This window comes from Cyprinus carpio, chromosome A21, assembly GCF_018340385.1.
Source record: "Cyprinus carpio isolate SPL01 chromosome A21, ASM1834038v1, whole genome shotgun sequence".
NCBI lineage: Eukaryota > Metazoa > Chordata > Actinopteri > Cypriniformes > Cyprinidae > Cyprinus > Cyprinus carpio.
The window spans coordinates 18,221,900-18,343,795 of NC_056592.1; the positions used below are offsets into that span (position 1 = coordinate 18,221,900).

General features: G+C 36.5%; 3 protein-coding genes and 1 long non-coding RNA gene across 13 annotated transcripts in view; 2 read left to right on the forward strand and 2 right to left on the reverse strand.

Annotated features, from left to right (window-relative positions):
• The window catches only part of LOC109046199 (dachshund homolog 2-like), a 133,177-nt gene extending 89,025 nt beyond the window's left edge, over positions 1-44,152 (forward strand). The window contains exons 4-12 of one of the 4 annotated variants that reach the window (XM_042711160.1): positions 16,527-16,679; positions 17,715-17,887; positions 19,242-19,377; positions 19,647-19,721; positions 32,737-32,882; positions 33,352-33,508; positions 34,649-34,795; positions 36,112-36,177; positions 42,689-44,152. In XM_042711160.1, coding sequence (XP_042567094.1) covers positions 16,527-16,679; positions 17,715-17,887; positions 19,242-19,377; positions 19,647-19,721; positions 32,737-32,882; positions 33,352-33,508; positions 34,649-34,795; positions 36,112-36,177; positions 42,689-42,726 — 1,091 coding nt within the window. In that variant the 3' untranslated portion in view covers positions 42,727-44,152. The remainder of the gene's footprint in view (positions 1-16,526; positions 16,680-17,714; positions 17,888-19,241; positions 19,378-19,646; positions 19,722-32,736; positions 32,883-33,351; positions 33,509-34,648; positions 34,796-36,111; positions 36,178-42,688) is intronic. The other 3 variants (XM_042711162.1, XM_042711163.1, XM_042711164.1) reach the window with 3 other exon arrangements.
• A 19,350-nt stretch (positions 44,153-63,502) lies between these two features.
• Positions 63,503-67,706, reverse strand: LOC122134699. The gene is made up of 3 exons (XR_006153046.1): positions 67,545-67,706; positions 64,827-64,917; positions 63,503-63,915 (listed from the first exon to the last, which is right to left on the reverse strand). It is a non-coding gene; the product is annotated as an uncharacterized LOC122134699 (long non-coding RNA).
• Positions 67,675-83,445, forward strand: LOC109058717 (putative bifunctional UDP-N-acetylglucosamine transferase and deubiquitinase ALG13). 3 transcript variants are annotated; one of them, XM_042711173.1, is made up of 25 exons: positions 67,675-68,032; positions 68,258-68,341; positions 68,441-68,491; positions 68,674-68,720; positions 69,388-69,460; positions 70,048-70,129; positions 70,255-70,417; positions 71,287-71,356; positions 71,431-71,539; positions 71,635-71,699; positions 71,856-71,956; positions 72,034-72,146; positions 72,462-72,506; positions 72,609-72,705; positions 72,826-72,936; positions 74,922-75,065; positions 75,339-75,484; positions 77,020-77,055; positions 77,141-77,199; positions 77,456-77,527; positions 77,612-77,795; positions 77,948-78,043; positions 78,780-78,820; positions 80,716-80,899; positions 82,747-83,445. In XM_042711173.1, the coding sequence occupies exons 1-25, from the start codon at positions 67,913-67,915 to the stop codon at positions 83,019-83,021; spliced, it is 2,568 nt and encodes an 855-aa protein (XP_042567107.1). In that variant the 5' UTR covers positions 67,675-67,912; the 3' UTR covers positions 83,022-83,445. The 3 variants fall into 3 exon arrangements, with proteins under 3 accessions (XP_042567107.1, XP_042567104.1, XP_042567106.1); XM_042711170.1 differs by having other exon boundaries at positions 72,462-72,705; positions 72,823-72,936; XM_042711172.1 differs by having other exon boundaries at positions 72,462-72,705.
• Positions 83,446-84,314: 869 nt separating this feature from the next.
• LOC109058718 (short transient receptor potential channel 5-like) lies at positions 84,315-121,503 on the reverse strand. Of its 5 annotated transcripts, XM_042711166.1 has the most exons (12): positions 120,985-121,503; positions 117,959-118,079; positions 108,924-109,350; positions 105,672-106,193; positions 102,121-102,457; positions 100,487-100,626; positions 100,040-100,362; positions 97,416-97,611; positions 95,944-96,153; positions 91,832-91,873; positions 90,438-90,527; positions 84,315-88,153 (listed from the first exon to the last, which is right to left on the reverse strand). In XM_042711166.1, exons 3-12 carry the CDS (start codon positions 109,308-109,310, stop codon positions 87,338-87,340), a joined length of 3,063 nt encoding a protein of 1,020 aa, XP_042567100.1. In that variant the 5' UTR covers positions 109,311-109,350; positions 117,959-118,079; positions 120,985-121,503; the 3' UTR covers positions 84,315-87,337. The 5 variants fall into 5 exon arrangements, with proteins under 5 accessions (XP_042567100.1, XP_042567103.1, XP_042567099.1 ...); XM_042711169.1 differs by lacking the exon at positions 117,959-118,079 and having other exon boundaries at positions 108,924-109,317; XM_042711165.1 differs by lacking the exon at positions 117,959-118,079.
• Between the last annotated feature and the right edge of the window lie 393 nt (positions 121,504-121,896).

Sequence of the window (121,896 nt, forward strand, 5' to 3'; positions counted from 1 at the left end):
TATTTACAATGATAAGTCCTGGAAAACCTACTATGCTTTTCTTTGGCGGTCATTTGTATATATTCATACATACATTTATTCATTATTCATTATTCATTCATTTTATCATAGTGGGAAACAGGTAACAGCTGCTTCACAAATGATTTGAAAGTTCCATGTGACACTAGAAATGTGACAATCTAGCTGACAATGGCCATTTTCTCAATATTGGTTCTTATCCGATCTACATCATCATCAACTGCTGAATTTCAATTCCAGGACTCAATAATGCAAGTACCAAGAATGTATGAAATTACCCAGCTGTACCCAGGATGCACTGAATCGGAAAGGACCACGAACCAGGACTGGTTTCACAAAGAGCTCATAAACATTCATTCAGTTAACTTTATACAGCCCTACCGTAAATGTGACCTCCAAGCCCACAGAGATGAACCAAAAGTAGCGAAATTCCAACATGAGTCCTTTAATAAACAAATATGCATAAGACAGAACTTTGTGCATGACAGGCATTCAAACGGATGTGGGTGCAGATTCTGAGTGCCAGTGCTTATTGTTATTTTAATTGGATACTCCAAGCCAGTTCTGAGGTACTTTGAGGAACCAAAGAGACATTTGGATGTTGGACCAGACTTTTAAGTCATCAAAAGCAAGCCATACCACCCAAAGTACATTGGATTTGTCTTTGGTGCACATTGTTTGGAGTTGAGAAGTTGTGGGGGGTGTCTTGGATTCTGATCTAGCTTCCTTGAATCCCTGAAGTTAAACAAACACCCTCTGAAGCAGTCCGACAACTTTAACCTCTTTCTCTTCGCCTCGCTCTCTCTCTCTCTCTCTCGTGGCTGCCAAGACACTGCTTGCTCAATGTCCCGATGGCACTTTTTCCTGTCCCTTTTTTGTTTTTTTTACATTCCCGCAAGATGTGATTTTGGTCCCTTTCCCTCTCACTCTTGGTGGTGAGCCTTTTGCTTTTTTTGAAGGATAACTTCAAAGGGGAAATGGCTAATCTGTTCTTTTCCTCCACTGTGTGGATCGTACCACAAAAAGCCTGAGCTATCTACAGCAGGCAGTCGGCACAGATAGGCTTGATTTCAATCTCCCCCCTCACTCGGTCCGTTCAAACGTCAACCCCACCCTCGCCACCAGAGCGCAAGAATAGAGCACAGAATCAAAAAACGACGTGTTTGACAGGGGCCAAAGAGATTTGATGAAGTATTTGGCAAGGAAAAAGACAGTTTGCCCCCCCCCCCCCCCAAGTTTATCCAGTAACACAAAGCATGCCGGAGTTTGTTCAGCGATTGTGACCGGTGCACAGAGAATGATGTTTGCGCTAATACGGTTGCAGCAAAACTGGAGGGTGAAGTGAGTTAATGGGGGCTCCTGTGAAATTGTGTCTTTAAATATAAATACAGCTCTGAAAACCCCTGTTAACAAGAAAAAAGAGGGCGAGAGAGAGAGAGAAAGAAAAAGGAGTAACATGTGTTTCTTGTCGGAACAGTGGTAGAAGAATGAGAAAACGAAAAGGGACTCATTGGTCTAATGGGGAACTGTCAGGGTGAATCACTGTCACAGATGACATCAGAAAATAACTGATATATAGTTTTTGTAGGGCGACTGACAAGTTAAAAGAGAAATCCCATGCATTATTTAAACAGGCTCGGGAATCTGTCAGCCATGTGATTTGCCGCGTTAGCAAAAACCAGGTGTGTGCTGGAGAGAGAGAGAGAGGGAGAGAGCGCACACATGCAGAGATTGCGGGACTCAGAGTTGTGTATGTTGCAAATCCCTAACTACTAAAGCGGTCAGCACTTTTATTTCTTCTTTTCTTTGTCTCTCACCTATCCTTTCTTTTTGCATCACACTTTCAAGAGCTGTTCTGTCATCAGAGAGCAACTGTCACTCTTACTAAATCAGATTGGATTGTCCTAGTGTTGCCACTGAGGACCGCTTCACTCGCTCATCTCTTTCTCTCTTTCGTATTCTCATGTAGCACTAGCTAAACATACTAGCCTTATTGACAAGTCCCGAACAAGTGTAACATTTGAAATTGGTAATATGACCTGGATATTTCTTGACAAATTCTTTTGTGAGATTCGCCATAAGACAGTTTCCCCATTCCTAGCTTTAATCCCGCTGTAACTGGAGACACTTCTCCCTCCTCTCAGCTCCCATAAATGGCATCATCTGATCTCGGCTAGCCCTTTGTTTTATGTTAAATATTGAGCATGTCGAGAGCAAGAGGGACCGGTGTTGATCTTTTGGCTGAGGTGGGGGAGTATCAGTTTCCTGTATCACTCCAGCCCAGCAGCTCTGTGAGAGTTGAGCTCACCTGGGTATAGGGTCAGGGATTTGTTAGAAAAATAAAGATTTTAGTGGAAATGGATGTCTGTATGATACTTGACTGTAGATGTGATTTCATGTTCTGTTTCAAATGGACACTTGCATACTGTTGGATTCTGAGTTACTTACTGTGGATTGTCTGTGGTTCGTTAATGGCTTGCGGTGGCCATGCATCTTATAAAATTGTATTTTGTTAGAGAATAAAATTGATAAATAGTTTAGAATGATAGGAAATTAGCATGTTGCAGGCCAGACTCAAACTCATTACTTTCACATGAGCACAGTGGCTTAAAGGGATAGTTCACCCCAAAATGAAAAATTGATGTTTATCTTGATGTTTATCTGATGTTTATCCAAGATGTAGGTGACTTTGTTTCTTCAGTAGGACACAAACAGAGATTTTTAACTCAAACCGTTGCAGTCTGTCAGTCATATAATATAAGTGAATGGGAACCATGGCTTTGAGAGTCATAAAACATACACAAACAAAACCAAATTAAACCCTGCAGCTCGTGATGATACGCTGATGTGTAAAGACATAAAATGATTGGTCTGTGCAAGAAACAGAACAGTATTTATATGGTATTTTACCTCTGATTTTCACCATAATGTCTGAACTGTCCTGAGCGCATTCGCTTCTTCTTCTTCAGATGGCTTGTGATGCCTCTTCATCTTGTCCTTGCTTTACGGCAGATCGCAGACTCATAAGTGCATTACAGCCACCTATCTCTCAAATAGACCATTGACACTCCTGATTGAGATTGTAGATAGAGTGTCAATGGTCAATTTGAGAGATAGGTGGCTGTAATGCACTTATAAGTCTGCTATCCGCCGTAAAGCAAGAAGAAGAAGAAGAAGCGAATGCGCTCAGGACAGTTCAGACATTACGGTGAAAATCAGAGGTAAAATACGATATAAATACTGTTCAGTTTCTTGCACAGGCCAATCGTTTTGTGTCTTTAGACATCAGTGTATCGTCATGAGCCGCAGGGTTTAATTTGGTTTTGTTTGTGTATGGTTTATGACTCTCAAAGCCGTGATTCCCATTCACTTATATTATATGACTGACAGACTGCAACAGTTTGAGTTTAAAATCTCAGTTTGTGTTCTACTGAAGAAACAAAGTCACCTACATCTTGGATGCCCTGGGGGTAAGCAGATAAACATCAAATTTAAATTTTGGGCTGAACTATTACTTTAATGCATCTGGAGTATTTGCTCTAACTAACCATCAGCTTGTTCTTGAATTAGTCCAGTTTATTTTATCTACTTATAAATATATATTTATATATTTTCAACAACAGATACATTTAAAATTTTAAATTAAATGTGCATTTTAATGCATATTTAATGGACTTATATTTGTTAGGAACTTTTTCATAATGGTAATAATAGTATGTAAAATGAAATCTGTAAAATTTGTGTCCTTTATAGTTATAATATATGCAGTGACTATGAAGACAGAATTACTTACTACTCTTCTGCCTAAACACATATAGTGCTTTTAATATAATGGGTACTTATGTAATTAACTAGGTGAAGAACCTATTTCAGTCTTTCAATTAGTTTTTTTTTCCCTCTCTTCCACTTACTTGATCTGCTCTAAAAGTCCTGTTAATCTTTGAGGAACTTTATTTTTGCATATTCCAAAGGCTACTGTATGTTATACTTTGATACACAAAATAATCAATCACAGTATATTCATATTTGACTTGTAGATACATTTTACCTGAGTTATAAGTTCAGGCAGGTCAGAGTAGGTCATTAATTAACTATTATCCTGTACAATGTCTTGTATGCGAGGTGCCATTCATAAGTCAGAGGTCTACATTGCCCCATGTGGCCAGAATTTTAAAATCAGGAACTGAAAGGTGGCAATACTGTTTAACATGATCATATTATCATGTTTTGTTACTTTATTATTTTATTTTAATATGATTTTCAGGTAAATGTGATTTTACAAATTATTATCCATACATTAGCATTAGGTTATCTGTACATTATAGATTGTCTGCTGTTATCATGTTAGTCTCTTTCACCTGTCATGCTGACTTCTCAGAAATCTCCCGCAATCTGTGTCCTCTTACTGATATATTTACCCAGATCCAGCCAACCAAAATTATTGTTCCATAAATCATCATCCCCACAGGGACAGGAGCTGTTTGCTGACCATTGCCGGAGATGAGCACTTTTGAACAGACACACATATTTCTGCTCACATTAAACAAGGCGGCATACTCACATAAGTAAACATGTCAGGTATACCCCATTTTAAAATTGTAATAGCAAATGCACACACTCAAGCTTGCATGAAGCTGCTGAACAGCTGAACACTATACGTTCATACATAAACCTGTGGAGCAGAGCTGCATTGATTACCCACTCTGTCCATCAGGATGCACTCTGTCATATAAACAGATGGCTCATATAGCAACGGACCATATGAAGGACCTGCATTATCCTCACTCACCGGTCCCTGAATCTTCCTTGCACTCCTGCTGGTTAAACCCACTCCTGACTGCCTCTCCGCTACCTTGATTTACAGATGACCGTGCAGTCATCCTGAATTAATGCATCATCGAGAATGAAATCCTCTTCAGGGATAAGAGAGACATGTTGTATATATTTCATTTGGGGAAAACATGCCCCTAAATTGCTTTCATTGTGGTGACTCAATTTATAAGGATTTACCCTAAAGGACAGACTTTAAGGAATAGTTCACAAAGCCCCCGGTTACTATGAACTAAGGCACAAAGATGCATTACTATTTTGGAAAAATTTCTACTTTTGCGTTCTATAGAAATAAATAAATAAATAAATAAATAAAAACGTTTGCGGCTTTGAAACGACCTGAGTAAGTAAATATTTATTTATTTATTTTTATGCGTGAACTAGTGCATGCTTTTTGAATGCGTTCAAAATCTGCTGTCTACCTTAAGTGCTCAAAGTAGATAAATTCTCTCAAGTCATTTTCACCTTCCTCTCATCCAGAAGTGTGTGAACAAGTAACAAGTTAAGAGTGGCTGAGGAGTACGTAACAAAGTACTTGTGAGTATGTGCTTGTGTCCAAAGCTTCTGTATTTAGTCTCAAACCCTCAGTTCAGCTAATGGGAATCCATCCCGCGTAATGACCCACAGTTCCTGTCGGTAATGAGATGTGGGAATTGCCCGTCCGTTCGACCAGATGATGCTGTATTAACGGACTGGGCCAAGCAGGACGGACGGGGGGCCGCCCGAAGCCCCATTGCCCCGCCTCATTTTTCATCCGGCTGACACCGGAGCTGGTGTTAGGGTCCGAAGGGGGATTGTTTTCAAATGAGCCTCAAAATGACGTCTAATGAAAGCCCATAAAGACATGGGGCTCTCCACTCCAAAACAGTCAAATGAGCCACGGTCTATTGAGGAAAAACACTTGATGAGTCCTTGCTTCTGGATGAAGGTGGCTACTCGGCCTCATCTATGAAATTGTCTGACAAATGTATGCATTTACTGGTCAACATATATCCTCTAAGCCACATTTCCCAAAAGCGTGACACAAGAGAGTCGCCTGGGCCCCCATCTTCTGTGGCGCTCATTGATATGTAAACGCGGGGAGATATCAAAGAAACATCTTTTCAGGCTTTCTGTGAAGTGAGCACTACTTATGATCAAAGGCTAGTCGCCGTAAACCGTTCAAAGAGAACAGAGTTCTCTGATGGCCATTAATGTGTGTCTGTGATAAGGGTAAGTGAAAGACTGTGCCATCTTATGCAGCACAAAAGGCCCATGAGAAACACAATATAGGACTCAGTTAGCGAGGATGATGAGATGTTGAATATTCAGCTGTAGGTGGAGGTATAAATATGACATTCATTGTTGAGAGCCCTCTGCAAGAATAGTAACATATTTACTGAAGCAGTGAGATTCAGAAGCTCACCTTTAAGATTCATCCTTGTTCCCATTTTCCAACTTTTTGTCTCTTGGTGTCCACCAGGGCTCTGTCCTTGGTCAACTTTAACTTTTCCTTTTTCTGATAAAATGTATGGGTCTCGTGTATAGTAAAATGTGTGTAGACGTTCTCACGTATATGTCATCAAATATGTTTGCGCTTAGTGCTATTACTTTGAATCAAGGCTAAACTGAAGTATGGAGATCCAGAAGCTCACCTACAGTAGGTTTTTAGGATGCATCCATGTTCCCATTTTCCGATTTTCTGTCACTTGGTTTTCATCAGGACTCTGTCCATGGTTCACTTGAATTTTTCCATTGATCAGTAAAATAATCTCATATGGTGTTTAGCTTTCTATCAGTGTAGAAATGGGCTTTTGTTGTAGCTTTCACTTAGGGCTGGACAATATATCGAACGATATGATCATGCGCATCTCGTCAGTAAAGCCGGTTCCATGATTAGCGGTAAATCCCCATCACCTGCTTTCAAATGGAGCTGCAGTTAATACACAGAGCCGTAGTTCACTGAGAAGCTACGCTATATCGAGTTCATTATCAAAGGCGATTCATCTTCAATAATGAACTCGATATAGCGTAGTGCAGTTAATACACAACGGCTCTGTGTATTAACTGCAGCTCCATTTGAAAGCAGGTGATGGGGATTTACCGCTAATCATGGAACCGGCTTTACTGACGAGATGCGCATGATCATATCGTTCGATATATTGTCCAGCCCTACTTTCACTCCTGTCAAAGCAGTGCGTCTCCTCCAACCTTCTACCTACTTCTCACAGCAATTAACACTTCATTAAAAGAGCTCTTTAATCATTTTCACTTTCAAATCAAACACTTTTGCACCAGGCCTCTTGTGGATTGCTCTCTCATTGTTCAGGGAGGGAATTAATGACTTAAAATTTATATGTTTTTCCCCCTTGATCGCTCTTCTACATTATTACTTCTTTGTTATTCAGTGTAAATAGATTATTTTTGCACCCCAAACTCAAAGCTCCTTGCTTTCCTATGGGGCTTTGAGCAGAGGTGTTTTCATAAACTTGTAAAGACGTCCATGCTTTTGTGTCATCTTAGTTATCATAACATGTCTTCTACAGAGCTGTTTGCGAGTGAGTTACTCTACCTAATAAGATTTACCGTTGCTCTGCACTGAATCTATCCAGCTGAACAGGGATGGATGTTAACAGTTAGATGCAGTGTATTGCATTAGGTGCAACATGAAACAGGAGCATATTTGAGGTTGACTTGTCAAAGTGCTTTCTAGCAGCATTAGTAAACTGATTTTATCCCCATCTGTGATCATATTTTTATTTAAAACAAAAATTGTTCATATTTTCCTCAATGATTCAACTTGCCACTAATCTGGGCAATAATTTATGGCCTTAAATTATAGATGCTTTCTTCAAATTGACATCCTGAGATATAAATAAGTATCTTAGTTTTACATAATTTCTCTTTACATAGAGGGCAATCTGAAAGTGGCACATCTTACCCCCACCCTCTCCTACTGTCCTGTGTCCTCTATTCCAGAGCAGGTGTTGTTACCTGCTTGCATCATATCGCACAGTGCAGATCATTCATATACAGTGGGACTGAATGGAGATCCACACAGATGTCACATCTCCATGGCAGCTGAAATTGATGTATAGCCGTGAAGGTTGTCCTCCTCAGGGGGCTGTAGTGTGTCAGGTGTGTCAGGGTGTGTGTGGGGACATCTGCACAGAGCAGGGTGGATACTGCGGGGAGGCCAGCCAGAGGGGTGTCTGGCACAGTGTAGATGGATATAGAGAGCTCAGCGGGTGCCCCACAAAGCCCTGAAAACACACTGCCACTCACTGACACATGTACGCACACTGCCATCAGCCGCCTAACCTTAAAACATGTAAGACAGACACAGATCTCTCTCTTAACACAGCAAAACATGTCTGAACCAGTATGTTACACTCAGACAAGATATCCTTTCAGACTTCAAAGATGGCAGTTATGTCAGATGACATACTGCACCATATTTCAAATAAAATCTCTTATGGGGTTAAAACCAGGTGCAGCATCAAGCACAAACTTTTTTATTATTATAATTTTTTTTATGAATCATTTTATTTAAATTAGGGAATTTAATTTCAATTATCAAAATATTTATTTGAATTAAAAATCTTGATTTTTCTCAATTTAGCGATGCACCAAAAATTTGTCAGATCGTGTTAAATTTAGTATTTTTGTTATGGTTAATGACCAATATGATGGCTTGTTTTAAATCTGTCCTGTTTTACCTGTTGAAAACCATCAATATTTAATATTCACACATTGTATTCATAAGTTTCAAGCGATATCAGGCACAAAAACAATATAGTGTTCAGTAGAAAATATGAATTATGTTTAATATCTGACATACTTTGAACTTGAAAAAGGTCTTGATATCTGCTTCCTTTATCAGCCTAATTAAACCAATATGAATCATAAAAAATAAAAATTTCATTATTGGCTGATACCAGTATGGTCACTGATATAAAGTACTCCTACTAGTTAGATGAATATTTTGGCTAATATATTGGTATAGCAAATTATCAATATGTCAACCAAAATACCAGATTAAATCCTGATAAACAGATTATTTTTGCCCAGGGTTATTATATCTAACTGAAACTAAAACCATAAAATATTTAATTACCTGAAATATAATAAATGTCAACTGCAATAAAATAAAAGTAATTTTTATCAGCTAGTTGACTAGTTTAACTTGATGCACTAAAGTAACTTAAACTGAAAAAAAAACTTTATATATATATATATATCATTTCTTATGTGAAGGTCATCTGTTTAAACCCATAAGATGAAATCCACACCAGCGAGATGAACAGATAACCTGTGCTGTGGATGTCAGCCCAGCGTATTTGTCATTAGCTTGAATTTGCATACACCTTGTTGAGCACGGGGTGACGTGGCAGGGGGGTTACGCTCGGAAGGGGGGAGGGCAGGAGGGCTGAGTTTGGCCAAAAGCACAGCTGTACTGCCTGCCGTACTGATTGCCTCTCCTTCTCTCGCCCTCATTTATCTTCATTTCTTCCCAATTACACCAAATTAGCAATAGTCTCAGTTGCATTACCAACTTAATCCCCCCCTTTTTTTGCGGGCTGCATTATGCGGTGGCAGATGATTCCTTGGCGGGAGTCAGGGTAAACAGCCATGAAAATGCCACCCCGGCAGATGGCGAGGCCCACAAGAAATATGACAAACAGAGTGCCAGTGTGCCGTCCTCTGCCTGTACCCGCTACAAGCTGTTAATGCGCTCCCGGACAGTTTTGTGTTTTTTTTTTTTTTTTTTTTTGTGTGTTTGTGTGTATGAGACTGTAAGGTTTGCCGGCACAACCATATTAATGAATGCGTGTGTGTGTGTCGCACAGTATGTTTAGTTTTAAATAGACAGCAGAACCAAAGCAACACAGTGAGTTTTGCTGCTATACATGGTGAACACGTATGACTTCAGGGGTTTGTTGTTTGAAATGTACTCTCTGACCCTTCCAGCTAGTAACTCGGTGTACTGTATATTTACCGTTGGTTCTTGACGGTGTGCACTGACATGCAACACAATACAGAAAGGTTATGTTCAACACTAATACTGCCTTTTACTCGTGAAGAGGTAGACATATCAGTACCAAGTTTAAAAATCTAATGAAAACTTTGATAACAATTTACTTGAAGCCTTTATGTATAATTAATCATAAATGTATTCATAATGTACATTGTAATGCTTTATTATCTTTTCACAAATAATTGTAACCGAAGTTAAAATGCATTATAATATTTGAAGGTTTGTTTGTCGTGTTTTAATGCATTATGATTTCTCTAGGTGTAACAATGAATAGATACAGTAAGTATAATGATGTATCATAAGGTGCATTACAAGGCATAATTAATGCAATAAAACTACTTTTTTATAAGGCTTTAAGTAGTGTTACCAAAACATTCTGTAAAAAAATAAAAATAATTTTTTTTGCAAGTCTCATTTTTTGCAATGCAAAATATTTTCTCCAATCCCAATTTAACGTGCAGACCATTGATTCCTCAAAAAAATGTAAACTAATTGTAAAATGTATTCTTTTTAACAACTCATTGAATTGAGAACTGTGTCTAAGTTGTCTGATTCATAATGATTGAAGAGCTGCAGTATGACCTGACAGTAAGAGCAATCGTGGATTTGACTGATGGGAGGAAATGATACTTTTGATATAAATGACTTATGAATGGAATGACTGCTATAAAATGCACAAGTTTAATGAGCATTTGTGCATTACTGTCAGTACGAGAGCTTTAGGTGTGAAACCATAATGTCGGCAACATGTCCAAAACCTAAACAGTGTTTTGAACAAGTTCTTTAAAACACACACACACACACACACACACACACACACACACACACACACACACACACACACACACACTACACACACACACACACACACACACACACACACCGACTTACACTCATTAATCCTGTCCACACTAACATAGCAACATAGAGCACTGCCAACCTAGAAGTTCGCATCACCCTGGTTTCCACGACAAAAACCCCAGTCTGGACCATGTTGTGACACAAGTACCAGAATCCTGAGTGTGATATTTTTAGCCTGGGATGTTGTTTGGGGTGGAGTAAACACACACGCACACTTTCTGATTTTTCACTGACCAAAGGCATGAAACAAGTACATCCTCTCCGTTCCAGTGTGACACACACACACACACACACACACACACACACACACACACACACACCACCACACACACACACACACACACACACACACACACACACACACACACACACACACACACACTGTTTACAGTCCCACAAATTGACAGGGCTAACATCAACACATGCGACTGCTCAAACAGGGGCCTGAAGACCCTAAACCCATCAGGGGCCCAAAAAACACAACTGAGAAGATGATTCACAGGCCACAAAAAAAGTAATGACCCACCTCAAAACACTAGAATATTTGTATATTTCTCTGATCAAAGCTTGTTTGCTCTTGTTTTGATCTGTGTTGTTTTCTCAGCCATATTTTGTGCTTGAGCCTTTTAAGACACCGTACTTTTGACCTCAGTGCTAATACGCTGCCCAGTGTTATATTATTCACACACATGCATGTACTTGAGTCTCCAGGCAGGGAATGGTGGGACTCTGTAGGTGGAGGCATGCTTAGGTGCCAGATGGTGAGTCTGACTGGCCAACAAACACTCCACTTCAGCGGTTTAAAGGAAGAGGAAACTGCTTGTCTTTTTATCCCACAAATAAAGGGTCAGGACTAGTGGTCGATCAATATATATCGCCATGGCTGATATTTGGCATTTTTTAATTATTGACATCAGCTGATAAGTTTTCCTGTTTGGATGATAAGTGTCCAAAGCTTTTATTTTGACAGCACCGGGACTTTTGACACCATTTAACAGTTTTGTGTAATAAAGTGCAGCAGTGTCCGTCCACTTTTTCAGTGGTATTCTGGAAGTATTTCTTCCATAATTTTTTTCATAGGCCTTAAAATGATCTTTTTAAACAAAACCAACCAGCTACCAGGTAAATCATAACGTTACAAACATGAGTGAAAAACTTAAAATCATTAAACTATGCTACACTACTGTATATCCAGTCGGTATGGAAGCCTGTTTCCGCCACTGAATAAAAAAGGTAATTGCAACTTTTTATCACAATTCTGACTTAATTTGGACTTTTTTTCTCAGAATTGCGAGTTTAAATCTCGAAATTGTGACTTTTTTCCCGCAATTCTGACTTTATAACACGCATTTGATAGTTTATGTCACAATTCTGAGAATAGAAGTCAGAATTGTGAGATATTATGAAATATAAACCCACACTTGCGAGAAAAAAGGTCAAAATTGTGAGTTTTTTTCTTGCAATTGTAAGTTTATATCACGCAATTCTGAGAAAAAGTCAGAATTTTGAGTTTATATCTCACAATTCTGACTTTATAACTCGCTACTGCGAGTTTATATCATGCAATTTTGACTATAACTCGCAACTGTGAGTTTATATCACAATTCTGTGAAAAAAACTCTTTGTGAGATTTGTGAGATAAAAAGTCGCAGTAACTTTTTTTTTTCTTTTCAGTGGCGGAAACGGGCTTCCATAAGTCAGTCATTATTGCTGAACACAAACTTCCCAGATTATTGAGTGCCTTGTTGGTTACAGTATTTATTTCCCTATTTTTCATGTTTTAATCAGTCCCTTTGTTTGTGAAAAATTATATAATAGAATTACAGAATTAAGAAGTTGCTATTTATAAATTTTTATTTACAGTATTTTTTTTTTTGGAACACAAATTTCAGAATGTTTTGTTGGTTTTCTGCTGGAAATCATCTTTCATATAGTTTCATACATTGTCTTTTTTTTTTTATAAATGTGATCTGGTTGAATTTGATTTTGTCTTACTACTTCATAAATTAGCTTGCATCAGGCATGTATCTAATTCAAAGAAGCATTTACAAGTGTCAAGCTATTTTTTCATTAAAATTGTGTGTGTTTAGTACAATATAAGTGGTTTATGTACTGAAGTGAATTTGTGTTTAAATATTTTGTTGAGTGGTTGTTGCAATTGTTGACGATTGTGGAGTACACTGCATTTTCTGCAGAAGTGAAGCAATAGAATGCAAACAAATGTATTCCCAATTCTGATATACATCTTCTGACACACAACTGCAATTTTGGTATATATATTTTACTAGATAAAATATTATATGATTACAAAATAGAACCCAGAGCCTCTTACACTCACAATTTTTGGACTAACTAGTCATCTTTGGGATTCAATTGCTGATTGTTTGTCCACTAACCTACAAAAACCCAAGCCTGACAGCAACAGATGTAGGTATGAAATGATCAAATGCAGAAGTTAATTTGACCGCTTCAAACAAGTTCCCATCATTCTCACTGACTAATTTATGTAAAAAAAAAATTGACTCAGAAGAGATCAAATGCTCTCTTACAGACCTGATTTCTGGATCAACACACCACATTGACTATTTATTCATCAAAACAGTAAGGGGTCATTTTGAATTATTTGTGCACCACCTAATTAATATTCATGAGCCTTTGCTACTCATGACGTCAAATGGCAACGCATGGCGTTAACAACACCTGAGGTCCCCAGGAGCACACATAGTGATCAGATACCTTGAATGAACTGTAAATAAAGGCAGAGAGTGTGTGACTGCGAGTGTTGAGTCAGACCATGGGTGCGTTTGATCATAGAAAACACTGAAGTGTTAATGACTTAGATATAAATGCTTGAAAGGCATATTGGTTGACACAAAAGTCTCAATATCTGTATCTGTTTGAGTTTCAAATCGGGGTAGCAGAGAACAGTATTTCTCCGCACATGCACACAGATGTGTGTTGCAATTACAGCAGACTTTTTAAAAAGGGATGCAGTTAACCAGCTCTGTCAGCATGTGGTTAAGGAGCATCGAAGTGACGGACACATTCTCAAAGCATGACTGACGGCTGGACGGGATGCCGAAACTCAGACACTCTCCATCTCTCGTACTTGCTTTCTCTTCCTCTGTCTCTACTGGCTGGCATCACTTTTAGGCTAATTACTTTAGCAGCCAACACTGGATGAGCTCTTGGACCGAACCCAAATGGGCCATCAGCACCAGAGCTGTGGATAGTTCAACTCCACACTCACTCTGATGTACTGCATGCTCTCTCTCTCTCTCTCTCTCTCTCACTCTCTCACACACACACTCACTCTCTCACACACACACACACACACACACACACACACACACACACACTTTCAAAGTCTTTTACTGCAGTTAGCCCATTACAGAGGTCCCAGCACTGAGTTATAGGATATATATGACCCTGGACCACAAAACCAGTCATAAGGGTAAATTTTTTGAAATTGAGATTTATACATCATCTGAAATCTGAATAAATAAGCTTTCCATTGATGTAGGGTTTGTTAGGAGGACAATATTTGGCAGAGATACAACTATTTGAAAATCTGGAATCTGAGGGTGCAATACATAATCTGAAAGCTGAATAAATATGTTTTTAATTAGAAAATAGAATATTTTGTGTTATATGTATATCTACTCTTGAACATTGTTAGAAGACAAATAAAAATAAACTAGTAAGAGTGTGAAAAGTATGTTTTAAGAGAGGGCTAAAAATGGCCATAGCTGAAGAAACACATGTTGGCTATTTAGCACCTACACTATGTGACTTGTATGTTCAGAAATTAATTATATTAGACAAGAGCAAATATAGGTTATATGGCATTTGCAACACAAACACTTTTGCTCTCTGTCCCTCTTCATCTACATCTCTCTTAAAGAGAGATAGATCACTCAAAAATAAAACTGTCATCATCTGCTCACCGTCATGATATTGCAGACCAGACCTGAAAACCTCACACCTTTTCTCTGTATCTGTTGGTTGTTTTTTTATATAAATATATTACTGTAAATTATGTTACTTTAAACATAACATGTCTTCATTCTGTTATTTGAATATCAAAATATGAGGAGGAGTATTTATTAAACATGAATCCGATTCTAGGAGATTGCAAAGCAATTTTCGAAAAAATACAGTGTGGATGACATTCTGTTTTTTGTTGTAACATTCAGTTTGATGCTGAAGGGACAATAAAACTGATTACAGTGATATCTATGCATCATTACGCACTGATGGGCCTCACAAATGGCTTCAGAATTCATTCTTAAGCAGTTTACATCCTATTACGACTTCATTACACAGGACACGTATTGCTTATGGATTGAGTATTGATATCAAATGTCATGAACGCATGGTTCTTCCCTCATCGTTTTGTGTTTCATCAGCCTTCTGCTCTGCTCATCTCGCACACAAACACGTCTGTACGCAGTACGCACGCTCTCCGCTCGGCCTCAGGTGTTTGGGCACAGCCATTACTTTATCAGGCGTTTTTTTCCTGCTCATTCAAACAGCTCCCTGATGAACGGCGCCCCCGCGTTCTAGAGAGAGAGATTTTAATTCGTATTATTATTAAAAGAATCACTCACTGCAATCTGTTGCAAAAACACCATCTGCTAGATCACTCGTAGGACCTCCGTTGCTTATTAGGCAGAATTAGACAATGATTTCCTCTCCTCTGCTTTGCATTCCTTCTCCCTCTTCTCTCAACTAATTCAACTTAAGTTGTTTTATGGCACTTTGCAACTAGCTTTTCTGCTGCATTTCATTCCAGTGATTAATTCCCAGATGTCATGTGTTCTGGGATGAGCTCAGAGTGATTGGCAGAGGGGTTAACTCTTGAACAGCCTGAGGAGAGATGGGATTTTGTGCAGGAGTTTTGTCTGTAGGTGTGGAGGCGGTCAGATTGGCGGGAACATGGGGTCGAATCTGGCCTGCGTCATAACCGAATCCCTGCCGCCCTTTCATTTTCTATCCCTCACTCATTATAATAACACCCTCTACAAGTGTTCACTTACAACTATTCTCTTTAGCTTATTTTAGGAGGATTTTTTTTTTTTTTTGCAAATATTTAAATATTAAATTAATATAATAAAAAAATTATTTATATGCACATCATGATAGTATATGTTGTTCTGACTTTAATTTCTGCTAATTTAAATTAAAAACAAAAGTATTACAATAATTAATCAAGCTCAAAATTAAAACTTTCAGACACATTAAAGTAATGAGAAAATGTCATGAAAATGTCACAATACGAAAAATACTAATAGTCTTAAAAATAGACTTCATTTTTATACTGACTATAATCTATTTTTAATGTTTTTTTTTTTAATATATATATATATATATTATATATATATATATATATATGTTAATATGTTCATAATATGTTTGGGCACAAAATCAGCATATTTGAATCATGTTTTGAAAAATCATGCAACACTGAAGACTGGTGTAATGACTGCTGAAATTATATTAAAATAGAAAACCATTTTTACAGTATTATATTTTTACTGTATTTTTAATCAAATAATATTTTTGAGCAAATTATGTTTGATCAAATAATTTCCTTTTAAATTAAAGTCTCAGGATTCTGAACGTTATTTGCATAGTACAAATCAAAAGATTTATTTCAAAAGAACAAGAGAAGCCGTGGTTTTGGTTTCTACCCATATATTCCCCAGTCTTGTCTCTGTGATTACATGTGGAGTGTTGGCTCTGTTTAGGGATCCAGACTCTCATTCAGTCTCCCTCTCTATCTCTCTGCTGTCCCCAGGCGGCAGCGAGTCGTCCTGGGATAAAGAGAAACTCCAGTCCCCCCCTTCCTCCGGAGCCCAGCATGGTCTGGCTCACGCCGGCCTCTCCGCTCAGCACGGCCTGTCAGGGTCTCATCTCTCTTCCCTACAGCAGAGTCATCTCCTGGCTAACCGTGAGTCATTCATTCATCACATCCACTCATTCTCTTGATCACCAGCTCTAGGTGTATTGATTGTGCTCGGCCCGATTGAGCTGCATGTCATGTTAGTCATTCATTCTTTGCTTCACTGCATACTCACATTCATGACTTTCAAGGGTTTTTTTTTTTTTTTAAGACAACACAAAACAGCATGCACATTTCTCTCCTGTAATGTGACGTAATTTGAGTGAAACATTGATTTGATTGGATTTGGCTGGATTGTAAAATATGAGCTATGATTTTTTTGGTTAAAACATTATTTTCCCTCACCTACACAATCCACTGGTCAGACAATCGTATAGTTATGCCATTGGTTGAGCCAGTGTTGCTGTGTCAGGCGGGTGAGATTGTTTTGGTAGAGTATTTTAACATCACTTTTCAAAAAGAAAAAAGAGTCAATATTCATAGTTTTCAGTCATGCATAGAACTGCAGCACAGGCCGGTCAATTTTCCATCTGTTTCAAGCCACAAATATTTAGATCATCTCTCAAAAGAAGAAAAACAAACATAGACATGTGAACAAACTGCAAGTCATATAGCACCTGCTGCAGTATTTCAATCACTAAAACAGCGGGACAATCTAAACACTTAATGTGCCCTAATGTATTAAAAGATCAAACTCAACCTTTGTGATGATGATGCATGTTATATACAAGCAGATGAGCCAAGAATACGAATGGAACTTTGTGTTCATGTTCTGGGTTCATCTGCTTGCCTGTACATAGAATGTTTTATTAATAATCTGAATGCTGAATTTGGTCTTCCAGTATTACTATTTTAATGTAAAAAACCACATTAGGCATTTTATTTATACTAGTTTTCTATAGGAAAATGCTTAGCATACAAGTTAAGATGGTGTGTTATTATCACTGTCTTAGTTTTGCCCTCTAGGTGGGCATTCCTGTAAAGATTTTCTGTCATGTGAAAACACAAGTTATTAGTTCATCGCAGTTTACCAACTAAGTTCCTTATAAACAGTCTCTCCCTGTCTCTGTTGTGGTCTTTCAGGGCTGGACCTGCCGTTTATGATGATGCCCCACCCCCTGCTGCCCGTCAGTCTGCCGCCTGCCTCCGTTGCCATGGCGATGAACCAGATGAACCACCTGAACACCATCGCCAACATGGCCGCAGCTGCTCAGATGCACAGCCCCCTGTCCAGAGCAGGAGCGTCCGTCATCAAGGTAACACACGCAGCCACAAAGTTGAGACTTCAGTGGCCAAACGCAGAAAAGCCATTCATTAGGACTCTAATGTGCACTCAGATCTCTCAGCTAGAGTCAGCTCATTTTCACCGCGTGCACAGCACATCAGTCAGAGAGCCGCAGATCCCCTCGAAGTGATGTCTTGCTCCGATGATACGAGCCATTTAACACCTGGGAGAGAGCTGTATACCAAACCATCTTAATTTCTACAAGAGAGAGTTTGATTCGAAATACTCCGAGGAGGAGTAACAGAATAAATGTTCTGTTTGGTCCGGGTGGAGCAGGTGTTAGGGAATATTAGATGCAGACTTTAAAGACAAACACTATCTGTTATCTTACTGCCATGTTCCCCCTGAGAGGAGAGTGTGTGAGTTATTTTACAGCTGGAGGAGGACACTTGTGTGTTTCTCGGAGATGCAGAAATGGCCTGAGGTGTACAGTACACACACTTATATAGATATTCACTGCCACACACAAATGCACTTAAAATACTGTAGTAATAGCTTCCGTCTGGATACCACAATATAATGCACTGAATGTGTTTTTACTGTGAAAAAAATATTTTGGTTGATACCTCTGAAGATTTACTGGACTTCTCAGTTATGTTTCATTTAAGAATCAAATTTGTCCCAGATGTTTCTCCTAAAAATCCTTTGGAAAAATAAATAGACGCAATGAGGCAATTGCTGTATAGAAATGAAAGAGAATTTAGTTTTGGAAGAATGTGATGAGAAATGCTCTAGCAAATCTGAGCACTGTTTGAGATATTGTTGAGGTCTGTGAGGGGCCTTTTTCTGAGGAGACACTTCTGAGAAGCAGGAGACTCCATGAAATTTCATTGCTGTCTAGAAGAAATATTAAAGAGATTTGTTGTTTGTGGGGAAAAAAATCATATTGTATTGATGGAAGTTTTAAATCAATCATATTATCATAACTGTTATTTTAGTATTGATATACTTTTTTAGTTTTTGTTAATATTTTGAATTTTTCACTTTAGGTTTATAGTTTTAATAATAATGTTTTTGTAATTTTTTAAAAAATATATCTACATGATATTTATTAGTTTTAGTTTATTACTATGTTATTGATTTTAGTACTTCATCTTAAACAAAAACAAGAAAATAATATCAGTGAGTTTTTATATTTTATTTAAGGTAACATTTCTTTTATTTCAATCAACAAAATTTTGGTTTTGGTTGTACTTTTTTTTTTTTTTTTTTTTTAATGACAGGCCTGTTTGAGTCATTTGTAAAGAATAGGTGAACTGAATCTTTGTGTGTGTGTGTGTGTGTGTGTGTGTGTGTGTGTGTGTGTGTGTGTGTGTGTGTGTCAGGAGTGTGTACAGGACAGTAGGTATGATGTTCAGTTTCTGTGGGTTGCCCCTCGTCCCGGATCACAGCCCTCTTCCCACCCCAGCAGTAGTGTGTCCAGCTCCCCGAACCCACACACACAGAGTCCTGAACGCCTGGGTCAGTACAGACACACATTCTATACACATTTAGTTTAAATGATAACAGACCATAGACTGATCGTTTTCTATAAAGCCAATTATAATGACTACAGACTAACCCACTCACAAGAAAAAACTATTTTTGAATGAAAAAGGCATAACAAAACAAAAACGTTACAAATGACACCATTCAGAATGCTCCCAATGGGATGCAATTACATCACTGTCAGAAGTGCATCATTTCTGGGGACAGCTATGAGGATGCATGCTTTCTCTTTCTGTGTGCAGTTTTGAACTCGACCGATGGAGAACTACCAGAACGAGACACCGGCATCAATATGAAGAAAATCCTTAAAGAGAAAGGTTAGTTCCTCACTGCAGCACACTAAACACTGTCTACACCGCTGTGTGTTGCTCGCTTGCAGCATATACAGTACAAGTGCAGTCACATAAAAAACTTGTGTGGCCAAAAAAGCTTCACTGTCAGTATTGTAACAATGCATGAAGCACCTTTCTGTCACACAACAAATTTGTGTCGGAAAAACCCATTGTAAAATCTGCAATTGGGGCATTTTCATCCTTTTGCAAAATTTCACATTGCTAAGATTCCTACAGAAATTACTGGATTTCACCAGTGAAATTTCGTAAAGCAGCAGTAAATGCAACCGTACCTGAACACCGTATCCTTAGGTGCAATGCAAGTTTGCAGTGCCAAGTGATTTCTTTGTCCTTAATTAAAAGTAAAAATGCTATGCAGAGTTATGTGCACATTTGTTTGTGAAATCTGTGTATGAATGTTTTTACGAACTAATCATGAGTCATCAATAACTTTTGTAGATGTAGAAACAACTGAAACCACATGTACATAACAGTCACTTTGGGTGGCCTCATAAACATGTTAAAATGAAACTGAATTCATAGGTATTTCACCTTATATATCTTAAATTCCTGTGCGTAAGCGAAAGTTTCCTGTGCACATAAAAAATAAGAAGAAAATTATTATTTGTTGTAGTATCGATACAAAACCCATGTGGAAGATATACCACTCAGATGTGAGATGTAGAGCGCATTTTAAACATCATCTCAGGAACAATGTAGTAAACGCAGATGACTCATAGATGATGTCGGTTTAACGCTGCCGAGTGTATTGACATCACGCATAATATTTTAATGTGGACCAATGCTCGTTAGTGAAATTTACACCTCGTTGGTTTAGACTGGCAGTATTTCAGCATCACAACACTTCTCTTTTAATTAATGACTTAATTAGGAGCTTAACTGAACATATATGAAGTTCATATTTACGGCCTGTGTGAGTAGATGAGTGTAAGAGAGCTGTTAGAGCAGCTAAATGCGTAATTCATCATTATAAGAAAATGTTTTTCTCTTTTTCTACGACACAATGATATGCAGGTGTGTGTGTTTGAGAATCTCGAATGTTGTGTTGTGTTGTGTGTGTGGGCACCGTTTCTGGAGTGTAACTTGTGTGTGAGTGTGTGTTGATACAGCAGGTGGCGGCCCCTAATGCACATCACACACAGGGCTGCTGGGAGGAGACGATGCAAAGATGCCCCGAGGCTCTCTTAAAGAGATTCAGTGTGCACCTGGCCTCCAACCATATTTTATTCATGCGTCTGGAAAAGAATCCAGCCCAAACACACACACACACATACAAATATGTGAATATAGCAATACAGCAGACTCTTGTTTTTAAAAGTGCAGCATGCCGCATTTACTGCAGGCTTGAGAAAAGAATGCAGGACCCAGGAAATTTAGGTCACTGACCACGTACTCACACACGAAAACTCCTGTTTTTTTATTATCTTTAATTTCCAGGCTCACCATCACACATCTTCATATGCAAATCAGTAGACTCCTGCACTACTTTATCCAATCTGAGTGTCGGTTTAACCTACACACACACACACACACACACACAGCAGCGGGCCGCTCTGAACACCTGAGAGGATTGACTTAGTAAAGATTGTCCATGATTATATCAAATACGTCTGCTCTAGTTTACTTCTACAGTATGCTGTCCAATTGTGTTACATGCTGGTATGAATTCTCTTCAGTTCTTGTTAGTGTGTGTTAATTCATTTACCAGTAATTCATTCCCCCTTTATTTTATATCTACCTTATCTATTTTTAAAAACCTATTCATCTTTATTTTTGCATTTTTTCGGTTTAATATATTAGAACCACAAAGCAAACTTTTATATTTTGTGAGTGATGTCCACCAGAGTGATGCTAGTGTGTTCTGGGTGGTTGCCAGGATGTTGCTGTGCAGTTGCTAGGGTGTTGTTTATTGGCCGAATTCAAAAAAGCCACTCCTAATTCTCTATGATGTTCTTCTGTCCCCTACATATGGCTTGGGTCTATGGGATTTTTCCCATTTTTAATTGCCTGACAGGTGAAAGTCTAGTCACTCAGAAAAATTATATGTATGTCTTTAAAAATCTGTATAATTTGAGGTATCATTTATATTTGTAGAAGAAATGGTGGCAATGGCTTAGACAGTACAGTTTAATACCTAAAACTGAATGCTTACTGTAACATCCCTTTATGTAATTTTACAGTCACATTAGCAAAATTTCGGTGAGATCCTTTGTCAACTGTTTAATGATACATGAGGCACAGCTCACAAGCAGCTTTCTGTTGAACCTGATGTGAAATCTGTGCTGACAAATCTTTTGCCTTTACGCAAAATTCCAAATCACATGGATTTCTGTCGAAAAGACTGGATTTTGCCTGTGAAAATTTGCCAGACAATGGTAAATGTGACTGCACCTTCATTTTCTTTTCAATTCTTTGCAACCTCAAATCTTAAGTTAACAACCTAAAGTTGAAAAGATCAGAGACTCACAAATGTAGATTACTCGGGGCCCATTTTCCCGAATTCTCACGAAAGGGCCATTGATTTTTAAACACTGTTTGGCCTCTCTCTGTGTGTGTGTGTGTGTGTGTCAGTGATGATAAACAAAGTGACGTGGTAGTACGTGGTGATGAATGGTGAAGCCCGGGGCCAGGAGCACTGTGTTTCAATGGGACTTTAGCAAGTGAACCCCCTCTCTAGCTCTCCATAAATCACTCGTTCTCTTTTCCGCTCTTCCTCTCTTTCACTCAGGGCTGGTTGAATGCCAACAGGAGCTGCTCTCACTGCAGGCAGGGTCTCTCCTTTCTTCCATTAAAAAGCAAAAGGAGATTCTGATATTATTCTGTGTGGTTTTGCGAAGCATTTAGCAAACACTAACATTAATCTTACAATCAGGCCACTGGTTCTCACAGGCCTTTGAGAAAAGTGTAACAAAGCCATGCAGCAGGTATATTAATGATTCCTTTTTATTAAATAGTAAACGGAACACTTTTCCATACATCAGTGACATTAGATATGGCCTATTATTATTGTTAGTTGAATCCCAAATTATTGTACAACTTATTTTGCAATCAGAAACCAAGCAACCAACTTTACATAAATGTATGACTGTTTTCCATGACAGAGAGGATGTTTCATTTACACCTCGATTAGAATGAAATATACAGTATGTCCATAATCTGGATGTCAGACCAGACAATGCGCTTTGCGGGTACCAGCATGTTTCTCATTGGTTTTTGTTTCTGAAATCACTTCATTCTACACATAAAGTCTAGTCCAGAGTCTATACGTGTTGTATGACAGTGTGTTAATGTATTTGGCTTAAGCTGATGTGAAGCACTTTGGCTGTAGAAGCACTTAGTGTACTTTTGCAGTGCGAGAGGGAGCATGGGTAGGCCGAGACTTCTGCTCCGTAATTGCTCTGTCCAGTTTTCCACAGAGTAGATATGTAGCATCTGGTTACAATCAATGTTTCCCTCTGCTATTATGAAATTAGCTGCACGGAAATGATTTGAAATGGCCTGTAATGATTTCTGATAGAAATGTGCGCCATTGTTTCGCCCTTTGAGATAAGCGTGCTGGTAAATAAGTCACAACAAACGAAACGATCGCTTTACCTCATTCCAAGTCAGGGATCAGGCCTCAAACAGCAAGCGCTTGGCTTTTCGAGCTTGGTTTTTGGGCTTGGTTTTTAATCTTCATTTTTGTTTGTTTATTCGCAAGCTCCTCCTTCAGATATGTGCAAAGGGGACCATCCATGGGCTTTGAAGACTCTTTTTGATCATTAGGTTGATTGCTGTTCTAAGCGCGTTTGTGATGGTTTAATTAAACCAAGACCCTAGGCGGGGCCCCAGCGGCCCCTCGAGAGCTCTCCGGCTGGAGGGTTTGAGGGTCTGCTCGCGGCGCACAGTGTTTCTCTTTGTGTTAACGATGAGGAACAGATATTAGGCGAGAAAAATCAATGACATGTTGGAAAGAAAAAGTAAACTGTTACAGTTAGCAATTTGGGGCAAGGTTGGCACGGTTGAAAGTCACCCCACAAAAGCGACATTTTTGGACGAGAACACAAGTGATAAATGATGAGCGCCCTATCTCCTCCTCTCTCCCTTACACACACATGCACACACACACACACACAAACACACACACACAGATGAAGGCAGAGAGGAGGAGAAGGGTGAGGACAGGTGCTTGTGTTTTGCTCTGGTTCTGAGGGAAGAGTTGGAACAGGTTTTTGTCTCTCAGGCTTGTGCGCTCTCCTGTGCGGTGTCACTATCGCATCTCAAGTAAAGATGCCCCGAGGCAGACAGAGATAGCCGTACCGATAAAAGAAAACAATACACGAGCCAGAATTGAATAATGCAAATTACAAGTTAACAGAGACAACAAAGCCATGAACATATAGACATGCACAGGTTTAATTCTACATCATACACCCATAAATATAAAAATTGTCCTTTAGTTTATTGTGATATCTTTTTAACCACTTAGCACTCTGGTAAGCTAAAGGCTAAACTGTTAGCTTGTTCACGAAAGGCTACCTGAAAAAAGTAACTGCAACTGAAATCGTGTACAGTTTTGAAGGTACTACATTTGAATAAAACTATTAAAAAGTATGTTCAGTAAGTATTTACAGCACAGCAAATTAAAATGAGCCGCTTCTAACATAGCTAGATTGTAATGCTAGTCGTTAGCGGTTGGTACCAGAGGGAGAGGACGTTCTCATTGTAGATAACATTGTCCTGTGAAAAAATAAATAGTATACGGCCCCGGAAACAAGATTATTATGATTATGATACAAGATTTATATGCTAGCATCCTTGTAAAAATTGACAAATTCATCCATTATACAGATATACATATAGCATTTATATTAGCCTCAACGCAAATACGCTAAAGGCCGTTTATCATTTCATGTGGCATTTCAAATCATATTCAGTTACAGCATCCTGTAAAAATAGACAAAGTTACAAATGATTTCTAAATAAAGAAAATGAAAGAACTTTTGACTGCATGAGAGAAACTTTCTCTGGTTCTCTTCAGTGTCTCTTGAGACGCATTCATCTCGCAGGTCCATTCTTCCTGTGCGCAGGTTAAGGGCTGCGGTGTTGACCTAGTATTCCTCTCATTTAATATTCCACCCACCGCTCTTCACACACTAATTGGGGGAGAATGAAGCCCTCATTAAGGCTCATTTCATGTACACATATTCATTAGGCGCAGGGCTGGAGTGTCAGGAAAACGCAGCCTGGCCTCTTTTCTAGTTTGTTTACTTTCCTGTTTATTTGCAGGTGTATTTGTTCGTTTAAATTGCCCTTTCCTGTAGACTTAAGTGAGAATGCACCCAAATTAGTTCTGTTTGTTCTTAGTCTACGTTGGTTTTTAAATTGGAGGTGGTTTGACACATTGAGCCATAGTGCTTACTTGGGAAACAGAGGTTTGAGTCCAGTTCATATTATTTCCTTAACCCTCATCATTTCCTGTCTACTTTCTCTTACACCCATATTTTCTAATAATAATTTTCTAGTTCTTCAATTCTTTGTTGATTGCTAGTTGGCTTTCCTACTATACTGATAAATCTAAGCTTTAAAAACCACTGTACTTTTCCAGTTTCAGAATATTCAGACCAAACAGGGCAAAGACCAGTGCAGTGCCACTTTTATAGCTCTCAATGCACCAACTATTCTTTCATTTTACATTCCCACCATCCTCTATCTTCCAGAACAGCCCAGACGTGTTCTGCGGTCCAGCCTGCATATGGCTGTTAAAATGTAATATACACTAATACCCCCTCATTCACTTCCTCCTCCAACCTATTACTGCTAGGGTTTTATTGTCCTGCTTTCATCTTTTTTGTGTATACGTATGTATCGTGGGGGTTAACTAACGAACATTGGTCCTTTGCTTTGGTTGAGCTCATTAAGTGCTTTGTGCATTTCCTTTTGGGGGCCTGGTTTTAATGTAGCTTGTTATTCTGCGCTCTAGTGAATCAGGGGCCCCGTGGACCTCAAGTTTTGGAAGTGTAACCCCTGAGAATTATTTGAAGTTGAAGAACGAAATGAAAAGGTGATAGGGAGCGACTCGTGCACTGTATCGCTTTCATTGACTGTGCCGGGAATATAGCTTGTGGTTTAGTGGTAGGAAGTTTCTGTGCTTTGTTGAATTTTTGTTGTAGCAAGTCAACAAACCAGTTCATTTATGAAGATGTGAAAATGTGAATGTAGCATAGGCTGCCAGAAAACTAAAGTGTTGTGAATGTTTTTAGTGTGTATTTGTGCAGTTGCTAGTGTTTTAGGTGGTTACTTACTGGTCTAATTAGCAAAAAAGGTTTATTTTTTCTACTATCAATATCTAGACATATATAAAGACATATATGAAGCACGGCTCAAACAGCACCTTTCTGTTGATCAGCGTGTCGAATTTGCATTGCCAACTTGAACAGGAGCGGAATGTTTTTCACCCTCATGCAAAACTCCCAATTTTGGTGGATTCTTATTGAAATTCCTGGATTTCTCCTGCATTTCACCAAGCATCTGTAAATGTGACCGCACCTTAACTGTATAAACAGTAACTTAGGAAACCCTTTATTTTCATATAAATTGCAGGTAATTGTTTAGACTGAGGACTATCCAGTAACACGTTTCTGTATGTCTGTGAATCTGTGAGGTTGTTCATCTAGAAGTTTCTTCCGTCGTGTTACTCCTCTGTGAGTTAGTTCTGATTGGACTGTGTCTCAAAGCTATAAATACTACCCAGGCGTTCAGATCCCCATGCTTTAGGGCTCCCCCGGCGCCTCCTGTCAAACACTGCCATCTTGTTGGGAATAAATGTCTAACTGGCAGAGGGGCGATCTGTCTCTCTCAAGTCTCCATCAGAGTTTGTGTGGCTTCAGCTTCGATGGGAAGGTCTGATCTCCTCTCATTTTCCCCATTTTCTTTATCTAATTTGTTTCTGTTTTTACTTATTTTTGGTTTATTTCTACTGCATTTTCCTCCCCAATCCTGATTTATTTTAATTACAAATACAAACTCCTCTAACTTTTGCCTTCCAATAATTTTCCCAGAGGCACAAACTGTTCAGAACAAGTGTTGTGTGCTCACTCAACCTTATGTGATCGACATTGTGATGTTTAGTAAAAACTAACAAATGAGACTAAGCGAATCTCACCTGTTCACAGGTCAAAAAACATGCCATATTTAATCCAAAAATGAATAGAAACAGAGAAAATGAAACATATTTTAGGACCATTAAGATCATTTGTATTCTAACATTATTTTCATGACTTAAATAATTATCTCAAATGCTCATCATAGTAATGCAAAAAAAAAAATAATAATAATGTGTTACTACTGTATGGTGGCAAATTAATTTTTTAATAAATTAAAATAAATGCAAAATAATGTAAATGATATTTTAAATAAAATCCTAAATTTAGACATCATGTTAGCATTTGTTAAATTAAATTAAAAAAAAATCAATGTTACATTTTTTTATTATATGATTTACACTTTACATGTATGCTTAATTACATAGATCACTTAATTACGTAGAAATGAGAGTAATGGGATTAACAACAGCAACAACAACAACAACAATAATAAAAATAATAATAATTAAAACATCTGGACATGTTACAGTAATAAAAATGTAGAAGAAAATGTGCTTAATTGCCATTATATTAACATCATTACACAGTCTTAAAGGGATAGTTCACCCAAAAATGAAAATTGGCCCATGATTTACTCACCCTCATGGCATCCTAGGTGTATATGACTTTGAGACGCATCCAATCGGAGTTATATTAAAAACTGTTCTGGCTCTTTCAAGCTTTATAATGGCAATGGGCGGGTGTTTCTGTTCAACAGTTCAAAAGAAGTCCAATAAAGCTCATCTATCCATAATAAAAAGTGCCTAACACTGAATCGATGAGTTCTTGTAAGAAACATATGCATATTTAAAACGTTATAACCACTTTTCTGTAGCTTGTGCTACCTGTCGTACTCGGAAGCCTTTCTGGGCGGATGACATAGGACGTATGCGTAGTGCATGCGCTGGTGAGAATATGCTAGTCTCACGAAAACCAACATTTGTTTACAGGGGCAAAGGAAACAAAGTTTTCTTACTTTAGCAAAGGAAAACCAGTCTGCTCTTGGCTTATATCGAAATCCTCCAATATTTTTCTTTACAAATCCTAGTTTTGTACTTCTAATTCTTGACCGGTGTTTTGTTTTGTTCTCTCCTCTCTGCTTCCACGTTCATCACTTCTCACCGCCACATGAATGGAATGAACGCACTTACGACAGTTAGCGGAAGCTAGAGATTACAGTTTATAGTGTTTTAAATATGGATATTTTTCTTACAAAAAAGCATTGATTTGCTACAGGAGGCCTTTATTCACCCCCGGAGCCATGTGGGACATTTTTTATTACGGATGGATGCACTTTATAGGACTTCTTTTGGACTGTTGAACAGAAACACCCGCCCACTGCCATCATAAAGCTTGGATTTTTTTTTTTATATAACTCTGAATGGATCCATCTGAAAGAAGAAAGTCATATACACTTAGGGTGGCTTGAGGGTGAGTAATTCATGAGCTAATTTTCATTTCTGGAGGAACTATCCCTTTAAATTATACTAAAAGGCTTGTTTTCATTAAAAAAAAAAATCTTCTGATTTAGGGATGGAATATGACCTAGAGACTCATAAACAGCCCTCATCCTGACCTGATTTAATAAAAAAAAAAAAAAAGCAAAAGGTCAGCAGCTACAACTTTTTGCTCAGACTGCAGCATTATATACACTTGTCACTAATTTTCTCTCTCATGACATTATTAATATAGTGCTAAAAGATAACCTCACAATTCAAAACAACCTCAAATAATTAGCTGTTGCCCCTCTTTTAACATTTACTCTGGCAATTATGGTGATTATTTGTGTGCCTTGATCTTCATATGTAAATCTTTGTGTAAACAAACCTATATTAGTGTGTGGGTGCGATCATGTACACACGTACCTGACAAAAAAAACACTGTGCCATAGACGCACACTAAATTACCCCCTAATTGGATCCCTTTGAATATTCAAGAGACGTCCCAACCGACACATGTACAAAATAAAAACTAACAAATATGTGGGGGCAAGAAAAGCACATTGGGGTTAAAGGCGCTGAGGGAGATAGCCTTCTTTCTCTCGTTCCTGTCCCTGGCATCTGTTCATCCATATGGAACGGGGGGCAGAATCTCTGGGAAGGCTGACATTATGTCAAGTAACTCGCTGAGAGAAAACCATCTTTAGAAGAAAAGTTAGAGGAAGAGACATGAGGAGAAAGCATTTACAAGTTTGATTCGAGAACACTACCAGCATGATGGCTAGTTGAAGCACTAAGTTAATTTTAAAAGAATTACAGAATCCTGTAACTAATAAGAAATCTATTTTTTATTAAATTTTATGATATGCTAATATTTTAATCATTAAAATTGAATTTTTTTTTATTAAAACAAGCTTTCCAATTGATGTAAATCTCAAAACAAAGCTTTGTCCCTTTTCTTTTTTTGTTTTTAAATTAGCTTTTCTCTGGTGGCCATGGTGGTATTTGAGTTTCTTTGTTTGCAAAAGTTAAGAAAGCTTTTTCCAGAAACTTCTTATTGTCTGTATTTTTAGTGGACAGCAAATAAAAGGTCTGATAAATGAATTATTGATTGCAGTGGTCAGTTAAAAGAAAAAAGCACTTTCCTTCTTTTTGTTAGTTTATTTATTTATCTGTTTGTTCACTTTGTACTCTCAGCTGGTGCTGTTTTGTAAGGTTGAGTGGATGGATGCGTTTTGTTTAGCCGTTCAGGTATTTTTTTGGTACAGTACTTGCATCTTGTAAAAATGTTTACATTTGCAAAAAAAAAAAAAAAAAGATTCAGTATTGTCTTCTGCCTAGAACGAAAAATACATTTTTATCAAACAAACATACACAACAATATGTACAAACAAACAGATCCCATTGTGCTTGGCCTAACACACACACACACACCCACACACACTCACTGTATCATTACTCGTGCACATTACAGTGAGAGGAGACAGAACGGGGGCACTTTGTAAATGTCATGGGCCGAGGGCTCTTCCACCCTCTTTGCTGGATGGAATAAAATGAATTGAAGTGAACACTATCAGCAGCCGCAGAAAGATAAATCTGTCGTTTAAAAGGGACTTGCAATTAGGTGTGCAGGGACCAGCAGGAGGGCAGGGCTTTCAAGAGCCTGCTGCCATTAACCTCCTTTCTTCTGCCACATTGACCTGGGAAGTGTAGTTTTTAGTTTCCCGTAGCTTGAATTTGAATCATCCACTCACCAAAAAGAACTACAAAGAGGTTGATGCTAATATCTGACCTATTCATTAAAAGGGTGTTGAAAGCCCATTTTATTTCTGTAGTGTGACATTTCTGAGTAAAGCAGAATGTAGCGTGGGATTTTGATTCATTTAAGTGACAAATCTTTTGAATCAATTCAAGATTTGTTTCCTGATTCATTCAGCAAGTTACATTGTGGCCACAAATTACTTACAAATGACTTGGTTGGTGTATTACAAATGAGTCACTCAATCATTCATTTAACAGATTTCTTTAAAAATTCTACCGTCTACTGAGTCAAATTATATTTGTGTAGTGTTTTTCACAATACATGTTGAAAAATAAAGTTTTTTCAGGTAATATTGTTTTTTTTTGTGATTTTTTATACAGCTGGGTGATATAGTGAACACAAAAACCATCAAGCAGTTGAGATTTGCTATAGTATATATCGATTTATGTAATTGCAATTTTTGTATGTGGATAAAATTGCATATAATTATATTTTCAACTTTATATGGAGCTGGGCGATACTATACTGTAGTATACAATAGGTTTGATATAAACAGCTGAGATTTGCTATATAGCATATTGCTTTATGTGTAATGAAACAGCGAATCGTTCAGCAGTTGTCTTGTTCAGACTCGAAACACTAAATATATATATATATATATTAGCTTGAAATGACAGATTTGTTCAGGACCAAAAAAGGCAATATAATGAAGCACATTTTGAAATTATGTAGACATTTTTCTTCAGAATAATGTGCAGTGAGGAACCTTACACAATAAGACAGAAACTTATGATTAAAATGTTCATGCTGAACGTAGGAAGCCCCTCATGCGCTTTTAAACATTTCTGCGGTCTTCACCTCCAGCTTTATCTTACAGTTCAGCTCACACCTCTCTCTCCAGCGTCCCCTTCCGCTCACCCCTTTTCTCACCCTATCCTTCTTCCTCTCGCGCGTTTTTCCTCTTCACACTCTATCTGCGTGACCTTCATCTGCTCGCCACTTTCAGCCGGCACCAAAAACTTAATCACACACTGTCAACCTGTAAGGAGAGGAGGAGGGCGAATTCTTCTCCTCTTTCTCTCGGCTCCTCTCTTCTGTAATGCCCTTTGCAGTGGCGAGGAAAGAAGAGGGAAAATTTATGGCTGGTGGGACAGGTGGGGTATGAACAATGGGCAGAAAGGAGTGCAGGGTTATCTGGTGGGGCGCTGGAGAGCGCGCGGCAGGGAAATCGATGTGACCCGTGATACACTGTCATCACAATTCCCACCCCAGCCGTCCTATTTGTCTTGCGTAGGGAGCCCTGGACGGGCCGTGTCAATGTGCGTGGAGAGAGGCCCCGGCCAGATTAGCTGGGGTGAATCATGACTGCTTGCGCTCTTTCTTATTCAGCCCCAGTTCTATCTGTTATTGCTGCTGCAGTGGGGCTAGAGTTTGCGGCCTGCACTGTGGGTGGGAGGGGTTGCCTATGGGGCTTGTGGGTAAAATATGGATTGTGTGTATGAAAGTAAGAGATTAACTGCTATATGGAGGTATGGACACAGCAGCTTTTGGTTTTTTTCAGAAATGCACTGCGAAGCGCTCATTCTGTTTATCTTCTCTCTGCTGAGTAATATTCACATTTACTGTTTCTGGATGTACGGTAAACCCTCGCTTTGATTATAGCCAGTTCATCCTCTGTGAAACAAACTTGTAGGCTGCATGAAACTCACTTCAAGGTAAAGAGTTTCTTTTTTCTTTTTTTGAAGTTAGAGTACTTCATTCAATTTTTCCTGTTTGTTATGCAGGGATTCTAAGTAAGTGATTTGTAGGTTGATTTTTCTAATTGTGGGACTATTAGAACTTGCTCCTTGTGTTTGAGTGTCCTGAGCAGCCTGACACAGCAACAGCTCAACCAATAGTGTGAGGTTGGGGGCGGAGCTATCTGATAGTTTGACCAATGGAAGATGGGGAGAATGTTTGGGGAAACATTTTTATATTTTCAATTCTGCTTGGTGACACAGAAATGACACAATTCACTTAAAAAAAAAATTAATTTAAAAAATCTATCAATTTAATTTCAATAGATTTTGCTGTAGTGGTCAACTAATATACTGATATATAAATGTATATATAGATTAAAGTAGCATGTATATCAGTATATAAATTAGACAGCTGTTAAAGAAAGTAAATGGTATATGAACATGTTTTATAGAGTTTGCCTTTCTACTTCAAGAACATGATTCCCAGTGCACTTACTGTTGGTTACAGCATTTATTTCCTTTTCAGTCATGTTTCTAACTTTTTTGTTATTTGTGAAAAACACTATCATTTTTTTTTATACTGATTAATTTTTTTAATTTTTTTTATTAATATCAAATAAATAGCTATAATTATAATAGGAGCATATTTTATTGACTAAATTAAATTGATTTTAAAAACTCAGCCGACCACTATTTTACACATAACAAAATTAAACTTTTATGGTGCTAAACTGAATTTATATATATATATATATATATATATATATATATATATATATATATATATATATATATATATATAATTAAACATTAATTTAATAAATGCTTTAAATATAAATGTTAACTTTCTAAAAACACTGGCGTGACTATTCACAATATTCACATTCTGTTCTGTTCTGTTCTGTGTTTTGTCAGATGAGGCTCAGTTAGCTTTGCCCATGCAGAAACCAGGGTTCGAGAAGCTTCCTCTGGGCACTCAGACTCTTCCTCCAGGCTTCCCCGCTCCCTTCCTGTTTACAGATGGCCTCTCTTCTGTGGAGACATTGCTCACTAACATCCAGGTACATGCAGTGTGTTTTATTCACGTTTGTTAGAAATAGTTGATTTAAAAATGAAGTTATGTTTTTATCCTCATGATCATCCTCAAACCCATATGCTGTTTTAAAATTGATTAACCACAACCCATTTTATGATTCAAGATGTTTCAAGAACTGTATGCTCTTCAATAAAAATAGTTATTGAAGGAAAAAATATTTATTTTAGCATTTTTAATTAATTTAGATTTATTTAATATATTAATACTGATATTATTGCATTAATAATTACTATAATAATAATAATTATTATTATAGTAATTATATTAGTAGTAGTAATAATAATAATAATCATTTTACATAATTTTAAGTCATCACGTGTCTCCCCCTTGGAAGTTTGCTGATGCCCCCTAGTGGGCCCTGGCCTTTTTTTTTTTTACGGTAACAGTGAATGTTTATATGTGTATTAAAATCAATTGTGTCTTATGTTGTGTTGGCGGCTCAGGGTCTGCTGAAGGTGGCCGTGGATAATGCCCGTGTGCAGGATAAACAGGTGCAACAGGAACGCAAGGAGTTAAAGATGGAGCTGTACAGAGAAAGAGAGATGAGAGAGAGTCTGGAGAGACAACTCACCTCTGAACTGCACAGCCGAGGTACACACACACTCTATTAGACTGAAGGATGTTAGGGTGGATCATAACTGAACTTGCTTTTTATCATATAATACTTGATATAATAGTAATATTTTAGGTCCAGGGTTCCCACAGTCATAGAAATTGTATAAAGAATAATGGAAAATTGATGCAAGTTTCAATAGTATAAATAGTGTTTTATCTTTTTAAATTAACCCTTATCCGGTAATCACAAATTACTGAAAAAATGATGGAAATTAATTGGTCATAATGTGCACGAACCCTTCCGGTTCTCCCTCTTTTTTTTTTTTTAGTAAACACATTAACGCATGAAGAACACTTAGAAAAACCTCAGTGTGCGCGCCAAATCCCTCCCTACATCACTACCAAACCGTGTCACTAGTGGATTTACTGCCAATTCAACTCCTGCCGTTTGCGCCAAGAAATTAAGCCAATTATTCAGCTGTATAACAACTCTGACAATATGTACAAACACCTCAATAATTTATTAGCCATGGCTGTTACAGCATTTCATGTTCTTTTAATGCACACTGTTATATGGTGGATGATTTGGCCAATCAATGGCAAGTAATTAGAGGTGTGAGGAGGAAGGGACGTTCATTTAACACTGCAAGCGAGCGAACACGTCGCAAGCTTGTTTTAAGGTCTTCTGCCAGAGTATTTCAAAAGAGCGTTAATTGCTGTGAATCCACATATACACACATATTCAGAGGATTGTGCTATGTGAACACGACGTGTTGCCGTTAGGTGTGTACAGCTGTTGTGTTAGCCACATAAATGTGCATTGGTAGGTTAAATTTATTATTTTATTAGTAGTGCTATTAGATTGCTTATTCTTAGGGTCCCTGAACCCTGAATATGTGTAATAGTAGTAGTGATGTCCTAACTAGGACACATTTCCGTAAAGTTTATTAATCTGAGCATCTAAAAACCTCGCGATTTTACATATCCTTTTCGAAAGCTGTTGCACGTAGCGCACCATATGTTTTTGTTTTGCTAATGCTAATGAGCACTTTCAAGTCTCTAATGTGTGAACGTGAGTTTGCGCTGGTGTCTCCTTGTGTTTTCAGACACCATGCTGAACGAGCGAAGTGTTTTACGTTTGAATGTCTGTTTAAACGTCTTTCTTCTCACCCTCAGCCACTATTCAGAAGCGTCTGAAGAAGGAAAAGAAGGCGAAGAGGAAACTGCAGGATGCTCTGGAGTTTGAGTCCAAGAGGAGAGAGCAGGTGGAACAGGCGCTCAAACAGGCCACATCTCCTGAGAGTCTCCGCATGAGTCTCAACGGTGGGGCTCTTCTCGGTCTTTGCATTTGACCACTTCCCTCAGTTTGTCCATTAATATTTCGTTCACCCTTCTGTTCATTCTCATGGTTTTTTTTTTTTTTTTTTTTTTATGACTCCGTCTAGGTCATAACTATTAGCAACGCATTAGGATCATAATCTCAGCTGAGGAAATGGAGTCTGATGTTTATCATAAACGCTCTAAATACACACACTTATCAAGGCCAAACCATTTTCCTAAATCGCTTGCTGTTGTTTTGATTACACTTGTTTAATTGTGAATATCTTAACAGAAGCAGAATTTGAATGGAGGAAAAAACAGGTTCATTTGCAAGACATCTGCAAGTATTTTCATGAGTGCTGGAGCAATTATTAGGCCAAGGCTGATTAGACACAAATTCATTATGAGAAATGCCCTTTGTTTTTGCCTTTCATCTGAGGGGAATGCTAGAGAAAGATCCATATTGTGAAGGTCTGCTGTTACGTCACATCTCTGCTCAGATAAAGCTACTTCCTCTTTTGTTTATCTGTGCAACATGGCCTTTGTTGTGGAGATTATTTCCAAGTGCAGTTCAACTCAACTGAGCTAGGGAGACGACATTAATTAAAATATATATGTATATATTTACTTTTTTAATAATACACACTACCATTCAAACGTTTGGAGTCAGTAGGAGTCTCTGATACTTACCAAGGCTGTATTTATTTTATTAAATATGTAAAAACAGTAATTTTGTAACATTTTATTTCAATTTAAAACAACTATTTTCTATGTATCATGTTTTAAAATGTAATTTATTCTTGTGATACAAAGCTGAATTTTCATTACTGCAGTCTTCAGTGTCACATGATCCTTCAGAAATCATTCTAATATGCTGATTTGCTGCTCAAGATACATTTCTGATTATTATCAATGTTGAAAACAGTTTTTTTGTTTTTTTTGTTTTGTGGAAACCATAATACATTTTTTAGGATTATTTGATAAATAAATCATTAAAAATAATAACATTCATTTGAAATTGTAAGGACTTTCACAAGAGTTTAATGCTAAATAAAAGTATTTTTTGTTTAAAAAAAATAATAATAATAATCTTACTGACCCTAAAGATTTGAATGTGTATTTTTAATTGTAAGGAATTTCAAAAGATTTTAATGTGTATTTTTAATGAAATTTTGTAAATTTTTTTTAGTATTTCAGGTTGTCAAATTTGACAATATTTAATATTAAAAATGTTATTTGTAAAAATATTTATTTGAGACACAGGTACCAATGGCATGTTTTACTGATAAAGTCTAATTGTGTGACATATTTGATTTTAGAGGCAGTGATACCAGAGGTGAAGTCTGAACATAATGGCAACCAGCAGGAGAACTCAGCTGTACAAGGTAAGAATTTACTGTATTTAAACTACATGTGTATCTACCACAAACTACGAAACTCAAAATGAAGACCTGACATCATACGGTCAATACTCTGTATTTGAATGAAATGTAATAATTGTTGCAGTCGAGAGAATGCAGCCAGCCATGTGCTGTACATATGGTCCAGAGGCCCCCTCTCTCCTGGGGCCGAACCCCAGCAAAACTACCAGAGTAAATCCCTGAACTTGCCTCACATCTCATTGGGTCCCTTTGAAGATGTCCAACTCTTTCAGGAGTGAGATTACAAACTGATGTTTTCATGTGTCTTTCACGCTTCCGTTCCCCGAGATCTATTTGCGCTTTACAGCTCTTCTGCACACACTCATACAGTTTCATTCTTATCCCTGTTCCATCTGTCTTTCCCTCCAACCTAGCCTCCCAAATCTAGCCAAAAGTTGTGTTTGATAAATGGGACCTATTATCAACACGTCTGACGGCGAATTAAAGACCCGCTGCCGTACATCTTATTGAAATGTGGGGCTGGGGGAAGGTGAATAAATACATATGTTTACAGAAGATGCGGTGGAAATGGGCTGCAAAGTGCTCCGCTGAAAATGAGCAAAATGTTTTTTCCCCTATATAGCCAATTTCACAGTCTGCAAATAAAGAGACATGCATTTTTCTTCTGGTTTTGACAGCAGCGCTGTAACAGAGCACTGCTGAAGCGTTTGCGTAGATACCGCCAGGTTTTCTTGTTTTTTTTTTTCTTTTCGTTGAGGCAGCACCAGGGTTCATTCTCGGTGTAAAGGGGTCATCACTGGGTGATCGTGGGTTGAATCAGACACAACTTCACCCTAAATCTGTGGCCCATCTCATGTTTCAAAGTCTGTAACTTTCAACTCCAGGTCAGATCTGCAAAACCTGCAGATCAAAGACATGCAGCCTTAGACTAGACTGAGAAATACATCAATTGTTATTTTGTAGGCCGACATCTGGAGATAGAATAGAGCATGCTGTTGTCAAATCTTGTGAGACATCAACTCGTGATCCGAGAAAATAAAAAGAAGTCTAGTGCTCTTGAGTTGGTTTTCAACCATTAAGTGATGAGCAAACAAAATCGCATTTGCTTATTGTACAAAAGTAACAATCCCAAAACAAATCCAAACAGTCTCGAGACCTTAAGAGCAATTTTGGGTCAAAACCAAGCAGCAACCTCCCGCTCTCTCTCATGAAGCCAACAAGGAAGTGATTAAAACTGCAATTCATGACAGGCTGCTAGAGGCTGGCTCCAAAAGGGAGTCAATCCCATAGACTCCCTATGTTAAAATGCCCAACTTTACAGCAGAAAAAAAAACATGTTTACAGCCTGGTACAAAAATTATTTTGGTCTATATAGCTAATTTTGCTCTTCATGACAACTGTGAGGGGTGTGAATTTTTTATAAATTATATTTAGCTTTAAAGTTCTCCATAATTAAGGGCATGGCCACTTGAGTGACAGGTGGATTGCCGCTGCTGACACAGCCGTTGAGCTAGGTGGGCGTGGCTTCAGAAACCACCTCCCGCCTTTTTTCCATTTTTAATTATCCTGTAGTGATGCACGGTGACACACTGCCAAGATGGCGACGGTCCACTCCGCCCACTTTGAGCTTCAAAAACGCTCTTCAGAAAACTACGGGTGACGTCATGGACACTACGTCCATAATACAGTCTATGGTCAAAAACCCACCAGATGAGAATCTCTTATCTTGAAATCATACAGGATTCCTTTTGCTGCACTTTCATTCAGGGCTAAAATTGACTAGGGAGTCATTGGCTCCTAAAATAAAAACATTTAGGAACCCAATGGGTTTTTTAGTTATCACAAATTGCAGAATTGCTTGATAAAGGTGGTTGATCAGAAGCAGTTTAGTTCCCGTGCTCTCACTTGTAACCCTGATTTGTCATGTAATGGTCACTTTATTTTGTAAGAATATTTCTGGCTGTTTGGAGGGGATGGTTCAAACATGTTATCCTTATTCCTCCCAAAGTTTCTCTTGCGATGGATTCAAAATGATGGAGGCCCTAAAGAGTCATAGTTATGTAAAAAAAGATGACAGGAGAAAAAATAATGTATATTTCCATGAACAAATTTTTGAGTTCCCCAAGAAGCCTCATGTATGTATCTTGAGGGAATGCAAAACATTTGCAAAAGAACACATACGTTTATCAGGGAATGCAAAAAAACTGCCCACAAACAGAAAGTTTCTCAGGGGAATGCAAAAGCTTTGAAATATTTTTATATCTTTATATTCAATATATATATATATATTTTTATGAATACCATTTATTACAACAAAATTTTGTGTATCTTTACATGACAAATACCAATTCTCAGTTAATTTTGAATAACTGAAAAATGTCTGTTTTATTTGCAACCATTTTAGTCGCAGTCTGGAGGCCTGTGGAATGTAGTCTGTGACTTGAGTTGAGGCGTCACTAATGTGAGCATAACAGCAGGGATGCCCCTGACCTTTAGAGCAACGAGCAGAACCAGGGAACCTGAAGATCAGACCTTTCCCCCATAATGCAGAGGCTAATACGAGGTGCAAATGAGTCTCTCTGCTATGGGACGGTAATCGCTCTGACACAGTTCTTTGGCTGTTCACTTCACAAGTAGTGAAAAAACAGCTTTGCATTACACTTTCATACCTCACTAAAGAGGAAAAACAATTTCAATAGAGTTCCAGTTGATAATTCAGTTTAGAGCTGTAAAATGAATTGTACATTAATGGAGACTGCAACTGTGGATGCCGTATATTCAGTACTCGATAAAATCGCGTTACAATTTAGCTTACAGGAAGTGATGACACCTACTGAATGAAAGTTTTAAGGTTCACTTTTGTTCATGGAGGCCACAAAATTATTAACACTGCAATATGAAGAGATATATTCGACAATATAATATTTGTGTTTTTTTCGATGTAAACAACATCTAAATTGTAACAAACTAAAGGAAGAGCATATCTAATTTGTTGGTTAAGGAATGCTGGGTTTTGTCTGTAATGATCCCGCACTCTCTCGGATGCACAAGTCATCACTTTATCTCTACACTTCTTAGAAGTTCCAAAGGTGTCTGTGCAATCATTTTACAAAGTCTGGCAGTTTGTGTATGAAGTCTGTTGTCCGCTCCACCCCTCCCCGAGCTCCTGCGCCTCACCACATTTATCCATTACAGCCGGCAAAAATCTAATTAGCCCGTGCTTCTCTCCCAAGTCGGACTTCACAGTTTTGCAAGCTTAGCATTGACAGCTGATTTCATTAGGTTTGATTGTCCTTGCCGAGATCCCACTCGTCGGGCTAAAAGCTTTTTGCGCTTTCTCAGGTTCCACCCCTGTGTTGGGGCCATTACGATGACCCGTGCCTTTTCTGATTAATCAAGACAAGTGGCGCTAACAGAAAACTGCTGAACACAAAAGGAGGTGACATCACTTTACAAGCCGATTAAGAGAAGTGTGGAGTGGTGAAAGAGAGGGAGTGAAGAAGGGAGGTGATGTGAAAATGTAATTAAGATGGAGCAAACCAAACTCAAAATGTTGCAGTCACACTCAATGGGCGTTATTCCGGAGAATTCCACACACGTTCCAATAATCAACGCTGAAAGTGTGCAGATTCCGTATGGGCCTATGTGAACACACTGGGCTTCAGTACACCATTCATATCCAGAAGTTTTCAACCTATTAATTGGTATCATGCTGTGATATAACTAGGGTGAATAATCGAGGAAGAGGAAGTATTTTTTGCATTTCGAGAATAAATGAGACCGGGCTTATAGGGAGAGGAGCCTTGTGTTGTGGAGAAGGTCCCAGAGGAGGACCACCCTCACCTCCCCATCCATCCTACATGTGGGGCAAAAGATGCATAGGGTTGACCTCATCGCTGGCAAGATTTACTCATTTACTGAAATACCAATGTTAGAAGAAGAATGTGATGTTTAAATGGTTGCCTTTGAATAGAACTTAAGTATTTGGATGTTTTCTGTTAGGGCTACAAATTGATGAAGAAAATGTGAATATAAAAATATAAAAATGAAAATAGCCAACAGCAAATATTTTATTGATAGTCTCCTTATATACAATATTTAATTTATATTTTATAATGCACATTGATTTATTCTTTCATTTGCATAAAATGCTGCAAATTTACATTTTGGTAAATTTTACAGCATATTGGGGAGAACATCTTGTCCAAATGTGGAATAATATTCTTCAATGCTGGAATTCAATTTTGCATTTTATCTTGAAATGAATGAATAATGCAAAAAAAAAAAAAAATAAAAAAAAAAAAAAATAAAGATAATAGTTGCTAATTTTATTTTAAAAATACCCTGTGTATTTTTAATACAATATTTTTAAGGTTTATAAAGTCTAAAAGAATTAGCAAAATTTTGCTAATTATTTAACTTTGAACTTGTAACAAGATTTTTTTAAATAATATTTTTACAACTAATATGAGGTACTAAAATTCAAAAGAATGAGCAAAATCCATTTGTTGTTGTTGTTGTTGTTTTAGATAGTTTAGCATGTGACATGGTGAAAATACTGATATTCACAAAAGAGAAATGAATCTTCATGATGCAATGAATAGTGGTATTTTGGCCCACATCCTGCTTAACAAAACAGATAGTGTCCTGCTCTGTCAGGTCTCTGTATTAAGTGTATGAACTATTAGCTCTGGTGTCTCATGGGTGCAGCTTCATCATGGCAGATTTAGTCTACTGTCAGCCATAGGACTCAATTAATTGCACTTCAGGATATTACTCGTAACTCATATTTCAGAGCAAGTGAAATACCCGGCTTCTATTTATCTCCTCTAGCGTCTCTCCCTCCTTTCAGCACCAGCAGGCCTCATGGCATTGATGCATTTCAGATGGTTCCCGTATAATATGAATGTCACATGTAATGTGTTATACGGCACATTTAATATTCATGCTCTGTGTCTGTTTATAAACAAAAAAGGAAAAAGCAATGAATGAGAAAGCAATTCAGTTCACAGTTGATTTGAAAATCAGGCACTTTCCACAAAAGAAGAGGGAGAGTATAAAAATAAGGTCTAAAATTCTTAATAGTCAAACATTTCTGAAGCTTAAGCACAGTTTTTTTTTTTTTTTAATGGATCATGCTGAAAATCCCTGGAAGTTAAAATAATGTTATATTACTGTAGCTGTTTTATGCTTGGCAAAATTAGGAACATGTCTGAATGAAGTTTTAAAACTAATCCTTTGTGTGAATCTGTTATTTATAGTGATAAACAAAAACGAAAATAATAATTTTATAAAATTTGTTTATTTTAAAAAGACAGCAGAATGGATAATAGAGTTACAAATGTAGTATTAAGCTGTAAATTCAGTACAAATATAATTTTAAAATACATTCAGATGCATACAAAAATAAATTAAGCTGTCACTCAGTAAGGCATAGAATGCAACAATTTGTGTGGAACTCAGATCAGGGTGTAGAAAATGATCACTTCCGGTGTGTCCCTGTTTAAACAATGTTACATTTCTGTATTTTTTAATTCAGGGTGTAGAAAACTTCCTGTGTGTATGTGTTTAAGTAATGTTAAATTTATTTATTTTTTTTTGTTTTTTTAATTTTGGTTGTATTATTTAGTTTTTTTAATTTTTTAATTTTTTTAACATATTAATAAAATAAAATAATTGAAATTGAACTATTTTACACCTATAAATGTATTACCAATTCAACAAATTATATCAAAATTGTTGAAAAGAGTCAAGAATGCCCACTTTGTGGAAAGTATCACCAGTCAACGTGTAGATTTTGGTTGTCATTTTGATTATATGCAGGGATGTGAACACACTGTTTAATGCCCTGCACTCCCACTCTTACGCTCTCGCCGTCCATGTACCTAGAGTGCCGTTTTGTTTACATCCTGCATACATATTAGCTCATCTGTTGGTGCTTGCAGAAACGAGCATGTTGAACATGTAAAAGCACTCGAATCCTAATGAACTGCTTCCTGTGTGACAGTGCGCTGCGAGCTCTCTGATTAACATGCATCTGCAGCACTCCTGCCTCTCAACCACCAGCTGTTTCTCTCTGATCTAGTGCTTGACGGCCACCGCAAACATGATTCATTCCGAAAACTTGCTAAGTTTTGATGTTGGAAGACATTAATGTCTTTGTTTTTGTTCCTTTTTTAATTATGATTCTTGACTCACGAATATTAGTTTGAACACTGTAGTGCTAAAATTGAATGTTTTCAAAACTATATTATGCCTTTTCATATTATAAAATGGACAGTTACAGCTTTAAACCTTGAAGAATATTTTATATATATCTATATATTAATAAAAGAATATATAGGATTACATGTTATCTGGTTTTATAATCAGATTCCAAAAATGTAGTACTTGTAATAAGATTATAATATGTTTTCAAATGTTCAGTCAGGTAACAGTTACTTTTTTTTATGGATTACAAATGATTAAATAAAAAAATTCACTGGCTCTCACACATTTTATCTTCTCATTACAGAAAACAGACCCTACTCCAAACCTCCCATCATGTACTGAAGCCTCTGGCATCTTTAGTCCCACGACAGACAGCTCACACCACAGATGGACGGGACAACGTGGAGAGGGGTTTGTGGGGCTTTTTCCCGGAGGGAAAGTGGTGTGGGTGCTGAAGACCAGGCACCTGAAACCCGTGTACAGGACTTGAGTGTGTATGTACGTGTATGTGTTTGGAGGTGCAGTGCGTTTGCGGTCCTCAAGAGACGCGTGTGTGTATGTGTATGTGTGTGTGTGTATGTCTGGAGCACTGCTTGTTGGCAACCTTTCAACACCACATGCACCGACTTGTAAAAAAAATGTCTTTCTCTCTTGTTTTGACTACTTCTACATCCCACACTTATTTGAGATTTAAAGAAGTGTTTTTTTTGTTGTTGTTTTTTTGTCTGGATTAAAATGTCATTACCTGATGAATTACCCTTCTTTATGTGAAGCACACAGCATCACCCTAATCTAAACCTATCTCTAGTTTATTATTATTATTATTATTATTATTATTATTATTGAGTGTTATCTGCTGATCCCCCATGATTCTGTGCACCAGTGATTCTGAACAGCACAACAGTCTTGACGAGTCCGTAGAGCACACAGCACCTCTACATGAAAGGAGAGACAAATATTATGTGGACAGACTCCAAACAAGACATGTGCTTTTTAATAAACATTGTCTACATTTGTTGTTTTGCCTTTTGAGAAAGGGATTCTATATCAACATATCCTTTTTTCTAATTTGTTGTATTTTTTTTTTTTTTTTAGAAAATGTAGAAATATTTTCCTCATGTTGTTGTTTCCCTGCCCTATGTTTATTATTCTGGTGTTTATTTTATTATCTGGTTTGTTGTTTTCCATTGTATTTTAATCAGCATTTCAAACAGATGATCTTGAAACAAACGTTCTTTGTACGTCTTTGCTGTCTTACTTTGCCCCGCGACAATGTTTTCTCTATTGCTCCTTAACTTAAAAAGTGAAAAAAGGTGTTCATTTGATGTTGCTATAAACACAGTATTACAGCACTCCCCCTTCTGTTTTTACCCGTTTATAAAGACTTGTAAAAATGCTTTAGCATTTGCTATCCTGACGTTATTATTACGTGGATACATTTTTAGTGACGAAAAAGAGACGAGAAGTACCCTTATGCACACCCAGAGCGAGCATGCTTGTAAATACAATGATGAAAAATGACACGTATCAATTGAAAATAAAATGCTGCCTCTTCAAATCTATTTTTAAACATTTCTAGTGACTCCATAGGTAATGCAATCACAAATCGGCAGCTATAAATGATGTTGAATCTTGTTTTAAAATGGCAACAGACACTTATCAAAGCCTTGCACATGCCACAATGAATAAAACACACCTATGGACATCTTGGTAGGTTTTTTTTTTCTTTTTCTTTTTCTTTGAGTAATAAAATTAAGATGGAAACATTTGCCTGTTGCACTTCAGTTATTTTCAGAGATGTTTTCCCCCATGTTAACTGGTATTTGGGTTTTGAGATTAATGTATAATAACCAAATGTGCCAGTTCCAAAATCTGAAAATTACAGCATAGGGATATTTATTATTTATTTTATTATTTTATTTATTATCAAAAATAGAGACAAAACAGTAAGTTTGTGAAATATTATTAGAACTTTTGAACATATTTTTAAATGTATTTAAATGTTCCGTATAAATTTTCATCAGTAATTACTCCAGTCTTTAGTGTCACAATACTTCAGAAATCATTCTAACATGCTGATTTGCTGCAGGAGAAACATTTCTGATTTTTATCAATGTTGAAAACAGTTCTGCTGCTTAATATTTTTGTGGAAACCATTATCCTTTTTTCCCCTTCATTCTTTGATGAAAAGAATGTTCACAATTTATGTACCACTGTAAAACTCTTTAATGTCACTTTTGATCAGTTCAATTCATTGCTAAATGAATGCATTAATTAATTTTCAAGCCTTCTTTTATTTAAATGTATATTTAAAATGTATTTAAGTAACTTTTGTGGAAATTAGTGTAATGTATCTCATGTACTTTCTTTAAATCAGGGCTCAACATTAACGCTTTTTTATTTTACTGGACAAGTAACATGATTAAAACGTCAAAAACAATAACTAGGGCAGCACCAAAACTTAGGCGAGAAGAATTATTCGGATTTTATTACTTTCAGTGTAAACTGTGACTGCGCAAAATCACACACAAAGAAACAAATATACTGCAATAGAAAAAAAAGATAAATATTCTATGTAATAAATTATATACACTAAGCAACATCACACAACCAAGAGTGATGTTTTCCCAACTATCAGCACGATTGCAAATGTGACATTGATTTTATACAACAGTAGTTCAATAAATATGTAATTAATATGAACTGACTTACATTTTAGACATTACTGACCATTTTTGCTCCATTTTGCTAATGAAAATAGTTCTCAGCAAAGCCACAGCAGAACAGTCCACATCTCCCACAAATCAGCCGTTTGAACGAATCGGTTGAATCAATTACTCGACCACTCATTAAGACAGTGACTTGCCGCCACCCACTGATGGTTCAGTTTCATATTTAAAAGTATCATTGCATTCTTCCATCATTTCATATTTGTATGTTAAAAAAGGAAACCATTAATCTTATAACATTATTTATACATTTGCAATTTTACTGTGTAAATGCATTTATGGAACCTCTTATCATCATTAAACCCACCGTCTGAGTAAAGATGGAAGTGGAAAGATGGAGTTTGTCGATACTGATTTAATTTGAATGGTAACAAACATGCAGTGTCTTATTATTCTAACTGAATGTATTGATCAAATTTAAGAATTTGACAAATGATGACACGTACATTGAATAAGGTGAGGAAAAGATTGCCCTTAATTAAGTTAAAAAGTGTTCTAGAAATCAATTTAAGGCATATATATATATATATATATATATATATATCTATATATATATATATATATATATATATATATATATATATATAAAACCTGATTAAATTAAGACCAGATAGAGCACTGATGAGACTATTGCTTCAGAATAAATTACATTTACACCAAAAAAAAAAAAAAGCTAGGCTTAACGTCGAGCCCTGTTTAAATGTTCATGAAATGACAAAATTGTTTGGTTGACCAGTAGTCTGAATGGTATGAACGCAGGATCTTTATGACGTTCTTAATATATTCACCTCACTGATGTTGTACTCAAACTGATTTTTTTTTTTTTTTTTTTTTTTTTGAAGCTGTGCGTTTTCATAAATATACACATGGGCCTCGCAACACAGCCTGAAACTCATATCACCCCAGCAATTCATAAAACCCACGGCTCTGAAGCTCTGCTGTCCTGGAGGTGTTCAACACGAAGCAAACACGAGTGAGCACCTCTCACCTGCAGCTGCCAAAGGAACTGACCTAATTAGTCACGTACCGTTAAGCCGCCCAAGCCGTCGAGTAGCAGACTACATTTCCCACTGCGTCTGCTGCTCTTCATCTGTTGTCTGTAACTTCTTGGACTTCTGGGAGTTGTGGGAAGAGAAGCAGGCCTCCTGATAGAGCCCTGAGAGCCGCTGCCTGAATTGGCCCTACGAAAAAAAAAGAGAGGGTCCGTTTTTTGCACTTCAATTAAAGACGAGTCGTTTGATCTACTCTTGATTAGCCCCTCTCCTCCATAACTGGCTTTATGTAAAGTAGTCAAAGTACTTCATTTATGATTAGTGATGTTTTTAGGGGTGGGATTGAGGTGAGTGTTTGAAACACAATCGCTGCGGTGGACTATTTAATCAGTGGAAATAAGATAAAAACAGAATCATTTGCATATGTTCCATTAAAAACATTGAATCTGATTAAGGCTAACAAGAAGGTAGGGATTAAAGGAGCAGACGAATATGGAGAGTCATACAAGCTTGACATCAGAGCCAGGTGTGCGTCTCTTTTCTCTAGCCTATAATCCATGAGAGCAGATCCACATCAATTAAAAACAATCGTTTCTGGAGATGAAATATGACGCATGGCCAGGATCAATAACTCACGACCTTTTCGGAACGGAGCTGTTTGGACAGATTATGCCACCATGACCATGAACGATTGACTGTCATGAAAACATTGCAACTTTGCAGGAAGGGCCAAGATATACTTCAATTATATATACACTATATGAACTGCATTTGAGTATTTTAACATCAATATTTTATGTTAAAATGAATAGGTCAAAGTGTATATCATAGGTGCTTTTCATCATAATTACCAGTTTTTCATCATAAAAAAAACAAACAAAAAAATCCTTTAGTTTTAGCAGTTAACTTTAATAGTGATGAATTCCTTAATTATTAGAAATATTACATTTAATCTCAGTCAATTTAAGGTAAAGAAAAAAAGCTATAATAATTACACAATTAAAAATGTTGTTTAATTTTTTTTAGCTTTTTATTTGTGAACAAGTATTAAACAAATGTAACGTCCTGTTTGTTGAAATGACTTCAATATCTGTAAAATTTTAAAAATATATATTTTAATATACAAATCTAATTATATAATTATTATAGTAAAACAACTAAATCTATATATTAAATTCCATTTCATATATTATAAAATATTATACATAAAAACAATGCTATTAACAGTCTGTATTTCTGTAGTAGAAAACAGCCGAGCAAATTCAGTGAAATTTTATGTCTTAATAGTCTTCCTGTTTGATGCCTTTCTTTTTGTTCCAAAATAGCAATTTCTTTTTACAAGAAAGCCTACACTTGGCATCCCGCACTTTGAGTGTGCATGCACAATGTTACAAGCAAAACCCATCCCCCCCCACACACACGCACACACACACTTGACTAACACACCTTATCAGCACTACAAGACTAAATAAAACCCAAACACAGGTTGTTGTTGGCTGTTAAAGTCGGAGTATGTTATTGTAAAATGAATGAATAGATGAGTAAAGGCAGTTGAAAGGGAGTTAAAGAGCTCACTAAAGTGGCTGTCTAGTGGGGAATTGTGGGATATTACCTCCAGGCTGCATTAAAGACAATTCAAACAGCAGTAAATTTCATTGTTAAAAGATAATAGTGAATAATAGGTGTCTGGATGTGTGTTTGTGAAGACAAAACAGTGTCTAGGAATGTTCTACTCTAGTTTCCCCTCCTCTCTCGCTGAACAACTGAAGTAATAACTAGAAACAACTGCAACAAATTGCTGCGTTCGCTACTGTTAGTGGAAATGCACCGCAGAGATTTTCCTTTATGGCAAATGATGGGGGTTGATGCCGTTTACAGAAATGCTAATTAAGAATAATGAATTTCTGCAGAGACTGTAGTTTTGCAAAGGTAATACTGTGCGCTAAAGACTCCCTACTTATGCCTCTACTTTACTTTTCTGAGATCATAAGGCTCATGGCAGATTAAAAAGCCCATGAAATCACTTAAGAAGTGCAATATATAATAATGTGTGCTCACACATTTCCAACTAAATCAAGTTTAGCACTTTTTAAACATAGACTCTGGGTAAATCACAGCTACAAACCATGATTTGCTACTTGCTAGTTGGGTGCTAATGTACTAATTTAAGTAGTCAGTAAGATGACTTTGAATTTTTACAATTATTTGTTATTATATTTTTTTATTTATTTGTTTGTTTGTTTATTTATTTTTTGATGATGATGAGAACATGTTCACATAATTTAATAAGCTATATATATTTATAAAAACAAAAACAACAACAAAAGTACATTCCCCTCATGACACACTGCACAGTAGCCTGAGTTGTTAGTCATTAAATTATAATTAAGCCTGTGACAGCAGTAATAAAAGCAGTGGTGGTTTGTGGCAGGTTAAAGGCTCATTGAAAATGTATTGTTTTCCACAGATAATGTTTTGAGCAATTTCTCCCCACAATTAACTGTGCTATTAATTTATAGCATTCAAATTTAATTAATATTTTACTGTCATTTATTATCCAAGGTAGGGTCTGTCTAATTTTGCTGCAGACACCAAGTGAAGAACCAACATTCTGGAATATTCCCATAAACATGAGTCAATTCCAGCAGTGTCAGAACATTTGACTAGATTGCAAAATGTGTAGTACAGGATGAACCAATGTTTTTGTTTCATTTCTAGAAGAGAGCACACATTTTTCATGATGTAACAGTAGTAACGGCAGATTTTTAATTTTTTTTTTTCATATAATTACTAAACGATTGGAGAAGATAAGCATACGCTACCAGTGAGAAGTCTGTCATTGCACATTTCTAAATATAAATAACCTGTAAAAAGCTTTAAAAAAAAAACACTTTGATTTGATTGATTTAATGAGTATTTAACACTTACTGGAATTGAAGGATGTGATTTTAGCATTAGTTGTAGTAGTAGTAGTAAAAACAATAGTGTATAGAGCACATATGCATCACCTAATTTTAGGAATTAGTCATATGACCTGTGCAAGTGGGTCGAGGGACATGAAAACACCCATAAATAAGAAATGATCTGCACCGCGCCAAATGTCAACCATTTGTGCTCACAGATGTGATTGTTTACTTATTTATCAGTTTCCTTTATCTTACCAGGTAAGACTTTGAAAGTTGCTGTCAGCTGTGTGTGTGTATTTTAGGGTTGACTGGAGCAGTGGCATCATGGCCATATGGAAATTTCGGGGAAGGTGAGAACAGCAGAGCACAATGAAGCCGCCCACCCCCGAGACAGATCCACACATGCTCATTCACTCATAGCTGAGGTGAGCAGGCTTATTTTTACTGGGTCGGGAATCGCGTGGGGAGGCTCACGTAATGAAGCACGGAGCCAGAACTGGGCTATGCCACAGCAGGAAAATGTCAAGTCGCATCTTGCTGCACTGAAAATCATAAATCACCACCTGTATTATTTGCTTGAACCTGTACACACACATCCATGTTAAAATAAAAACTGAAGGTCACAGGAATGTGCCCTCTTTCCATAGTTCACCTATACGTGGAAAAACTCCTGGAACATCCTCATGATGCATTTGAACTTCTATTTTCCCTTTCACACACCTGATTATATGGAGTAACCCTAGGGTATGTCCTAGGTCCCTCACACTTTTCGCTAAGACAACACAGAAAGCAGGCAGACCCAACGTTCTTTTATTAAATAAATACAAAATCTGTGTCAACAACTTGTGCGTACGTCTGACTGTGGAGAATCTCTAGTGTTTTTCACCCTGGAAGTCCCACGGGCAAGGTATGCTAGTCGTTCTGCATCGTGACGTCTCGTTTATGCATTCTCCCAAAGAGCTGAGATGGCGCGACGGTGAGTTGAAGTGGACCGCGTAGCGCAGCACTTCACAAACCGGCTGTCAGCGCATGATAAATGGCATCATCACAGAAAAACCAAACAGCACCAGCGGTCCCTCCAACCAGCCTTCCCAACATATTAACACATTTATTTATTTCTGTGCCGCCACGCTGTAAATAGGAATGTTTTAAAGCGGAGCAGACTCAAATGTCTGTGGGCAATAATGCTGGTCAGCAGCTCTCCAAGTTCTGTCCACTGCTGCCGTTTCTCGCTGGATGTGTGTTTCATTATTTAGTGCTGAGAGCGGTTGTGTTTGTTTTGTACATTATTTTAATTTTTTTTTTTTTTTGTTTTTTAGAAGGTCTTCAAGTAGGACTGGTTCTTGAATGAACCTCTTTTACACAGTGCAAGGAAAAATATGTTGCAATTAAGTTATGATAGAATTAATTTGCATTTTCTAATGTAAACCAAAACTGACCATTAAAATATAAGAATTTATTTAAAAATATCAATATTAAATATTGGAGCTCATGAGACTGGTTTTCAGTTCTTTCATTTAAGTGCAAGACAAGTTCCTTAAAAATATATATATAATATAAAAATATTATATATAGATAATTGTTGGCATACAATAAGAATATACGCTGAAAGGTACAGAAACAAGTGTAGAAATGATTTTCACTCAGAAATGGCTAGTAAATTGATAATAAAGTGAAATTTTTTTTTAAAGATTTTTTTGTTTTAATATACAACTTTGAAAAATGATTTATTACAGTGTACAGTTATAAACTTCAATGAAAATATCAGATAATTGTTCCGGAAGAATCTGATGAGAAATGTTTTAGTTTATAGTAAAATCTCTGACTTTTAATAGGAAACTTTTCCATCTTGGAAAATCTGAGAACAGGGACATTTTTTTTTTTTAGTGTAAAATTCTTGAAGATAGTTGAGATACTGTTTGAGATTCTGTTTCTGAAGGGGGAAAAGCTTCAATTTGCTCTCCATTTAATGTTTAGAACAACTGAGATATGATTATTCTTTCCTATTGTGAAGTGGGATGCAAGTTGGATCACTTCTGTGAGTTCCATCTCCAAGTATAAGAGAGCACAAGTGCAGACTCAGGAAGACACTGAAACATGAGGGAAGACTCCCAGACCAAGGATCCACTTAGTTCTCCCACAGTTGGTCCAGTGATCCTGACAACTGATGGATTGTTTTAGTTTTCCTTGTAAGTGGAGCAGAACTGGTGGAAAACACGTTGTTCTTTGTTACAAAAACACAGAGACAGCGAGAGAGTGAGTTCACACTTCTACAAACACATCTAGCGGTTAAATGAAGAGGGGGGAGGGGAACACACACATACACAAACGGGCAACATTTGGTGGTGTCCAGTGCTAAGGTAAGCTACTTTGTAAGTAGTTCAACATCATTTAAGTTACACTTTAGAAAAAAGTAAGCTCCATTACGATTTACTGACTACAGTGTCTACAGGGCAATATCTTTAAATTAAACAAATGATCAGATTAAACACCCCACAACAACCCAACAACAAGATTCCTTATATTAAGAAAAGTGATCATGGTAAATCAGTTTTACCGTGGTACACAGACCGCAGCCCGTGTGTAGGTGCGAGTGAGTGACATCTGCTGGTGTCGCCGTGGCGACCGAAGCTCAGTTCTCAGGACCATCTGCTAATGCTGCGTGTCTGGCAGACAGGTCCATACAGGCCTCATCTATTATTGATGCACCTCTCAAAAACGTATACACACATACACATTCAGAAACACCGTTTCCTCAGTTAGGGAGTGTTTATGGGCACATTTGCCCCGTGCTTCATATGCCATCAAAGCTGAAACTGACATCAGCCATCTTTTTGGTCACGTGGATGAGTCGTAAAATAGACCTTTCTGGCTGCTCTTCTCTCTTTACATGTAGATGAAACCTGTATGTGTCATCTAAAATCAAGCTGACATGTAAATCTCCTCTATGTTGGATATTAAAGGAATGTGGCAGGTTCCATACAAATTGTGTCAGTTATCACAGAAAATTTATTTTGATTAATTTGTAAAAACAAGAATAAGGATAAGTAATATCTTCTCAATGCGCATCTATAAGTAAAAGCACTGCACAGAAATACAAAAATGCCTGAAGGTCTGACTGAAATATTAATAATAAAGATTTGTAAACTACAACAATTCTTCTATTCTTTCCAATAGGATAAAAATACAGAGTTTTGAATATGCAGCCATAAGCTACTATTCAAAAGTGTGCGGTGAGAAATGTTACTTCAATTTAAAATTCCTTTTCTCAATTTTAATATATTTTAAAATGTAATTTATTCCTGTGATCAAAACAGAATTTTCAGCATCATTACTCCACTCTTCAATGTCACATGATCCTTAAGAAATCAGTCTAATATGCTAATATTGCTGCTCAAACCTTTTTATTTTCAGGATTTTTTGATGAATACAAAGTTAAAAAGAACTAAATATTATTTTATTGAAATATAAACCTTCTGTGACATTATAAATGACTTTATTGTTAATTTAACGAAACGCTGCTGAATAAAAGTATTAATTTCTTTTAAAAAAAATTGCTGAACCTGAACTTTTGGTAGTGTGTTTGGTAACCAATCTTGTTAGAATGTTATAACCAATATACTGTTTATGTAAAGCCATTATAAAGTCTGTCATGTCCATTTAAATCTGATGAACCCATAAATAAACACAAGGATACCAGAAAGGATAACACACTTTTGGAACATAAAAACTAATATTATATTATATTAAAAAGTATATATAAAAGAGCTTTAATAAAACTACAGGTTAATTGAAGAAATAACATTTCTGTTACTGCAATTTTTAATTTATAATTATTATTATTATTATTTTGTTAAACTGAGGAAGGAGTTGAAATTATTTTTCCATGACAATAACATGCCACAAAGTCTGTTGATATAACTTAACATGTATTAAACACAAAATTCCTTTAACTTGCTTATCAGCTGTGAAGGTTTTCTATAAGTATGATTTTATGAAGATTTTGCAAGTAAGAGAACTATTTTGGGACACAAGCATCATCCGAACAGTTGTATACAAATATGTAAGTTTGCTTACATATGAAATGTGAATATGTGTTTGTTTTTGGTAGACAGAGTCCTTAAAGTGTAAGAATGAGAGATTTCAGATTCAGAGATGAAAGAAATCGATCCCTGCACCATCAGCTGAATAAGTGTGTGTGTGTGTGTGTGTGTGTGTGTGTGTGTGTGTGTGTGTGTGTGTGTGTGTGTTTGTGTGCATGTGAATAAGTGTGCAATGGCTCGTCAGGCTAATCCAGATAAAGCAGTGAAGGGTGAGTAAACAGCAGTGGGGGAGGACTGGCACTGTAATTAGTGGGTGGCATATGCCAAAGCTGTCAGAAAGCGTTTGAGCACGGTGTTAACGTGTGCGTCGCTGCCGTCTGTCCCTGAAGAGGAAGAGGACACAGAGACACCACCACACCCAAAACACACACCTACTGACGGCCACAGACACACTGGATACTATGGTACTAGAAGAGAGGATACTTCACTCTATGCTATTCATTACATGCATTTAAAATGTCATTTCATGTATTTCTAGTGGTTTTTTTTTTTAATCTAAATGTCTGTAATGTACTTTTGTCCCATTTTCACATCTCATGCACCCTTTCAGGGGGCAAAAGTGGTAGAAAGAAAAAGAGAGAAAAATATACTGTAATACATGGACTCCTTCCAGATTCCCAGTTTTCTCAGACACAGAAGTCATCCTGATTCTGAAACTTCTATACCAAAAGAACAACCTTCACAATATTCTAAAATTCTTAAAAAAAGAGACAAAAATAGAGAAAGATTGATAACAGCAGTCAGAGAACAATGTCAAATTCGTTCCCACAGCCGCTGTTTTAGAAAAACCCTGAACAGCAAATCAATAGGCAAATTGATGTAAAAATAATGTAATACAAAGTATAGTGTTTTTTTATATATATATTTTTATATACATTTTGTTTATAAAATATAGATAGATATAGATATAAATTTTTAAAGACTTTGCAGGATTTAAGACTAATGACCATTGAAACTCGTAATCACAGTCTGTGAAAAGGGTCAGTTTTTCAAGATTCTTTTTTTGAAAGTTCAAAAGAACAGCATTTTTTTTTTTTTAAAGTAAGTTTTTTGGATTTTTTTTTGAATGGAATTTTTAAAAAAAATCTTACTGACCCCAGACATTTGAATGATAGTGTATAAAACACACACACACACACACACATAAAATGATAAAATATACAAATGACTAATAATAATAAAAAATAATTAAACAATCTGATTAAAATGTCTTTTTAACACACAGCATTTTCATTTACCATGAAACTTGGCTCAAACTATAGATTAATAGCCTATTTAATCAAAGACTGAATTTATTACAAAATGTAATTTTTTTTTTTACACTGATATCTGACAGATAATTACTCATCTCGTTGCATGCATGTAAATAACAGAAAAGCATACAATAATGCATTTTTAGCATTAAATTTGTGATCCTTCCAAATATGGTTCTAATACAGATACTTATCTGATATTTGGTCATCTGGCCTACAACTAAACCCTCATCTCCAATTCTCCTTTTAATTTAGGATTTATCAATATTGATATGCAACAGAGGAGTTATAGGAGATGTTACATTAGGCCTGGTTTGAAATGATCACTTAGCGTACATACAGTACATACAATTCAATGCAATTCCAAGCAGAAATGAACACTTGTAGTGCCAGTAAAAATATTGAAGTATTAAAGCGACACGGTGAAGCACAATAAAAGACATGTAGAAGCAATCTAAAATGCCATGGTTGCTTCAACAAATGAGAATGTGTCAATCAATCACTGTGATGACAAGATAAGAAATAAATGTGCAACACTGATCAATGTGAATTTGTGATTTACACCAATCAGACAAGGAAGTGTGCTTTAAATCTTGACGTAACCTTAATGATCAGTGTTCAATAGATTTGCCTGATTACACACAGGAAACAATCCAGTCAAAGAACACAATGTTGCAGTACGGAAACAATTACAACTTCAGCTCAGCTCAGAAACACTGGAGGACTGTAACAGAGCAACACAGATGAAGATAACAAACAAACACAACACGAATGTTGTCCTTTTAAGCCAAAAGTCGGTCTTCGGAAATGTACGACAGCTTTCCATAGCAAATTACCTCCTTTTTTTAGCCGTACTGTATGTCTTGTGTTTTTTTTTTTCTTACCACATTCCAACATTTATACACCAATTTATTTAGTTTGAGTTTCCTGCCATCAGCCTAATTATGGAAAAGGCATTACAACGTGGTAGCTTTCTCACGACATGGATAAACATAAAATCCCGTCCTGTAAGGAAGAAGGAAGTGCTTTTATTCGCTACAAAAAACACTTCCTCCCCCAAGGCAAAAGAAATGATCTCATAAGCAGCCATTCCAGGCATAGATATATAAATATAATACATATAAATATAAATATTTAGTGAAAGAGAGCACCAAGTACAGCAAGAGAGGAAAATACACACCACCTCCAGTTCAGCTAATATGCCACAATGACCCTGCTGAGGTGAAAGAGAGGGCAAACTGGGAACCAAAAAAAAAAGCCTACATTAATCAGGATCTTCTTTCCAGTGGAACAAATAAGGTGAATTTACCTTGCAAAAAGATTTACATTACAGCTACGTTCACATTGGAGGTGTGATCAGACCATGATGGCAAGTTATATGTGGCCAGATCAGCTGTCAGTAACAATAAAATTTAGTTCCCTTTCAGTCGGTCACTGTCAACGTCACTTCGGTGACCGATGAATTGGGATCTCGCTTCGAAAGACCAATCTACTTTGAGTCTAGCTAAACGAGCCAAAACACATTGGCATGCAGTGATTGCATCCAGCTGCCGCTGATCACAGCGCATAAAAAGGCAGCAGGTGCAACTCATACCAGCTTTTCACTTCGGAGCCAAGCAACAACATCGTTCTGCTCCAACCAATGTCTTCAGTGAACTACGAGTTCAACTTGCTCTTGGAAGCTTTCTGTGTTGGCGGACGGCGCTTCAGCGGTGGTCGTTCCTGTGTCGAGTGGGTTGCGCACCTCAGGCTGCACTACCCCCTGTCGTGCTCTAAGCAGCCATCTACCCTGTGCGCCTCAGCACATAAAAGAACATTTCCCTGAAAGTGCAATTTCTCTAAAAGAGCTCACACGGGGGTGTCTTTGTAAAGAAGATGGATCGTCTTTTTAAAAATGCCGTTTCACCCACGCATTTCTGGATGCTGTCATTACCTGACACCGGGTGATGATCATGATCGCTGCCTCATGTGTAGGCGAGGACTTTGAGGGTTACAGTGGTGGCAAACCCCTCAGAGAACCAACTCTTGGGGACCCACCAATTCTCTAGCGCTTCTGATCTAGTCGAGCGGCCAAAGGAACGCAATTGGCCCCCTTCAAAGAGCATACCAGTGGTAAACTCCACCGCGTCCTGATTGGTTTCTCGGGGTGGCTTGTGCTGGTTCTCAGCACCCAGCCCTGGTGCCGTTCTTCCCGGAGGTGCATGAGGAGCTCACTAGGTCGTGGATGGCATTTTTTACTGCCAGAATTCGGCCTGCTGGTGTAGCGAGGGGGTATACGGTGATCCCCCTGGACCCTGAAGGATGCATACTTTCATGTGTTGATCCTTCTGTGCCACAGACCATTTCTGTGACAAGGTGGTCTACGCTCCTGTCGCATGTCGCAACTTGCCCCCCACCTCTTCCTTTAGAATCGTAAGGTTCTGAGATCACTTTTCCCATTCACATTCCAGGTCTGCTCAACTGTACGGCTGACAAGCTGTCACGAGCTACACTCCTGGGAGAATGGAGACTCCATCCCCAGATGATTTGGAGATGTTTCGGAGATGCTCAGGCAGACTTGTTTGCCTCTCCAGAAACCTCTTACTGCCAGTTGTTCTCACTCAGCACAGATGCACTGGCACACATCTGGCCGCGGAACCTGCGCAAGTATGCGTTTCCCCCAGTGAGCCTTCTCACACGCTGTGCAAAGTCAGGGAGGACGAGGAGCAGGTCCTGCTTGTGGCGCCATACTGGCCCACTCGTACCTGGTTCCCCAAACTAATGCTCCTCACGACAGCCCCTCCCTGGCAGATTCCTCTAAGGAAGGTGATTCATAGATGGGGCACCCTGTGGCACCAGCGTCCAGACATCTGGAAACTTCATGACTGGTACCTGGACAGGACGTGGAGGTTCTTGGTGACCTACCCCAAGAGGTAGTTGACACCATCACTTCAGCGACAGAACCGTCTACAAGACTCCCTTCAGGGATCAGGTGGTGAACCTGCAAGCACTGCCCCTGGAGGAGACAGACCCAGCCCTAGCTTTGCTCTGTCCCGTCCGAACCTTGAGATGCTACATAGACCGGACACAAAGTTCAGGACATCAGATCAGCTCTTTGTCTGTTACTGATGTCGGCAGAAGGTGAATGCCGTCTCGAAGCAGGATAGTGAATGCCATCACCCTGGTTTATTAGGCACAGGGTGTGCCCTGCTTACTCAGTTTGCGAGCTCACTCTACTAGGAGTGTTGCATCCTCCTGGGCGCTGGCTTATGGTGACTCACTGACAGATATTTGTAGAGCTGCGGACTGGGCGACCCCCTACATCTTTGCTAGATTCTATAGCTGGAGCCAGTATTCCCCTGTGTTTTCACCTGAAACGGGCACTGAGAGGCCCCGGTTTAGTGTCGTCTTGATTAAACTGCTCCAGAGTGTCCGTACTGTAGGCCCTGTCGAGCTCCTCCATCCCCTCGGCAGCCAGACGTGGCAGAACGTCTGGCACCAGGCCTTCACTCACTGAATCCTTGAACCGGTAGAGGGCTGAGTTTTATGTGTGGAGTAATTGGTTGATATATTTTTTGTGTGGTCAGTATTGTATCATAAGACGTGCTTCCCTGGCAGACTTCTGCCATTTCCAAGAGGGTTACAACATCTCTTATCTTCCATATGCACCTAAATGGATGTTCATATGTGTAAGTGCTTCCGAAAGCTCCTTCGGGAAGGATGGGGCTTCCGCAATGTTCCTGTCCTAAGTGGTATGGGTACGTCTTCCCAGTGTTATCCAGTCTTACTGAGTTGGTAGTGCCTTAGCAGCAGTGGCTGGTCTTCTTGTTGCCCCCCGGCCTACAACAAAAAGGGGAGTAGGCAGCTCGCACAGGACACTGGAAGGGGCAGCATCCATGGCGCTTTGGTAGGGATCCCAATTCGTTGGTCACCGTTGTGATGTCGAGAGTGACCGGCTGAAAGGGAAAGTCTCGGTTACGTATGTAACCCTCATTCCCTGAAGGAGTGAATGTAGATGTCTCGTCCCATCGCAACGGCTGCTGTACCACCACTGAGTGGACAGGTCACTGCCTTTTTATACTCACAGTGTGATCAGTGGCAACTGGATGCAATCATCGCATGCCAATTTGCACTGGCTTGTTTAGTTACACTCGAAGTAGATTGGTCTCTCGAAGTGAGATCCCAATTCATCGGTCACCAACATCATGTCTCCGTTACCTCCTTCAGGGAACGAGGGTTGCATATGCAACTGAGACATTTGTTCCATTGTCAGATTTGTTCATTTTTTCCTCCCAGATTTGTTTAAAAGACTCCACAAACAAGTGCACTTTTTCCTATTTAAACAAGAAGGTGGGACAAGACACAAAAATCTGTAGTGCAGGAGCAGTCATCAAAACTTATGTTGTTTTCCTGCATGAGAATTTGACATTTCTGTAGCTACAATTGTGTCAAAATGTATAAATATGTTAGCAAACAGATTTCCTCAAAACTAAATAAACATGATGTTTTGCCCAAAATAATAAAACTCATTTGATGTATCATTATATTTTGAAATGACAAAAACAAAGTTTAAAGGGGTCATATGATGCGATTTCAATTTTTCCTTTCTCTTTGGAGTGTTATCTGTAAAGTTGCAAAGACTAAAGTCTCAAATCCAAAGAGATATTCTTTATCAAAGTTAAAACTCTGCCACACCCCCCTAAAACAGCTCATTCAAACACGCCCCCACATCTCTACGTCACTATGTGGAAATATTTGCGTAATGCCACCCAAATGTTCATGCAAAGAAAGAAGGCGTGGTTTCAGTAACCGCAGTTAGCGTTGAAGCAGCCATGTCAGGGAGATGCTGTGTGTATCTAGGCGAAAGCAAAAGCACTTTATTTGGCCTTCCGAAAGTAGGAATTTTGCATTTAGGAATCACACATAGGAGCTTCATTAATGTGTCTGTCACGCGACTCTGTTCCCCTTTCGGGCTTGAACTGATGGTAAAACTAAGGACATTATTAATCTTTACATTTATTTTGAAAGAAGAAGCTCACGATTATGGAAAGGGGCGTTACATTTCCGATGAGTGCTTGCAGTGCTCGGCCAATCACAATGCACTAGGCCTGTTGGCCAATCAGAGCAGACTGCGCTTGTCAGAAGGAGGGACTTTGTAGAAAACGATGCGTTTGAGAGAGGCGGGGCATATAGGACCTACAATAATATACAGTATTTGTCAGCATGTCAAAATATTCTGTTACACCAAATACACAAAAATAATGATCTTTAAAAAAGCATCATATGACCCCTTTAAAAGCTAATTTCCCAAAATACAATACTGTCCCAGACAACACAGAAGTCATCATGACTTAGCCCCTGAAGCCTTTCTGACTCCAGAACACTAAGTTCACAGCTCATACACATTCAGCAAGAGCTGCTGGTGAACATATGCATGTTTATGACTTCTGTGTTTATTTCTTATCTCCCATTCTCTCCGAGCAAATAGAGACTGAACAAATGGCAACAACTGGACAATTTACAGATGTACATTTTGATGAACTTGGACATTAGCCGTAAGATATTATGTTGTTTTTGTTAGCTGACTTTTTTCTTTATCGTCAAACTAATTAAGATTTAGTGAGGTGCAGTGGAGATTAATAACCTAGAACAAGCCAGTAAAAACCCTTTCTGTGCTTTCGAGACAGTCAGCAGCACTGGTCCTTTGAAGTGCCTCTTTTTTTTTTACACAGTTTTAACAAGACTCAGTAGGAAACTGTTCAGAGTTGAACTTTTTCTTTGAAGTAAGGTAGAAGTGAGGTCTGTCTGGCTGGCCGAAGAGGGGCTTCTGGGTAGAGGAGGATGCATGCCACTGTTTACACTTCCTGAATACTCACTCATGGTAAACAAAAGCAACAATAATGACCAAAACAATCACAAACCGTCACTATGGAAAGAAGAATAGAAGACTTAATGACCCCAATGCCACAGTGCACGTTACAGCAGAATGCATAAAGAATACTTCAATCTAACGCAACTTATCATGCTTTTAAGTGAATGGGTTAATTCCTTGGGGTAGTCGTGGCTTAATGGTTAGAGAGTTTGACTCCTAACCCTAAGGTTTCGGGTTCGAGTCTCAGGCTGGCAATACCACGACTGAGGTGCCCTTGAGCAAGGCACTGAACCCCCAACTGCTCCCCGGGCTCTGCAGCATAAATGGCTGCCCACTGCTCGTTTGATATGCTTAAGTGTGTGTTACGGTGTGTATGTGTGTGTGTGTGTGTGTGTGTGTGTTCACTGCTGTGTGTGCACTTTGGATGGGTTAAATGCAGAGCACAAATTCTGAGTATGGGTCACCATACTTGGCTGTATGTCAGTCACTTTCACTTTCACTTAATAGTATTACCTAAAAAAAAGCAATCTCTTGCACACCATGAAGAAAGTTAGGGAAGGAATGTGACGACAACAAATGAGTGCAGACGTTAATTCTGCTCCCAAACCCTTTAACATCAGAAAACGTCATTCATTAATAATGGGGCAGCACTGGAGCTTTGGGGACACATGCCTGTCCCGGCACCAGCGACGCATTAGACCACGCCTCAGCACCCTGCTCCTTTGTCATTGCCACTAATTATCCAGCACGCCTGTGTGCCGTCTGCACAACCTTTGCGGTCAGAAGCGCTCATTTATAGTGATGCACAGCCACTGTGGCGATGTCACAGATTTTAAGAGTCACACAATACATTCTCATGATAAAACACATAAAAACTGTTTATGTATGCAAACTGACTTTGCATTCAGGGGTCACATCTTTATACAAGGTTCACAAAAAAAGGAATTTATATTTGAAGAGAAATAAACTGCCAACAACAATTTAAAATGATAACACACAATTTCTTAGAACTGTTGTGTGCAAACAGATTATGCAGGCTTGACTCTGGGCTGTGACATATTGTAATCTGTTATCTAAACATCACATTTTAAAAATGAAAAGGCTATGGAAACTGTTCCATTTAAAAATATTAATACTGGAACCGAATGATGTTTGTTGCCATTAACGGTTCTCACACATGCATTTTTCTGCTGAGGCAGCCAGAATACCATACTAAAATACTTTAATAGCATATCTTGCTCTATACACCGCTAGTGATTCTAGAGTGCAAAACAGCACAATCAGTGTAGTCGGATTCTCAAATGAATGACACTTTTGAGTCTGTTCTTTTTAGTGGATCAAAATGATCGGATTGGCATTTTTTGCATTTTGAACTGAAAATATATCATGCACATTATTCCTAGCCTAATAAAAATAATTTGTAATCTCTGCATATATTAGGCATACCACATACACTAAAACATACATTTTATACAAATATTGTTCAAATGCATTACTTTGTTTTTTTTTTTTTTTTTTTACAATTTTATTTTTCTTTATTCCCTTATGCCCTTTAAAATGAAAAGTACATTTACAGATACAAATGTGTAAATAAAAATTGTTATGGCCTTGGTTGTTCATATAACATGGAGCCTCATATGAGGTAAGCTGTAGATGAGGTAAGCATTTTGTCAGCAGTATTTTTAATATTAATTAAGGTTACCACATTTTTTTTTTTTATTTTTTTTTTTTAGTACCGTTGTTTAATAGTCATTTATTGGATTGCACTTACTGTATGCCACCACTGAGAGTACTACACAAATTAATTGAAAAAAATGTCACAGACAGACACAACTTATGCAAGAAACCTTCTGAATTCATTATTGAAATTCTCATCATTTAGCACACTGACTTTTTTTTCTTAAAATACCTATTTGTTTAAAAGTACTAAAACAATCAATAATGGAACTGTTAGCAACTAGAAGGGTTAAATTCTTTATGATTCCCATCCCTAAAATTGTGTGAATAATAGGAGTCAATAATAAGATCTGAATATGGTGCTTGCAGTAATAGCCTGTGACACAAACTACAGCACAGAACTTATTTTACAGCCTGTGAAAAAGGGGCTTGATACATACTCTGCCCCTTATGAAATATTAATCTCTGGCTCTTCCAAATAAAGAGTTTTATATCTGCTTGTTTATTTTTCCATTCACTTTCTCCTTTCAATCTCAAAATCATTTGTATTACCCACAGTCTCTCTACTTCAGTCCATTATAGTAAATTGGTGGACATGGCAATCGTAAAGGCGAAAGTGGCCATGAGATCTGTTAAAAAATTCACCAGCCAGCACGACAAAAGTGTCTGTTCAGCAAAGAGTTGGGGACAGGATAAAAGCCGTATAAACACGTGTCAGAGCAGCACTCAGAGGAGGGGCCAACTGAATCCAAACGCCAATGATGAATTTGCTTTAAATAACTTATTTTCACAGCAACAGAAAAGAAATGGCAAAGTGACCTGCAACCATAAATGGAGAAACACTAAAGTGATATTGCAAGGGAAAAAAACAGTAATGGATAAAGTGAACACGAATGAGAGAAAGAGAGTATGAGACAACATTTTTGCAAAATATGTACTAAATAAAAATATAGGATAAGAACATACTCCCCTATCTGTATTAACATAACATTATGAGTGTGCTGCAAATAACTGACAGCTGTTAACATCTCAAATCATACTCAAATTAGTCATTCTTCCTATGTAGAGTAAATTTTATATTATAAATTAATACATTTTTTATATAGTACACACACACACACACACACACACACACACACACACACATATATATATATATGCATATATATATATAAGATATTTATTAAACTATATATTATTTAAAAAATAAATATACATTTAAGAGTTTGTGTCCAATGTCAAAAACAAACCAAGAGTAAGGGCAAAAATTACAAAAAGTGACACACATTTAAAATATGGGGCAAGAAATTATAAAATTAAATATTAAAATGATTCAATTATTATATAATTATTATTACAGCCATAACTGTTCATAATATTTTGTGATTCAATTGAAGTATTGAAAAAATACATACTGTATACACACACACACACACACGTATTTATGTCTGTCTGTGTGTGTGTCTGTGTGTGATTAGAAGGAAAATATTGCCCCTTAAAAAACAATAAATAGAAACTTCTAACACAGTATGTGTCCCACAATTTTATCAGTACAAATACAATTAAACCAATTAATTTATACATATTTAATGCAAAGTTGTTGTTTATTTATTTATTTATTTATTTTGACCTTCATGGGGATTTAAAAATTGCACAGGATATGATATATATTTGTTTCCACAGATTATTCCAACTTCCTCCTATGCCAAGCAGAGACTGACAGACCATAGCGACGTCAGGGCAGAAATGGACTGTTTGACCGATGGGTATGTACAGTGATTCTGAGAGCTTTCATTTGGCCCCCACTGTCCATCGTCTGGTTCAGGTTTTTTTCCTTTCCCGCGTTCATTTGGTGGGGCTCCAGCAAACGCGGAGGTGCTTCGATATCACAGGCATAAGGCAGATTTGGAGCGTGTAAGCACAATGTGCTGCGAATCAAATTACGCTGGTGCTGTGCTACACGTTCTGTGGTCAGATTAGCATGGTGTTTGCAGAAGCCAGTGGATGTCACAAAAGCTGTCTGTGAAAGCAAATCAGCAAAGTGTCATTAAAAGCAATCCCATGAGCATCTAATGGGAGGAAAGATACATCCGTAGTTTCTGGAGCATAAATGCAATTTAACAGCATGTCAGGGTGACCAAGCATGCACTCGGTAGGGATTTTATTGCAGTATTAGAGTTTTGTAAGTGAGGCAACTTAAAGATAAAGAGGAACACTAAACAAAGAAGAGCGGCAATGTCAAGCACTCGATGGTGCCGTAGGGAAACTAGCTTAACTGCTTTTTAGAAAATATGCATGTTTTACTAAATACCCATTGATAAATGTTTAAAACTCCCTTAGAGAAAATGTGCAATGTTTTACAGAATAAATAACACAAGAATAGCTCACCACCAGGGGTTTAAAGCCATAAAACTAGCAAAAGCAAGCATGGTTATAATGGAGGAAGGCTGTAATGTCTGTGGCCTAATTTTGATCTCAATAAAACAATCATTCTCCAATCCACTGCTTCTGAAAGCAATAACAGTTTGTGATGCAACACATAAGACTGAGTTAAAACTAACTTGATTAATTTTATCTGCACTTATTGTGCATATCTGATAATTTACAGATCATACCACATGACATTTTACAACATTGGTTAACCTTGCCTTGTCAAAGGTTAAATTATCAAAAAAAACAAAAAAAACTAAAAAAACAAATAATGTACAATGTATTAATGTAATGATGACTATATATTTTTTGAACAGATTAATATTTGTCACTGCAGAACCCTTACTGATCAGCAGCCACTATTCTGAATATTAGGCCACACATCATCCTAAATGTCTTTGGTGGTTACAGGCTAAATGCATTTATTTGATGTCAAAGCTTAAAGCATTGCAGTTTACTGGAAATGGCGTTGGATGCTGATCACTTGAAGAATCGTCTTACCTTTTGTGGTCCATCACATCCTCTTCTGGATCTCAGCTGGAGAGTGCAGGACGGGCCAGCACCATCTCATCATCAGAGAGCAGCACACGAGCTGCCAATAAAGACAAGATGACATGAAAAAGTGGAAAGAAGATGCACTTTGTAATGGACAACACTGCGATATGAAAGACTATGTGTGAGCCAAGCATTCTTCCCTGGATCAATTTACATATTTTTACAGTAGCTTTTTTTTTTTTTTTTTAAACTTGAATAGTTTATTCAAATAAAGGGGAGCTTTTAATGTCCACCTCTGACAAACGGCATTTAATAAAAGGAGCATACGTCCGTGTAGGGAGATGTGGGCTGCTGCCAAATATTTTTGAAATGGCTTGTGCCGGAGCAATCTGAAGATTAAAAACATCTCTTGAATTACAATGACACATCACAAAATAAAATTAATGCAGTATTTTCATTATAAGGATTGAGTTCCGGAGTGTTCGACCATCCATTAGTTGAAGGGGGAAGGGACGACACCAGATACTACAATGATTCTGGTGTCAAAGGCCTTTTAGGCAAATATGCAGCATCTCACTCCATGTCCTTAGCGAAAGGAGAGAATCCAGAGTACTACCAGCAAAATTATACTGCTAAAGAACATTAATATTAATTCTTATTGACATCAAAAGAATGATAATCTTTACTTTTGTTATTGAAATAGACTCGGGGGAAAATAAAATTGGTTATGAAACAATTTTTATTGAGAAACTACTAGCAATTAAAACTGCTTGGTTAATTGGCATCTTTGAACTTGAGAACATACAATCCCTGCCACATGTCTGTCAAACATTTTAGTGTTGTTTGTTGGCTGTTAACAATGATTAATGTTAGTTTAAGTTTATCTTATCTAAAAGAGAAAGGTCAAATAACCTATACTATATTTAGATCACATGTCAATTTCAGAAATTCTAAAGTGTGATGTTTTTGAGAGTGAAAACTATTGATTATTTTCTACATTGTTTTGTAGACATTCAAGTACTGAGGCAGCAGGACAATGCTGTACAGTAACCGCAAACGTGCTAACTAAATCAAGTGATTTAGATACGTTTAAACAAATCATCCTGCCATGCATTTTATCACTGTTTTTTAAGTATAAAGGTATTATAATACAAATAGATGCGACGCTACCGAAGTAGGGTAATATTAACAAAACCTATATGCATATACGGAGTCTTGTCTTTCATCCTGAGCTTTGGCTCCACCGCGTGGATACTTCAAAAAACAGCACTTTAAAATTAATTCAAAACAGTGCAATTTAAATGTGCATTTACGTGTGAAATTCAAACCATTATTTTATTCGGACGAATAATTTTGCAGATCAAATTTTATTTCAAACAAGCAAAAAAAAAGAGAAAAATAAAAAAATATATAATGCAAAAATGTAATCTTTACAAAAACCTTAACTTCACCAGAATCATTGAAACTAACTGGTTAGATTAGTCAATGTTATTTTGGTGTCTTGTGTTACATAGTAAAAATTGTTATAACACACACACACACACACACACACACACACACACACACACACACACACACACACACACACACACACACACACACACACACACACACACACACACACACACACACACACAGTGGGTATAGAAAAGAATCAACTTACAACATCCAACTGAAAGATATAACACCAATTAGTTGCACTGATTAAATAAATCTGGATGAAACAAAAACAATGTCAGTCTTCATTTCAGGCGGCAAAGCAACAAACTGTGATTATTTTAAAGGGGGTAATTATTTTATATACCCACTGTGTATGTGTGTGTGTGTGTGTGTGTGTGTGTGTGTGTGTGTGTGTGTGTGTGTGTGTATAACTTAGTTTTAAAAACTGTTTTGACTTTACATATTTTGAACATAAGATCTAAATAACAAACCAAAATAACATTAACTAACCAAGAGACACATTTTTAAAAAATAAAATCCAAGTGAAACTGTGCTTGTACTAATCTGAATGATGTCTGAAACTTTGTATTGCGAGCACTTCCTGTGTTTATTTGCCCTTTTAGGATGAATCACTTGTTTGCATTCCTCAATTGTAAGTCACTTTGAATAAAACTGTCTGCTAAATGAAAAAATGTTCAAATGATAGTTCATAAATGGAAATATGGGGATGCTCATTCCTTTCTGAATACGGTAAATTAAATATATGCATACATGCATAAAATAATATAACATTATTATATTACATTACATACATTACTGTGGAGACAGTAAAATGTTTGTTAGAAAAAAGTAAGTTTGTTGGTGGAAAATAAAAGTTTGTCAAAACAAACATTATGACCCGAAAGTTTAAGTAGTAGTTAATTTTTTATTACAGGCCTATAATTAATTGTTATTATAGCCTACAAAACTCCCTTATGTGCAATTTAAATGTTTGTTTACAAATCGTTTTAATATAGCCCAGTGTGTGTACCAACTTACAGGGTTTATTATATAGGCCTAGTCTAAATAATTAGTTGATAGAGATCTTTTTCCTTAAAAAAAAAAAAAAAAAAAAAATGACATGTTGGCAACAGTAGTGTCTGTAGCATAACGTTAACTGATTCTCTTATTAGGCTACACATATCACAGGTAATAATTTCGTCTCAGAATAATAATTGAAATGGAACTGAACTGAATTAAATCGAATTTAAATCCTTGGAATTGAAACTGACGAGCAGGGCACACCTGTAGATGAATGCTGAGGGAGTGGCACCAAAGTACTCCAATAAAATAAACAGACTTCATTATAATCATATTTTTGAGGTTCTAGAGAGCGTTAACAGACACCCCTTGTGTATTAAATCCACTTTAACTATTAGCTAAAACCTCTGCAATAGTGTTGTCATTGAAAACATCAATCCAATGTAGCAACAGTTTTGAAATGTAAAGTCGCGCCAAAAGAGAGTGATGCGCTTCAATCAGGCTTCATTTGCAGCACCTGCTTCATTCTCAAGCCGAAAGGAAACTTTCGACCTTCACAGTTCGTTCCGCTTTTATTCGGAAAGCCGTGAAGTTCTGTATGTGTATTGTTTTTTATTTATTATTTCTTGAAGATGCAGAAAGCCTTGAAGAAGTACTTTGTAAACATGGACGAGTATCTGGCCAGCATCGGGCTTTACCGAAAGATGATGGCGAGAGACGCGTCCTGTCTGTTTCGAGCTGTTTCTGAGCAGGTACAGTTTAAAGAGAAATATAGGCTACCTCAAAATAATATCAAACTGTTCATTTTTTTCTGTAGCATTCAGAAAGTATGAATTCTTGAAATTGGTGTATGCTGTAGCATAGCTGTTAAAATAAGTAGCTAAGACGACATATTTAATAAAGCACCTGTCCAGCTGTTTTGATGTATGCTGATAAACTGGTGTTTTTTTTTTTTTTTTTTTTTTTTTTTTGCTATACTTTATTACTCCCAGAATTACCATCAAAGAATTAGGAAAGAATGTGTCAACTTCATTAAGGCAAACAGATGCAACTTTGAGCCTGTGAGTGAGTTCAGACTACATCAACAGAAACCTTTGACAAACTGTCATGAAGTTTAAACATTAGAACATGTTGTGTTATTGTGTAACCATGTGTTTCAGTTTGTTCAAGGGTCTTTTGAGAAGTATTTGGAACGTTTGGAAGATCCCCAGGTTTGTATTCAGGGTCTTTTATCTTGTTGCTGTCACTAAAATATTAACAATGCATATGTTTTATTTTTGTAGCGTAATGATTAGGCTATTTAATGCTTCAAGAGTCAAAGCTACTGTACATGAGGCGTTTAAGACTTCATAGGAATGTAATGTACTGTCTTTTTATATCCCAAATACAATAGGAAACCACAGGTCAAGTGGAAATAAAAGCACTGTCTTTACTTTACAGGTATGCTCTGCATCTCTCTCTCTTTAATCCTGAGCCTTTTTGTGAAACACTCAAAAAGGAAACCCATCATTTACTCATTTTCATGTTGTTTGAAACCCATACGTCTTTTTCTTCTGTGGAACACAGAAGTTTAATTTCTGAGGGACATTCTGGCTGCTCTCTTCAATATGCTATGAGGTATCAGAATGACAAAAAGGACACTCCTGTGCTGTATCTTAAGTCACGTGATAGTTTTACGTGATGAACGGACCAAAGCTGTTAAACTTAAAATCTTCTCATCCGCCAAATATCTAATTGCCCAAGTCATATTTTTAGGGAATAATGACTTTTATTTTGGTTTGTTTCCCAAACAAAGCTACCATACGGCTTCGGAAGACTTGGAATAAATTGCTTAAGTTTTGTGAGCTGCTTTTATGAGAGATGTATTTTTTTAGTCCTTGACAGTCCCCATCCTCATTCACTTCCATTATACTGAAAAGAGCAGCGACATTTTTAAATTCACCTTTTGTGTTCCATGGAATAAAAGTAGTCAAATGGCCTTAAAATAAAATGGGGTAAACTATTCATTCATCTGTTGAGGTACATCTGAACTATACCTATACATTCAGTTTTATTTAAAATGTGGAATTTTGGGCCCGTGTTCTCATGTGAGTGGTCTTTGGCGCAGGCGGTGCTTTGTCATTTACAGGTATCCAGGTAAGCCGCCAACTGAGATTGCAGAGGAGGAAAATTTGCCTAAGGTGAGGAATGTGTTAAACTCCCTTAGCTCACGTTCAAAAGTACTAATTCAAGTTCAATTCGAATTTAGTTTCACTATTATGGCTGTCATGAACTAACCACAGCTGCTGTGTCACAGAAATAACTAAACCAAAGCAGTATACACAATTGGATTTTTTGCTTGCTTATCACATATGATAGTTTTAATACTATGTATTACTAAGTAGCGAAAAGTTATTCCATTGAATCTCTCATGGTAGCCACCTGGGAAGCTGGACCCCTGACTCCAGAAGTTACATAGTGGCCATCAAATGAGAGAGGATCTGGTGGAGTCCATCAGCTCTAGATATTTTAGTGTACAATATGTATATCATGAGGGTGGGATGTCTGAGCCTGAGTTCAATTATTTATTTTTTATTTTTTTTGTTGCCAGCATTCACACAATCTTCTGTTCTGCTTCCATCCATCAAATGGTTCTTCTTTGAAATGTGAAGAAATAAGATGACAGAGTTTTAGTGTGTTTTTTTTTTTTCTTTACGTTGTTGATCAATCCTGTGTAATCTGTGCCCATTTGTGGTCGCAGCACACTTACCAAAATTCCACTCCACAGATTTTGCTGTGTTGCTCAAACAATGGCCACTATGACATCGTTTACCCCAAGAACTATCCAGTGGATGCTGCAATATGTCAGGGTGAGTACGCAGTTCATCATGTATAATACATCCTGAACAATCCAAACGGTAAACATTTTTCTCTGTATTGTAACATCATCACAGTACTGGAATGTTGAATGTGCAGCTTTCATTTTTTTTTTTAGCCCTTTTGTATGAACTGTTATACACGCGTGTTCTGGGAGTTGAGGAAGAAGAGCTGCAGGTGGTGATGGAGGGATTCAAAGGAGGGGGACGGCGATACCGGAACAGCCAGTCTATGTGCAGTGAGGACGCTGGCTATGATACCCCAGAAGACCACCCTCAGAGGTCTTCTCTTGTTTGTTGTCCTCTTTATAGTCTCTATCTTCCTTAATCTTTCTCATTGTATTTCTTGCTGACTATCTCTTAAATACAAAGTGTTGTTTCATCATGGAAAAAAGGTTGATGGATGCATGCCTTGAGAGTATAGACCATAAACAAATGGTTGACGCAGATGTCAAAAATTCTGTAGTTTATTCATCCTCATGATGTTCAGACCCACAGGAAAAACAATAAGGGGATTTTGCAGAATGCCTTAGCTGCTCTTTACTATACATTTACATTTATGCATTTTAGCAGACGCTTTTATCCAAAGCGACTTACAGTGCATTCAGGCTATACATTTATTTATTTTATTTTTTTGACCTAACGTGTTCCCCTGGGAATCGAACCCACAACCTATAACACAATACAATGAAAGCGAATAGGGGCTGGGGCTATCATGCTCCAAAAATGTTGAAAAAGCACCTAAAGAAATGGTCCATACAGCTTGTGTGATATGTAAGAATAAAAAAATATATATATATTTTTTTAAATTGATTAGAAGTAAAAGAATGGCAGGAAAGACTTTTTACATTGTTACAAAAAAATACATTTTAAATTTGAAACAATTTAATTAAATTTCACAAATGACTATTTTCACTGTATTATTGGTCAAATAAATGCAGCCTTTATATATTACAGACTCCAAAGCTTTGAACAGTATTGTACTTTTTCGAAAGATAGTAGCTTGATGGTAGTTTAACTTGACAAGTTACAGGAAGTAGCAAGTAGCTTCTGACACTTCGGGCCATTACATGCTTTCATGTTTTTGAATTCGTTTTGTGTTTCACCAAAGAATCTCAGTTAATGTACTTTTCATGACTTTATTGTTCCAGAGAAGAATGGGAGTTGAGTGGTCACAGCTGCTTGGAAGACAAAACCAAACCTGGAGCTGAGGACCAGAAGGTGACTAAGACCATAATTTAAGAGATTAAGATGTTGAATTTTCATCAGTATTTGACAGGATCTCTCTGCCCCAGGCCACAGAAGGGTCAGGAAGACTGTCTCTGCCGTACAAGGTACTGAAGGCCTTAGAGCCAGAGCTGTACCGCAATGTGGAGTTTGACGTGTGGCAAGACGGCCGCAAAGGTCAGTTTATAGTTACTTTTTAAGAACTTAAATGATTGTAACCCTAATTTAGGAGTATCATTTGTGATGTGCTTTGTGATAATCATGTGTTATAGAGCTACAGAAGACTGATTACATGGTGTTTGCTGGCAGACAGTACTTTTTAGGAGATAAGTGTCAGGTGGGACAAAACATTTCATCAGGTTTAAGTGTTAACATATTGCAAATTGGCATGCTGTTTTTCATTTGTTTCACTTCTTTTGACAATACAGACTTCTGTTATGTATTTTTAATATAATAATGGATCCTATTTCTGATGCAATTCTTTGTTTTCCAGGTCCGCTTGGATCCAAAAGGAAAGTACTACAATGCATTCATTCAAGAAGTAGGGACTCAGACCACTGCTGTGACCGTGTTCATTGAGGAGCTTGGAGAAAAGTAAGCTATGGCTGTTTGTGCTTTCTCACAGGCAAACATCAATGAGAATCTTTAAACATCCTCTTTGGCTCCTCTAGGCACCTGGTTCCCTTGACCAATCTGAAGCCAGTGAATCCTGTGCCAGCTTGGAACATCACACCAAGCAGAAAGGGAAATTCCTACAATCAAGAGCAGTACCCTGGAGAGCTAGGTCTGCCTCTTTTCGACTTTGTTTGTATTGGTTGTTTTCTTTAATTTAGTGGGTGATTACTTGTTTTGTGTAATTAAGTGTGTGTGTATATGTATACACACACACACACACACATTTTCTTTCATGTGTTCAATGGGCAAGCAAAAAGATCAGATTGACTTTGACAAGGGCCAAATAGACAATATTAGGCTTGTGGGTTTATTTTTGTTTCTGATCAATTTATAGGTTTATTACTTGTAGATATCAGAGTAATTAGCAGGGCACTTGACAGTCAGATTGGATATTTGTGGGTCATGAAAGCATTCCTCTTTAAAGACCCAGAACTGCGTGGACGGCGACGGTACTTCAAGAAACCGCGTGGTAAGGAGATGTTGATGGCAGTGTCTTTCAGTCATCCTCAGCCTGGCTTACCTCCCCGTCTGCAGCCCGGGCCAGGAAACATTCATCCTGTCCGTTCTCCAGGGCTACACGCTCCCGCTCCACCTCCTGCAGGTCTGGCCTATGAACACTACCGACCCCACCTTTCACCTAGACCACCACGTGGCTACGCCCCACCCAGGTTAGGCACAAAATTCTTTACAGATGCTTATTCATTGTTGTATCTTCTAAACATGTCCTTTCCTTACTCATTGGATGAATCTCTTTTTGTGGTTCTTTCACCACACGTTTTGGCCAGAAGTTCAACCCGATTCCTGAACAGACACCATCTTATTGGACCAGACATAGCCTTTTATCCCAGTCCCAGCAAGCGCTGCTACCAGAGTTTTGATAACTACTCATTCAGGTCTCGGTAGGAAAACATTTACTTGAACGCATACATCAGAAATGGATAATTCTAGAAATAACACAAACTATAATGAACCTGTGATGAACACACAGGCTCTTCAATATAATGTATTTATATATTTTGTAACTGGATATGTATTTATTTGTACTTTTTTATTTCAACTTAAAAAAAAAATCAGTTGTGAATATAAGAAACTATGACTTAAAAGACTATATGAAATGGTTTAACACATTTCTTTTTGAGACAAGAATTTGAACTCATCAGCAATTTGAATTGAATTTGAAAAATACATTACCCTTTAGTTTACCTGTCAAAACTACACTTGACAGCTTGTTGCATAGAAAAATGGCGATGAAGACATTTTCCAAATGACTAATTGCCAGCTTCTTCCTTTTTAAATAAATTATTTCTGGGAAAAAGCAAAGAAATATGAATGTTTATGCAGTTAAAGACTGTGTCCAAAGCTGCCCAGTAAGAATAGTCATTACAATATTAATTTTTCACTAGAAAATTTGGAAGATTGGGCCACGTTTATTTTCGCAAACTAAGACGAAAATGATTTGATCAAAAAACATTTTCGCAAACTGAAATAAAAATATCAAAATAAATGAAAGCTAACTATATATACATATATATAAAACCTAACTGAAATAAAATAATTATCAAAAATAAATGATAATTTTCATAATCGTTATGTTCTTTTCACCCTGTGGTGGAAAAATATATCCACTGTGGCTGTTTAGGGAATACTGTACCTGTCAATGGCGCATCATGGATGTGAGGTTATCTGACGAAGAGAGCAGTTTAAAGTAGAGTCCTGCACAGGTCCTGTTTAGTAAACTCGCACCAGCAGTACTTAACAGAACACCCGACCCATTACACGGCAGCAGCACTAATTTAATTCTGTACCTGACCTGTTTGACAAAGACCGCAACCCGAATCACATTCGCTTTAAATCTGCTACATCAGGTAGGCAAAATCATTTTTCTTATTTAATAATTAGGCATTCTAAGTTGGTGCTTTAAAGAAAAATAGACAAGCAGCGCAACATAATTAACAGAAAAAAGATAAGAACCGCATCCTTCTCTAGGCTAAACAATACAAAACTTTAGCCTACATCTTTTGAACAGTCTGCCAGGCTATTTCGAACAAGTGTTTATAAACCACATGCTTATAATTCTTCATAAATGAAAAGAACCTATTTAAATATGCCTTTACTGGTTAATGTGATCGTCTCTCCTTAAACTCTGCAGTAGGCCTATACGTGAACGTTGGTCCTTTATAGAAGCATTAAAAATAAAACTATAAAATAAGATTGTATAGGCTACAGAAAGCAAGCAAAGAGCGCTCCCTAAACCGTCCTTCACTTCAGCTACAGTGCAAATGGCTATAATGTGCATCGCTGCAAATCGAATTGTAAACCGAACTATTTGACAGTCTTCAGTCTGCAGAGCGTGCACACGAATAAGCTAGACGTTTGCGTCGATAAGGTTAAAGTCTTTCTTTGGTCTGCTCACTGGAAGTGATCCATTAATTCTGCTAAACTTCAATAACTAAAACTGAAACTAAACTATATAAAAACAAAATAGATAAAAACTAATCAAACTAACAAAATTATTATTGAAACTTATAAAGATGAAAATTAAAAATTAATGCGATATTAAAATAAAACAAATTTAAAAATGCAAAAATATAATAACCTTTTGGTTTTATAATTTAACACACAAGAACAAGAGAAATACAGTCTGTTCATCAGTCTGTTCTTTGGCTGACTGAGAAAGCTGAAATAGTTTTTTAACTTTTTCAGCTTTCACAATCAGCCAATGAACAGACTGTATTTCTCTTGTTCCTGTGTGTTAAATTGTTTTTTCTGTGAATCCATTGCATCATTTTCAATATCGAAAGATACTTCAGTTGAATCTTTTCTTTGCTCAGTAAACCCCTTTTATTCAGCTGCTGGCAAAGTGAGTTCAGTTGTGTGTATATAGGAGCCGGCGGCGGCAGATGCACACTCTGAATAAAGAGTGTCTGAGCTGTGTTCCTGAGCCAGGAGAGGAAAACCAAGACATAGAGGGAAGTATCACCTTCTATGAGATTGAGGAGACTGATGAGAGTGCCTTCTCACCAATACCAGTGAGACACCCAGTTCTACTTCACTAACAGATGGGAGTATTGAGGCCCGTTCACACCAAGACTGTGAGATACCAGTTTGTAATTCAGTTATAGTTGGGTGTATTGTGGGAGTTTTGAGGCAAGTTTGATTTTGGATTTAAAGTCAAGTGGATTCCCTTTTTACATAAAATCAGAATGATCATTAAAACTTTATAGTTATTGTCTTTGGTGTGAACAGGCCTTTTAGGCTTTGATGCTAAGATCACTGTTCTGTCCGTCTTGCTGTGTATCTGAAGTCAAGCAGTCTCCAGTCCCATGGTTCCAGGAGCCACTGCTTACTGGGTGCCAAGAGTTCCCAGTCCAATACCTCCCTCAGGCAAGCAGCCCATGACATCATCAGAGGAGGACCCTGATGAGAGGAGTAATGCTGGTGACCAAGGTACAGCCAAAACCTCGCCAGTGGTTTAGCTCTGAATGTTCCATCATGGCTCTGTATCAAAACCAAATGAGCGGACATCTACTCACATGGTCAGTTAACTTTCTCAGAGTGGGGTCCATGTCCATCATGGCCACCCCATGAACACCCGGGGGGGTAGCCAGGGGGTCTGCAAAATAAATTTAGTGACCTATGATTTCCACAATGAGGAAAACATGGACAGAATCACAGAATCCAGTCCAAAAAAAAAAGAAATTACTGTATAACACGTAATTTCCTGAAAATCTGGGATGAATTAATCCAAATTATGACCGTACATTTAATCAAATATCTTTATGGACTAGTGTATGTGAATATTAAATCGCAAAAAGACTGCTATGTAAATATAAGGTCTTCATGTGATTAAATGGTGTGGTTTTGACTACCACACAAACTCAAGCACGTGATGCTCATCTGCCATCTCACCATATGAGACATGAACATAGCATTTCACCATTTCATGTGATTAAAAGGTATTGTTTTTACTATCATAATATCGAAGTTCCACAGTACAAGTTTTGTTTAACTTCAAATTTTAACAAATATATTACTATTGTACAGTGTAATGTATTATGTTCTAATTAATAATTATTATTAATTTTAAAATTAAGACTTAATAAATAATGTTATTTGTTGTTTTATTTTTTAATTTTAACAGTTAAACCTCTGTTGTGCAGCACTTTGTTTGCTAAAATAAATAAAAAGGTTTTACATTTTAGAGGTTTATTATTTTTTTTTTTTAGAATTAATGATTTATTCTTTCATTTGATTACCATCATTTCTGATAATACATTTGTATATGAATCCAGTAAAATTAAATAAGATTAAAATAAGATATAAAATTACTGGGGGGACCAGAAATATTAAAACGGAGGTTCCGGTAGCGTCTAAGAGTACAAATTTTAGTAAGTATATAATTCTAATGTGCTCTTTGGAAAATTTTCTCCCCTGTATGGCCCCAAAAAGAACCCCTGATCCACATAAACGGCATTGTTAGTACTGCACATCATCAATACTGGTATATTGCGACACCACTAGTCATCAATATTTGTGGTACAACACATTTTTAGTTGGGACTATGAACCATAGATGCTTTTCAGTGTCCTTCGCTCAGGTATCGCTTTTTTGCGTTTTTCCATGTTGTCAAATTTGACTCTGATAATTGGGTGAACAAATGTTCTCATTTATTCCTGTTAATGGACCTTGCATGGTGTCGTCTTCCATTTTAGTGTTCAACAAGGTCTGACATCAGTGTTCCAAAAAATAAAATGTGGAATGACACATTGTTCAGGTCCCCAAGGCCAAATTCATGTCTGCAGTTAATTTTATATACATTTGGTACTTTGTTGATGATTTGTATGGTAAAGTGTAAGTGTGCTGTTTCGCTTGTCTTTGCTTTGGAATTATGGCCGTGATGGCCAAAAGGCAGCTCATTAAGTTGTGACACAGCCCGTATGTGTTGTGATTGGTGGTTAATTTGAACTGTTTGTCCTGACTAGGTGAATTCTCTGAGGAGTACATCTTCTCTGCTGCAGGTTAGTTCATTAACAGTGAAATTTCAGCATTATGCTCATGTCATTGTGTGCACTGGGATTAAAACATCACGTTTCTGTATTGCAGAGGCAGGATATCAGAGTCCATCGGTGTATGCTGCAGCAGCAGAGTCTACCACCAATCTGGTATGGTCTTCCAAACTTCTTCATTTGTCAGAAATGTCCACCAAAATGCTAATACCATGGCTGACATGAGTTCCAGTGGGAGAACATGGAGTAGATGTGCTCTGACAGCTCTGCACAATCTCTCCTATACAACTTTCCTTTATTTGAGAATTCAGAAAATGTGACTTCACTCATTAGATGAGTGTGTGGAAATGTTTAAAATTACTTTTACAATAAAAAGAGATTGCTAATCCAATGGAATTTTGACATTTTGCAGACCATTCAGGAAGGAAGTTCTCGTGCCGGGTCACCACAAGAGGGTGTCGCTACCTACAGTTACTCACAACAGGCATGCATTGTTCACAGTTTTTATACATTTGTTAAACAATTGTGTTCTCCCTTGGAGGGGATGTGTGTAACTCAGTCTTTTCAGGTGGTTGTGAAGTCTTCTGTGCTTTCCTCTTCTCAACCAATCAACTCTGCCCCGGCTGCTATCTTCACATCAAACTCTTCCTCTTCATCCACTGGGAGCTCCCAGACCCCCCCAAACTCATTGCAGCCCAACAACATCTTAACACCTGGACAGCCGCCACCTCAGAATGCTCTGGGCAGGCCTGGTATACAGTTATAGTTGTTTTATCTAACTTTTTAAACTAATATAGTGATTGTCATGTACAATCATTAAATACTAATGTAAGCAAAGGAGATGAATCAAGACTCTCTCCCTCTGTAGTCATTGTGTAGTTTTATCCATACTGTTTTTCCTTAGCAGTTCCATGGTTTGTCAATGAGCTGGGAGAGCCAGTTGCCATGGCACCTCCTCCACCCTACTCTTATGACCCCAATGGCAGTGACCTTCCAAGAGGTCAGAGGGAACCACCTCTCTGTCTAATATTTGTGCATAATTTTTTTTTCTACATATTTGTTACACTCTTAAAAATAAAGGTGCTTCAAAAGGTTCTTGAAGCGATGCCATAGAAGAACCATTTTTGGTTCCACAAAGAACCATTCAGTCAAAGGTTCTTTAAAGAACCATCTCTTTCTTAGCTTTTTATAATCTGAAGAACCTTCTTTCTCCACAAAGAACCTTTTGTGAGACAGAAAGGTTCTTCAGATGTTAAAGGGGTACTCCACCCCAAAATGAAAAATTTGTCATTAATCAGAACCTTCTTTGTCGTTCCAAACCCGTAAAAGCTTTGTTCGTCTTCGGAACACAATTTAAGATATTTTGGATGAAAACCGGGAGGCCTGTGCCTGTCCCATAGAATGCCAAGTAAACAGTGTCAAGGTCCATAAAAGGTATGAAAGTCATCGTCAGAATACTCCATCTGCAATCAGATATGCAATCTGGGTTATATGAAGCGACGGGAACACCTTTTGTAATCGAAGAAAACAAAAATGACGACTTTGTTCAACAATTCCTTTGTCAACAATCTCTTTCTCCGTGTCCCTCCATATATCACCGTGTATGCTCGTGATTGACATAATTTTCATTTTGTTGTTGGTTTTTTATTTAACCATTTAGATAAAAAGATTCTTCTATGGCATTGTGAAGCACCTTTATTTTTAAGAGTGTATTTCTAACATTTTTTTTTCCTCAGATTGCAAAGTGCTCCAGTACTACTACAATTTGGGGGTTCAGGTAAGTGAGCATTTTGCTTTTAATCTCCACATTGTCACCTCTAGAGATTTATAGCTTATGTAATGTCCTGCACATAAATTAGGCTAGGTTTATCTGAGTTATGCCTAAATGTGAGTAATATGTGGCCTATTGTGGCTTATATGAAACCAAATCAGCATGAGAAGGCATAAGGATTTGAAATATTAATAATACTGAAAAGTCATTGTGCATTTATAACTATTAAATGCAGTGCCTCATGAGCCACAAAAAAATAAAATAAAAAAAAATTGTGCATGACCATTAACAATACTGACAAAAAACTTAAAATTATTTTGTGTTTTTAAAAATTTTATGTAATGCATTTTTTTGTGTGGTCATTAACAATACTGACAAAAAACTTCATGAAATGCATTTTTTCCTGTGGTGCACTTATTTCCGAAAACGGTTCTGGTGCGACACGTGACCAAGCGCTGTGAGCAGCCTTGTGCAGGCATTTCCCGTAAAGGATGTCACAAACCAAATAACGCCGCCCTGCCTCTTTAATTACTGAGCACATTGTTTCCAATGACGAGCACTCCACAGACACGTCACGTTGCGTCTTTAACTACTAAACGACAGACGCGTTTAACTGCTGAACACAGACGTGCCTTTGATAACTCTGCATGTCGTTTTGTCTGACTGTACATGTACTGGTTTTGTGCAGCACCTGCCGCCACTAAATTACATTATATTTGTCCCATATTGTCATTAATATACATACGGACTTCAACTTGGACCACTAAATAAATAGACTGATATTTTTTTTTGTTTTTTAGGTTTGGGGGTTTTATTTTGTGTTAAGTGTGGGTGGATGTGTGTGGAAATCATTGATTGATTCATTCTATTTACTGAATTATTTTTTGTTTGTTAGGTAGGGTATGGAGTGTGTGTACACATGGTTATAAGTATAACAGTTTATATTTAATTAATTTAGGGAAATGAACAAGTGTCTTAGCCCTCAAGGGACTATATAGCCAACCATCTTATTCCTGCTTGAAAAGCAAAATGTTATTGATATGATTATTGAATGTTCTTCAACTTTGAAGCACATGCTGATTGATGGACTAGCATTACTCAACATTAATTACTACATTCCAGCAACACTACATTCAATGAAGGTCAGCAAAATAGTAACAACTGAAGGTAAAATAGTTAATTTAAGTGGATACTGAATTTGAGCAGTAAGTTTTGTTAATATGTAAAAAAATATTTGTTAATTTAAATGGAACCAGAATTGGAACCGGAAATTTTCTAACTATACCCAAAAATTATTTTGACAGTAAGTAATAAACAGTATTGAGCATTGACTAGTTGAATATTGTGCATTTTTCCTTACCACTATTTTGTTTTAGTTGTTAAATTAAGTTGACAGTAAGTAATAAACAGTATTGAGCATCGTACTTATGTTAGTATTTATTTTTATTTTTTTTTACACTTCAGGTTTCATTACTTTGATGGAAATGGTGAAATTTTCTACCCTTCATTTAAAGTCTCTGGTTTGAGTGCTTTATTGGAAGAAATTATCATTGAAACTCTTTTAGACTTAGGGGTTGAAACTTATTAGAACTTCAATGTAAACACCAACTGTTATGATTGGTTAACCTCTTTGCATTTGAAATTATCATTACATGTGAAACTCTTTTAAACTTTTACTGGTTTTATTTTATATTTTGATTTGAAAACTTTACAACAAAGACATCTGTACATGAGCCCTTAGATATTACACCAATCACCGTTTAGATAATACTAAAGTAACAATTGTCAGCAGAAACCAAATAATGTGGCTTTCTGTCCTTGATGACCTTATTTGCTTTATATGTGACATACTGCTGTTTCTGTATTCAGTATTTTGTATTCATATTGTTTTTGTGTTCCAGTGGTATCAGCAGAGTTACTGGCACTCTATGGTGCACATGCAGCAGGTGTATTCGCAGCCTGTCGTAGACGCTCAGTTCCAGCCGTACTCGAGCACTGTTCCCACCGCTGACCACACAGTCCCCCAGGCCTACTCTGATCCTGTCCGCATGTGCCCGCATCCACAAGGAGATGTGCCCAGCAACGGTAAGGCATCACTACCACAAAACTCCACATTTCCAGCTTATAAATACATTTTGAAATGTAAAACATCTACTCTTTTCTACACTGTACTCTCTAGGGCTGCCCTCCATTAGACAACTGAACATAAACAAATGTTATTAGTCACATGTCTATTGTTAATGGCTGGTCCTTGAGGTAATTGCGGTATATCGGGCAGGAAATTCAAATGTTCACCTATTATTCACAGACCTCAAATATGGTTTATCATTTGAAAGTGCAACATGTAAAGTAGTAGCAACTTACAGGCTGCTCGCTCTAACATTAACCGTGAAAAATGTGTGCTATTGGGTGCGTATCCAAGTGTTTGTGTGGAGGGTGGAAGCTATTAGTGGGTTTACTGCAGGACATTGAGGCGCTGACGCAATCTTTTTTTTTTTTTTTTTTGAGATCAGTGGAAACAACTTAAAATACACTGTATCAATATATAATTTTTTTTCTCATGCAGATAAGAGTAATACATTGTTTGAAACTGCAGAGGGTCCACTTTTCTTTGTGTACACTCAATGCGCTTTCTGCCATCTGCCAAAACTTAGCGTATAGGCTACTTGCCTTACAGATGTGAGAAATATATCTAGAGAAAGCTTGAAATGTCTAGGTTTAAAGGGAAAGTTTACCTAAAAAGGAAAATTACCCCATGATTTATTCACCCTCAAGTCATCCTAGGTGTATATGACTTTCAGACAAATACAATCGGAGTTGCAATTAAAAATGTCCTGGCTCTTCCAAGCTTTATTATTGAAAACAAATACTAGTTATGTAATCCATATGATCATGTATCCGAAAGGTACATTTCTCTGTAAAGGCACGTCCACTGTTCTGCGACACATCAGCATCATCTGCTTCATCTTTGCAGCCAACAGAGCTTTAAAAAAGATTAGTTTATTATATTTCTTTGCTATTTTTCGACACATTCATAGTTATTAGTTTTGCCATTGCTTTGCAGCAAGCTTTATACATGCACTTGAGCACAGAATAGGCTATATATTAAAGGCTATAATATATGGTATATATTTAAAGTCCCCATGAAGTCAAATTTGATTTGTTTGATGATTTTTGTATTTAGAAGATATAGTGATAAAATTAGTAGCGATTTTTTTTTTTTTTTTTTTTTTTTTTTTTTTTTTTTTTTTTTTGATGTTTTATGTTACTTCATCTTTTTTCATTAGTACTTCATCTTTTCATCATTACTTCATCACTATAAATATGCTAAAGCGCCGGCTGAGCTCGGCCACTTGTTCACAGTGTAGTATTTCCTGTACAGTGAAGGCTCGTAGTGCACAATGTAGGTATAGGGAATGATTCAGACAGTGTAAATAAGATTTGAATTGGTGCAAATGAGGTCTGGTTTCACGTTGTTTCATGCGAACCACGGCAATGCACACAGTCTGATCCAGACTTTGACTCCTGTCCAGAGATTGCATGGAGCTGATCATATGCACGAGTCGGCATATATTTAAAAACTTCACAGCCTCGGCATGATATGACCACTATTTTATTTTACTAAGAGTTTCATATTGAATCTGGGGGTAATCTATTAGACTGTGGCTGTCAAATGCAGCTTTACCGAAACGCTATTGGCCATTTTAAAAAGAGGGCGGGGCTGCTCTGTGTCCCCACCCCTTTTCCTGTTTCGTTGAAATTACGTCACCACATAGAATAATGCTGGGTGTTCAAGGCACTTCACGGGAATATAATTAAATATAATATAAACATGCGATTAGTCAACCAATGGCTTAAATTGAATGACTGTTAGAAAAATCTTTAGTCGGGGCAGCCCTTGTACACTCACACCCATGCCATCCTCTCCTCAGGCACCCCTCTGGCCATGGAAAGCCCTCCTGCGGTGGTCTCTGGCACGGTGTTCTACCCCCTGGTGCAGGAGCAGTGCGGCCAGCCGCCCCTTCACCCCTCCTATGAGCCCTACATGCCTGTGCTCTCCACAACATACCACTACCTCACGCCCTGGACTCCTGGTGCCAGCCCACACCCCCGCATGCACAACGCCACATACTGCCCCTCTTCCTCTCACCCACCCATCAACTACATCACCACCCCCACCCACCTGCCACACTCACAGTTTGTCTAAGTCTCGTTTACCAGCAGAAATGTTCCCGTTTATGTTCGGTTGTTAGTTCTGTATTGTTTTCTCAGACGAATGGTTATTCAGGGATCCTGCAGCGTTACTCAGTACTTAAATAAAAATGCAGGACAGAGTAGGTGTGCTTTTACCACCCTGCACATTCTCATTTCACTGTAATTTAGTAAGCAGACATTGGAATTTTTTTCCTAATTATTTGATGATTTTAAAATGTGACATGATTGTAAATGTAATTAGTTCCCTTCTCATTTGCTTTTACAAATGTTTGCACGCTTCCAGAATGTAGTAGTTTAGCAACACACCAGGAGTTCAAGTCTTAGGAAACCATTGTCTGTTGTTTATCTGTCAAAAGAGTCACTTATTATAGCTGCACAAATAAAAAAAAAAATAGAAACCAAATCAAGTTGTTTCCAAATCCATTTTGAGGTTACAAGCTAAAACTTATTTTTATGAAGGAAATAAATTTACTATTTGAAGGATCCTGAAAAGGAAAATGTAGCAACCAATATTATAAGATTTGATCACATGATTAAATTTCATTTTACAATATAATTTAAAAACAACTTTGATAAAGTAATATTGTGAAATATTACAGTTATTACAGATTTTTGCTAAAATAGATGCAGCCTTGGTGAACGTAGGAAACTTTAAAAAAACATATCCAGAATGGTTGAATTGTTGTTTGTATGTTTGTGAATCTTTAAATCTGAATTATTTATTTGCAATCATTTGACTTTTTGTAAGTAATGGTGCAGTATGTTAGACAGACTGGTTCGAATTTATTTCATGGATAATCATGCAGTTGTTTGACAGTTTGGAGTATGACTTTTACTCATGTTTTCACAATCTGATCTTTAAAGCTGCCTTTTTTTTATTGAAAATTATGCATTTCCACATAAAACAGGATATTAACACGTGGAACCCTTTATCTATTGAGAATTGATTTAATCGTAATTGGGAATTTTATTTCAGAAGTCAGACCATATTAGATGACTCCTTTTCTTTTTTTTTTTTGTTTTTTTTTAACCAGTTAGTGCTGAGCTAAGCTGTTAGCTTATTATCTAATGACTAATGAAAAACCGAGAGAGAATGGTATAATTTAACTGTTTTTAGTCATATGTATAGAGACATTTTGTCTGGTTTCCTCAGTTTTTATTTAAACTTTTAGTTTTAGTGTTAGTTTAGTTTTTAGTATGCCTTGCAGTTCACTCGCTTGTGTGCATCTCATTAAGTCCCAACTTCCATCATAGCGATTTTTCTTTTTCTTTCTAAAATAGCCGCCCTAAACAAATGCCTTAATGTTAACCAAAAGCTTGTGTGGCCACTGTGACATCAACTGAAAAGCAAAGTCATTTGAGAGGCAAAACAAGATATACATTTTAAAGAAATATTATATTATTAACTTTTTCAATAACATGCACAATAACACAAGGGAAATGTAGACTTTAAGAGCAGCAAAAGTTTCAATCATTAGCAATGTTATCCCAGACGTGATTTATTAAGTTCATGTGACCACAAACAAAAAATGAAATAGAAATCCACTAAAGCTTCTATTTTAAATCAAGGTATAAAAATCTTCATCCATAACTTCTACATGAAATTCAACAAAAACATACCCCTTATGTCAAAAAAAGAATAGAAAAATACATTTAGAAAATTTGTAGAATTTACTGTAGATAACTGACAGCATTAATTAATACCATCATAAAGCAACACAAGTGAGAGGTTACTAACCCACAACAAAAATTGTACAATGGATCTGATATATTATTTGTGATGGGTTCAGAGACTAGAGACAGTCATAAGAGAAACTAACTCTACAGTAGCTCCTGGTATTGAGCTTCCACAAACTCTAAATTTTTGATCATGCATTGTGTTTTAGGAACCAACTCACTATGTAATACCATTTGCTATAAAACATTTGTGAAGAACAAATGAAAAGCTATTACCAGTCACATAGATGCATAATTTTTGTAGCATATTTTAAGCTTCATTTAAAACCATTTGGTGACCTTTTAAAAACATTTATGTGCAGTGCAGACATAAGTGTATTACAAAGATGCATATATATATTAAGGTCTACATCCTGTTACCTGTATCTTCTGATACAATAATGTCACTTCAAGATCAGTAAATAACTTGCATTGTTTCAAATATATTTCATATATTGGTTCTACTTCCACTTCTGATTTCCGAAAAAGACTTTCTATTGTACACACATGATCTTCAAGTCTGCAGTTTAAGCTTCTTTTCAAAAATATTGCACTAGCATTGATGAATGAGTGTTACAGCACCAGAACGGAGCATGCGGTGCAGATGGTCTGTAATACAGAGTAAATGTGTCTTGTTTAAAATGCTAACTTAAAGCCTTGCATAATAAACTCGGGATTTTACATTGGATTTGTATGAGAGACCTGCTACAAGGGTGCATTCTGAGAGTCACTTCGATGCATCCTTAAGTATATTTTGAAGAGCTCAGAAGTGTATAAAGTTCTGCTTTCTTTGGGATTTTTATATATTTTGATATCCTGACATAATTTTGCACAAAATTCAAATAAAAATAACCAAAAATTCAAATATAGCCACAGAAGATGCCAAACAGAGCCAATATTATGTTAACATTTAAAGGTGAAGTGTGTCTCTCTTTTGATGTTTCATATGCAGAGTCAACTATGAGTAAAACCACCTTTGCACTGCACATAACAAATGATGTCTGACAGACTGCAATTCATTAATTTCCTATGGAGAGAGACATAGGCTCATGGGATCATATGCGGATGTGTAATTTTTTGGATTAGATTCAAGCTTTGGATGTATTAAAAATTTTGAACTTGAGATATTAGACCACATGTAACATACCGACCTGAATTTAATGAAATCAGTGTACAGTGTACATCTTACACACTTAATAGTTGTAAAAATGCATTAAAGAATAAAATTATTAATTTAATATTTGTATTTTTGTCTGTTCCAAAAAAAAATTGGTAGTCATTTGCCCTATATGCATAGCTCTAGCTATTGTTTATATTTGATTATACATTTTCCGCCATGGTGAGGGTAAATGTTCATTACAACTGCCACTAGGGGGCGAATTCCAGATCTTTTATTTATCTGAATATTCCCTGTAATGAAAATGTGGCTTACGACATTCATAGGTTGATATCCTGAAAAGTGTAACACAGTCCCCTCATCGGGGCGTGCTTACTTCCCTGCTAATAGTATGCGAAACATAGTACATCAAATGATCACTATCCAAATTCGCAGAATTCATAATAATTGCCTACTACTAACACTTTGAAGTGTGCAGAGATTGCAGAGACATTTTACTACCCCATAGGGCCATGTGAGAGTATTCGTCAATGGTGAATCAAAATGACTGATGTTGTAGGTCACATGACAATGCCAACATGGTAAATCTAATATGTAAGAATTATATTTATACTACACCTATGCATAGATCATGGCTGCCTCCAAAATCACATACTCTGAGTTGATAGCTTTGAATACGTAATTACTTTGTAAACATTAAAAAAGTGCATTCTATGTAGTACGAATGTGTATAGTATGAATGCAGTCTGGATGTATTATGTTCATGCAACCTTACCATCAGTTGCGTTGCTTCACTGGTCTCCTGTGGCCTCATGGGATAGTAAAGTGTCCATTGGATGCATACTTCAGAGCCTTTTGTCTATTATATAGTAAGGAAAAGTATATGATTTCAGATGCAGCCTGCGATTTTGTTTTACTTTGTAGTATCCAACCAGTGGCAGAAAGGGGAGTGTTGAGCATTTTTTATATTTATAGCATTTTATTATTATTTTTTTCGCACCGAAATGACATGCTTCACCTTTGAATGCAAATTCCAAGTGGCCTCAATCAAGGAACACATTTTCCAAATTGTTTGGTTAGGCATTACATAAATGGTAGACCAGACACTTGCATTGATGTTTTACGAATGTTTTTACACAATTCGTTCTGCTCAGGTTTTGAGAATAAGGCCCAATGTGTGCAAAGCATAAAGATGCTGAAGTATGAGTGTCATAGGCCCTTCACTGCTGTTGAAGCTTTGAACTAGTCGCCTTAAGCCAGGTAACTCCGACCCTGCTTCTGGAGAGCTACATCCTGCAGATGTCAGTTCCAACACACCTGCCTGAAATTATCAAGTACCTCTGAACACCTTGTTTAGCTAGTTCAGGTGTGTTCGATTGGGGTTGGAGCTGAAATCTGTCAGACGGTAGCTCTCCAGGAGCAGGGTTGGAAACCCCTGCCTTAAGCTGTGAAACTTTAATCCGCTGACTTCGCCTCTACAGCTGTGTCGTAACCGACTCGTCCTGTTCCCAGCTGGAGGAGCCCAAACTGTCACAGGGTCCCACCCAGTCGTGGCACAGATAATCACTGGAGGCCAGGAGCTGGACACTGGAGGTGGTCAGACTGGAAGCACAGTGCAGCGAGTGGCTGGGCGGCTGGAGGAAGAGACTGTCCCTGCCATTTGCCCGTTGAGATGTGGCCTTCACTGGGTTCTGTTCAGTCTCTGGTGGTCCCAGTCCCAGTGTGTGCAGGTGCATCTCGCTCTGTGTTACCTTTGACAATACCTGGGGACTGTGCCAAGATGTTCGTGGTACGCTGTCTGAAATGCTGTATGCGGACTGCTGATCTTCCTTGGTCTCCGCATGTTGGTCAGGGATGTGTCCGTTCATACGAGACATTAGCATTCCCAAGCGTTGCAAAGAGTTTTTCTTGGAACACGAAAAGCGCTGCAGGCGGCTGCTGGTCTGCACAAATGCAGAGGAGTGGGATATGTTGTTCCTCAAGCCATTGCTTTCCGGTCTGCCTCTGACCGGTCCAGACATGTACTTAAAGAGAGCCGATACGCTGAACTGGGACTCTCTGTTTCTCCTGTAACATTGGGAGAAGGACGTAGATGCTTTAGATCTAGATGACTCTCCCCCATCCCCACATCCTGGTCCTCTGAGCTTATCGTCCTCCTCTTCCTCAGACTCCGCTGTTTCGTCCTGCTGAGTGGCCTCGCTACTAGAAGAATACGTGCGCTGCGGTGGTTTACGGTTGCCCAGCAGGTCAAGAACCTCGTAGCGGAAGCTGGAGATGTCCTGCTTAAGTTCCTGAATGCAGAGAAATGGAATTCAATTACTGGAGCATAAATGGCACCACCTAATTACAGGAAATATTCTAACGTTATGACATTATCTTCATGAGTTTTGCTGCTTATGGTTTTACTTGCAGGCTTTAGGGGTGAGTCATATCTGGAGTTTATCATCTTACATGAAATGATGGCATCACAAAATAGAAACCAAGCAACCAACTAAATGTCCTGTTGCATACAGGTTGGAAATTGGATTAATGTAGAATTACTTGTTGTTTTGTCTTATTAGGTTATTAGCTAGTTCACTTTACACTTTAAGGTCCTAAAAGGAAACAGCTATTTAGACTATGAAATTCATAGCAAGCAAAATGGATTTTATCAGGTGAATATTTCCCACTCTGAAATTTGATTGGATGCGCCATGTTTGAACACACATCTGCGATCTCACCTCAGCCAAACTTTATATTTACAGAAGTTCCTGTATTGCACTTTAAACAGTGTACAGTTAGGATAATAAACTATTTTTATTAATATTAATAATTAACAATATTAATATAATTAACATAATTTTGACAACTAATATTTATCGAATACTGTTGTCTTCTGCAGCAATTCAGAGTAATATTTATCGAATACTGTTGTCTTCTGCAGCAATTCAGCTTATTTCCTCAGAAGACAGTAGATGATTATGAAATGAGATTCATAATTCAATGTTCATTTATTCTATACACACATGTAACAGTCAAACCTGCATGACCGACATTACTACATTTGAATAAAAATGTACACTTTACGAATACAAATGTACGGTGCCCCTAAGGTGACATGGTCGGATATACTTAGTTTTGTCGTGGCCATGACATAATTCGTGGGAACGTGATAATATGTCATGGACATGAGATATTAATTTTAGGGAACATCATATTAACTCGTGGGAACGTGATATGTCGTGGCCACGAGATCATTTTGTCGAGGTGTCGTGGCCTCGAGATGTTATGTTGAGAGAAGGACATCCATTTTTCGTGGCCACGAGTTTAATGCGTAGCAACCCGGGATTATCAGAGATTTATTCATAAATATTTTATTTTGAATTAAGAAATTATTATATTATTTATTATAGAAAATATTTAATTATTAAATTATTATATTAACAATAGGCCTTGGCTACCAGACTGTATTACATGCGATAGTCAGCATAAAATATAAAAACATTTTTATCCATCCTACAGTCTTGTAAGTCCATTAACTGATCGTCTTCCCCCCGTCCCCTGTAATATTTGTATATTATTATTATTATCATATTGTTGGTTATATTTTTATATTCGTTTCTATTAATTTTTTCCTTCAATTCATTCATGCTAATTTATCCTTTATCTGACAATTATGCCAATAAAGTTTTGACTTTATGATTGTATTTATGCCCGTGTGTGATGATAAATGAGCGCGTTATGTCTTCATTTACAATGAATGAAATCATTAATTCCTCAACAAAACAGTATAGTATTTATAATTACGGTCTATTAATTAGCCATAATAAAATGAAATATATTTTTATTTTGATGTGCATTATAGAATGAATTGTTGTATTTATAATGAATTCTTGATTTGCATGTCGAGCATTTACAGTAGGCTATTATTTACAAAAGTATTCAGAACATTAAGAGATCGAAATGAAGCAAAAAAATATATATATATATAATCATCATCATAATATACAAATATTACGGGGAAAAGACGATCAGTTAATGGACTTAAAGACTGTAGGATGGATAAAAATGTTTTTTTTTGTAGGCCTATTTTATATTATGCACTTTATGTAACATTTATTCATGATAAACTTCATTTGAAAGCTGACTATCGCACATAATACAGCCCGGTAGCCAAGGCCTATGGTTAATATAATAATTTAATAATAAAATATTTTCTATAATAAATAATATAATAATTTCTTAATACAAAATAAAATATTAATGAATAAATATCTGATAATCATGGGTTGCTATGGTCACGCAGGTTTGTTAACGCATTAAACTCGTGGCCACGAGAAAGATATGTCGTTCCCTCAACATAAGAAGTCCTGGCCACGAGAAATGGATGTTGTTTCCTCAACATAACATCTCGAGGCCCATGACATAAGGATGTTGTTACCTCGACAAAATGATCTCGTGGCCACGACATATTATCACGTTCCCACAAGTTATTAGGCCATGACAAAACTAAATGAACCGACCATGTCACCTTATGGGCACCATACAAGTGAGATCATTATGGCCTCTATAAGACGACTAAAAAAATCCTCATACCTTGAAGTTCTCCTCTGTCAGCCCTTCATCTGTTTTGGCGCTGCGGATCATGGCTGCAACATATCGCTTTACCAAGTTTCTGATCACCTCCTAAAAACAGCCACAAACAAGACAAACTTAATTTTTCTTGACATATTGCCTTCTGATCTACAAATAACCATGTTTTCCTCTTCAAAATGAATCACAAAGGAGGTGATGATATATTCTCGGTGGGGTGAGATAGGGTGATGGGCTTTAAATGTGATTGGCATGCGCATATTTTGTGATTCCAGTTTAATAAGCGGTGAAAATCAGTTTTGGGCATATTCATGACGTATGCATTAACTGGAGGTGAAAATCTGGATGTGCATTCATTAGCATTTATTTGCATATCCAATAAAGAAAGAGCCAGTGGTTGCTCTCAAAACCCCCTTACGCACAACAACAAAATAACAGCTATTGCAATATCCACTACTGCAGAAATATTTGTCTGTAGCAATTATATACAACCTTTTGCTTACAAAAGACCCTGCTTAAAGGAATCGGTCACCCAATTACAAATTACAAAACTGACATAATTTATTCATCCCTAGTTTTTCATAGAACATAAAAGAAGAGATTTTGAACAATCACCACACAGCTCTTGCCATAAAACAACACAATGAGCACAGCTGTCAAGCTCAAAAAAAAAAAGTATCAACGACATAATGTTGTTAAGTTTTAAAATAATGTTTATTAAAGTGATGCATATGAATTAGTATTCTTCTATTGTTTGTTTGAGTGAAAACAGTATATGAGGTGAGTGTACAGGACTAAGTAAAATTCTTCCAAAATGTCTACTTTGGTGCTCCACAGACAAAAAATATAAGCATACAAATGAGACAAGTGTGAGTATAGCTTGAAGTTCCTCCCTGCGTTCCCTTTATGAAGGCTCACGTTAGTTTAGTGGCAGCTGTGTTCTTTCATAATAGATGTTCATTACAGTGTTGTGACCTGCACCAGAGTGCCTTGGTAATTAACAGGGATCCAGTGCTTATAAAGTTCAAAGCAGGACAAAGTGTAATGCAATTAGAACAAGTAATGAATATGCATTGATTAACTAATTAACATAATATTTAGTTTCAGTGTGATCATGCACTATTTATTTCAAACTGCTTTAAAATCCCACCTACAGTACATGCTTTTTGTCTTTGTAAGCTCCTAGAACTATCATTTACAAAAAAGACATGCAAATTATACAATGTGCAATGCTCTAATGACTCATTAATATGCATGATGCCCATAGGCTAATGTTTGTTTTCTCATTTAAATAAACTGTTGGAATTGTTAATATATTAAAAGCAAGGTTTGAATCCAACAAAATGGTTTAATGACACGGATGCCAAAGTGTGATGTGTACGGTCAAATGCCATTACCTGGTAGTGCTGGTTCTGAATGAAGTTATCGGCATGCCTTTCCTGAAACATAAAGACAACAGATTTCAACAATAAATATGTGGCATTATGTAATACTTATGATCCAAAGGTGAATAGTTTGAACTATAATAAAGTAGTTACTGTTATTTGAATATAATTGATATACTATTATAGTTATTGTTAATATTTAGAATTTTAGTTTTTACATTTTCTGTTTTCACTTTTATTTTTAAAGGGTTTTTGTCATTTTAATTATCTTTCCAATGTATATATGGTTTTTATTCATTTAGTTTTTAATTCATTCGTTTGTTTTAATTATTTTAACACAAAGTTAAACTAAACAAAAATGGGAAATGTTGGTAAGTAGCTAAAATAAAATAATAAAAAAATCAGTTGTATTATATTTCTTAAAAGCATTTCTCATGGTTTTAGTTTTATGATAACATCCCTGAATAGTTCACCAAATAAATTAAAACCGTCATCATTTATATACCTTCATATGATTCCAAACCTGCATGACTGACTTCCGTGGAACTCAAAATATAGTGTTTGAACTTTTTTTTTTTTTTTTTTTTTTATGTATGACAATGAAAAATATATATAGCTTTGAAAGTGGTCCATGTAACTTCTGAAAGCCTTCTGAAATCACATAAGTTTTCACTTTTAAAAGGCTTGACAGCTTCAGTCCCCATTCACTGTAACTGTATGAAAAAGAGTGACCAGCGCATTATTTAAAAATTTCTCATTTTGTGTTGCATGGAATAAAAAGTCATACAAGTCTGATACAACATGAGGGTGAATAAATGATGACAATTTTCCTTTTCACACAAACTGTTCCTTGAAATGACCTGAAACCTTCTGAAAGCATCTGACATGTATATTCTTCACTGCAATGCCAGCTACAAATTCAAAAATAAATGATAGCAGCCTTACATAATGATTGTTAAACCCAAAACTGAGTGCTTCAAGTGCTGTGTGGGAGAATCTGGGTGAGCGCACTTGCAGAAACAGTAGAACCCACCTCACAGAGGAGAGAAGTTCAGCTGATCGACAGATGTCAGGGGAATTGATATGGTTGAAGCGGGGTTGCCTAGCAACCAACTTCGGCCTATAGGGCAACTTGAGGCTGGATGCCAAATAGACAAACCCTTGCAGGTTAAATCCAAACATTATTTAATGGCAGGACATCCTTGAAACCATTGAAAAGGCAATTTAGGATTTCTGAATGTTTATTAGCATCCTTAATGCTAAAATGATTATTATTATTATTATTATCATTATCAACATTATTAAAATGTGCAAGATTAATCTTTTTTTTGGCTGTAATATATTTTTCAGATGTTAGTAGGGCACATTCTGAGAGGTCACACTTTGAAATTGATTTTTATTTTTATTTTTTAAATTTTTTCTGTAAAGTACAGTCAAAAATAGTGAAAATCTTGAATACATTTCAGTGTACATTACGTTTTCTGAAAAAATGAAAAACACTTTCTTGTGTAAATTAAGCTGCTGATGGTGTTGTCATCATTATTCAGTGAGTTTTCCCAAGGAAAAGCCAGTTAATTCAATAAGAATCCATACAAACTTCAAGTTTGTGTGAGGGTGAAAGATTTTTCAACAGATTTTGAAACGGGCTGAAGTTAATCATGCAGATTTACACCTTAAGGCATAGATGATCCACTCATACATATATGGAAGGTGGAAAAAACATGACCCCCACAACCTCGAACTTCATTCGCCATATGTAAAACAGTTTCTTATGGATAATTTGACTAATATCTATCATACACACACACACACAGCAATCTCTCTCACCAGCCTTGTTCTAATGACCATCAACTGCCACTTATCAGTTCATCAGTCAGATGTAATCAATTGCAATCTATTCACAGATTGGATTCTTTTATTTATTATAGTTTTTTACTTCTGAAAAGTGAATACAAATTGTATTTGACTGCTCTGATTTACAGCGGTGAATAAATGCCATTCTTCATTGTTCTCTGCTGATTTGAAAGCTTTCTGAACTTTAAATGATTTGGATATCTAACAGTTCTACACATTTTAGATATCTATAGTTTTGGATATTTTGTGTTAATTGTAGAACATTTTGTTGGTCCCTCTGTTTTAATTGATTAAAAAATATGTGACAAAAATTGATAGACTCATTTTTGGCTAGATGGAATTTTATTTTATTATGTTGTGTTGGTTGATTTGGCTTTAATTCGCACATGGTTAGATCCAACTGATAAAAAAAAAGAAAAAGAAAAAAAAGAAGCTGTTTTGGTGCTCAGTGCTTTGGTGCTGGTTAAGTATGTACTAAAATGTATATATATCAGATATTGCTCACTGAATATCATAACAGGCCACAAGAAAAGAGTGATCTGTAAATAGCTGTGCTGCTCTAGAACTTATGAATTTGCTTGCTAGCTAAAGTTAATTTTAAAGTTATTTTAATTAATTTTTTAAGGGGCTATATGAAAGCATTTTCAAGTATTAGTCACTTTATTATTGCCAATGTGTGAACAGCATGAAACGAAACTAAAAAAAAAAAAAAGAAAAAAAAAAGGAGATTTAACCTGTTGACTGATTTTTATGTGGGCGGTTTTACTGGGAAAATCCAAAGGAAACTATCATAACGGTGTAAATTTAATGAATCTTGTCTAAAAATGCTCAATAATATTTTAGTGTCTAGTGTTAGGATTTAAGAATATGTTGTTTATAAATTGTTCAACGAGGGGAAAGCACTTCTCTTTCTCTTATGTGTGTATCTAACTCCACTATTACTAAATATCTTACTCTACTATACATGCACCATCTCTTGCACTTCAAATGATTGCTTGTAAATTTTGTATGTATTTTCAAATTACAAACTTTTTTTTTTTGGAAACACACTTCCAAAAATATCACTGCAGATATTCTTTACAACTTAAAAAATACTTAAAAGTAGGCTACGTAAAACACAATCATACAGTAACTTTAACAAATAAGCAGAAGTCAACCTGCCATGCCAAGAAAGACCACAGGGAGATGGACTGCATGTAAAGTACTATACGAATCCATTCAGAATCGCTAAACAAATCAAATTACAGATGAAAAATGTAAACATTCTGATTAAATGGAGAAAAAAAACCTCAGCGATCTGAAGGCAGCTTGACCATCAGTGAACAGTTCTGTCTGTCAGAACACATGATTGTGTCTGTGTTTGGAGCGTCTGATGCCCATAAACACCACTGATCCTCACAAACTTCTCCAAAACACGCTTCTTCAGAGAGCATCCATTATTAAAACACTTGCTGCACATTAATTTTGACAACTAATTGAATTTACTGAATTGTGTTCAAGCAGAAATATGATGTTATAGGATCACGGTTCATTAAGGCATAAATAATAATGGATACACTTGCACCTAATGTACGACTCCTGTATGGCATTATAATAAACTTTACCTTGAATACAATCGTCATCCATCAAAAATTTACTAGTGCAATTAATACTGGCTAGAGTCTAGAATTAGCACATACACTAAAAATATTTTTTTTTAGTGATGTGAGCCAAAGAAGCACTAATTATGATGAAACAGATTACCTTTTCTGATTTGAAATATGTTATAGTTAATGTTATAGTTAACAGTGATGTATTATAAATATGGCTGCTTTATGAACTGACTTGCCTTAAAGGAACTCCAGGGTGGTTGCAATGGTGTTCTAAATGGGTGCTTACTGGCTGAAGTCGAAAGAGCTATATTCAGGGTTTCTAGATATGCCTTGGTCCCCTCTCTCTTTTTTTGTTTTTGCCTGTTTAATCATCCACCAGACTAAAATCTGATTTTTTTGAGAAAATGATTAGCAAAACTTTCTTCAATAAACCACATGCTTTGAGATGTAGATCATGTCCACAGCACAAACAAAAAATAATACTCAGGATACAGAGTTAACACAGGATGAGCAGGGTAGCTTACCTTCACTATTTCTAGTGATTCTTCAAAAATCACTGTTTATGATGACACTTATGCTGTTTTTGTTTGCTTTTGTCAAGGACTGTGTTACATTATTGAATGAAAGCTATAATGTGCCACCCACGCACACACAGAATGAAAGCACACAGTGCATTACCGTGAACTCTTTGAGGTTTTCTTGTTTACACTCGTCCTCATGCCTAGGCTCTCCATGTCCACACAGATGGCAGTGCAGCCACACACACAGGTACCACACAGACTTTGGACTAGGTATGATGTTGAAGGGTGGTGGTAACGTCCCTCCCTCATCAAAGTAGCTCATCCACAGCTTGGTACGAGCAAATTTCCACTCAATGTCGGCGTGATCCTATACAGCAGAGAAACAGACAGCCGGTTGGATGGAGGACAGTGCTGAAAGTGCCAATTGGGATAGTGTCCCAGACTGGCTTTTGTTGCTGCGAAATTCATCTTGTGACTGGATGATGTGCGCTTACTCAGAATTGTGTTTACTTGGATAACAGTTCCCATTGTAAGACACATGCAGGGGTGAAAATGCCTCTAAATGCAGCTTATATAAGCACAAAACTAACATGCTGAAAAATTCACAGATTATGAGCCCATCTGACTGTAACAAAGCTGCTAAAATATGAAGGTCTGTTAGTAAGATAATAATGGATTTAATATTCAATATATACACAAAAACATTATGTAATGTAAGAATATTAAATATTCACATCAAGAAATTGTTTAAACATAAAACTGTAAATTATATCATAGATGGGGCCCCTAAAGACCCTCATGATTGTCAGAAATGTAATGTGGTGCAACTTCCCATAACTGATTTATGTATGAATAATTCATGATATTTATTTAAAAAATTGAATAAAATAAAAATACCTTGACAAAATGTATTTAAAAGCTTTTCTGCACTCTTTTTATTTAATGGTTACACCACATTACATTTTTAGTCATTAAATGTACACCTTTTTTTTTTTTTAATATGAAAGTTTTTCAAAACCATAACCACACACAAAGAACAGGAAGAATATTAGTAGCTTCGCAAGTTTTAAACTAGATTTTGGTCATGGACACTCTTATTTTTCATAGCATAATGTTAATTGCACAAATACAATAGAAATAGCTTTTCTAATTTGATCAGTAAGGCACATTATCATGTTCCTTATCTTTAAAGGTCACCTAGCCTGGTCAGGATGGTCTGTTGACTGATTTTAGCCACTTTTCAGCTGGTCACCCAGCTAAACTTGCTAAATACCATCTTGGCCAGGTTAAGATTAAGACCAGATTGATCCAGATAATAACTGGCATAAAATGTTCTTTTTAGCAGAATTTTATTCATACAGTATCTAGCAAATGTACTTAATTTAAATATGTCAGAGCTATTTTAGAACATTGAGCATCTGGTTTTTGCTCTGAAATACTGTTTGCAAATTTCATTTTTAGTGAATTTGAACCTTTTTGGCCACATTTATAGAGGGCATGATTACAACTGATTTTAGACATTAAGTTGGTCTAACACTCTCAAACTTTCTTTCATTACCAAACAATTGAGGTGGAAGTAGTGTCAACTTTACACTATAAAAATAATCTTCAGTATCTGATGGCACTTACAGCAATGAGTTGGTAAGAGTTGTTCATCATGGCGATGAGCATGTTCAGCAGCACCACCAGTGAGATGACATTATAAGTTCCGAACATGGTGGCCCCCACAAACTCGGTAAACTCATGACGAGCCTTCACATTGGTAACGTACAGATTCAACAGCCCAAACACAGACCAGAAGAGAGACTGGAGAGTTTCAAATAGCCTGAGAAGTCAAAGAGAGAGAGGGAAATAAAGTAAAAAGCAAAGCAAGAACTGTCATATCTCCAGCTTCTCCCAAACACACATATAACATACACATATAACATATAACATAGTGATGTATATAGGAAAATTAGAATTGAATTGGGGAATTGAATTGTAATGGTTTTAAGCCATTAACTTGTAAAAGCCTGCAACTTTTTTTTATTATTTTCTTTTTTAATCAAAAACAGTTAAGAAGAAAACAAACTGAAAACATCTACTTTTTCCATTAAAATTTATTTTAATAATAATGATAATTTACTTATCCCAGTTTAATAAACAAAGTAAGAAAGGCATTTTTCACTGAAAACATCTGGATGCTGTAACTTACTGTAAGTGACCAAATACTTAAGAAAGTAGAATTAAATATTTATTATGGCTAACTTTAACTACAAGCTTGACAACCCCTTGTTTGAATGTTTTGAAGTTTTTTTTAAAAAAAAAACTTTAAAATTGTTTGAATGTTTTGAAGTTTTTTTTAAAAAAAAAACTTTAAAATGGATGGATAGATGGATGAATGCAAGGATGGATGGAAAGATAATGGTAGATACATTTTTAATACAAGGTTTTGTTACAAAACAGAGATTAGATAGATAGATAGATAGATAGATAGATATATAGATAGATAGATAGATAGATAGATAGATAGATAGATAGACAGACAGACAGACATAGATTACATATTAATTTTAATGTATTGATACAAGGTTTTGTTAAAAAACACAGACAGACAGATAGATAGATAGATGATAGATAGATAGATAGATAGATAGATAGATAGATAGATAGATAGATAGATAGATATCCTATTCAAATTCAAATTTAATTTCATATGGTGAGCCAATTCAATTAAAATAGTTCCTCCTATTATACACTGAATGAATGAATGTGGAAAAACAGAGAAGAAAAAGTATTTATAGATATAGTATTTTTTTTCCTGACTGTTTTTACTTTGAACAAATCAAATATTAGCTCTCTCATGAGCAGTTTGGAAATATATTGTTCTCACTGAAATCTCTTCCCATTTCTGAACACATTATTACTGCACAGCCTTGAGCAACAGATTCTCGTCATTACACAACAGTTGATGGATTCCACGCTGCTCGATAAATTTGTCTTTGTCCTCTGAGATCAAACGATTCTGCAAGGCTCGTGCTATTATGTGAAATTTCAGGAAGATCATAACCATCTCCACTCGTTTCCTCTCTCATTTCTTTCTCATTTTGTCCTCTGCAGGAGGTCAGCATTACGCTGCATGTGGCATCTTGGCCACATTATATTCATTGATCAAGTTGACCAAAATGTCGGTTTTGGTTTTGTAATATGTGCATCATAGTTCATTTATTTTGATTATTATTAAAACTATAAGACCTCTGTTACTGCAAAGCCAAACAGGGACCTTGACTGTTGAGCTGTGTTATCATTATCATTTAATGTCTGATGTCCTCAACACGCAGGACGTTTTTACATCTGACTCTAGGAGAACAAAAAATCTGAGCTGGTTTGTGGTCTTAGCTGGCCACAGCTGGTTTAAGATGGTCTCTCAACCTAGTCCAACTGGTGCTATAATATAAATTATATATTATATAATTATAACTATAATGTATTTTTATTTAATTGCAAATAAAATATGTGCCGGTATTCGATAATGCGATATATCACGGTAATGAATATGCACGATATTGTTATCGTGGGCACTTCTAAATACCATGAATAATTATATACTACAAATTATTCAGAATTCGGAATGCATTTTAAGAATACTATTGCTATCAACTGGTCAAAATGCACAACACCTCTGTTTGAAAGATATGCCGCTCTGATGTAAACAAGCACGCATGAGAAGCACGTGGGGGAACACGCTAAATGAAAGCACATTCACTCTCTGACAGCAGATGGCGCTAAACTGCAGAAAATGCAGCCGTTACCCTGGAAACCCCATAAATAAAGCAGCTGCTATAATGTGTCATACAAAAATATATAATCTATAGTCTCAAATACACTTTATAATCAAACTATCATAACAATGTAATTTTAATTAAGGGAGACCGGGGTGTAAATGTAACACACTCAATTCCTCCAATCAGAAACAAGCTAGGGTGAGGACAATTAATCTGCACATGCTCAGTAGGATTGTCTCTCTGCCTGTGAAAAAGGAGCACAATCATTTCACCTAGTTTTTTTTTTTTTTTTTTTTTTTTTTTTTTTACAAAATACTGATTTTGAGGTATGAAAGTTCTTCTTCTGCTGTCTAAAGCTTAGATGACTGCAAATTTAAACTTACATACATTTTATCTCTAGGTTATTGATAAAAAAATGAACATGAACAACCTATGCTAATATAGGTGTGGCTAGCTTGCATAAAGAACTTCAAAATGTATTTAGCTCACGTAGAGAAGGCATTGTTCTGTTTTTCACAACGGATCCCTTTGCAGTGGTTGGGCTCTTCAGACGCCTTCGTCTCATAGTAGAAGTAGAGCTGGTTGAGGCCGTTGGCGAAGGCCAGCAGCACCAGACAGTAGATGAAAAGGAACTTGAGGATGTCCAGCAGCATGCGGCCGAGAGAGATCTGCAGTGGGCCCAAGTGAGAGTTGGCGGTGAACAGAGAGATGAGACGCAGCGAGCTGAAGATGTTGGCGATGGCGAAGAGAGCCTCTGCGATGAGCGTAGGGTGCCACATCTCCCACTCCACACGAGGACGAGAGCTGTTGTACTGAAGGAGAGAGAAGACATGAGAGATAAATGAAGACGGTTCTAGTACAAGCTATTTACAAACTATTTACAAGTGGTCTTCTGTTATGGTATCAACTTTTTTTCATAAAAATGCTGGTATCAACCTTAAAGTAGGCCACCATTTTAAGAGATATAGTGGCCAGGTAGAGGGAGTTCATCGCAAAATCCATAAGGTTCCACCAGTCATGGATGTACTCTGTGAAACCGCCATCCCACATCTCTTTAATCTCCGCCCAGATGAAGCCTGCAAGGACCAAAATGAACAAATAAAAACAGTACAAAAAGTGCAGTTCCTCCACTTTCACTACATAACCCCTATATGGCAAGGTGAACAAAAATATTTTAAAGTTATGGCATTGTTAAGATCAAAAAAATAAAAACAGTACAAAAAGTGCAGTTCCTCGAGTTTTATTTTTTTTATGTTTTGGCTTTTTACATTTACATTTATTCATTTGGCAGACACTTCTATCCAAAGGGACTTACAGTTAAGGAATTCAGAAATACAGGAACAGAAAGCAGAGTACAAACATATATTGTTAAGCTGTCATACTGTATATACATTTTCATTGCTCCACTGCCTAGTGCTCATATTCACAGAAATAAAGCAAACTCCGTTCTCGCTGATTGCACCTGTCTTCCACATCACAGATCATTTGTTTCAAGCCTCCACTTGTGTCTACTTCTGGGCTTGTGTTTGCTTTGAGAGAAAACCTCAAGCCATTATGATTGAGCCCTGGTGTAATCAATCCTGAACTGGGGGCTTGAGATATGATTTCCTCTGCTTTTGTTTTGAGGTCAATAAATTGTGATATCAATAATTCATGAGTATTCATTTACTTCACGAGAGGGATAAAACCACTGCCGTATCTATTTCCGGTGCAGTCAAATAGTTTTACTGCTTGAGAAATGAGCCAACTAAATGAATGTTACAGACCAGCGTTTCTTCATTATTTGAGCTAAATTGATATTTTTACACTTTGAATTCCAGCACAACAGTGTCCACCCACTTTATTTTCTACATGGAGATTTTAAAAATTCTGCATGAAAGTAATCTAAACAATGATAAAGACTTTGAAAAGAAGTTTGAAAAGGTGCATGCCATGTGCAAAAGAAGTACACTTCTAAGTACTACTTATGCTAAAGAAGTACAGCATATTTTAATTACTTATTATGGAAAAAAATATATATTAGGTTATAAATATATCATATATATTTTAATATAATATGAAAAATAGTTGATAGTTAAATATGGTTAAAGTGTACTGCCAAATGTGCATTTTAATTACACTTTAATGTATTTTTTTATACATTGAAACCTTTTATGTCATGTATTTAAATACATTTGTAATTATACATTTGCATTAAAAATATATTAACTTTAAATATAATATCGAATAACACTTTTTATATGCTTTAGAATGTTAGTCAACATCATAATAAGTGAATGATGAAGGATTGATGAAAAATAATGATTTAGAACTAACACAAAGTACATTTTTCAAAAGTGTTCTTAAGTGTGTTAAAAAAAACATACATACCCTCTTAAGTGACTTTTATTTCATTAATAACAACAAGTATATAATACTGTAAAAGATTGACTTTTATTTCATTAATAACAAATTTTTTTTATACACACGCATCTTTTTTATTATTTATTTATTTTTTACAAGCCATGTTTTATGGGAGAACGAATCTACCTATCCATCCATTGCACTCAAATGTACCAAAGAAGCCTTACCTAGAACCCAGGGTAAGATCATCCACTCCACGATGGTGGGTGGAGGTCCCTGTACATGCAGGTCAGTTTGCACGATGTGCTGTGAGGTGAGGAGGAGGAGGAAGAGGAAGGTCAGGTAGGAGGCAGTGTGGCAGATGAACTTGATGAAAGGTTTCTTGATGAATGTTCCCAGGGTGCTCTTTGGAGCCAGAAGGTATATAAGGGAGAAGACAGGGAAGAGCAGGCCAATGATGAAGCAAGTGACAAGCTTCATTGCCCAGTGACGTCGTCTCCACCCAGGGAACCCATCATACCACAGTGTTGCCAGGAGCTGCTGGCAGTTGGGCTGAGCTACAAACTGAGAATATAATAATAGTTGAATGATCTAATAAGCCAGTGGAATTAATGACAAATACAGTTAAAGATGGTATTCAGTATCTGGCATAATATCTTAACTGCTTAACATTCATGCATTAAGTGTTGAAAGATTAAATGGATGTTAAAATCATATAGATGTTTCTTGGTAACTTGTTATATGATTTATAATAATATGAATGTATATGAAAATTGGATAAGCGGTTATCTCAAAAAAAAGAAAAAATTGTCAAGAAACATCTCAATTAAATAAAGTGGTTAACAGAATTCTTTGTATTATGCTAATAATTCAATCGAAATTAAGCACATTTCCTCCCAATATATATTTCACGAATTTGCACTTTTTTTGCACATTTGGCGTTCTGTCCTAAGAGAGGGCTCCGATCTGGGAATATAGCCCGAACACAGAGGACTCCCTCATCCCTAGTATGGGATGAGAATAGTTTAAGAGTGAGGAGTTGGGGAGGAGGGATGCCAGAAAAGAGACAGAAGTAAGCTGGCTATGTATAAATACGTATTGTGTTAACTAAACAAGCTCCACCTGTGCCAAATTGATTGATTATCTGATCATGCACCTCCCAAACCTTATTAATAAAACATCATATAAAAAAAATCTCTTATAGATTATTAAACAAATGTAATAAAAAAAATGTAAATTTGTAAAAAAAAAATGTAGTTTTGTATAATTGTTGTGTCTGTGACAAAGTGTTTGTTCCTCTATTTTTTGCTGTTTTGTTTTGTTTTGTTTTGTTTGTTTTGTTTTGTTTTTGATCTGTGACAAAGTGCTTATGTTCCTCTATTTTTTGCTGTTTTTTTTGCTGTTTTGTTTTGTTTTGTTTTGGATCTGTGACAAAGTGTTTATGTTCCTCTATTTTTTTGCTGTTTTTTGTTTTGTTTTGTTTTTCAAAGTGTTTATTTTTTTGCTGTTTTGTTTTGTTTTGGAAAAAAAAATGTAGTTTTGTTTATTTGTTTTTTTCTGTTTTGTTTTGTTTTGTTTTGGATCTGTGACAAAGTGTTTGTTCCTCTATTTTTTTGCTGTTTTGTTTTGTTTTTTGATGTATTTTTTTCTGTTTTGTTTTTTGCTGTTTTGTTTGTTTGTTTGGATTGTTTTTCCTCTGTGGATCTGTGACAAATGTTGCTCTATTTTTTTTTGTTTTGTGTTGGATCTGTGGACAAAGTGTTTTTGTTTGGGTTTGTGGGTTTTGTTTTGTTTTTGTTTTGTTTTATCTGACAAATCAATCTTTTTTGCTGTTTTGTTTTGTTTTTTTTTGGATCTGTGATAAAAAACAAATCTGTAAGTTTGCACATAAAGTGTTGTTCCTCTGATAACAAAGTGTTTGATATGCAACAGCATGTTTTGAATGTTTTGGATCTGTGACAAAAAAGGTTTTTTTATGTGATCTGTAAACTATGCTGTTTGTTTTGTTTTGTTTTGTTTTTGTTTTGTTTTGTTTTGTTTTGTTTGTTTTGAGGTTTTTTGACATCTGTGACGTTTTGGATCTGTGTCTATTACTTACTACCTGTGCTGTTTTTTCCACAAGGCAATTGAGGTGAAATAAACAATGTTTTATATCTAAATCCAACTGTCATAAACTGACTTGTATGTAAGAAGTCATGATTAGTTTGACTTTTTTTCAACTGAGGGAAAACTTTTATCTAAAAATGACATTACACTTATTTATCACTGGAAAACTTTTATCTAAAAAGATTTTATTGAGATCTTTTATCTAAAAATGACATTACACTTATTGCGACAAGAGCCCAATGTTGATGATTCACAAATCAACCCTTGTGAGGTTTAAACCTGCAAACATTAATCTACCAGTACATTATGCCACAGCACCCCAACCCTGTATGTTCTCACACAAAGTTACTCTAAAAAAAAAAAACCCTCATAAACCCATAAATGGCTCCCTTTACAGGTGGAAAATGATGTGCCTGTCCATAATAATTGTATAAATAATGTTTCTCAAATCACATTTTTCTCTTGCTGCCTGACCTACATTGCTGTGCAGTGTTATTATGTTTTATGAAAGGAGTAATTTCTGCTGTGGGCTCCTATTAAATATACGGATGATTCAAAATGCAATGGCAACTTGAACTGTCACCTCTCATGAAAACATTGCGCAATGATTCTATCAATGATTCTATCAGCATTAGAAAACAACAGCTCTTATGAAAGCATTTCATCTCAAGATATAATTTCTAGGGAAATTAGAAAAGTTAAGAAAACTTTAAGAAAACTTTTTAATGTCCTGGATTGGTAATTACATTTATTATATTTTTGTTTGTTAATTTATTAAATTTTTGTATTTTAATTGTTGTTTTATAAGTTTATTAATATATCAGCAAAAGATGTATTATTGATGAATGAGGGGGGAAAAAAAACTAGGATCAATAAAATATATGAGGAGGACTTAACATGATTCCCATAAACTGCATTTGATGCACAGACAAAATATGATACACTTATTAAGGCAACATGATGTAGAGAAAACTTAGGACAAGACAAATGTTTACAGGTTTATACATGCTTTACTGACATTAAGGACGATCAAAATTATATATATATTTATCTCATAAGCTGCTTATAAAATGCCACAAGGAGAATGAGCTTACAATGAGTAAACCAGTTCCTGTTTTTGATGATAATAGAAAAAGCTTTCAAGTTTAAGGTTAACTTTCACATGCATACATAACCTTGCAAATGTTTTAAGTCAGATAGAAACCCAGTTTTAGCTCTTCATAGAGACTAGCTTTGAGCAAAAATTGCACTGTTGTCTTCTACCTTCGGGCCACTACTGAAATTAAACTTTTTAATCTTATGCAAAATTTGGAAACCATAGATAGGAACTACCTTTGAACCAATACTGAATTAGGGTTCCTACGGTCATTGAAAAGTTACTTTTTTTGCACAATAAACAATCTAAAGTAGATTGTCTTTCATTTTGTTCTTACCTCAGACACATTAGTAGAAGAATCTTTCAAATACAGAATTGAATTTGATTAATTGAATCAAACTTTATGATGAATCAAATTATTCTGATTTTGCAAGAATCGCTTTAAAATAGAATCAAAAACCTTTGAAACCTATGAAACGATTTGCTGTCTAACCAAGATTCATACCCCTGAAAACTAGGACATGGTCACTCAGATATGCAATCCCTTCTTAAAATCTGTCAGTCTTGGACACTCACCTCTTTCTGGTGGTACTTGATGGCTAGTTTGAGCTTGGCCAGGTCTCTGCACTCATGGGGGTCAAGCTCCTCGCTGTGGTCATCCCGATGGTTGAGGATGGTCTCCAGCTCACAGGAGCTACGGGCCTGATCCAGCAAGTCTTTAGCAAAAAGTTTGCACTGCTGTGACAGCTCCTCATACTCCTGCCGGAACTCGTTCTCCACCTTACTGAGCTCCTTCAGCTCCCAGCCCAGCCTGAACGCTGTGAGGATGGGATCTTCGCTGGAAAGGGCGATGAGAGAGGGGCTGGCAAGTGTTTTGTAGATGTTTAGACGTGAACGGGAGTGCCGCAGGCTGTCCACTTCGGAGCTCGATACACACTCCACGCAGTCACAGCGGATCTGGTGTGGCCGTGGGATGGTGACTTTACGTTGAACTAGGAGCTTGATTATCTCGTAGTTGTTAGTGTGGGCAGCCAACATGATTGGTGTGATATCGGGTGTAAACTCCGAAAACTGTGTGTCCATCATGTGAGAAGGAACTTGAAGAGTGAAAATAAAGCAAGCAATAAATGAAAGTAAAAATACACTATTAAGGAAGTTGTCCATTTTTACAGTTCAGTCCAATATACTGTGAATAATGTTAAAGATGACCTGCAATCAGCAAAAACAATCACCAACCAACACTAACAGACACTGATTAGACAAAACCCAACGAATGTGTCTGCTACCATTTATCGGCGTCTGTCAATTGGCCTTCTAAAATGATCAGAGACCTTAAGGACCTTTGACCCTTGAGATCTGCTTATTACGCCATCAGCCCAATTTGCACCAACTTTTCTCTGCCTCCCTTTAAGGGTGCACTAAAGTTGAAATAAGGGCTTAATACCATGGTTATGGCTCTAACAAAATTAAAATTTCCATCAGTTTTTGCCTTTTTAAAAATCTTTTTTTATGGACACTTGAACTTGGCATATTTGACAAGTGTCCATTACCACCAGTCTTGTAAATATGGATGAATACATCTGTGTTAAGTCACAAAGTTAAGGAAGAATGAGTTGTTTTGATGCTTGATTTCAACAGCCTTCTCTTTTTGGACTGGAGTGAAAATTTTGAGTTCTGAAAGCTACGTTATGTGTACATAGTATATAATTTTTTTTTTTTATTTTTTTTTTATATCTCAAATGATCAAGGAAAATTTTGTTCCTTTGAGGCATTTTATGACCCAATTCAGATATGAAATGAGTCACCCTGATATCTGTACCTTTCACTTCACTTGAGTGAATTCAGAGATGTTTCCTAAAGGCACCTCACATTTACATGGTGCGAAAAGCTGTGGGGAAATGAAACAATGCAAAATGATTTCAATCTGTTGCTGTCCAGAAAAATAACAGCAAGGGCTGAAACACTGCGATAGGGATGAGTATTGACACAGATTTTACAAATCGATTAGATTCTGATTCGCTAGCTCTTAATTTAATTCATGTGCAGTTATGATTCAGTATTGATTCATTTGGACACCAGGTACAATAAGTGTCAGTTATTGAAAACAATCAATATCTCAACTAATGCCAAAAAAGACTCTCAACTATGCATAAAAATTGCTATTTATTTTAGATATAATAATCACCACTCAAAAAGTTGAATACAAACATTTAAATTGCACATAAGGCAATTTTATATCAACTTTTTCATTATATAATTATGTTTATACTAGAATTCGTTGTTGAAATATAAACATTTAAATGGTCGCTTGTTCACAATGACAGATTTATTCATATAAATTAGACATGGCTAAGTTCTGGGTTTATTTTTTTTCTAGTTGACAACCCAACATGTTGTTGTTTCACTGACGTCTTTCCGTGGTTGAAACACTGATTGAGAGATTATATGAGACTGAGACATTTCAGCCCGATCTCACGGCAATTCATACATATTTTACGAGGTGGCTAATTCGTACGAATTCGTACGACCACACTCGTACAAATTCATACGATTTTTGCCAAATCGTACGTATTTTACGAGTTGCACATTTGTATGAATTTGTACGAATTACCTACACCAAACCCCGCCCCTAAACCTACCCGTCACTGGGGTCTAGGCAAATCGTATGAAATCGTACGAGTGAGGTCGTACAAATTCGTACGAATTAGCCACCTCGTAAAATACGTACGAATTGGTCGTGAGATAGCGTTGGACATTTCAGTAAGTTTTTTTATTTGTTTTTTATGCTTTTTATTTCAGCTTACCTTCTGATCAGAGTGTGAATTACACAGTGACCTGTGATTTTTTAACATGATTTTATTGTGTATTTTTTATGTTTTAAATAGGGCTATCAGAGCGATTGAATGCTTCAGTCTAATTAATTACACAATGCGCAGATTAATTCATCAAATGAATCTCAAATTAATTTGATTAATTAATTGGTTAATCATGTGTCGATTAATTAAAGTCATTATTACAGATCATTTAAAGTCAATATTGTGTTAAATTAGAAAATCACTGAATAGACATTGCAAAAAAAGTAGCTTATGAAATAAATATTTTGATTCAACATATAAAAACAGTTATACTGAAATATGATAATAATTGAAAAATATAATAATGAGATAATAATGAAAAAAAAAATCTTTAAATAAAAAACTACAAGACCCAGTAGGTGGCGGCAAATCAAACTTAATGAGTGAGCCATTCAGTCATTCATTCAACCGATTTGTTCAAACGGCTGATTCATTCAAAAGCGAAACTAGTGACCATATTTATGAATTTATCACTGAATCATTAGCTCAATTGATTTGTTCAAAACCAGTAATATTTCTGTTGGCGAAATTGCACAAAAACAGACAATATTGACAATATTTTGTCTAAAATGTAACACAATATTAAATTGTTATTTATTAAATTTCACCAAGCTGATTGCTCACTAAAAACTCCCACATATCACGTTTTCAATTCATGCCAGATTGGTTCAAATTGGTTATATGTAAGTGTGAGTTGTTTATTCACCGAAATTAGTTGTTTATTCACGGAACGCGGAACGTGCACGAACACAAGAGGCGGGATTTATCACATGAACCAATCACAGCCAAACATAAACCAATCATATCGTGATGGAGGCATTGCCTCCTCTCATGTGACTTCCCCCCTTTCGTTAGGGGGGCTGTTAAAACTCCATGGGTTCAGGGGAGGCTGGTGTCGCTGTTGGACAATGTTTCTTTAGAAAAACTAGTGATTTATAAAAAAAATTATGTTATATTTGTAATATTCACATACCTGTTTCTCGCCACTTGGCTTCTTGTAGGATAACAGTAACTCCACCGCTCCCACCACCTCCTTGCGGATGGCGTAGAGGAGTGCATCGCCCATGTGCACACCATGACTTAGCAGCAGCTCCATCACCTCTAAGTTCTCATTCTCAATAGCGATGAGGAGTGCGCTGCGGCCCAGTGGGTCCAGGCAGTTCACGTTGATGTTGTAATAGATCTCGGCCTCCTCAAGGGCCTGTTTAACTCCAGCATAGTCTCCCTTCTCCACCGCCGTCAGGTAGGCTCGTTCCTTGGCAGACAGCTCAAGCTCCGCCCTCACGACCTGCAGCGGGATGCGATCGCGGTACGGGGAGTTACTGGCTTTGTTGTAGTATAGCTGCGCCATGGGGTTCATGTGGACTCTGTGACATAAAATGACACACGTCCAGACAAAGCTGTGCAGAGATTGAGCAAACAATCAGTTAGTCATTTCAAAATGAGATTACATTTCTTTCAGTTCTGACATGCCAAATCAAAACAAATCCAGACGTAGAGTGAGGCAAGACACTTTTTTTTTACTAAAGTGAATATTTAAATTTGACCTTTTTCAATGAAGATATTTTTAAAAGCCATTTTCAGTATAGACAAAATGATTTGATTAAACATTAAATAAAATTTAATTAATCAAATTCACTTAAATTTCTACCATAAATGCTGCTTAAAAAGATACAGCACATAATTTAACTTAACACATATTATAACTAATAAAAATTGAAAGAGTAACGTAAAATATCACTCTGTTGTTTTGGCAACAGTATAAATAGGCTAGTTTAAAATTTATTAAACTCATGTGGCAACTTGCTCCGCCTTGATATTTATAGCCTATAAATACATTTTAGTGATGATCCTTGGCTTAAATGGATAGTTTACCCCCAAATAAAATTTTTGTCATCTTGTACTCACCCTCATGTCATTCCAAAACACACAAATGCCTCGCTTTCATACTAATATCGTTATTGAGTTTCACTGAGGCTTCATGTAAGAGATGGTGTAAAATATTTATAATCATATTACAGTTACTTTTTTATGGATTACATAATTACATAGTATTCACACAGCGGCAGTAAATCATTCATAATTTATTGATTCTCCCTAATTCTTTTTTTTTTCTCTTTTAAATTTTCCTTTCTAAAATTCTACTGTGTCATACCATTTAGCTTTGACTATATTCACAATATAGAATGGCCATGTAAATAATTTTGCGATCCATGCTTCTTAATTTTTTGGGGTGAAAAGCACCTTTCAAGCAATTATACCGTGTATGAAGCAAAGGGATTCCCAAATATTTTTGTCAGCCAAACCACTTTGACATGAAATATTTACTTGAAAAGACTCTGAGGAAGCTAATATTTCAATATTTCAATATAATAACACATTTGCATGTTTAAAGTTCATTGTTGCTTAATAGCCACATTGACACACAGGTAAACAAGTTAAATATTTATATTTCTAAGTGTTTAAAATATTTTTATTTTACATTTTTATGATTTAATTAATTATTAGCCTTTTTTCAACTCACAAAGCAACTGCAGTTCTTACTTTAAGCCCAGTTTGGAATATTTCTTTCTCTTTGTTTTTTTTTTATAACAGTATGGTACTGTATGTTAAATGGTACGTTTAAAACAAGATAGATAAAAAAAATAAAAAATAAAAATATAAAAGTAATCTAAAAAGTAGTCATAATAAATAACCTAAAATGAGTTACCTAGATTATTATACTAACACAGTTTTCATAATGTAATCAAAAATCATTAATGGACTACAGTTTGTAAGTAATCTACCCAGCTCTGTCTTAAATCTACCATTTAGATTGGCACTGATGCAGATCAAACCTCAGAACTAAAGTCTATGTTCTTCAGCTTTCTGAAGACTTGTATTAATCAGATTGTACACAGAATATTATATATTTATTGTGGTATGTCCAGATGATCCACCAATGCCCTATCAAGTGAAGCTCCCACCAAGGTGTCCAAGAGAGTCAGCTGGCCAAGGATGGCAAATTGTGATATGAAGATGATTTTTCCCTCAGTTTGTTCATGCTTGATTGAGCCCTGATTTCCAAGGAGAGCTATTCACTACAAGTGATTGAAACTTTTAGAAATATCAATCTGAAGTGATCCTTCTAGACACTGGGTCAACATATTTAGTAAAAAACTGGATGGTTACAGGGGATGTTGTAATTTTTTAGGCTTTTTATCTGTTTAGGATTACTTAAATTTTAGTCCTTTCAGCAGATATATTTTAGTCAATTTAGCAGCACTAAATGCTTCCTGAGTTGTGTTATTTCCTTTAACTTGAAATGGCGTCTAGATTGACAACAAGATACATGCAGTTTAGTGCATATTTACATAGTCCAACAGATTAAAAAAAAATAAACAAAATAAAACATTACACAGATGTCCTGTGTGAATGGCCCCTTTGTAAAATAATGCAAATAGTTAATCGTTCCTTTTTTATACTGATTTGCTCAATATTGTTATGTGTCATATTTAAAAGTAACATTTCCCAACAATGCTCAGCATGACACATTTGGTGGAAAAAAATTCAAGCTGTTGTTTAGAAGCATAGCATAGACGTATGGAACTTCTGCCTTTGTGTGAAACATGAGAAAGAATCCATGTAGAGCCTCAGCCATGAAATCATGCAGTAATGAGGGTGATGGAAAGTTTAGAACCAGGACTGATGTCACATTATTTGTCTACTGGGAATCATGTAGTTTAGAAAGAACAGAGGGCCAATGACAGATCCCTGGGGGACGCCCTCGGTAACAGTAGCAGCAGACTTACTGCCTCCTGTCATTGCAATAATTAGGAAATGAACCACACCAATATTGAAGGTTGAAGTGCTTTCTTTTGTTCTGTAGGTAAGTATTATATGTAAATTTTTGTTTGGCATTCTGTTTTTGCTTTTTGAATAATATATTATGTTAAGAAAAGTGTTTTTTTTTTTTTTAAATATGTAAGCATATTTTTGAGTATTTAGAATGTTTAAAAAACATTTCTCCAAACTCAAAAGTCAAGAATTATCTTCTCCACAGGTCTTAAGGCATTTTTATTTCCAGGCCATCTCTCATTTTTATCAGGTGAGTCTCTCTTCCGTTTTCTTTTGTGCGTTACCAGTATATTTGGTGTGATGTAAAAAGTAAACATCTCTAAACCATCATTACCAGTAAACAACATTACCAGTTCTTAACACCCCATTGATTTCAGGTAACAGATGCGTAAAATTATGTGAACAACTGCCAAGATAGGCTTGTGTTGCTTTGCTTCACCCTGTCTAGAGATACAAGACTTTAGTAAGCAATCACTATTAACAAATGATTGATGCAACTGTGTTGTAGATAAATAGAGCCAAGTGTGAACACCAAGAAGAGTAATTGGCACCCATGTCAACAATTTAATAGTAACAAAATGAAAATCATCTCAATTTAAATTTTAAATAATAATAAAAAAAATTGAAAAAAACTCTCAAATGACATTATGTAACATGAAGTAAACTGCACAAATGTAACATTAAATAATTTAAAATCTCTCAAATGTAATTTAAAATGATGTAAAACCTCTCAAATTACATGATGTAACATGAAACCTGAAAAAATTACACTTGAAATAATACGGTCTCTCAAATTAAATTTAAAACAATGAAATTAAATGTAAAAACACCTAACCTCGGAAATTAAATGTAAGTACATGTAAAATTGCATATAAAATAATGTAATCCTCTCAAATGATATGTAAAACCTCACAAATAAAATTTTAATTATTGTAAAATCTCTCAAACATGAAAAATGGAACCCTCACAAATCACACGTAAAATAATTAAACCTTGGGAATTAAAATTTTAAATATTTTTAAAGGGCATTATTAATCCATAATTTCAAAGAGTTGTGATGACCAATCTACAAGAAATGAGAATTGTTGGTCAATCAAAGGATACATAAAATTCCACTTGCAGTAATTCAGCCATCCTGGCATTAGAATTTGTGGACCTCGCCAAAAGCAAGACAGCTGCCCAGTTTTACTGTGATCCAGTCAATCTGAATATCATAAAATTTTATTTGATGCATTTTATACTCATGTCTGTGAGTATTTCATTATTTCATTATGAAAGAACAGAGACTGCATGTTTTTACCGCTTGCTGTTGTACTTCACACCTCACTGGTTCATGAAAGCTAAACACTTCCACAGGGAATTGACCCATGTTTTATTCAGCGTGTTTGAAGACCTGGACGGACACCTTAGTTCATTAGAGTGGTTTGGCAGTAAATTTACACAGATCCAATACTATACATGTTTAAACAATTCCAGATGGAAATAGCATCTCTGAGTTGCATAAAACATGATTTTTGTCATTTTAAAGGCCAATTTCCTTTTACAATGTTCCAGTGATGATAAGGCACTGTTCACTAAGGTGTTTATTGATCAGAACCCTGATTGTGTTCAGATTATTATGAAGATAATCAAATGCATGAATGAAGATATATTGCTGCCTATGAAGGAAAGGTGTGGATCACACAGTATCTTGTGTGTGATTTTTGTGATGTTTGTGAATTATGTTAAACCATTGTTTGATTTCTCTAGATATTATTTCATTAAATATCCAGTTTCAAGGGGAAATACATTACATCACATAAGTAATAGATTGCAAATGCTATATAATTAAGAGCTAAATAAAAAAGAGCTTTATGAATTTAGTAACTAATATATGAGAATATCCTTAAGTAACTGTATATAACATTACTTCCATTATTTATTTATATTTTCATTGCATTTTTTTGTGAAATTTCCAAATGTATTTAAATTTGATTTAAGTTTCTTGTTTCTTTTGTTTTTCTATTCAATTTAACCTTATTGTTTTCATTTCATTTGCTGAAACTTCCAGAATCTAAAGTAGGTTTAATTGAACTAAATGTTCACTTACGGTCAACAGAGAGCACTAACAATACTGTTTGTGTGTTTATAGAGTAAGAGATGGATGTTGTTGCTGCATGTTTCAACAACAGGAATTACTCATTTGAAACAAATAGCAAAAGCAGAAATCTCTGGTGGACCATACAGACCTCTGCCTCCAGCTATGAACAGAAGCTGAGCTGTCTTTAAAAGATGAACTAGCATAGAACTTAGGTTCTAACATCTTGATAGAATGGCAGAACTTGACAGAGGAAAGAGAGCTAGAGAAGCACGTACAACGTCATATCCTCTGCAAGCTCAAAGAAACATCCCGGAACGACTGGATTCATTATTTGTGTTCTGTGAGCATCTGCTGACATTAAGGGTTAACACACATATTTAAGTTCACACTGATCTCCCTCAGTAGTTGTGTGTTTTCCCTTCTGTCTCGCTTCTTGCTAGTTTAATGCAGTGGATCGGTGATTTAGAGATTAGAAAGCACTCTGGTTTCCTCCACTGGCCTGAATCATGTACTCCTGACAAGAGATCATTTTGGTTCAGATTTCAAATATCGATCTCAAAATACCAAGCTATGACAGGAATCATCATGGTCCACGAGCACCAGAAATGATTACTTTAATTAACTTACTTAATCAAGCTGGCTCTACAAGACCAATCTTATTTAAAAACATGGCTGGGAAGAAAAGGTATAAAATATTTTTTTAGAAAGAAATGGAAAGCTATTGAATTTGAGTTACAGTGAGGCACTTACAATTAAAGTCAATGGGGCCAATTCATAAATGTTGAAATACTCACTATTTCGACAGTAATACGTAATTGCTCACTAACATTTTCTGTGTAATGTTAAATCCAGTTTTACAATTTCAAAGCCATGGCAAAACTATAAACATTCAAACCCTAAAATAACAGTAAAAATGATTTAAACAGCTTTACAGCTCATGTAATACACATTTTAGATGTAAAATAAATGAGAATGAAATGTGTGTTTCTTATAAAATTATATCCTTCACATTTCTGCATTTTTGCCACAAATCCCTTTGTGCAGAATATGTCTTTAAGGGAAAAGCAATGATTAAAAAAAAAAAAAATGTTGTTAGAGCATGTCCATATTTGAGCATGTGAAAGCTTTTAGAGGGACAGGATTCAACGCTTTTTGCACCTGATTCCAGTTATTATGTGCAGGAGAGCATGCAAGTGAACGAGATTATATTAAAAATTTCTTCATATTACAGTAGATTGGGCCCTATTTTATAGACTTAGAGAATATAACAATTTAATTGATTTAAATCTCTTTAAGAGCACATACAGTATAGCTAATTGTAAAGCTTATTTAATTCAATAGTTTGTTGTATATATGTGGCTTAGTTTGGGAGGAGTGATTGACATATTTTAAGGAAAAAGTAGCTTAATTCTACTCTTTTCATATGGTTTGATGTGCATTTACACAGCTTGTATATGATAAGATATCTATGTATAGCCCTATTGTATGGTGCAAAATTAAAGATTAGATGTAACTGAGCCATTTACTTTATTTGTAACACATTACTGTGTAAATAATATAATTGTCAGGCCAGCTAAATATATAAATGTGTAATTTACATAGCTTGTAATGGAATGGGGAACACTTTATTTATTAACTAGCATATTGGCTGTTTATTAGTAGTTATAAAACACTTATGAATGTTTTATTCTGCATGACTATATTTTAGATCCCATAATCCTACCCCATACCTTAACTTAACAATTACCTTACTAACTATTAATTAGCAGCAAATTAGGAGTTATTTGAGGCAAATGTCATAGTTAATAGTTAATATTGAGGATTTGAGCTTAGAATAAAGCGTGACCATGGAAGGTTTGTTGCTGAGAGTTTGTGGCATGTTACTGATATAGACTGAAAAAAAAAAATTGTTAAAGCTAAGACTGTTCTCGATATATGATATGACAATCAGAAGTTAGATAACAAATGTCCTATTTTTATATAACTCTGTGAGAAAGTAGTTAGTATACCATGACAGAGATCAGAACATCATGTACGGGATACCATGGGTATCAAGTTTTTTCCAGCACTTTTTGGATACATAGAGAGAGGCCTACATGAGTTACCGTATCACAATCTTTAAATAAGAGCTGCACGGTTAATAGTTTCCATACCATGGTTATTTCAGCACTAAAGTGAAACTGATTGGAAATATGAGTGGGGGCTGCTGCAATGACAGAAGCAGAGATCTTGAAGAAAACTGGGCCAAGACAATCACAGCCAGCAGTTTTATTTTTCTCGAAATTCTGCTCACAATGTTTCTTTAGAAGCTGGGACAAGCTAGGAAATGGAAAGGACAACTGGCAAACTCGTGAATGTGATGTCCTTTAATTGCCTTAACCAGTCGCAATGGTGATATATGCAGTGAGTAAAAAGGGACTCTATTTTTGGAATAGTTTCTATGACAAGAACATACAATGGGTCCAATGACAATGAAAATCTAAGGTACTGAATGAATGTGCAATGTGTAAAGTGTAATTGGTTTGCTGACTTTACTAACCACAATGAAATCGACAATGTCTTGATTGAATAATTTACCGCAGATCTTAAAAATAAATCAAATTGAACAAGAATATTATAAATGTGAACTGTGTACAACTGAGATTTTTAATAATGCTTAAATGTATATTAATTTGATAATGTACTTTTCCAATTCATGAGTGTGAGGCAACGTTTGCAGAGAGAGAAGTGATTCTTATTGGCTGTGAGTGGTGATCTCTTTTGTCGCATCTTAAAGCCGTGTCACATCTGATGTGGAAAGAACCATTTTAGTTGCCAGAAACTTATTGCACTGTGTTTGGTTAGGAGTCTTGGACAATTAGGATGATTTGGACAATTCCATCTTAGTATGGAAAGCAATTCATAGACTGATTCTGTTGTACATTCAAATTGCTCTGTTTGTGTGAGCATCTCGACTAGCCTGGGAGCAACATTGGCTCTACCAATGGCATTAGTTTGAGGCAGGACTAACTATTGTCTAACTTTAGGTCAGAAAAAGATCATTAGCATTAGCGCAAAACTGCACATTTCCAAATTAGCAGAGGCATATCTGTCCTGGTATACATAATTGTAAGCATTGCACAGTTGAGCATGCAAGCATTTTAAAGGGATACTCCACCCCAAAATGAAAATTTAGTCATTAATCACTTTCCCCCATGTCGTTCCAAACCTGTAAAAGCTCCGTTCATCTTCGGAAAACAATTTAAGATATTTTGGATGAAAACTGGGAGGCCTGTGACTGTCCCATAGACTGCCAAATAAATAACAGTGTCAAGGTCCATAAAAGATATGAAAGTCGTCGTCAGAATACTCCTTCTGCCATCAGACGTGCAATCTGGGTTATATGAAGCGACGGGAATACTTTTTGTAAGCGAAGAAAACAAAAATAACGACTTTATTCAACAATTCCATTGTGAACAGTCTCCTCTGTGTCTCTCCATATCACCGTATGCTCTTCTGTATCATCCGCGACACAAGGATGTGCTGTTTTATTTCAAATCTAAGCTAAATACACATAGAAACACCTAGAGACTGTTGACAAAGGAATTGTTGAATAAAGTCGTTGTTTTTGATTTCTTTGCTTACAAAAATTGTTCCTGTCGCTTCATTTAACCCAGATTGCACGTCTGATGGCAGATGGAGTATTCTGACGATGACTTTTCGTACCTTTTATGGACCTTGACATTGTTATTTACTTGGCAGTCTATGGGACAGTCACAGGCCTCCCGGTTTTCATCCAAAATATCTTAAATTGTGTTCCAAAGACGAACAGAGCTTTTACGGGTTTGGAACGACATGGGGGTAAGTGATTAATGACAAAATTTTGATTTTGGGGTGGAGTATCCCTTTAAAGTCTACTCCAATAAATCCCAAAATATACATTGGTTTTGACATAAACCCTTAATTTAGTAGGCTAAAAAAAAAAAGTGTACACAAACACAGACATTTGACAAATGTGCTCTAGAATGTCCAGTGTCTGCACTCCAGAAGTTATGACTGATAAAATGTCTTTGTACTCATTTCAACTAGAGTTGCAGTATCTCTTAACCCACCCACACAAGTGCTCATCAACACTGTTGTTGCATTTCTAGTAGTTTGTTTGTTGTTCTGCTTCCTCTGTTTCTTATTTCAGCTGTGAACAACAGCCCAGGCCCAGAGTATACTTCAGGAAAACTGGTCAGGAATTGTGGGGCATGTAGAGAAAAGAAAGGAAGCCACAGTCACACAAACAGCATAGTTGCTATTAGGTAAATGCGTCAGCTGGCCATAACAGTGAGTGTGTTTTTTAGACTGGAGCCCACACACAGAGTAGACATTCAGTTCGAAACGCTAATTAGGTACAGGCAGCTGTTTACTAGAGTGTGGGGGAGCCAGTTAGTAATTCCACGGCACAGAAATCTTTTTCCTCTCTCTCCCTCTCTGTCCCTCACTGTACTGATCGACCTGCGTCACAATCTCTGCGCTGTTGTTTTTCACAGAGCATCAATGACAGCAGACAAGAGTGGCTTGGCTATGTAAAACCTGAACGCCACTTTGTTAAAGTGACTCATAGTGACAAGATCCTCGTATACGGTCCTTGCCACAGAACAGGGTCATTAGCCAGACTGGTTTCGGATGTACTGACAGGTGATGTCAGATGGCTGTTCTGTGATAAAACACAGATACATGCAACAGGATCATTTTTGGGCTTATATAATCCTAAACTGACACTAATATGATCCCAGGAGGCATCACAGTACCATTATTTGTCATCAGTACCATTATCATCACAGTGCTATAAAATTACAGAGCTTTTTTCACTAATGCAACTATAGTAAACACAAAGACAAGAGGAATGCATTCAGAATGGCATATAACCATGCTGTTTTTGTGGCATGAAGTCTGTATACTGTGCCTATTATGCAACTATTCTGTATGAATGGGATACATAAATGTGGAGTATACAGTGAAATACTGTATCCCATAATGCAGTGCACTTGATTCCACCTTTTATTTCCAGTGTGATGAATGAATGATTTAGTGACTATTTTATGACTTTTTTCAACATTTCTTTGTATGATCATATTGATCATGCTTGAAATTAATGTTAACAGAACTACACTGCCATTTCACAACAATAGGGGTTAATTTATTGCTAGTTTCATATTTAAAAAACTATAGTATACAGTATGTACTGTGCAATAAGTTGCACATTAATATTCCATTCTGAACATAGCAACAAATATTCATATTTGTTCAGAGCTGTCCTTTGAATTCATATTGGTCAGGACAAAGTTTTGGGTGGACTGGGATACCATTTCTGTTATTGTTTTGTTTTTTCTCTTCTGGTATAGGAATAATTTGCTTAATTTTAATACACACTATTATGAAACATTCATGCACTGTTAACACTAATGAGCCAATTATCAAGCACACTTTTAGTGATAATTGAGCATTTTACTCTGCACCTTGTTGCTGTGTTACAGTTTCACATTTCATGGGAACCTTTTGATATGGAGAACAGCGTATTAAATTACTACTGACTCTTGGTGAAAAGTCAAATGAAACAAGTAGATAAAAAGAGCTGTATGAACTGTAAAGATGCTGACACACATGGTGTTACATAATGCATGAGAGCAACCTTGAAATTTCATGTTACTTACACATAGGTTGATCTGAAACTGAAAACAGAAGTCAAGTACATCAAAGCACACCTGGGACCATCAGTGCAACATGCATGTAACCTACATTCTGTATAACTGAACCATTTTCATTTCTTGTAGCATGCTCGTGAACCATCACTTTTTCAGTGCTGTTAAAAAATCAAGATGATTTCCTCATCGGCCTTACTGTGCCATTGTCAGGAAACGCTGCAATTTGTGCTTGAAAATAGCTGTTGTTGTCTTCTCTTTTTTTAATAATTTAATTTCAGTATGTTGCTGCTGAACTTTCAATAATAAATAATACTTCTGAATAACAAACACTGTTATAAATTATATATATATATATATATATATAATATATATATATATATATATATATATACATATATTCATTATATATATATATATATATATACATATATTCATACAGAATTATCTTGCCTTAGCAACTGAGAGAAAGAATACTTAGAATTATTATTATTGAATTTTATTTATTTTATTTCTCTTTTAAAACATTACTGTTTTGTGCCAGCTCTATAACATTTAAAATTCTGTAGATATTTTTTGTAGGAATAAAATGTGATAAAATACTGATCATCAACTTCAGGCTTACTTTTGTTTGATCCTGATCATTTTTAAGGGGGTACATTTTCAATTTAACAGGACTGAACAAGCAATGTGGGGGAAAAGTCAAATATGAATTATTAAGTAATTTTCTCAGAAATTGTATGAAGCATATTATTTTAGTGTGCTTGTTACACATTCCATGTACTTACTATGGTAATACAGTATGCATAATTAAAAGCATCTTACCAAATACCAAACCAAGTAAACCATGTTGTTAATCAATATTACTCATTTCTTATTTGTGTAACCATACTGTAAAAAATTACGCCTTAGAATAAAGTCTAAACCAAAATTCTTTTCAAATGTACTTTACATTTTAACCAAATGTTTTATGAATGAGGACATGCAGAATGGCTGATATTCCCATGAAAAATTAAAAAATAATTTTGTTTATATTTCTTTAGCAAATTAACCCTAATTAGAGTTCAATTAATCCTGATAATTATATCAGTAGCAAGTCATAGGGACACATGGTACTGTTTCCCGAGGACAAGCCATGGAGATCCATTAGATTCATTAGAGTCTTAATAACCTGTTGACATTCACAAACGACCACCATGCTAATATGTTGTTGTTTTTGTTTTATTTTGCTTAACAAATAATCTGAATGAGGACATAATAGTCTTAGTATTGTAAACCTTCTTAAAAATCAGTTTAGAAAGGTTTATATTAGCAAATACTTCTAATCCGCATCTAGTTTTCTGTCTCTCCACTGATCCCACTGCACCTTCTGCAACATGTTACGAATTCATATACCTTTCCAAATGATTCAAAATTTCATGCATGCAGAATTTGGAAAGTGCACTCACCCTGTGTCTTCTGGCTTACATGTTTCGCCTCTTCTGTCTTACAGGCGATTTTCAAGAAAATTCTGTCTCCATTCGCGCCGGCAGCTCGTTTGATCCGGCGGAGGATCATTGAGCGGTGTTAAGCCCACCTCAGGGAGTCCATTGATGGGTCACAGTGGATAAGGCTCCGGCGTGTGGCTCCCAGCTGTTCCCTTTGATCCGGGTTCAGCCCACCCTGATGAGCAGCAGGAGAGAGCTGGATTCAACCCCAGGTGAATAAAAACAAATCAATCCTGCACAAAAGAGCAAAATCATCTAAATCATTCCCGGTTTTCAGTGTCCCAACGTGTATTGCAGTCGTCCCTGTTGTGAGGGTACGGAGGCTTGGCATGCGCTTGCCTCGGTTGTCATGGTTGCCGGATGGAGTGTGGCGTCTCCTGCCTCTGCTCTACCTCTGTCTGTCTCTGTGCCACTCTGGCTGTCTGTTCTCTCTCCTGTTTTTTCCTTTCTTTTTCTTTTCCTTTTCCACCTCACCCGCCTCTCTCTGTCTCTGTGTCTCCATCCCTCCCTCCCTCCCCCCTCTCGCAGCATCCCCCAATTCCCCTTCTCCATTCTCTCTCCTCTCCTCTCCGGCACCCAGGTTGTTTTTGTGCTTGTTGTCCTCTCAAATCCTGTCTGTCTGTTCCTCATCTTAAAGAAGCTGCTCTGTTTCTCTCCTGACATTAGTGTGTTGTTTGAGGTTTGTCTCCTAAGCGTTCTTCTGGGAATGACAGGGCGAGTACAGGTGCTTGGCTGGCGACAGCTCAGCCCGCTGGAGATCCAGACAGGCATGCGGTGCTTAGTGCTGCGGTATGTTCACTCGCATCAGTTTGTTACATTTCTCCATGGTCACAGTAGTCTCAGCCTGAGAAAGCACACCCAAAATGAGCTCAC

Coding starts and splice junctions, on each gene's coding strand:
- LOC109058717 (XM_042711170.1), top strand. CDS start 67,913: ATGCAGAAAGCCTTGAAGAAGTACTTTGTAAACATGGACGAGTATCTG. Junction 71,957..72,033: donor ATTGAGGAGCTTGGAGAAAA/GTAAGCTATGGC, acceptor TGGCTCCTCTAG/GCACCTGGTTCCCTTGACCA. Junction 75,066..75,338: donor AGTGCCTTCTCACCAATACC/AGTGAGACACCC, acceptor GCTGTGTATCTG/AAGTCAAGCAGTCTCCAGTC.
- LOC109058718 (XM_042711169.1), bottom strand. CDS start 109,310: ATGAACCCCATGGCGCAGCTATACTACAACAAAGCCAGTAACTCCCCG. Junction 91,874..95,943: donor AAAACCTCAAAGAGTTCACG/GTAATGCACTGT, acceptor TTTATGTTTCAG/GAAAGGCATGCCGATAACTT. Junction 90,528..91,831: donor TTCAGAACCAGCACTACCAG/GTAATGGCATTT, acceptor GGCTGTTTTTAG/GAGGTGATCAGAAACTTGGT.